The sequence below is a fragment of the Mercenaria mercenaria genome, chromosome 5 (assembly GCF_021730395.1).
Source record: "Mercenaria mercenaria strain notata chromosome 5, MADL_Memer_1, whole genome shotgun sequence".
NCBI classification, from domain to species: domain Eukaryota; kingdom Metazoa; phylum Mollusca; class Bivalvia; order Venerida; family Veneridae; genus Mercenaria; species Mercenaria mercenaria.
Window position 1 is genome coordinate 49,560,201 of NC_069365.1, and position 144,179 is coordinate 49,704,379.

General features: G+C 33.3%; 1 protein-coding gene across 1 annotated transcript; it reads right to left on the reverse strand.

Moving 5' to 3' along the window:
* Positions 1–2,791: 2,791 nt before the first annotated feature.
* Positions 2,792–69,066, reverse strand: LOC123557093 (glutamate receptor 3-like). Its single transcript, XM_045348325.2, has 18 exons — positions 68,991–69,066; positions 62,465–62,614; positions 58,392–58,640; positions 56,685–56,902; positions 38,263–38,316; positions 23,742–23,915; positions 19,661–19,864; positions 16,085–16,192; positions 15,335–15,442; positions 14,647–14,719; positions 13,855–13,997; positions 12,305–12,651; positions 11,453–11,651; positions 10,437–10,681; positions 9,965–10,067; positions 9,211–9,345; positions 3,717–3,848; positions 2,792–3,139 (listed from the first exon to the last, which is right to left on the reverse strand). The coding sequence occupies exons 1-18, from the start codon at positions 69,064–69,066 to the stop codon at positions 3,071–3,073; spliced, it is 2,787 nt and encodes a 928-aa protein (XP_045204260.2). The 3' UTR covers positions 2,792–3,070.
* Positions 69,067–144,179: the final 75,113 nt, after the last annotated feature.

Consider the following 144,179-nt stretch of genomic DNA (forward strand, 5'->3'; position numbering starts at 1 on the left):
GTGCAACCTATTTTACCATTAGGGATTATACATGCTAACGTTATGTAGTTCTTAGCATACCTTTGTTCTATCCTATGAACAGTTTTATTTATAACCCTTTGCAACATATTAAGTTCTGTTACCTATTGTATTTTATATATCAGATCGTGAAACATTTGATCTATAAACTTATGTAAATGATTTATTATAGGGTACCATCAGTTTATATATTTTCTTCAATACATGTTCCGAGTGTGGTTTTAAAACGTCCATACCTTTTAGTACGAATTTGAACGCAAGTGGGTATAGAAAACGGTAAATTATGCTTCAGCATGAATGTATAACAATTGTTAATACATTTGCTGAAAGACAAACAAAATGGATACAGAATGACTTCAAGTATATAAAGTAGAAGAAGATGAAAAAACCTTAATTTTGAAAAATGCTTTGTTCTTGTCTCTTATTAAAGCTGTAAATATCTGCATGTTCAAGAAGTATCGTTCAAGAAGTATCACAAAACATTACTAAAACATGGAGCAAGAGAAACATGAAGCTAAAGAAACACGAGTTAATTTCATATGAAAGTATGAAAGGTCAAATCACATATTTCCTTATGAACATCTAAGTTTACAATAAAATACTGCATCTAGTTGCGTTTGCTGAAAGGTACACGAGTTTTGATCTAACACTAAAGCAAAACGACTAATTTCAGTTTTCCTGAGTGATATCAGTTACTAGCATAATATTATAACGTTCTAATTTATGGTACATGTTACTACAGATCAATGGTTTACTTTAAATAAGGTAAGAAACGCTAACAGAATGGTAATAACTGGGGTGGAGGATAAACGTACACCATTGTACTGTAAGGTCCAGGAGTATTAGCTTCTCGTTTATTTAGTAAAATATAACATATCTAAGGATTTATTGCCCGTGTCTCGCTGACACTTTCGGTCCTCCACCCACATAACGTCGTTTACGCCCTGAATAAGTTTCGATCCTATTTCCTCACAAAGTGCAGTATAATAATTCCGTACTTATCCCTTCAATTGTCTTAGCATAACACAACCGTGCTATCTTAGAAATTTATGTCGTCTAGTTGTAATCGGTTTTCTAACACTACAGTGTAGCCTGGGAATCCAGTCTGACAATTTCTAACTTTTTTCTACCTGCAAATTGACATTGTTAATAATATCAGAAACTCGATGAATGCCAGTTAACACTAATTAGCGCAAATTAGGTCGGATCTTTAATGCATTGATGTATTATTTCTTCTGACAAAGCACAAATATTATCAACGGCTTCCCAGACTAACTACAGTGTACACCTTACATAAGGATGAGTTCTTGTCGACATGTAAGCGTTGGACGCTGTGGCTGATAAGTTTTCCGTACATCTCGCACTAAGATATCGTGCCATTGACATCGAACCTTGGGACTTGTTCGCTAAGTATTTTGTAAATCTCGTACTTTAATACGATATCAGTATTCTGTACATCTCGAACTAAGATACAATGTCACTGAAATCGAATCTTGGGACGCTGTGTCGGATAAGTATTCTGTTCATCTCGAACTAAGATACAATGTCGCTGACATCCAAGCTTGGAACGTTGTGTCGGATAAGTATTCTGTACATCTCGAACCAAGATAAAATGTCGCTGACAACGAACCTTGGGACTCTGTGTTGGAAAAGTATTCTGTACATCTCGAACTAAGATACAATGTTGCTGACAACGAACCTTGGGACTCTGTGTTGGAAAAGTATTCTGTACATCTCGAACCAAGATACAATGTCGCTGACAACGAACCTTGGGACTCTGTATTGGAAAAGTATTTTGTACATCTCGAATTAAGATACATTGTCGCTGACAACGAACCTTTGGGCTCTGTGTTGGAAAAGTATTCTGTACATTTCGAACCAAGATAAAATGTCGCTGACAACGAACCTTTTGACTCTGTGTTGGAAAAGTGTTCTGTACATCTCGAACTAAGATACAATGTCGCTGACAACGAACTTTTGGGCTCTGTGTTTGAAAAGTATTCTGTACATCTCGAACCAAGATACAATGTCGCTGACATCGAACCATGGGACACTGTGTCCGATAAGTATTCTGTACATCTCACACTAAGATACAATGTCACTGACAACGAACCTTGGGACTCTGTGTTGGAAAAGTATTCTGTACATCTCACACTAAGATACAATGTCACTGACATCGAACCTTGGGACACTGTGTCGGAAATGTATTCTGTACATCTCGAACTAAGATACAATGTCACTGACAACGAACCTTTGGACACTGTGTTCGCTAAGTATTTTGTAAATCTCGTACTTTGATACGATATCAGTATTCTGTACATCTCGAACCAAGAAACAATGTCACTGACAACGAACCTTGGGACACTGTGTCGGAAAAGTATTCTGTACATCTCGAACTCAGATACAGTGTCGCTGACAACGAACCTTAGGAATCTGTGTCGGATAAGTATTCTGTACATCTCGCGTTAAGATACAATGTCACTGACACCGAACCTTGGGACTCTGTATTTAAGTATTTTCTACATCTCTCACTAAAACACTCGGTGAAACCTGAACTGTGTAAATATTATAATCAGACATAGTGTAGCACATGCATAACACGTTGCACTACTCTTAGACGAAGTCATTCATTGTAATAACCGTCGTCAATCATGACCTTATACAATTCATTTGACATGCAGCAGTAGTCTAATTTGTTACTCTGAATGAACTAAACATGGAATAGTTTTTCCAGTTTATATCTATTTTATATCCATCTTATAATCAGTTTATATATCCAGTTTAAACCCAGTTCATATCAAAGAGAAAGGTTAGCTGTTTATTTGAGCGTTTTGTTCCCAATATGGGTATCATGCAAGGGCATACAATGGCACCAACATGAGATGTAACTCTTATGACAAAACGATTACTCCTAAATTTGCCCGCACCATCACTGACACGGGTTCAAACTTCTGGCAATACTTCTGTCGCTTCTGATCTTCGTTGTTGTATGATATTAATATGTGCACTTCTAAGAAATTTATAAAGGGTATCCAAAGGTAATAAAAATGTATCACAATTCTGTTTGGCCTTGTGTAAAATGTTCAAATCCTATACATGGTGGTGGTGCGGCATAATTAAACTGAAATGTAAGAGAAATTGTTTGTTAAATACAATGATGTCTGAGGTTAGAACACATATACTAGTTAGTTTTTAACACAGGTAAAGTAAACACTGTGGAAAGCAAAGCTGGGTAAACAAGATTGTGTTTGCAGCAATCCCCGACAACTGCAGGGGTCTCCGTGGCCGAGTGGTTGAAGTCGCTGACTTCAAATCACCTGACCCTCATAAATGTGAGTTCAAGCCTCACTCGAGGCACTGAATTTTTCATGTGAGAAAACCAGCCAGCTGGCTTACGGATGTTCGGTGATTCTACCCAGGTTCCGCCCGTGATAAAACAATACACAAAATGGCAAAAATGGAAAGTCGCATCATGACCTATTATTTTGTCGGTGCGAGATTAAAGCCAACAAAAATGAAAACAAATCGACAACGGCAACGAAGGCGTCGGACAATTACTGGTCTTAGTTTATAAATTGTACACCAGAAAGTACAGTTTGTGTAAAGCTAACACCAGCAAGTGTTTTCCTAATGACGGTTAAATTGATAGAGAAATCAATTAAATTTCAAAGGAGTCGAAGCAATTATGTTATACTTACCGTTGACTCTTGTTTTTCACTATAATTTGTTGTGTTATTTGAATGGTCATTTCCGATGTCACCATTTTCTCTATCCATTGTTGCATTATTGAGCAATGTTGTGACAGTTTCAGTTGCCTTGATATACGATGTCTGTAAGCAGTATTGAAGTATATTTTTGCAGTTATAAATACGTTTCCTACAACATATATAATTCTACTTTCAACAAATATAAATATTATCCAAAGTAGTGGATTCGTTTCGTGGTTTCAAATAATAATCAGTTAGATGAGAATATATCTTGTTTGTTAAGGTACAAGTACGCGGTCATATAAGATAGCATTGGGTCGAATCACTATATCATGAATTTTCTCAAATTAAGTATTTGACATATGTAAGAAAACATATGATAACAATTTGAAAAAATTCAATAACGGTCCTTGATGGAGAAAATGCTAAAACATTTCAAATAACAGTCCTTGATGGAGAAAATACTGAAACATTTCAATAACGGTCCTTGATGGAGAAAATGCTGAAACATTTCAATAACGGTCCTTGATGGAGAAAATGCTGAGACATTTCAATAACGGTCCTTGATGGAGAAAATGATGAAACATTTCAATTACGGTCCTTGAAGGAGAAAATGCTAAAATATTTCAATAACAGTCCTTGATGGAGAAAATGCTGAAACATTTCAATAACGGTCTTTGATGGAGAAAATGCTGAAACGTTTCAATAACGGTCCTTGAAGGAGAAAATGCTAAAACGTTTCAATAACGGTCCTTGATGGAGAAAATGCTGAAAGATTTCAATAAGGGTCCTTGATGGAGAAAATGATGAAACGTTTCAATAACGGTCCTTGATGGAGAAAATGCTGAAACGTTTCAATAACGGTCCTTGATGGAGAAAATGCTGAAAGATTTCAATAAGGGTCCTTGATGGAGAAAATGATGAAACGTTTCAATAACGGTCCTTGATGGAGAAAATGCTGAAACGTTTCAATAACGGTCCTTGATGGAGAAAATGCTAAAACATTTCAATAACAGTCCTTGATGGAGAAAATGCTGAAACATTTCAATAACGGTCCTTGAAGGAGAAAATGCTGAAACATTTCAATAACGGTCCTTGATGGAGAAAATGCTGAGACATTTCAATAACTTTCCTTGATGGAGAAAATGCTGAAACATTTCAATAACGGTCCTTGAAGGAGAAAATGCTAAAACATTTCAATAACGGTCCTTGATGGAGAAAATGCTGAGACATTTCAATAACGGCCCTTGATGGAGAAAATGATGAAACATTTCAATTACGGTCCATAAAGGAGAAAATGCTAAAATATTTCAATAACGGTCCTTGATGGAGAAAATGCTGAAAGATTTCAATAACGGTCCTTGATGGAGAAAATGTTAAAACATTTCAATAACGGTCCTTGATGGAGAAAATGCTGAGACATTTCAATAACGGTCCTTGATGGAGAAAATGATGAAACATTTCAATTACGGTCCTTGAAGGAGAAAATGCTAAAACATTTCAATAACAGTCCTTGATGGAGAAAATGCTAAAAGATTTCAATAACGGTCCTTGATGGAGAAAATGCTGAAACATTTCAATAACGGTCCTTGATGGAGAAAATGATGAAACATTTCAATAACGGTCCTTGATGAAGAAAATTCTGAAACATTTCAATAGCGGTCCTTGAAGGAGAAAATGCTAAAACATTTCAATAACGGTCCTTGATGGAGAAAATGCTGAAAGATTTCAATAACAGTCCTTGAAGGAGAAAATGCTAAAACATTTCAATAACAGTCTTTGATGGAGAAAATGCTGAAACATTTCAATAACGGTCCTTGATGGAGAAAATGATGAAACATTTCAATTACGGTCCTTAAAGGAGAAAATGCTAAAATATTTCAATAACGGTCCTTGATGGAGAAAATGCTGAAACATTTCAATAACTGTCCTTGACGGAGAAAATGCTAAAACATTTCAATAACGGTCCTTGATGGAGAAAATGCTGAGACATTTCAATAACGGCCCTTGATGGAGAAAATGATGAAACATTTCAATTACGGTCCTTAAAGGAGAAAATGCTAAAATATTTCAATAACGGTCCTTGATGGAGAAAATGCTGAAACATTTCAATAACGGTCCTTGATGGAGAAAATGCTAAAACATTTCAATAACGGTCCTTGATGGAGAAAATGCTGAGACATTTCAATAACGGTCCTTGATGGAGAAAATGATGAAACATTTCAATTACGGTCCTTGAAGGAGAAAATGCTAAAACATTTCAATAACAGTCCTTGATGGAGAAAATGCTAAAAGATTTCAATAACAGTCCTTGATGGAGAAAATGCTGAAACATTTCAATAACAGTCCTTGATGGAGAAAATGCTGAAACTTTCAATAAGGGTCCTTGATGGAGAAAATGCTGAAACGTTTCAATAACGGTCCTTGATGGAGAAAATGCTAAAATATTTCAATAACAGTCCTTGATGGAGAAAATGCTTAAACATTTCAATAACGGTCTTTGATGGAGAAAATGATGAAACATATCAATAACGGTCTTTGATGGAGAAAATGCTGAAACATTTCAATAACGGTCTTTGATGGAGAAAATGACGAAGCATTTCAATTACGGTCCTTGAAGTAGAAAATGCTAAAATATTTCAATAACAGTCCTTGATGGAGAAAATGATGAAACATTTCAATTACGGTTTTTGATGGAGAAAATGATGAAACATTTCAATTACGGTCCTTGGTAACGAAAATGCTGAAACATTTCAATTACGGTCTTTGAAGGAGAAAATGATGAAACATTTCAATTACGGTCCTTGGTTACGAAAATGATGAAACATTTCGAGTACGGTCTTGTTGGAAAAAATGATGACGCATTTCCATTGCGGTCCTTGATTAAAAAAAATGACGATACATTTCAATTATAGTCCTTGATTAAGGAAATGACGACATATTTCAATTACAGTCCTTTGTTAAGAAAACGACGACACGTTTAAATCAGTCCTTCGTTAAGAATATAGATCACAATAGTCTGTATAACATTCAAGCTAGCGTTGCAGATGCATGTACTTCAAAAATGTAATGTAATTACTGAAAATAACAGCGAAAAATTAGGACAGACACGTCTTTTGGAATGAAGTTAGAAAATGATTTAAAATTGTTCTTTAAATAGTTTCTCATAACTTGTGTACTTTATACAATATTAATATCATTATTGAAGTATTCGTTATTACTCCCAAAAGAGATGTCAACTTGGAAAGTAATTTAGATATAACTTTACATGTGGGAAATTACTAGACGATGTGATTTTAAAATAAAATCATAATTATCTGAATGATTTATTGCAATAACTTCCAAGCTTTATGAGGAAGTGTGGCATAAGAACAAACATTCTTTCATGCTTTTTTAAATTTGGTTAACACGAGAAAAGAATCAGTTTGAACTAACCTTTTAAATGTCATTAGCCTGTATTAAGAATAATTTGCACTTCACTGCTTAAATAATTGCGTTATTGCAAACATGTTACTTAAGTTGGACAGTGTCTAACAAGAACAAATATTACAATTTAAGCTATTTCGTTATCGTCATAGCTTTAATTAAACATATCATTAACACGACCTTTGCCCAGTCACATCTGCGTTAATTTTTACATTTGCATTTATCATAAAAGTCTTTACCAGCCTGTTTATGTATTTAGATTACAGTACAGTTGAAATTCGGTTATCTCGAATTCTAAGGAATCGAGCGTTTTACTTCGAGGTAACCGAAATTCGTTGATAAAATGATATTTGAGCCACGCAATGGGAAAACCAACATAGTGGCTTTGCGACCAGCATGGATCCTGACCAGCCTGCGCATCCGCGCAGTCTGGTCAGGATCTATGCTGTTCGCTTTTATAGCCTACTGCAATTAGAGAAACCTTCAGTGAACAGCATGGATCCTGACCAGACTGCGCGGATGCGCAGGCTGATCTGGATCCATGCTGGTCACAAAGCCACTATGTTGGTTTTCTCATGGCACGGCTCCTTTGTGGACAAGTCTTTAAAATGTCTTCAAGACAGCCTGAATTTTGAGATAAGCTAGCTCGGGATATCGAGTTTTAACTGTATTTGTTAACGCTTTCTCCGAAATAAACGATAAATAACGTGTATTTATTGAAACCGATCCTCACATATAGAGCCAAATTAAGCGGTTTAGGAAATGCTAAAACCAATGATAAAGTTTCGACTCAATTTAGATATTTTACAGGAAAATTGTTGTTCTATGACGAAAGATGAAATGGCAGATATTCTAAAGGATAGAATTGTTGTTCTATGACGAAAGATGAAATGGCAGATATTCTAAAGGATAGAATTGTTGTTCTATGACGAAAGATGAAATGGCAGATACTCTAAAGGATAGAATTGTTGTTCTACGACGAAAGATGAACTGGCAGATATTCTAAAGGATAGAATTGTTGTTCTACGACGAAAGATGAACTGGCAGATATTCTAAAGGATAGAATTGTTGTTCTATGACGAAAGATGAAAATGGCAGATACTCTAAAGGATAGAATTGTTGTTTTATGACGAAAGATGAAATGGCAGATATTCTAAAGGTTGTTCTATGACGAAAGATGAAATGGCAGATATTCTAAGGGATAGAATTGTTGTTCTTTGACGAAAGATGAAATGGCAGATATTCTAAAGGATAGAATTGTTGTTCTATGGCGAAAGATGAAATGGCAGATATTCTGAAAGATAGAATTGTTGTTCTATGACGAAAGATGAAAATGGCAGATATTCTAAAGGATAGAGTTGTTGTTCTACGACGAAAGATGAAATGGCAGATATTCTAAAGGATAGAGTTGTTGTTCTACGACGAAAGATGAAAATGGCAGATATTCTAAAGGATAGAATTGTTGTTCTACGACGAAAGATGAAATGGCAGATATTCTAAAGGATAGAATTGTTGTTCTACGACGAAAGATGAAATGGCAGATATTCTAAAGGATAGAGTTGTTGTTCTACGACGAAAGATGAATTGGCAGATATTCTAAAGGATAGAATTGTTGTTCTTTGATGAAAGATGAAATGACAGATATTCTAAAGGATAGAACTGTTGTTCTATGATGAAAAATAAAATGACATATTTTATTTTTTTATGTAACTTATTGTGATAATAAATAAGATAAATCTTGAATTCGGTAATGTGTCAAACCATGTCACGTACTCTTCGTATTCTTCATAAATGAATATTAGTTTACTGATTTATAAAATTTTGTTTTCAATTTGCTCTAGTATAACTCGTGTAAGGTTGGTCAAAAGGCTGGCAAAATATTTACAATAAATGCATATGTACAAAATACAAGATACGCATCTGTCTGTACATTTATAATAAGATAAAGACAGTTGTCCATTGCAATGGTTGGCAAAATTTTCTGCAATAAATGCATGTGTTCAAAATACAAGATAGGCATCTGTTTGTATATTGATAACAAGACAAATACAAGTCATACCTTTTCTAAAAACTTGGTTTTTGTGCATAGAAATTCTATACTGGCTATGATCACGGCCACCGCAAGTCCGCCGACAAGAATATAAAATATACCGGCAACATTGCTCAGAGAAAGTTCCCGTTTACCAGAAGAATCCTGCAAACACATATAGAAACATTTGTGACGTTTAAATTTTTTGTCAAGAATTAGTTTCTAACTTCATGAACTTATTTACTTAAGACATTTGAAACTGTTCAAATGTACGAGAATATGACTATGGGCAAATGAAACACGTAGTTTTTACAGTGAAGCTAAGATTAAATCATTTCTTTAAAAAAGGGGCATCAATGATATAGTGGTTACGGAAACTGCCTTGAATTTCCTGAAATATCTAAATTAATAAATATCGACTTCACACCATTGGAACTTGTTACGTATCTGCAGAAAGGATAACGCATGTGTAACCGGGAAGTGGTTCGAACCTGTGACCTCAACGGCATAACAATAGGTGGGTTCGACTGTGCATCCCGATTTCGCCCGGTACACCGATTTCGCCCGTTTGTACTGGTTTCAGTCGGGCTAATTGCGAGCGCATCAGTTCGGTACGTATGAGGGACAAGCCGAATAGCCTTATTCGAAACATCATGGCACATTTCGGTATACCGAATACATGATCGGGACGCACAGTGTTGTATGAATCTATCCCACCTAATGAGTTTATTTAAACGTTACGCTGTGTTTTCAAATTTCTTCCGCTAAATGTCGTTACACTCACGGAACTAATGGCACAAACTCCTTTATCTTTCCACCATGTCCTCTGTAGCTTTGGTAATGTACCATCTTCCATTAACATCAGTACCGCCAGATTCATCTGGTCACTGTAAAATACAATTTACCCTGTGACATATGTACATATACTGCCCCTATTAATTTCATTACAGTCATTTATTCCGCCATGGGTTTCATTTAGGTCAATCTTCCAAAAGATATTTGATATACTGCTTAACTAATTTTTGCCATTTCAATGGTCTTCTAAAAAAATCATACATTTCATCTAATAAAATGGTATTCATGTCTCGTGAAATTGCCTAAATTCTCATTTCATCAGTTCGAAAAAAAATGAAGAAAACGAATAATAGCAATTCTAGATCAAAGTATTAAATATATTCGATGCGGTGAAGATAAGCTAACATAATAGGCTTGGTAAAATATTGAAAAAAGATGCAATTATGCATGACTATTCAAACCTCAACGGTGAATATTTTCGAGTAGCGATTCCGTATCCTTTTGAATTCAGGTTTGGTCCAACTTTCATTGTGTCACAAGGTTCTTTGCTATTTTCGTATTCGTTCAATGGAGATTCCAGCAGATAAGCATACTTCCCTTTTGATTTCTTCACTCTTTCAATCCCTTCTACGTTACTCTTTACAAACACAGATGGATTAGCAGACATGTAATTCCACATCCGTTCATACACAGGCACTTTTGAGTTCTAAAACCGGAAAATATGAAAAAATTGCGCTATGACCTTTGATCTCAAAATTGGAATATAACTTATTTAGCAGCCTAATAGAATATCATTAAGAAACACTGTATTATTTATTACTAAATATAGATGATGGACCCACTACGACAATCGGCAATTTACGTGAGATACGTAATCTCCCGATGCCACTTCGGCATTCTCCGGCTGCTAATGTAGTTTGTGTGAGCAAGTTTCATTTCTTATATTTACATTATATTTCCTTTCCACTTGTAAACAAGATTATATTATAAATTTCACACATTTTGTTGCATTTAACATTAAAATCAGCTTCCCGACCATTCTGTTCACCAGACGGAACAGCTGCGACGTCATCTAAGGAACGTTCTCCCTGACTGTATGCGGACGTCGTCAAAACAGCGGCCCGTTATCTCTAACTTTCGCGCCTTTCCTTTATCTATTCATACGAAATGAACGTCATTATTTTCAATGGAAAAGAGTGGGGCGAATGTAAATATTAACATTTGATATTTTTGTCTTAAAGTGAGGCCTTGCAGACTATGTTTTATTTATGCATTTGTGCTTTTAATGACTGAATAATTTATAGATTGTTGTAAAGGTAAAAGCTACGAGTGTATGTTAAATTCATGCAATGTACATAATAAAAAATTTCAGAGCAGTATAGCAAACGAATTTGCTTTGTAGTACATGTTCCTAATAAAATGTATGTATACGCTTTGGTGAAATAACAAAATGTAATGGTCAGTAAGATAGTGTTACTTTAAAAAATTCCCTGGTGGAGCCCGATCCTAGAATTCCATATTTTATATCTGTCTGCATTGAGAGATCGTCTGCGGACTCGATTGGTACATGCATCCGCTCTATAGTGAGGAAGGCAGCTAAATTGGCAGTGTATGAAGATATAATGATCAAGACGAAAAACCACCACACTGTGCCTATAACACGTCCAGAGAATGACCTGCAAAATGATGAGGACAGTCATAATTTTAATGAAAAAGATTAAACTATCTTTATGAAACATGACCATATTCTGATTAGGCAAAAATAGACCTTTATCATAGTGATTTCTTATCATTAAATTGCTGTTGAAAATAAAAATGATGATGATGTAAAAAATAATATTTTGTGATTGTAAGTTCGAAATAGATTTACTACGCATAACTATATATATATAGTTGTACTGCTACGAAAAATATTTTATGAAGATGTTTTGATGTTATATGCAATGATACAGTCAACAATATTATTTCTGTTAATCCTTAATTACAAAATATTCATATGTATACATGTTTTGGCCTTGTATTACAGTGTAACAGATTTGTGGACGAGGAACCATAATGGCTCAAGTCCTTAATTTATGAATTAAACTATTCTTCTTATTCCTAAAAAAAATCTTGCAATTACCAAGATGTTTTCTCACGGTAAAGGCAAATCTTGCTTGACCTCACCTAATTAACATTATCTACAGTGTTTACGTGACGGCTATAAATCTCTAAGCAAACAAAGCAGTGAGTTTGTAATTTCAATGAAAAGAAAGGCAACAGATGTACAATGCTGGTAAAACTTTTGCCATTTACAATAATATTTAATTCTGTAATCATTTTGACATACCTAGGACATGAGTCGCTTCCTTGTAACATAAGGGCACCCATAGCAAACCAGAGAGAGTTGAGGATTCCAAAATGGTCTCCTATTGGCCCGCTGTTTGACGAATTCCACTCAAACGGGCTAAACCGACCAACCAAAAACAGCCCCACACTAACGGAACTGTACGCAAACACAACACAGATCCAAATTTTGGCCTCCAGTGGTTCCATGAAAGAAAACACGCCTGGTTTCATAATTTCTGGTTTCTTAATCATTATACTGATGCCAAAATTCATAAAAGGTTTCGAGAAATCTACAACCTTTTCCCTATCGTATGTAATTGTTAACGGTGCAATACAAATGTCAGCTTCCTGGAATAATAAAAAGGTGGTGTCAAAATAAACACATAGATAAATGTGGGATTTAACTATTAAAAAACTTATGCAATACTGACATATCAGAAATGTTTTGGTAAGCCCAATGTGATTGGTAAATAGTATACTGTGCATTCGCATTTAAAAACAGCAACTTTGCTATTTTGGAGGCCAGAAAAAGTTACAGATCTACGAAATCGATCGTGTCCTTGTATGATTTATTTTTTCACAAATACAGTATGAATCTGGCAACGCTAAAATATATAATCTAACATGGTCCGATTGCTTTTAACAAAAAAAGTAGGTCAAGCGTTGAATATTCTTCGATAAACAACGGTTAACGTGCTGACCGATGAGATAAAACTGTGACGTCAATTCTAACGTCAAACAGTCTTATGACGCCTGTCATATTATATAAATATCATATGACAGTGTGTGTGACATTAATATTGTCAACCCGAGGCGAAAGCCGAGTGGTGACATTCTGTTTCGAGGGATGACAATATCAATGTCACACACGCTGCCATATGATATTTATTTTATTATACCGAACAAAATTAAGTACATACAAAAGTTTAAAATGTTTTTAATTCTTTTGTTTACTGCCATCTGAATCGTCTGTGTACACATTGAATAATGACGTCACTACTATATGTATACAAGGGAGGCAATCATTTCACGATTTGGCTAAAAAAATTGGCGCAGTTATTTGCCCTTAAATGACATTCAAAATATCAGTGCGGTCACATGACCTGACAGTCATTCGCTTGGTCACGTGTCAAAAAGGTTCAAAATGTATTTGATAGTCAAAATATCTCGTTCTCGGGTAATAGGATTTTATTATTGTAGACAAAAGTGAGGTATAATAAAGTCAAATGTCCTCTGTCCAGAAAATGCTCTATTGGCTTGTGCTTACGTTCCATCTATCAAACAGAAAGACGTCTTCTTTCCAAATATTGCTTTATTGAGCTGTGTTTTCGATTTAGCTGTCAGGCAGTTATAGACGTCTGTTATCCTGGTAATAGGTTCTTCGGTTGTGCTTTCGTTCAAGCTATCAAGCAGTTAAACAATGTAAGTTATTTGGCTATATCATACTTATATGAATCTGACGAACTCCAGTCATATTACAGATCATTGTCAAATGAATAGAAGACAGAACATGATCAAAGAAGTTGAATTATTTATCATTCTCGTACTTACGTGCCGTATTAGCTCACCAATCATACCGTCCCACGTGCCATTTTTCTTGACAAAAGCTCCATACCTACTGTCATTCACCAGTCTTATTTCGTATTCAAATTTATATTTCTCACTAATTTTTTCAGCAAGATCTTTAACATATCCTGTAAACAAAGAGGTTGCATTTTAAAACTTTGCAAAGGTGAACAAGCTTTCAATTTGATTATAAACTTCTTCAAAATATTGAAACAATACAACGTATATTTTAAATATGTGAAATTATTTTTGACAATCATAGATCTAGTAATGACCAAATGACAAATGTTATGAGTATTTCAATTCTTTCTCTTTTTTCTGAAGATTTTCACATTTTTTCCCGCGTTATCACGTTTAGTAAGTGATATTCACATTTTTACCGCGTTTTCACAATTAATTGGAAATAAAACTGAATTAAATATAACACAAACAAGTCATTTTATGGAATTTGCTAAACCACCTTCAAACCTGTAATGAGCCCGTAATGACATTCGGCAATTTCCGTGCAATTTCGTATATTCTCGTCTGCTGTTTCGGCATTCTTTGGCTTTAAATCTAGCCTTTACGAGTAATTGTTTCAACGACAACCGGAAAATGCCGAAATCACGTACGGAAAAAACGTGATTCAACGGAAATTACCGTTTGTCATTATCATGACCACTATCTTGATTTTACTATCATCCGGACGATTTTCATAATGTTTTTGCGCGTTATCAAATTTTAATATAAATATAAATATAACATTACCAAGTCCTTCTATCAATTTTATTTAATTACCTTCAAATCTGTCATTCCCTAACAAAGGCTTTCCATTCTTATCTGGCTTCTTTATCATCAAAAATGGCGCCGACTTAAATGTAAAATATAATCTTATCACTGGAGTATGCAAAACATTTAATTTTAGAATGATATTTTGTGTAAGCACTGTACATTCGACCTAATCATATCCGTATTCGTAATCAAGGCTTGTAGTGGCAGAATCTAACCTTGTTACAGATATACTTTCTGATCTTTTGGTGTCGTGAATTTCATTCAATTTCATTATATTTGAACTCGGTTTAAGCCAGTGCAAGGTGGGCATAAGAGATGTTGCATATAAATCATTACTTCTAACAAACAGATTTAATTAAACCGAGTCTGCTATTACATTTGGAACTCGATATCTCGAACTCGCTTTAATATCTAAAATTCTGGATACTTAAGAGACATTTTCGAGTCCCGTCCCAAAAACACGTGAACAAAATATCATTTTAAGTCAAATTTCGGTTATTTCGAAGTAAAATACTTGGAATTGTGATACCAATTCAAGTTTCAACCGTATTCTACTCCAATGCGTTCCCTGTTTCCAAAGGGTCTTCTTACATCTTACTTGTAATGAAAACGGGTGTTTTCTTGTTCAATAAAACTTTTTATTATGCTTGCATTTACTATAGGTCTTTTCCAAACCAATGTAACTACCACTTACTTCTATACTTGTTATAATTATGGGTCTTTCTCCGTTCAAGTCGTACGGAGTATTGTCCGGAACATCATACAAACTCCCAAACTGACCATATGGACTCCAAGAACCAATCTGTTCATATGAGTAAAACGTTTTCAATAAACTTATAATACCAATTATTGACCCGTTTCATCACTCACTTTTTTTAATTAAAAAACAAATTAACAAACAAACAAGCCTTATCCTACCTCGTCCACATCAGATAAATTATAACATCGCAAGGGTACTAATTTTATATCCAATGTTTGTTGTATATAAAAATAAATACAAATCATCTTCTGACACTAATATACACTTCTTTCAATCATACACATAAAAATAAAACAAAATTATTCTGTCCCAGGTAAAAGTCATAAAGCTCTCGTCCAAACCGGAAGTGTTTGTACAAATGATTCAGTCCGGTCTTGAAGAAAGCTTGGACTGACACTATGCGTTTAAGAGAGTAAAGTTGATTAATGGCATGAACTTAGATCATCCTTGAAAATAATTTTCCCCTCATGTAATTAATGAAAAATGTTTGAAATCTGAAACATTTGCAACCTATTTTCTCGAATACTGCAGACAAAAAATAAAAAAAAATGTTTCCCTCCCTTAACTTTAAAGAAAAAAAGCAAAATAATTGTAGCTCAAAATTTAAGATTGAACATAACAAAGTCACTTACATTTGACACTCTTGATATTTATGTAAAAAAAAGCTTTTTAAGTAAAACAAACCTTTGTTGGTCCTGTATCTAGCCCAACAGTATAAACATCCAGTTTGTAATCGCGTCTATACCCCTCGCTATCAAAGTTGATCCGTCCAGTAAGGCCTTCAAAGTCAAGCTGAAAAATGTTCAACAAAGCTCGTAGATAAAACGCACCGACTCTTCATATAAAATTACCAAAAATCGCATTTAATTAGTCGGCAACTGATCCTGCCATTGCGACCAGTGCAGACCAAGATCAGCTTGCACATCCGTGCACGGTGATCATGGACTGCACTGTTTGCTATTCAGTCAGTAAATTTTCAGTGAACACCCCTTTGAATGATAAATGGTACTGAATGATGGACCAGTCCATTTTGGAAATTAAGAAGGGTAATGTTTAAGCAAACGTAAGCAAACAACGTAATAGCAATCAGGTACACTTAAAGCTTTATCAAAATGCTGCTGCTATCAAGGAGAAAAGTTTTAGAATCCACCAAGAATGTACATAAGAAGGAAACACACATAGATATAAATACATTTAACGCAATTCGCCAGGTGATACTAAACAAATCAACAATGGCAACTACGCCACCTATGACATCAATGAATTTTAGAGTGGATCTTCAAGAAAAGAAAATGAATTTCAATCATTCATTGAGCCGCGCCATTGAGCCGCGCCTTGTGAAAACCAACATAGTGCATTTGCGACCAGCATGGATCCAGACCAGTCTGCGCATCCGCATCCATACTGTTCGCTAACGGTTTCTCTAATTGCAATAGGCTTTGAAAGCGAACAGCATGGATCCTGACCAGACTGCGCGGATATTATTTTAAATGTTACGCAAAATAGCACTACTTCAAAAGAAATCAGTGACTTATCATTTCATCAATAAATTTAGGGACCGGTGTCTGCATTTATCCTAAATGAAGATGGATGACGATGTAAAAATAGCTTAACAAATGATAGAAACTCTGAAACAAGCAAGAAATGATTGAAGACTTTCTATTCTGCAATTGGTTTAATAGTCACCAATTTACTTTGTATTCTTCTGGGAATTCACAGGAATTTGGCACAGTTGTCAAGCGAGCATACTTCTTGTAAGCTGTGTACAAAAACTAATGTTAATAAACTTGACATCTGAAAAATTTAAACACATTTTCCCAACTAACTTCGAAAATTTATACATTGGGAAATTTAAACACCATTTTCTACACATTACCCATGTTAATGATGTTTAATATTTTCAACACAGTTACCATGTTTAAAATAATTATATGTTATACACTTATTGAATGACTTGTAGGTCAACAGTCAAAACTATTTACCCGAGGTTCATTTTATTACTTTGTTACACGTGACATCAGAAACAAATTTTCATATATCTTTTCTAAATGTTTTGACTTTACCTAAGCAAAATTTGGTGTCGAACTATTGACCGATCAATAGCGAAAATTATGGACAGGAACCATAAAAGAATATGTAACAATAGTTGATGGCTTCAGGTGTACTAGCATAGAACTTATATTTCTTAACTTATTTAAGATAAATATATGTCACAGTGATAAATACGAAAATGTATTAATAGGCAACTGAAAACTAGAAAACTTTCTAAGAAGAGATCCTCCCCTAAAGCACAGCCCTACAGTTGTAAATGTATAGTTGTGAAGATGGCGGATATATACATAAATTACGCATAAAAAATAACAGTAGATATCGAGGGCAAATCGCCCATAGTGGGGCGCCATTTAGGAAGGTCTGGGATAAGTCCAAACAAACATTCCTACTTGTAAGTGTCAGGGGCAAGAGAAAAGAAACATGCATACTTGTAAGGGCCAGAAGAAAGGCAAAACAAGCGAACTGGGACTTCAACTAAATCAAGGTCAGGGGGCAAAAAAACAAAAACATAGTGGGGCGCCATCTCGAAACGGTAAGAAGCAAGGCAAAACAAATAAAATGGGGCGCCAACTAGGAACGGTCAGGGGCAAGACAACACACATATATTCGACGCCATCTTTGAACAGTCAGGAGCAAGATAAAACAGTAATCGGTTAAGTTATAGTAAACTATTTTAATGTTGTGCAAATTTACTTTGTATGTACTGGGCAGTAAAGTTTTTAAGGCATAAATGTTCCTCAGTCTATCTCCTGGAAACTACATTCGAATATCTACTAAAATGGATATGACACATCAGAACCGGGGCTTATAGCGTGTATTGTTATCGTTGTATATTAAATAATTACAGAAAATGGAACCAAATATATCCGAATATCATGGTGATGAATTCGAGCCAATTGTGGTGTTTGTGTGTTTTTTTTATGTTTTCTTTTTTCTTTGGGATGGGGGAGGGGGGGGGGGCGGGGTGGAGAGAGCGTTCAAATTATCCGAGTTCCAGTGAACGAAGTTCGACGAAATGGTGAAAACCCAAAACACAAAATCAGCGAGTACCAGGCCAGTACATGATTCTTATACATATGATATAATTATGGTGGACGTAACTCACTAATCAGCTGTGACTCCATAGCATAGACATGTCTTGAGACAAGTTATCAATTGTGACAAAATGTCCCGTTAAATGAGAAACGAAACTCAACAAAGCTGGCTGGAAAAAAATGTATGCTTGCGTTACAAAAACAATTCATGTATCTCTCGACACGTTGTGCAAAATAATAATCTTTAGATGAAATTCAAACCAAGGTATGTGAGAATTTATCGCCCTGCACCATGCGGTACAAGCATTAGCGCGACATTGCTGTCAAACATTTTCTGCAATTCTGAATGAGAAATGAGTTCGTCTTCGTACAAATTCCCTTAACGAACTGTGGTTATAAACAGCAAAACTGTCCTGTTATCAACAAGAAAAAATAACGTGCGAACAGATTTAAAGCTTAATTTTAAGCTCAAAATTGTTTCTCGTCAAGTATCACAGACAGGGTATTTTGTATATACAAGGATAAACAGTTCAATGTTAAACAAAGAAGGCCAACTTTGTCTCTCAAGTCATGATAGCGACAAGTTTTCTTTATTCTGCGACTGTTTATGTGAATATAGCGTACCATAACTTTGATACCGTAATGAATCTAAAGTATAATTCGGATTTTAAACTCGTTTATATGCTATAAGCTCAAATTGTATTCCCTTCTTTTCGTTCGCTTTTTAAGTAATTTGAATGGTTATAACTTCATTTTGTTTACTCACTTTTCAAATGAAAAATATATACCCGTAAGTTTTAATTCTAAATCAATCATGATTACATTACCTTCAGTTCAAGTGTGCATAAAAATATCATTTAGTAGTGTCAAATATATTTATTCAACATATTTTGGTAAACATGACTTGATCATACCTCTGACGAACGTATTGTCATTTTAAAATATAAACGTTTGGCTTTACTCTGTAAAACAGCAACACAAATTCACATGACGGTAAACCATGCATACATTGTATCATTAATTGATTAACTGACTATATTTTGTACGTCAATATACGCGTACATGTACAACAAAGGCTGACAATTTATTAACAGAACACTCTTCTACTGATCATTTTGATAAATAAAATAAATATGGTTACAAGAATGACATCAAGATATAATTACAAAATTACCCTCTTTATTTGTTCCATAATAGCGGCACCATGCATCCATGGAATAGGAGGGTGTGTTGTACACGGAATACCTTTTGTACGGTTGTTATTGTAAACCTCCTTTCGTCGAAAAGTAGACTGAAATATTTTCGAGTTTTCCGTTACCATGCCTTTTAGAGCCCGTTCTATCACAGCTATGGCGTCAACTGCTAATGCCGCTTCATACTGTAAGATATGTAATACATTTATAGATGTGTACAAATACAAAAGACACAAATTGCTCTGAGAAATGTTGATAATTTATTGCATATAATGATGCAAATATCATAAATCTATTACATAAAAAATTAGTGGTTAGGCTACTTTACCTAATTTTAAACGTTTAACGTCTGGTGATGAGCCACAGAATGAAAAAATAGTACCCAGTCAATCAGGAACATATGATCCGATGCAGGTGCTTGAGTTTTGTCCCATGTAGCAAAGAAAAAATCTTAACACAAACCAATGTGGGTGTCAATACAATGGTATATTCTATGAAAAATCTCAGTAACAATATATACATGAAAAATACGAATGGTTATGATGTATACCTAAACAATCTTCATAGTGGAAACGCATATGAAACCGGTTAAGACCAGCTATACTATGTTTCTGCATGGCATTGTTCAATATATACCAGGAAATATTCTCCATAGCAAAGTTAAAAATACATACAAACAAACATACATAACAGACTAGTATAAGTCTATTATCTGAACCACTCTATTATCAAACAATTACGGAAGCCACAAATCTTAGAAAAGGTTAATGTTTTGTAATCATTGGTAGTTTGTTTCTAGTGGGTGTATATTTGTTCTGCAAGAGAAATTTAAGACAGACAATTCTAATCATTAAGGTAGTTAAAGACACGGGCAAACAAATGACGTGAAAGATGTGCTTGTGTTTTCTTCTTAATGATATTAAAAAAGCAATTTCCTTTTAACAACATTTAGATTAATGGAACTGAAAAATGAAATATTTTGCTAAAGGACAAAGACATATTTTTACATATAACGAATCACAAATTAAATAATTATCTATAAAATAAAGCGAATTTAATTTGAATGATAATTATAGGTTATTAGCTTTGTATCGGGAAATATGCACGAGTTCTTCAGCGGAAATATTGCGCGACTTTAGGAGCGCAATATTCCTCCGCTGAAGAACGAGTGCATATTTCCCGATGCAAAGATAATAACCTTTTTAGGTGGCAGGGGAGCGGTTTCGTAGTTTGGCCCCTGTCGATTTTCTGTATAAACAGGACAGGGTAGATATAAAGGCATATCTATCTTACTGGTTATTTATCATTATTAATTCTTTAATATATCTGGGGAATGAGGAACGGTTAATGATTCTACATGGCGGGTGTTTTAAAATTCCTAGCTCCGTACTTCCGGTTGAGGCTAAAACAAAAACACCAGAACAAAAAGTCGGCCAGACGCTCGGCTGTTATCCATCCACTTTTTTTCAAGTGAAAATTAGGGAAATAAAGTGGTGGTTGGGAGACACATTCCACACCACCTGGGTATGCATCTATGTTCGCACTACACATAAATGCTACGAAATTGGATTTAAAAATACAAAAAGGATGAATGGCAGAGTTCAAAGTGAGGCCCGGTTAGGCTAATTTTGGTCTATAAAACTTGGGTGATTTGGCCAATTTTCACTACATCTGGCATGGAAAGCGACAGGTGCATAGGACCGGAGAGTTGTCTTTATGTAGTCTATAGTATCTGCAATAGTCCATAGTAGTTTCAAAGAGAAACAAGCAAAAACGAGATTTCTATGGATATTTCAACACTGGTACCCACACGTCAATGTGGAATTCGCAAATCTGCACTCCCCTGCCACCTTAAGGAAAATAGACAAATTTTCGAACCACTCAAATATTGACTTTTTGCATGTATTTAAATCCATTACGGAATGAACTGTAAACTATAGTGGTTTTTATTCATTCCTGAGTACTAAATTCGGCCTAGCGAGTCCCAAAATGGCAGTAGGTGGCCATATAATAATGAAGCTAAGGACCCCCAGCCAGTAGGATTCGTATCATAAAACGGCAAAAAGAAGAAATTGGTGCCTAAATAATGAATATTCATGCCATTTTGTTTAAAAGCAACACATGTGTCTATATCTAGCAATGCCATTAAGCTATATAGTGGCTGGGGTGGCCCCAAAGGATGGATGGGTGGCCTTTAAAGGGTGTCCCGATAGGATAAGTACAGTAATCTGCATTTTGTATACCAAAATTATGTTAAAAGTACATGGTTTTAACATTTGAAAGGCTTTAAAATGTAAATATCATGTGAAATTAACTTTAAAGGCAGTAAATAGTTTTTCGGGGTTACTTTGATTCAGAATGCAAATTTTGGCTGATTTTTGCGTGGAGGGGTGGGCACTTTTGTTGGCTTATTCACCGGCTATCTTGCAAGGTACGGCAACACTTTTTGTTCAGTTGATATCACTATAAGTGTCTTAGGATTCAGGACAGGTTACATTTTATTTTATTTAAACATCTTAAAAACTTAAGGTGGCAGGGGAGCGGTTTCGTAGTTTGGCCCCTGTCGATTTTCTGTATAAACAGGACAGGGTAGATATAAAGGCATATCTATCTTACTGGTTATTTATCATTATTAATTCTTTAATATATCTGGGGAATGAGGAACAGTTAATGATTCTACATGGTGGGTGTTTTAAAATTCCTAGCTCCGTACTTCCGGTTGAGGCTAAAACAAAAACACCAGAACAAAAAGTCGGCCAGACGCTCGGCTGTTATCCATCCACTTTTTTTCAAGTGAAAATTAGGGAAATAAAGTGGTGGTTGGGAGACACATTCCACACCACCTGGGTATGCATCTATGTTCGCACTACACATAAATGCTACGAAATTGGATTTAAAAATACAAAATGGATGAATGGCAGAGTTCAAAGTGAGGCCCGGTTAGGCTAATTTTGGTCTATAAAACTTGGGTGATTTGGCCAATTTTCACTACATCTGGCATGGAAAGCGACAGGTGCATAGGACCGGAGAGTTGTCTTTATGTAGTCTATAGTATCTGCAATAGTCCATAGTAGTTTCAAAGAGAAACAAGCAAAAACGAGATTTCTATGGATATTTCAACACTGGTACCCACACGTCAATGTGGAATTCGCAAATCTGCACTCCCCTGCCACCTTATTACATACGCATCTACACGTATAAATATTATGTAAATATCATAAATATGTTCAACAGCCTGAATAGGATTGACAATACTGAACTAAATAGAAAAAATTAGTGCACAACACACACTGAATTACGTCACGCACCCGATATGAAATTCAGGCGTCAGTGTATGGAAAAATATTGACGTTTCCGGTACCAGTGTAACTTAACGGGGAACAGAAACGAGTATGTAATAATTAAACCGTACTTTAGTTCTTGGTCGGACACGAACTGGTTCAGAGTTAAAATGATAATATTCTAGTAGTTCTAACATAGTCCTGTATTGAAGAAACAAAAATGATGGTAACAGTCTATGCGCATGTCAGGTACCAGACAGTATCATCACAGAGAAACGTTTATGAGGTTACGTTATTGTTATTGTTGGAATATGAATAGAAAGAAATAACACTGAAGCAAAAAAAATAAATATGAAAAAGAGAGACGTATTAACGTAGTGCCAAAGCATAAATAATTGTTTGCTCTATCAAGATACATTTTGCTCATTCTTCCAGCATAGAGGATAAACGCAGTTAGATGCTTTTAAGGTAATGGCCCCTAATATCAATCGGCAATTTACGTGCGATTACGTAATCTCGAAAGGCTGTTTCGGTATTCTCCGACCGCTAATATCGCTGGACATACGGACAACCAGCCGAAAGTTGCCGAACTAGTATACGGAAAAAAAACTGTAACCGTACTGAAATTACCAATATTCATTACGGGTACATTACCTTTAGAACCATAATAAAGTATTTATTATACATTTGGCAAGAATAGTGGCTTTTTCTATAACTACATACACGACATACAGGCAACAGCTGACACATACTTAAAACTAAATAAATAATATCAATATACCGTCAACGTTGTATCTGAAAGTGAGTTGCGAGAATCGGGAAGGGAGCTGTGATCAATATTATTCCATTCTTTGATAAAATTTGCCAAAACTTTACTCTCTAAATCAATCAGCTGAAATCCTGTTATATTTACACCACCGTGCAGATAGCGCCGCATGTCCATATTGGCAAAATCCTGAAAATATACATTTGCAAAAACTTAACTCTCCCAATCAATCAGCTTAAATCCTGTTTTATTTAGACCTCCGTGCAGATAGCGCCGCATGTCCATGTTTGCAAAATCCTGAAAATATACATTCTCCAAATCAATCAGCTGAAATCCTGTTATATTAACACCTCCGTGCAGATAGAGCCGCATGACCAAATTGGCAAAATCCTGAAAATATACGTTTGTTTAACTTTACGGCTGAAATCTTGTTATAGTTACACCTCCATGTAGATAGCGCCGCATGACCATATTGGCAAAATCCTGAAAATATGCATTTGCAATATCTTAACTCACATTTAAACCTCCGTGTAGATAGCGCCGCATGTCGAAACTGGCAAAATTCTGAAAATATACGTTTATTTAACTTTACTTTTGAAATAAATCAGCTAAATCCTGTAATATTTACACCTCCGTGCAGATAGCGCCGCATGTCCACGTTTTCAAAATCCTGAAAATATACATTCTCCAAATCAATCAGCTGAAATCCTGTTATATTAACACTTCCGTGCAGATAGCGCCGCATGTCCATATTGGCAAATTGGCAAAATCCTGAAATATACGTTTGTTTAACTTTACGTTTCAAATCAATCAGCTGAAAACTTGTTATATTTACACCTCCGTGTAGATAGCGCCGCATGTCCATATTGGCAAAATCCTGAAAATATACGTTTGCAATATCTTAACTCACATTTACGCCTCCGTGTAGATAGCGCCGCATGTCGATATTAGCAAAATCCTGAAAATATACGTTTGTTTAACTTTACTTTTGAAATAAATCAGCTGAATCCTGTCATATTTACACCTCCGTGTAGATAGCGCCACATGTCCATATTGACAAACTCCTGAAAATAAACATTTGGAAAACGAAACTTAAAATCATGTTCTTTTCAAAGGACAGTGTCTTTTCGTCTAATTTTCATCACATAAAAGTCCAAGGGAAAGCTGATCAAATTTTGATATCATAGTAGCATGTACTAGAATTACCTTGAGAAAATGAAAAGCATTTTTTCGAGACTGAAAACGCATCTAAGGCCCAACATATAATGAAAATTTCCTGTATTTTTTCACTTATTTGTTAGAAACATTTATTGATATTTGCTATATTGTTACATATATATCGTTCCGGAGCAAGGCAACAGAAAATATTTAGGGGACAAACATGCATATTTTTTATAAAATTTCCTTCTTCATTTCAGGAACTAAATGTATTTGTAGGAGTGAGAACTTCGGAATTGTTTATTTCCGCATAAAATGTATATGAAATGTATTCATTATAGCACATGACAGCCAATCTAACCGACTTTGACGCAAATTCCATTAACTTTCTCAACTAAAACAATTATTTTGTTAAAGGAAAACAACATTTCAAAATACTTTTGCAATATTGTCATATGAAACACTTTGTATGTTTCAATTTGTTAATAAAAACAATGAATATATACATTATGCAAAATTATAGAATAACAATTCTTGTTAAATATCACTCTTTATTTTAGTAAAGATTGATATTTAACAAGAATAATTATATCTACTTCCATATGGAAGATGTTTGAATGAATATATAGAATAACATCTAGGCTAGAATACATGTTCTTTACTTGTATAAGAAATAAAAAAATGTTTTATTTGGAAGTTTTATTTCATAGCTTCATTGCAAATTAAATGCAACTGGCAAATACGCTTTTCGGGCGGAAAAAAATCGCTTTAAAGTATCTGGTAAATCTGGTAAATTACGTCTTATCAACCACAGACTTTGAAAAAAAAACACACTACTTTTCGAGAAAATTGAAAGTATCAATAACAGTGCAAGTATGATTGTCAGGAAATCCACGAACATATTGTAACAGAATACGTGTCTGAAAGGATAAAATCTGTAGAATTCGAGAAGAAAATGTGTTTTATTGTTCTCTATCTGTTCTTCGTTCGCTACAGCAAGTCTGATTATCCGTATTATATCATAAAACATCTCGTTTTTCAGACAAGAGCCGCCATAAAGACTAATACAACACCATTCATCATTTCGCCAATATCAACAATGTTGACAGGCAACAAACTGAAAGAAGAGAAAGTGTTGAATTCAGATATAAAAAAACCCTCTCAGAATGAATTACGAAGATTAAAAACTTAAGTTCATTTATGAATTGAAAACACCACGAGAAAAAAAAAACGAAATTCATGATACAAAACAACTGAATAAATTTGAGACATACATCGTGTTTTTAATTTGTTGTCTATTTCTGACGACTGTTAGTATTTAAACTTTTGTCCACAATCGTCTTATTAGTGCAGAATGCAGAATATGACATACAGTTTACGATTCCGAAAAACATCCGCGCAGTCTGGTCAGGCTCCATGCTGTTCGCTTTTAAAGCCTACTGCAATTAGAGAAACCATTAGCGAACAGCATGGATCCTGACCAGACTGCGCGGATGCGCAGGCTGGTCTGGATCCATGCTGGTCGCAAACCCACTGTGTTGATTTTCTCATGGCACGGCTCAAATGTACACTGCGACGGAAACTTTACATACGACTGGAACGGCTATTCGCCTTATTAGTCCTTCTTGCACATGATAACAATGTTAAGGACACACTAAGGAGTAGAGGGGTGACCTGATTTAACATGATTTTTCATAACATAGCATACCAAAAAGAAGGTCAAAGATTGAACTATACCATGGTACAATTTTAATAACATTTTATGCATCATGACTCTTTTAAGATAACAAAATAATTATGTAAAAGTTTATTGTTATCTTCAAACAGATTCAAATAAATCTCTCATCAGTACTTCAAATGAGCCAAAATTTGTGTGCAGTATGGGAGGCCCATAAACTATTAAAATGTTTCACAAATTTTTCCCTAAATTGCCAGAAAAAGAGTAACAGACAAATCAATTATTTTGGGTTTCTGTTTCCTTCCGCAATGAATTAAAAGTGATATAATTCAAGAATGGGTTCATTTATTAAAAAAACTGTGATACACTGCAGAAATCACATACATGTACTGTAAAACGCAACCTAACGGAAATCACCATTAAGGGTACAGTACTTAAAATCATCATTCAGGGAACTTTGAGACGGAATGGTGCAGTTAAGCATTAATATCTTACTTAAATTATGACTTTTTTTCGGTAAACAGGAAACTTGATTATGGTCCTTTATTCGACGTTTTTTATTCTCCTCATCATAACTTCACAACAATAAGCACATGCTTTGTATCTGATACTATCATACAGCCTATTTCAAGCAACGCAATGCTCTTGACATCCTAATGACTCCTAATCCATCTATCTAAAAGTGGCCGATTTGGACAAAAATTCAGTTGACGGTAGTCTTGAAGTATTTACCAATAAAAAGTTCCACTGGTGAAAATTAGAAGTCACTGAACCCTCTAGCAATACATGTGCAAAAAGAAAGTCGAATTATTAACGGACTTTGCTTTATCTTTTTAACTCAAAAAACCGCATTTCCTCAGGTTCAAAATAATAATGCTAAAAATGTAAATCTCTTGTGAAATGTAATTCGTCAATGAGCATGTCAGAATGAAAATAATCAAGGCAATCTTGTGATTTATCGTCTAATGTACCACGGTTCATCGTTCGGATGCTTCAGTATTTAACCTCTCGTCGTTCAATTCCTACGCGTCTGAACTCTGAACCGTGGTCAATTAGACGATAAACCACTCGAAGGCCTTGATTCTTCTTTAAAAATATTATGGTTTGAGAAAATAACCATTAAGTATTTTCATGCATGACTGGGCGTTTTATCATGAGACCTTCTGAATATTTACACTAACATATGGAAAGTTCCTGGCGACCAGGTGCAACATTGAAAATAAATGGTTAAATATTTTAGTGTGTATTGCATTTCGCTTCATGTGCGTTTTTCTGCAGAGTTTTGCTCAGTCCAGGACTAGAGGGCGTGGACGGTAACATGCATTTCCACTTCCCTCCATGAATAGGCTCAATTAAACCGAGGCTGTAACATTTTCGTTTTTGTCGTGTTGCGAAACCTTTGGAATTTCCACTTTTTCTATTGTATTTGGAGAGGTCATAGTTATTGTCTGATGCGTATATTTCCCAGATACTGCTAGTTTCTTTTTATATTTATTCATCTTATTCTCAAATGAACCAATCATAACAGAGATAAAGATTCAATCAGCAGAGAAAATATAACAATTTTTTAATAGTCTCCATTGGTGGAATAAATTAACAACTATATTGTTTCATTCATTATACGTTTAGTAATGAAAGAAAAACAAAAGAACGTTTGCTTTGGCATCAACATTATTGGCGCAATAATATCAAACGTGGCACTTTCCACCCACGAGATCGCTCGGGCGATTTGTTGTCATTCTCAAATAGCATGAGCAAAATGGCGCCGTTCGAAAACAATCTTTCAAAATCGGATGTACCAAACTGTCAAACAGAACATTGAAATAGCTTGCGGGATTCGTGGATTTGCAGGAAGTCCCAATGTTGTTTATACCCGTCTAAACGCAAGAAAAACGACACTGAACTCCTAACTGATGTGGTTAAATGGCCATAGAATGACTCAGTTTATACTAAGATATTTTAGTATATATTTAAACATATATGCATTTACAACATATGTATTTTGTATATGAAAGAAATGTGGTATTTTCTCACAAAGCAAAATCAATGAAAAAGGGTGAATATTAATAAAATCATTAAGAAAAGAAGAAATAACCAGACTGATAGGACTTCAAAAGCACTGTCTCCGCCCTTTACCATCAGGTTAAAATACGTTCCAAATAAGGAGTCTAAGAGATCTTTGTACGTAAATGTACGTCAATTACATTATTACATGTTTCAAAAACATTTCATTACCTTGGAAAAATTAATACTTGAACGAATATAGGAAAATTATAATCGAAATGAATTCTGTTTATTAGTAACTGACAAAAAATAACTGAGGAATGAATTATCCAGCTACACAGTTTCTAGTCCAAACGAATTTGTATGAGTGTTTCAGTAATAATTCACGGTATTCTAAATTGTACAATATCTGACAGATAAAAAGCAGGCTTTTGACATAGATTCTTGGACCAATCAATGTTAACCTAAAAGATCAACGCTTGAGGCATTTTTGGACATGTTAACAGCTCAATTTCCGGGCAATACAAATGTTTTCCGTCAGGAAGTAATTTATACGTCTGTAATTCTTAGTTAACTATGATAAGTTAACATGGTTCAGAGTTTAGATGCGCAGGAATTGAACCACGAGGGCGTTAGCCCGAGTGGTTAAATATCCATGCATCTGAACGATGAACCGTGGAAAATCAGACGACAAACCATAAGAAGGCCTTGCTTGTTTTCATTCTTCTATGTTCACTGAAATATTTTGATAAACGTTATGCTGTATTTCATTTATCCAAGCAGAAAAGAATCGGACGTCATGCAGCAATTTGAAGTCATAATTGATGTCATAAAACTCTCTCACCAGTCCGCGCGTCAACCGTTGTTTATCGCAGAATATACAGAGCATGAAATTCTTCTTTGTTTAACTGGCAATCAGATCGATGTTATAATATACATTTTAATTGTCAACTGTCAGTGTTTTGCTTCCCGATCAGTGCAAGCTGACAGAATATAATCTTTGCATTACTTCACGAATTCGCAAAAAAGAACTTCAAATGTTTTGAAAACATAAATTTCCTTATTTTGCGAAATATTTGGAATAACCCGAGTTGTTAGTTTAGTATGATTATCGAAAGATTTATGAAACAGTTTACTTGAAAACGATTGTAAAGAGATGAACGCAAACTTTATATTCCGAAGAAAACATGTTTTTAGCTTCCTATTTTTATTCTTTTATTGCTTTAGCAAGTTTGATCAATCATTATAATACTCGTTTATCGCTTTTAACGCAAGCGTTGCCATAAAACTAATATAACACCATTCATCATTTCGCCAATATCAACAATGTTGACAGACAACAAACTGAAAGAAGAAACGGTGTATAATTCAGATGTAAAGCATGTTTAGAAGCGAAAGAATGATTAAAAAGGTGGCCAAGATGCCCCTACATCGCTCACCTGAGTTTAGAGTTAAACAGGCTAGAGAGCGTGCAATTTTGGAAGAGGACCATAATATGTTCCATGTGTCGAAAGTTCCTTGGGAACAGGAAGTTGATTACGTACATTAGTGTGACAGTCTGATGGCAAATTTATTTATTTATTTATTTGGGTTTTACGGCGCACCAACACAGTATAGGTTATATGGCGCCAAACAGGACTACAAATTTTGGTTTCACATCTCATTTACATTGAAATAAAAACATGAGGTACAGAAGACAGATGGCAAATGGTTATATTATTATATGCTTCTTAGGTCTTTAAAATTGGATGTAGATATACACATAGGCAGCTGGAGCAAGATGATGGTGTTTTAGAAGGTCTCTCTATAATGGTAATCTGCATCAAGCGGTTCATAACATAAGAACTTGTATGTATATTTTTAAATCTAGCGGTCCCTAAAACGGGACCGGGTGTGCACAATGATGCTACAGACCAAGCAAACTGTATGCTGAATAAAACGACAGGTTACAGTAACGCAACTACTGAATTTGGCAAGTGGCGAAATCATTAAAATTTATCATCTACAATTCGAAATGAATCAGCAAGATTCCATAAGCTCGGCCCTGTCCCTTAATGGAATCATTCAGAGCAGTCCTGATAACATGGAAAAGCTGCAGAGGTAAACTAGCGATGCGTATTTCAAGTAAACTACACTACACAATTAAAAATAATGTTTTCACAGTTTAGAATACAATTGCGTAATATGTATAATATCGTTGTAATGTTCTCCAGAAGGACAAATAAATACCTAAAGGAATCCATGCACATCAGTTAGGTAAAATGTATACAGTCGAATTTCTGTTAACAAAACAAACATTTGCATATTGATATTATTGTATGTTATAACACGAAAAAGTATAATATTTCAGTTTTTAAAATACGAAATTATATGTCAATACTTTCTCTCTCCCTCTTTGAGTGTGCATGCGCGCGTGTATACTTTTACGCTTAGAGAAATTATATTCCTCCGCGTCGAGATGGATGGTGTAAAAATAGAATGGGCATACACTAACGTTTTCTGTGAAAGATTGCAACAAGATTAGCGCTGTTCCTTACCGTAATTGTATATTATACTTCTGACAAATCTAATGTAACTCGCGTAATGAGTTCTTATCAAATTTAGAAGCAATATATCAGAGGAATTGACTTGTTACGTCTGAAAGATTGTCATAGAAAACTGTTACCCTGGGAACGCTTAAATTAGACGGAAAAATAATGTAGTGTTACAAATTTGCGTAACTGAATTTTGTTCCAGTATATTTATTCTAGAGAGAAAACATGTAGCTTTAATATTTCGAATAGAAACATCCGCTCAAAGTCGAAGCTAAATGGCTTTTTGTGTGCTACAAAAATACCCACAAAAACCCTTCATTTTCCCGACACTGTACATAGCCAGAATATTAAAACCAGTGTCTCGACCAAAAATGAAAGTTAGAAATAAACTTATACATATAACGCCTTTGGAACAAGGCAGTCTGAAGACAGCTAAATCCCCCGCCACTGCTATGGATAGTGAAAGGGTAAACCTTTGATTTTAGCTGTAACCTTGACCTTGAACTTGAACTGACATGGCTGACTCATAAATCCTGCACAACGTCTTGATGAGGTGATCATTTGACCCAAGTTTCATGAAAATCCTTCAAGGGGTTTAGGAGATACAGAGCTGAAACCTTTGACCTTCAGTTGTGACCTTGACCTTGAGTTGACATGGCTGACACATGAGTTCTTGATGAGGTGATCAGTTGACCCAAGTTTGATGAAAATCATTCAAGGGGTTTAGGAGATCTACAGAGTGGACACCAAATGGAAGGCTCAAACCTTCGACCCTTAGTTGTGACCTTGACCTTGAGCTGGCATGGTTGACTCATAATTTCTGCACATCGTTCTGTTTAGGTAATCATTTGACCCAAGTTTTATAAAATTCCTTCAAGGGGTTTAGGAGATATAGAGCGGACACGAAATGGAAGGCTCAAACCTTTGACCTTCAGTTGTGACCATGACCTTGAGCTGACATGGCTGACTCATAAGTTCTGCACATCGCCTTGATGAGGTGATCGTCTGACCCAAGTTTGATGAAAATCCTTCAAGGGGTTTAGGAGATATAGAGCGGACACAAAATGGAAGGCTCAAACCTTTGACCCTAAGTTGTGACCTTGACCTTGAGCCAGCATGACTGACTCATGGGTTCTGCACATCGTCTTGATGAGGTTATCATTTGACCCAAGTTTTATAAAATTCCTTCGAGGGGTTTAAGAGATATAGAGCGGACACAAAATGGAAGGCTCAAACCTCTGACCTTGAGTTGTGACCTTGACCTTGAGCCGGCATGGCTGACTCATGGGTTCTGCACATCATCTTGATGAGGTGATCATTTGACCCAAGTTTTATAAAATTCCTTCAAGGGGTTTAGGAGATATACAGCGGACACAAAATGGCAGGCTCAAACATTTGACCTTGAGTTGTGACCTTGACCTTGAACCGACAAGGCTGACTTATGGGCTCTGCACATCGTCTTGATGAGGTGATCATTTGACCCAAGTTTCATGAAAATCCTTCAAGGGGTTTAGGAGATATGGACCGGACACGATTTTGTTACGGACGGAAGGACAGACGGAAGGACGGACGGAAGGACGGAAGGATGGACGCAGACCATTCCTATAATCCCTCCGCCACGGCGGGGGATTAATTAAAGCGACGCCCAACCAGCATTTTTTCAGCAAAGGAAAGAGGAAAAAATCGTATGCGTGCAAGCCAGACTATCCTGTGCGTTCTATTATGTTCAGTAGTATATGTTTTTGATCAAAATGATATATTCGTGATATCATCCGCCCAAGGAAGTAAGAGATTATATAGCTCAAGAACTATCCTTTTAGGAGAAACTTCAAATTTTGCTTTTGAATTTTTCAAAGGGATAAAGACATAACACGCACAGAAAATCGTTCTAATAAATCAAGCGAATGAAGTATTCATGAAACGGGACTAAGCACTTCAACATCACCTTATGAATCAGTACAAATTTTTATTAACATTTCATTATTAAGTTGACCATAAAAAGAGGGAAAATGTGATGAAATATTTTATCATATTAAAGGTACGAAATTCTGCAGAAAATATATCTAAGCGTTTTTAATAATGTCTATATCATGTATTTTCTTGTCGTATTAATGTTTATACCAATATGTTTTGAGTGAACTATCGAAAAATTAGAATGAAAGATATCTGCTAATTGCACAGTGAAAATATCAAATTTATATTATTTACATGTAAGATCAAATATATTTCACCCGTAAACACCATATATTACATTTTAACTTGTGACTATGCCACTTGTGAAAATATTATATCTGGTGTTCACTCGTGAAATGTACTTCAATCTTACACTGAAGCAAACAAAATAATATACTCTATATCATATATCCATGCATTTATGACAATTAATAAAGTTACAGACTATACAAGACAAATGACCTAAAATCGTTAATTTCCAAATGTGACCGTGACATTTGTGCTATGGTCCAAAGTCTAGTGCATGACATATCACCTCATTATGGGGAATATAAGGCCCGCGTTAGACTGTATTTTCCTAAACCAAGGGACAGCCTTTGATGGAAAACCGTTTGCTCGCGAGATTTTTTTTATCCACGCTGTCGAAGGGTTAGGTATAAGCCTGTCTTACTAAGGCAGACATGATATTAGATAATTTTTCTAGTCTTGTCTACTATTAACATCCTTGCAATATATTTTAAAGATACCGTTAATTAAAAATCGCTCATTCACTACGACGTCAAATTATGATATCAATACACACACGCACATGTAACTTATCTTTTCCTTAAGGAAAAGATAAGCTGATCACCTACCCGGAAAACCTTATATTTCCCTGCTACGTAGGCAAGGACATTTATCATAAAATAAAACACTTTCTGTATGACAATGTCGGTGGAAATATATTCACCTCATCATTGTACAATAACTGTTTAATACTGACGATGTATCTGTATTTTAAGAACGTTTTATTCCCAAGGTTTCTGGGTAGTAATACATACTGTTAACTTTAATTTCCTGTACATGCTTAGGATTTGATTTTTACTTGCTTGTAAAAAAAACTAATTTGTCTAAAACGAACGTATTGTCAATACGATAACCAAACATTCCAATCCTTATCCCTTTAGCACTATATCATTGCCTGGCGCAACATTATATAGCCATTAATTAATGTCAATTGGGCATACACCGCAATTTGTATAAACAACATAGAGTACCGACATAAAAAAGCAATCGACCTAGTTGTTAAAGTAGAATGGCTCTTTGTCAAGTTATTACTAATTTCGACCGAGACCTCTGAATGAGCTTCCTTCTCTGTCGATTCCATGAAGAGTTATTTATGCCACATTTGCCAACAAATGCTATTAGCAGACGGAAGAAATATGTGAAACCTTTATGGAAATACAGTGGTCAAAAACAATATCATTATTTCATTTAGGGAAAAGATGCAAACAAACCTTTACCAGAGAAGTGTTCGGTACACAACTTCAGTTCAAATTTTAACAAAATGCAGAGAGATAATACCGACAGACAGAGAGGTTTACTTTGCAGCGTATTTGCACAACACGTGTAATCATTAAACAATGTTTTGTATAAAGTGTACTTAAATGTATTTAAATGCAAATTTCTTCGGAAATTGTAGCGTGTCTTAACATATAAAAGCAGTAATGTTTGTTAATTCCATATATAAACTATTGCGGCACTTCATGTGTGTGTAAGAAATTTTAATTAAATGCAGTTTGCATTTAAATAACATTTACATGTTAAGAGAATTTATATAATGAAATCTTATGCAGTTTAAATGGAATTCCGGTACATATCTGGTATTCGGAATTAATTCATTTTAATATATTACTTATGGAAGCCCTGGAGGGACAATTGATTTCCGTACTTCCTACTTCTGACTTCTAACTTTTGCACTTCTCACTTCCAACTTCTTGACTTCTAACTTCCTACTTCTAACTTCCATACTTCTGACTTCTAACTTCCGCACTTCTGACTTCCAACTTCCTGATTTTCGACTTCTGATTTTTTTAACTTCCACTCTTCTTACTTCCGACTTCTTGACTTCTTACTTCCTTTTTCTAACTTCCTGACTTCCGACTTCCAACTTCCGCACTTCTGACTTCCAACTTCATGACTTCTTACTTCCGACTTCCAACTTCCGCACTTCTGACTTCCAACTTTATGACTTCTTACTTCCGACTTCCAACTTAGGGACTTCTGTCTTCCAACTTCCTGGCTTCTTACTTCCGACTTCCAACTTCCATACTTCTTACTTCCGACTTCTTACTTCCCTCTTCTAACTTCCGACTTCCAACTTCCGCACTTCTGACTTCCAACTTCCTGACTTCCGACTTCCAATTTCCGCACTTCTGACTTCCAACTTTCCCTCTTTGGGAGTCGGAAGTAAGAAGTGTGGAAGTTGGAAGACGGAAGTAAGAAGTCAGGAAGTTGGAAGTCAGAAGTGCGGAAGTTGGAAGTCAGAAATAAGAAGTCAGGAAGTTGGAAGTCAGAAGTGCGGAAGTTGGAAGTGGGAAGTCAGGAAGTTAGAAGAAGGAAGTAAGAAGTCAAGAAGTCGGAAGTAAGAAGTGTGGAAGTTGGAAATCAGAAGTCGAAAGTCGGGAAATTGGAAGTCAGGAGTTCAAAAGTTAGAAGTCAGAAGTGGAAAGTACGGAAATCAATTGTCCCTCCAGGGCTTCCATAATTACTTGTGATACGCTCTAACTGATAATTTTCAAAATAATTTCCCTCTGTATAGATGTACATGTTCGGAGACATAGATACTGCAAGGCAATATCCTCTTTGTATACTGTTGAGACAATGAAATACATGTTTTCCACCAATTACTGCGTCTAGAAGCACAGCAAAAGTAATATAAACCCATTGGGAATATTGAGGGTGTTTAAGTTGTACCATGTGTATAGCTAAGAAATAACTTAAGAAATTTGACCTTCAGATAGTTTTATTGATTGAGCTTCAAACGCCTGTACTATTTCGAAGTTGCAAGTTCCATCTTAGTTTTCATTACTTTCAACTTCCTTGTTTTGACTTACAAATTCGTCAATCCTCTCTTATACCTTGACTGTTTCTAACTGTCAACTTCATTGTACCTAGCTTCTAAGTTCCAACTTCTAACTTTCAACTTCATCACATCCAACTTTCATCTTCATTACTTCTAGCTTTTAACTTCCAATTTCATTAATTCTAACTTTGTAACTTTTAAGTTACTTCTAACTTCTGACTTCCTAATAGTTACCTTCTTTTTACTTCCAACTTAATAAGTTGTAATTTCTAGCTTCATTACTTCTGATATGTGAGGAAGTAATGAAGTTGGAAGTAAAAGAAAAGAAGCAAAATGTCATAAAGATTGAAGTCAGAAGTATTAAAGTTAGAAGTCCATCCAGGGTTTAAATAAATCTGTACCATAGTGCCACTACTATTGCATTCGTTTTTCCATAACCGGTATTTGATATTTTTATATGTCCAGTAACAGGGATTATACCCCAGTAACCATACAAAAGGGTCATATAATTAACTTAAAGAGATTTATAAACAAAATATGAACACTTCCCACAGGGTAATAAATGTAGTAAAGCGTTTGCATGTACGGTTTGACAGGTACTGTCCGTTATTCAAGGAATATGTTCTTAGCGGCCAGGATACCGGCTTTCAGAATTGGTTCTTTGCTACTCTCGAAAATCATACAGATCATTCAACGTATTTGTTATGCCTTTAAAGAACCTGTTACTGTAACTGTTATAGTCTGTGTCATGCTGATATACCGTTTTATGTAGTAAACAGTATTATTTTTGCCGCTGTTTATTTAACCAATTCCTTATATAACGAGCAAAAAGCGTGATTAACTACCGAAGCAGTAGACGGAAATTTCGAGACATACTCAGGAAGAAAAAGCCTATTAGATAATCATAACACCATACTGTCTGTATACCATAGTGTCTGCCGACAGAGAATATAATCATAACAGCGGGAAAAAAATCAAGTAAATAGCACGTTTGAGATCACGTAAGCAGCAAATTCTTCACTTTGCAACTCAAAACTCCTCGAAAAAAGAAAACATTTGCCACCATTTATTCTACTTTTGTTTTCAATATCCTGACATAATGTTATGATATGTATCCATCCCTCGAAGTAGTGTCACTGTTTCTTTAAATTTGTTCTATATTCTGATAAATTATGTATTTTGTTTTCCCTTACATTCTTACTGGTACATGTATTAGGCATGTCTATCGGCATTTGGTCTATATTTTTAGTTATATCAGATCTGTTTTCGTTGTGTTCTGCAAGGACTGTCTGTTTCAATCTGTTTAAATATTATATTACGTTCAGTTTTGCATATGATTCTTGCTAAGGGCGATCAAAAGACGAAAATAGCAAAAATCTATTTCCAATATTACACCTTTGTATTTCTTAGCTTTCACGGTGCTAATCAAAAGTGTAAGTCAGAACAATAGGCTGACCCTTTTTAAACTGAAAGTTTGTGAAATAATGCTGTATCGTACATGTCCGTCAAATAAATACTCATTTTATTTCTCCCTTTGCTGAATTAAATATCCCGCAAATTAATGAATAGGCTTCAATACTGCTGTCATCAGTATAAAAGGGTTTTCTTTGTTCGGTTTAACGTTACATCGACGCAATTATAGGTCGTATGACGACTTTCCAGCGAGTACTTATTCATTAGCCTTATACTTAGTATGCCCAAGTCATAATATATTAACAATGTTGTTGAAAACGGAACAGAAATTACTATAAAACTTAAATTTCTGTAACTAATTTTCGGAAACTTCTATTCTTCTCCAATAAAGAGCAAATCATATTTCTGTTTATGACTGACAAGGTAACATATATAACATTTCCACTGAAATACAAATAAAATGTTTGTACATTTGCCTATCGTAGTATTTGTATTATTATAAAGAAGAGACTGTTAGTCTCACAAATGCAAAAGCCACATAATAAAACACACAACATACATCATCCTTTAAATAACAGCTGCTAGCCAAAGAAAGCACTGATCTACTAAGCCGGTGGATTCGTGATGCAAATATTTCATTTTTAGGGATCATTATTGTACCAATCATCTCACTCTGTACAGTAACAAGGAATGATGTATAGAAATGATGAGAAATTGTTTAATAGGACTTACCAGTGTAGCAATCAGGTAATGATATCCATCCTTGTTCATTCCAACCTCTGGAATCTGTAATAAAAAAGTGCATTAGAAACATTTTATCGATGTAGCATGCAACAAAAGCTATAGTTTTACTAAAGATGAGCAGGAAAAACCTACCCGGCTTAAACTTTAAAAAAAGTAGCTCTGAGTTAATATCATAAGAAAAATATGGAATTGGTAGTCTAACTTTTAGAGTATTTGAAAGGTATTTACATGAACTCTTGCATATCAAATTTTAAATATAAATTAACTGAATTGGACTTTCATTCGGATTTATTTTCGTGATTTCATTCAACTACAAATCCGCAACCATTATTTCCACGCAAATTTTAGCGATTTTACATTATCTCAGAAACTCAGAAAATAAAAAACACATGAAGGCTTTTTAGGGCATTTCTAATGCAGGGCAATACGACAACATTAAGAGTCTTTAGGCAAAAACTACTTTTATTGTTGTAGTTTTAACCGATAAGAAAAACGTCTCCAGGGGAATCATTGGTTAATTCATAGGCAACTGTTCTAAAGCGGCAAAGTCATTTCCTCTTCAGTCAATTATAGCTCAAGTCGATAGGGTGAAGAAAAAATAAGATACAATTCTTCCGAAAGATGAATGCAATTTAGCGCTCACGGAAAGCAGGATAGCATTGACTGTCATGTGTCTATCTATTCGCATCGGCAGATAATTGGTTCTGTTTTATTTGGTGAGATTTTCAGCTTTATAATATAATTTCCGCGATGATCTCCAAAATGGCAGACGCATCCCAAAACAAATAGTTTAATTACACTTGAATTCCCCGAGGTTTACGCTAAGCAACTGGTTATTGCTTGATGATGATGATTATGGTTTTACGCACGCAAAGTGAGAAGATGGTTACTTTGTGCTTGGTAAAAGTCCACTCCAATCAAATCTAAGAAGAACCTGTACAGAACGCACACAGGGAAACTGTTCTGAATTTATTTGGTTTTAAAACTGAAACAAACTGAAAATTTATATTGTAACAAAATTGTTAAAGCCTTTTTCCTTGCGAAACTAAAGATGAATAGTAAAAACATAACTCCGTTCTCATTTAGGGAAGTTAAAATTTCAAGATTCAAACTGAACTTAATGATTACGTAGTCATTTAAACAATATTTTACAGTTATCGAAGAAGATTTTCCATGAAAAATCACAATTTTTATTCAGTTTAAACATTATTCATTTACTATCATATTCACCAGTGTATAATGCATTATATAACAAGCAGGACTGAGTAGAAATATCTTTTTTTTTTCTTGCATGCCATGTTCAACAAATAAAAGTAAAAGTAAATTCAAACAAATGACTTTCTTATAGCGGGGTATGAAAACAACCGCGGGAAATTTACGTCCGTAGATAGGAAATACGTCATGAGATTACATAGATAGAAGTATCGTTATAGTTCAGCTTTTGCTTTATCATCTACAGTGAAACGAAAGGTTTTTATCGTTAAAAACGTCTTTTCTGAATCGAGAAATGTATTATATAAGGAATAAAAAATAACCATCAAGGTATTTGATTTATTTAGTTTTACGTAAATAAATAGAGAACACTGTGCGAATAAAATTCTTTATTCTTCATTTCAGCAGCAGAGTCATCTGACACACCGGTGTGTAAGATGGAGTTTTCTAGCCCTTGTGAAAAAGCGCAAACTTCCATAATGCAAGAATAACTTGTCTCTTGCATTTGTTTAGTCATTATACAAAACAACTCTCAACAATGACTCAATGACTCGTGTGCTATGTGCTTCAGTCATTGCTTTCTGACCATAGCAATCAAATTGTTACAGAAAGGAACAATCGTTTTTCTATGATTGCATCGACGATCCCAGTCACTTTTGCCTCATCTAATATATCATTAATGCTTCAGCCAGGCCGTAAAATATTGATTCCTGAGATAATCAAGAAGCATGAACGTCCTTAGAGAACTGAAGGAGTAAACATATACCGTTTTCTGAAGTTCTCAAACACACATCACCTGGGTATCTGCTAAAAGGTTATGATCTGAACATTTTAACTTACTGGCATTGGTCATAATTTAAACACGAAGCAGACAGTTGACTTCTGCAGATACATTTGCAGGAAAAATGAGGTTTGTTATATTACTTTTGAATCATGGAATCCCTCAAATGTCTATATAAAACAGAATGAATCTAACTCCGACGTTTGGATTGTGATTCATAACCTCGCTTCAACAGACTAGATCAGACCGATTGTACTCTATATTTTCCTGATAGCGTTTCTTCTTCAAAAAGATCTTCAGATTTAAATATTTACATTTGTGTGAAACATCTTCTACAGCTATCGCTAGTGCATGAATATCTTTAAATATACATTTCGTGTTGTTATTATTATAGTACCTTGTATTTCCTATTGCCTGTTACACTATTCTTTTTAAACTGCTTTATGGAAATTACTACTTTTGTCCATGAATATCAATATCAAAAAGGTACATATTTGTTTCATTTTTGTCTTTTTCAGGACCAATATAAAATTGTTTGGTAAGAATCAAGTTATTATTATATTAAGGTTTATCCTAGTTTTGAACTTTACAAATTTGATAATACATAGTCTTTTAGTTAAGTGCTGACTCTTAGTACAGGCATCTATTGAAAATAAATACTTCAGTAGGCATTCTATTAACTATTTACAAAAATGCTGTAATATAAAATGAACCTGGCGAAACACTAATAACTTCAACATAGAAACTGATATGTAATGGCATCGGTCATTTCAATAAACCAGGAACATGCATTAAAAGTACTTTCTTTCCTTTAAAGTTCCACAAGGCTTTTAATTTTATGTTAAATGCATATAAAGCAGCTGTCAACTTGGATGTTATGAATTATAATTACACGGTTGGAAAATGGCTGCTTTCAATATTACATGTATATATGAACTGATAAAGTTAGAGGCATAAAGGGAGGTAATCATAAGAAATGGATTCAATAACATTTTGTTCTAAGTAAATTAATATTCAAACCTTTGACAAATACTTTTGAAAACAATTACTGAAAATGGAACTTATTATAATAACAAAAAACAGATATATATTGTGTTAATAACAAAAAAAATGGCAGCCACTTTATAAACAAAGGCATTGTGGGCCTTTACATTTTACCAATAAAAAAATCAAAATTGATAGAGCATTTAATTTCTCAAAAGTTTACTGTCTGATACATATTTAATGCTTCAGTCTGGCCGTAGAATTGACTTTTGCCCTTAGATTTGAGATTATTGGTCTTTGATGTAACGCCTCTAAACTCACAAGGAATATGCGTTCATTTGTGCTGTTAAGTCATAAATGCAAAGTTAGAATTTTTTGTAAAAATTAATCATCGGCCTGTTAATTATGCTTATGTTCAGCATAACATACTGGTATACCATCCACAATTTACGCCAAGAAAGGAAACAACTTTTAAAGATTTATTATTGCAATAGCTGATTCCCAGCTTGTCAGTGCATTTGCACATCGTAAAAGTTTTCTTGGCATTCGAAAAATTCGGTCTTTTTCGTTGTTTTCAATCAAAACCCCTATCATTATTATTATTATACCAGATTTATATAGCGCCCTTTTCATGATAAACACGTTCAAAGGCGCTTTACATATAACAAACGCAGCCACACAGGGCTCGAAATTCATCCTCTAGTACAGACACAGAGCGATCTGACCAGAGGGACAGAGTGGGGTAAAGCCCCCAGAACAGACAGAGAACTTTTTAGATACAGACGTGTCCGGCTAACTTAGTCTAGCTCTTTGCGAATAGACAGTCTGGTTCTTTAATGTGCCCGGTGTATAGCACCGATACACGCGAAGCATTCTTTCCTGGGAAGAACCAGTACAGGCCTCTAGTTAGGTCGAAGACACTCAATAGCATCTCAGAAATTTCCAGTGCCTGGACCGGGATTCGAACCCCGGACCTCTAGATTGACAGTCAAGCGTGTTACCACTAGACCACCAGCCCACCTATCGTGATGCCGACCCGTTGAGGTGGGTCGGAATAAATTAGTACACTGCAAAGCTGTATAGTTAACATCTTGTTCCAATGTATTACTCACCTAGCGGACTGGTATGCTGTTGATTATTTTGGTAAAAGTACTTTTTGTTTATCTATTGTCATAATACTTTTGGCTCCCTTCAAAAACTTAAGTTACATATACTGAAATCTTTAACAACTTTGTTTCACGATATCATAGAACAAATTGGATTTTTATTATATATCAAATTTTATCCTCGTTTACAAAAGAATGCAAGACAAAACAGTGTTCAGTAAAAGACCATATTGCGAGCACCACCGGATAGATTGGAAGGAAAAGGGTAAAATAAACAAGAGGGCCAAGATGGCCCTAGGTCGCTCACCTGATAAACACACCATAACAGTGTAAACATGTTTGACATAGTGATTTCATGGAAACAAATATTCTGACCAATTTTCATTTAGATTGGATCAAAAATGTGTTCTCTTAAGTGTAAACAAACATTTTCTTCAGTTTGACCTAGTGACCTAGTTTTTGAGCTAAGATGACCTACATTCGAATCTGATCTAGACTTGATCAAGGCAATCATTCTGACTAAATTTCATCAACCTCGATTAAAAAAATACAGCCTCTATCGCATACAAAACATTTTTCTTTGATATATCCTAGTGACCTTGTTTTTAACCCCAGGTAACCCATATTCAAACTTGACCTTTATTTCATCAAGGCAATTATTCTGACCAAAATTCATGAAGACCAATTGAAAAATACAGCCTCTATCGCATACACAAGGTTTTTCTTTGATTTGACCTCGTGACCTAGTTTTTGACTCCAGATAACCCATTTTCGAAGCTGACCTAGATTTCATCAAGGTTATCATTCTGACAAAATTTCATGAAGATCAGTTGAAAAATACAGCCTCTATCGCATACACAAGGTTTTTCTTTGATTTGACCTAGTGACCTACTTTTTAACCCCAGATAACCCATTTACCAACTCGGCCTAGATTTTATCAACATAATCATTCTGACCAAAATGCACGAAGATAAAATGAAAAATACAGCCTCTATCGCATACACAAGGTTTTTCCTTGATTTGACCTAGTGACCTAGTTTTTGATCCCGGGTTACCCATTTTCAAACTTGGCCTAGATTTCATCAAGGTAATCATTCTGACAAAATTTCATGAAGATCAATTGAAAAATACAGCTTCTATCGCATACACAAGGTCTTCTTTAATTTGACCTCGTGACCTAGTTTTGACTCCAGATGACCCATTTTCGAACTCGGCCTAGATTTCATCAAGGTAATCATTCTGACAAAATTTCATGAAGATCAGTTGAAAAATACAGCCTCTATCGCATACACAAGCTAAATGTTGACGGACGACAGACAGACGACAGACAGACGACAGACGACGGACGCCGGACATGAGCGAGCAGAAAAACTCACATTGCTCAGGTGAGCTAAAAAGAAGTTATCATAATTCGGATCTAAAGTAAACATTGTATGCTTGATTTTCTAAACTGCAGTCCGGAAGTTTTTTATACTCAAAAGTAGAAATATAAACAACGATGCAGTTATTTTCATTTAATATCTATCTCTCATTTTTTGGCAACGCATTACTTAAATAAGATATATACATCAAAGCAATAATGCATGCAAAATCAATGAGGTACTAAAAGTTTTTCTTAGAGACATTTTTATTCAAGTTTTACGTAATTATGTCTACCGTGATATATAGTTTTTTCAATTTCAGCGATCATACGGGTATGTTTTGATCACATTCTACATTGTAGAATACATTTTGATCCGTACATGCAGAACTCCCTAAAGCTAGGAAGTAGACCTCTTCTTACGGATATGCACAGATCTTTCGTGATGCTTGTATTTGCTTGTCTGGAAATGGTGACATTAAGTATTGGTTTTCTGGTGAAGATAAAATAATATGTAATAAATATAGACAAAGTAATAACCAGTGACATGCAATCTAAAACATATCTACCTATATGCTACTGTCTGAAATTGTTCCAAATGAAATAAAACCTTTAAGAAGATTCTTTGGACGAATAGAAACAATAGCAGACACGGTTTGATTGATTCATGAAAGGTAATAGAAATTTCAATATCCCTCATGACCCGTAGCACCCGACGCAAGCGGAATTTTACTACATTTATATACTGAATGGACTCCATGGTCCCAAAAGACTAGAAAATATAACAACACTGAATCTAAGTAAGGCCGCCACACGGTAGTACGATATTGCTATTGTGATTGTAAATAAAATCCATAAAAAGATCATTTTGAAGCATAGAATGCAACTAAGCAAAATAATAGCAGACTCGGTTTGATTATGTTCATGAAACATATTAAACAGAAATTTCTTATGACTGAAAACACAAATAAAGACAAGCTATTTCTGTAACATATTATATGCGTGGCATTAACTTTCAGACCAACACTGTAAACTTCAATTTTCTATACTTAAAAATTCTGCGGTTACTTCAAGTGTCTCTAAATGTCGTTTAAAAAGGCATAAAAAAGGAACACGTTATTGACCAGACAAAACGTAATAGTGTAGTTGTCTCATGTCATCAGAACCTTACAACGCCAGAGTGGCTTTATTACAATAACAGCTTGAAGCTATTTCATTACGAAAGGAAAGCGTTTGTTTATGTGTGAAAACTGTCTGGGCCGTAAGGAAATGGCATTATTATAAAAACGTCACCAGCATTACTTATACGTGTGATGGCATGAACATAACACGTGCGAGATATTTTAGTGAGAAATATATTCTGTTAAGAATATGATATAAGTGCAAAAAAAACTGCATCAAATATGCGAGTACATGTATCATAATTGGTATGGGACTATTTCAAGAAATAATGCTGCACAAGGTTATAGCCAGAAAATTGGAAGGCAAGTTGCAGCAAATATATTTTAATGTCGTTCCTTCTAATATGCTTTAGATAAAATATGACTTTGCAATAAATTTCAATATTTTATCTACCACTCAAAATTGTTTGAGGTATATTGTTGTTCATGTTTAGATGTCATGTTAACTGCATCAGCTTACAACGATTAATTTTGCAATTTAGTGTGTATCATTACGGAACGCAATTATCATTCAACTTTCAACAAACGCAGGTACGAAATGGTGGTATGTGAAAAAACTTAAAGTGACATCAACCTGTATATATACATGTTTTTGTACACCCTTTTTATTATATATTTTTTGATATATGATTTGTGAAATTGTAAATGTTTGTATACATGCGTATTGTTGTTGTTGTTACCTGAAGGCCATACTGAAAATAAGTATATGTTGCATTTTCATGTTAGATATCTAGATCTATGTACACTTTGTATGCTACCTTCATTAAATAAAGATTTTATTATTATTATACTTTACGCAATTGTGTATTTCTGTTTTTACCTTTCCAACATAACTGATATTCCTAAATATATGCTGCTCACTGCTATAAGTAGACACCGTCGTTTATATGACTGAAAAATTGTTGAAAAAGACGCTAAACCCGAACACACACACACATATATAAATATACGCATATAACGACAGAGCTCTAAAAGTCACACAATGCTCTCAGGCTTTTGTTATCGTAGATATTAGAAACCCTTGTCAGTTTAAAACGGATTGATATTTTTACTATTTAATGGTAAAACTGTGTTTCAATCCGGCATCCTGCGTAATATTTGTGATTCAAAGAAAGAAGAGCATGCATTTCGGAAATTAACGTTCAGATCGGTATGTCGCTCGGCAGTTTTATATCTGATTTTTAGAGTAACCCAATCATATCATGTCACCCTCACGGCAACCATAATAATTATCAGTTCCCTGTCAATTAAAGTATTAATTTGATTGCACGATCTATACTTTACGTATATTTTCAATTAAATGACAAGGAAGAAAGAGTTGAAACAAAGGTACAATATTACATGACTGCATTTAATACTTAGTTTAACCATTAGGAGATCTTCTAAAAAATATGAAATCCAAAATATTAAATGATTCTTTGGAAGCATAGAATACAAACAAAAAGAATAGATTTGTATGTGATACATACTGATGCAGTAATAACATGTCATATGCAAAGCAAACCTTGACTTCTTATGATCTCAAAAGGTGCCATACATACAATATCCTAAAAAGAAGTAAGACTTGTGCACCTAAGGATCGCACAGTTAACGAAGTTTGTTTTTCATGGGAACCACTTTCCAAAATGGGACCAACTTGTTTGGGATAAATTCTAAGGTAAGCATTGTCACAATTTTCAAAGATCACCTTCAAAGAACGCAGGCCTCTCAAATCAAACCTTTACCACAGTGAATTTTATGTCCTCGTAGGGGAACCTTTTAACAACAGTGATCAGTACTGTGACTAAAAATGTTGACAGTTGCTGGCGCTGTTTTGTTGAAAGACTTTGAAAGCCATTATTACATAATTAAACAGTCAAACGCTATTGCCGCAGTAAAACTGTTGCAAGTGTATTCTAAACAGAAGCATGTGTGTCTAAAAAGGAGAAACGATTTCTTAATGAGTAATCTTAAATCCTATTAGTAATTCTTTAGTCTAATTCTTGTGCAAACTGTGGTAATTTCTGTAAAATGTAAGCTGCTAGCAATTTTAGAATCTATTTGCTAATTCTTTGGCTATCAGTTTTTGACCGCAGGAGTTTTTAATACTAATATTCAAGTAATAATGACGGTAATAAGACACTTGTTTATTTGATTAAGGTAATAACTGCTGATTTCAAATAAAGAAACTGTATAAATGGAAGGGAAGAACACCATATTTGTACCAATTTTTCTTACTGAAAAGCTTTTAAATTTGAAATACTCTATAAATGTTTATACATAACAATTAAAATCAATTCAAATATATATTGACTTGCCTCCTTGTTAACAATGAGTGAACATTATACTAAAAGAAATGACAAAATGCATTTTAGTACAGAAAAAATAAACTACAGCAAAACATAAAACTAAGCCTCAAATTTTCTAAAATACAAAAAATAGCAAAATACACATGGTCCATTGGACAAGTTCTAGAAGCAAGAAACTATAGACAACAGTACATTCAATGGTATAGGTTTAGCTGATAGACAAATATCTCTAGGGGAATCATTTGCTTAATATAAGCAACTGGTATAATAACACAAAAGTCATTTGCCTCTTCAATCAATTATTACACGAGTCAATAGGGTGAAGAAAGATAAGATACAATTCTTCCGAAAGATGATTGCAATTTACAGCTGACTGGATCTATGATAGCATTGATAGTCATGCGCCTGTTGTTTTGTATTCATAAATGATTTAGTTCTGTTTAAGCTGACGAGAGATCAAGCTTTACAGTTTAATTTCTATGTATGGTTATTTCAAACATGGCAGATATACCAAAAAATAGTAAATGGTTCAAATACCTATCTTTACCATTCAAGGAGTGTCAACAGAATGGAAAATTCGTTAATGCATGATAAGCATTCGTAGAAATTTTGTTTACATTTTAGTTGTAGCGTTGTGAAAATGAAAAACAATGCAGATGGTTTTTGTTTTTTAAATTAAAGCTGTATAAAAGTACCAATTTCGTTTTTATTTGGAGGTATGCAGGAAGTACTTTGAAGAATTCAAGATTTCATGATAGCAAAATTGGCACGAAGCAAGGAATGACTCACTGAATTGAATTTTATGCATGTAACAGTAATAGAACCATGGCCTGTTTTCTTCCTTGTGGAATTGAATATATATTTCATAAACAAATTTTCATTTTTACCTGGCTAACGTCATACAAAACTCAACAAATATTTTTACACATATTAGTTATATAAATCGATGCCCTCTGACAACTTGAATTATTGTATAAACAATGGCTTTTGCAATATGTGTAAAATCCAGTGCTTTCTTATCACAGTATAAATAAGACTGAATTATGTAGAGAAATGATCAGTTGTTTTCTATGTATTACGACTTCTTTGAAGAACTCAGCCATGTTTGCCATATCTGACACAGCAGCGTTAACTTATTAATATACCCTCGTAGTATTGAAATATAACTAAACGTAATATTGCAATAAGGTCAGTCAAAATGTTTGTTTTTGATGGACTTTCATAAAACGAACTTTAAGCTTTACGCCCTTGGTGTTTTATTCTGGTTTCTGTTTAACTATGATAATGGTTCACTTCCCAGCCCGTGTTCGTAACTAATGTTGCATCTAAGAACGGCACTCTTTACTGTTGATGCATTCTTCATTTGTATAAATTGGTTATGTTTGCCTGATATAGATTTCATAGAAAGAGTGTAAAGTAATCAGACAATGTGGCGTTCAAATCAATCAATTAGCGGCATAGCGGACTTTCCTACTTCTTACTGAATATGTTTTAAGACACTCGAACATCTCATAATGTGAATTGTTGACCATTGGGAAAATACTTGACAAATATTCAATTTATATATAACACTAAAAATTCAAATAGAATCGTAAAGGTAGACACATTAAAACTCGTCGAATCTTGTGTGATCATTGACATTACAGCCAACACTGCTAGTGTTTCAATAGTCTCGTTTTTTTATAAAATACATTCATCGTTTTCGATACATTTACAACTAGTTTGATCCTACCAATGGCGTAATGTTTACGCAACCGTACATCACCAAGCTATCAAGTCATCGTTTCTTGTGATAACCGGGAAGCATATTTGTATTGTGTTTGCATCTACTGGAAGGTTACTGTCTTAGCATTTTATATTTTTCTTAGCATAATATAATGCAGCATTAGTCAAAAAAAAGGTCTTTAAGGAAAAAGAACAAAGCTGATTACTGCACACAACGACTGAAATAAATAACTACAAGCTATAATCTTTGCAAACTTTGGCAGATTAATATGCAGGCAAAATGAGTCATTTATTGTAGCAATATCTGAGTTCACTTTGACATATTACAAATGCAAAACTGTTGACGTTTTGTTAAACTTTATTCGTTTGAGTAACAAAATAAATGTATAAAGAAAAGAATTTTGTGCTTAATATATCATGATTTCTGGTCCGCGATAAATCTGATCACTTATGACGTGAATCTCTTACCTGGAAAATGTTAGTCCTGCAAAACAATTATCAAATGTTGTACCAATGGAAATGTTTCAATCTTAAGACATAAAGGGCTTTATGTGTTGAGACTGATAGTAATTTTGAAGTACCACACTCGTACTGGTATTCATTACTTAAAGTAGTTCAGCAAGGACCAACATGCTATTCTTGTATTTCAAAAATTTGTTATTCTAGCCCCGTTTAGAAAACATGATAACGAGCTCATTTGTTAACAACTAAAATGCAAATAAGCATAAATATGGGCAGTTTGGAGTTTTAAAGTTCAAATTAATATCGCCTATCTCTAATTATTGTGTGTATTATCTGAATTACAATTTTTTTGAATTACAACTTTTTTTTTGAAAATCTATTTCAATTATATTTTGCACAAATTCAAATAATAGACACTAATGCTGATTATAATGACCTATTAAATTTAACAAAAATTATCCCATAACATTACGTGTTATCTTCACACACAAACGTGCATAATTCCATTAAAGATATGCAAAATACAGTTTGTGATACATTGTTGTGCTTGTTTTGGAAATGGTGCCATTGGGCGAAATTAACAAATTACTTAATATCAGAGTTATAACCGATTACAACAATTTAACATGAGAAGAGTTTATCGCAGAACGACAAATGTCAAAAAATTGATCCAGATGAAAATAATATTTATGCTCGAACGTTCAAATAAAGATAATCAGTTTGATGTAACATATCAAGTTTGTATTCTTCAACAGACCAAAAAAATTAAACTTCATTTTTCTCTACTACATGTTTTCTGTAGGGAATGTCGTTTGAAAAGGAAAAAAAGAAACAATTTCGTTACCAGACAAAACGTAATAGGATATTGCATAATGTCATCAGAAAATAACAGCTTGGGGCTCTTCATGTTCTGAACGGAATTCTCGTGCTCAATTATGAAAGCTGTCTATGGCACAAAAAAAAAAATATGACATTGATGTGTCAGCACAAAATGTTACTTTTCTCCCTTTCTGATAATACGTTTTAGCTGTCTGATATAGTGTGATATCTTTGTGAGGCCCTTATGCTGAATTATCTTTAGAGACATATTAGACCTAGATTCATAATTTAAAGTTATGAAAGATTCCTTCGCAGTATCTGTGTAAACACAAAAATAGCATACTTAAATTTATAACCGTACTGTACATACCTAACAATTGTATAGCTTTGCACATACCGCTAAAATTGCTACAAAGAGTTGTTTACATGACATGTGAATGCGTCTCTACAACTAAGCTGACTATATATTTCAATTATATATTGCCTTAGACATAAAGCTTGCTTATAGCCTTATATGGGCTAAACAAGTCGATCTTGGGCAACCAGTGTGTATTTTTGGATAAATTTGTACCCTAATCTACACAAGAAGATCAATGATGAATAAATGGCATAGCTTATCTGAATGTGTTATAGTTCTGAAAAAAAACTAACGGTCCTTCTAAAGAATCTTTTCACATATATGACGTTTTGGTTCACTGTTCTTGTCTTGTTTTCTGGGAATTCACTTGTACTGACATTTATTAACGATTTCTAGAAAATATATACCTATTGCTTTCCACTTTTCTATACATTGAGTGGAATATGCACAAATGCAAAAGACGGTTTAGTTTTAAAATCTGTATGTTTGTTATTAATAAGCATAAATGTCTTGACGGAATTGACATTGAAATTGATTTGCTATCGTTTTAACAACGACTATTTTCGCTTGACCATCAGAAATAGAACTTCTCGAGAATGTTGATTGCTAGTTTTATTTCTACTTCCTGAACTTTTTTACAAGACTTTATTTTCTGTGCAAACAATCCTATATTTGTTCGAATTTTTGGCCTACGTTTGAACTTTTTTTCTCAATTTAATAATCATTAAGAAATTTAAACTGTTGCACAAGGGGTGTGGGAGCCGGCTTTTTAAAAAAGTTTTATTTGTAAAAGTCATTAAAAAAGTTTATGATTTTGGAATTAGCTCGGCGGATACAAGACATCCATATATATTTTCTTGTAATTATTTTGACTTTCACGTATGTTAGTGGCAACAAAATATCACTCGATCGTGGTTACTCTTTGCCCAGATTAATTATACAATCAACTAAACGTTAATTTCCAAAGACATGTTCGATATTTTCTTTATTACAAATAACAATAATACAATTCCTTGGACGTAAAGAAATGTCCAAAATTATTTTGTAATATTACTTTCGTTTGGAAGACGATAGTGCCATTTTAAGCGGCGTCTCTAGCGAAAATGAAATGGTACGCAATACATCTTGACATGGTAATAACAACCAACATGCAAAACAAAATGTCAAAAGTTAATTGAAAGTCTACTTATCTAAAATAGTGCCACAGTATACAAAATATAAACACCAGGCAAAGCGTACTTCTAGTTTACCTAATACCAATACGCCCTGTCATAGAACTAAAATAGTCAGGGTACTACGGAACATTTTCTAAGTACATCGCCTTATGGATAAATCTCAAACCACACTTACAAATTTTAAGTAATTGTTTTTCTCTCGAAATATAGATAAAATTTAGACGCTGTAAAAGTGATCAATGGCAAGGCTTATGATATATAAATTTTGCTGGAAATCTGTGAAAAAATATTGTGCACAAGGAAGTGAACAGTGACAACGCTTTTGAATAAATTGAGGCATTCAAACTACTTCTTGCTTTTTACAAATATCTAATACTTATTTTCACCCACTATAATTTTTCAGTCATAATTATACATTCTATGTCAAAACTTAGTGGAACTGGGCATGTTGCAATATTTCAACCTACAGTGGGTGAGTAGCTCAAATGTCAATATTATAAACATGTCTCAATATTCATTAAAATAAATCATTTACCAAGACATGGATTTTTTCTTTCTCAAAATTTCTTCCTTCAGCTGAAGGCATCGCCATCAGTTCAACAAATTTACGATCTTTTCATGTTGGAAATTTAACAAATAAAGCAGTACTGGCAATGTTTTCAAATTCAATACTTGCATTTGCATTAATAATTACAACTCATTACGGTTACGAAAGTTTATTGCAGAATTTCTGCCGTGTTTAGCCGTAGGGGCGACACTAATTTTTTCGTTCGAATTTAATACTGTTCTATAACAAAAACATGTACTAAAATTTTAATTTGGTTTGTTTTTGTAGTTTAAAACACATCAAAGATAACCCTGTGGCAAAATGCCAAATAGAGAAATAAAGGCAAAATCAAGAACTCCAGCAAGCGAACTGAATTTGTCGTAAACTTTATAGTTTTTATGTAGTTTTTATGTAAATGCATAAAAAGGATTAATCTGGTATCATACATAAATGTGGTATAACACAATCTGACTTAAGTACTTGATCTTCTAAACGAAGATCTGAGAACGACCCATTCACATTCGTCTTCTGTATATTTTGGATTTCCAGTATTGCTATTTTTATTTTAACCAATCAGACGACTTGTTCGAATGTCAAAGAGTAAGAAAAATGTGCAGTTATTCCAGGGCTCGAACCCGGAACCCCTCGCTTACAAAGCAAGTGGCCTACCGACTGAGCTAACCGGCTATCTGATGCATTATGACATAAGAATTGTAAATATCAAAAGTGAAGGCTACAGGTAGATTTGCAAGATGTTGTAAGTTAGGCTCTGATTGGCTAGCGAAAGGGTCGTCAGAACGAGGCAATGAATAGGTCGTTCTCAGATCCTATGCGTAGCGTAATAGGAGATGTACTTTAGTCAGATTGGGTATAACATAGAGTTTTGTAATAATTTTACAACCAAAAATATCTAAGCAGTCTTTGTTACTTCAAATCTTGACATGTAAATGACAAATATAAGCAATACAAAGTACTGAGTCTGAGTTTTGTTATCGAAGTTTTTATTCTCTAGAAGGCATTTATACAATATCCTCAGATTTTCTATAATGGTAAATATCTTGATATATGTTATGATACATTAAATTCAAGATAGAGTTGACATTTAAGTCATGTTACCGTAAGTAAACATGATTATTAGCTCCATGCATCCTTCTAAGTATGTCTGGCGTCTATTCTATTTTAAGACTCGTGTTGATCATTTATATCACGAGTTAAGTATCTGGACAAAATAAGGAAAAAGTGCGAAATTGGAGATTATTTGCCCTTGCACTTTGTACTTCCTCATCATTTATCATTGATTCAATATGATTTTTTGACTAGCTGGACAAGGTATTAAAACTTAAGAAGATTTAGTTTGTTTGATTTGGACTTTACGCCGTTTTTCAACATTATTTTAGTTATGTAACGGCGGGCAGCTAACCTAACCAGTGTTCCTGGATTCTTTACCAGTACAAATCTTTTCACCACAAGTAACTGTCAACTTCCCCACATGAATCAGAGGCGGAGGACGAATGATTTCAGACACAATGTGTGTTATCAAATCGTCACAGAGAACATACGCCCCGCCCGGGGATCGAACTCACGACCCCTCGATCCGTAATATGCGGGCGGGAAACTTAAGAAGAGATGTTAATATTATAATTACAGTTGAAACTTGGTATCTCGAACTCACTAGTATCTCAAAATTCCGTCTATCTCGAAGAGGATGTTTTCAAGTACCGTTCCAAAACCACATGCATAAAATATCATTTTTAGTCGAATTTTGGTTATCTCAAAGTCAAACGCCAAATCGAAATACCGAGGTTCATCTGTATTAATGCTACTCTTCTCATTTTCATTCATTTCAAACTAAATGTATATCTACCAGAGGTGTTCAAACAGAAATGCAAATAGGTCTGTATTTTGCAAACTATGCTCATGTTTTACTCGTTTACTCAGGCAAAGTGATTTCAAGTGTCTTTGATAGTATCTACTTAGTACTTCAGCTAAAAGCGATGGCAATTTGCACATTATTACATACTCGTTTCTATTCCCGTTAAGTTACACTGGTACCGGAAACGTCAATATTTTTCCATACATTGACGCCTGAATTTCATATCGGGTGCGTGACGTAATTCAGTGTGTGTTGTTGCACAATTTTTTTCTATTTAGTTCAGTAATGTCAATCCTATTCAGGCTATTGAACATATTTATGATATTTACATAATATTTATACGTGCAGATGTGTATGTAATAAAAAGGTTATTATCTTTGCATCAGGAAATATGCACTCGTTCTTCGGTGGAAGAATATTGCGCTCCTAAAGTCGCGCAATATTTCCGCTGAAGAACTCGTGCATATTTCCCGATACAAAGCTAATAACCTATAATTATTTTCTACATTTATCATATAAAGGTAACAGGTCATTCAGGAAAGGGAAAAATGCGTCGTTCACAAATTCTAAGGTGTCGAAGGGTTTTGTTACATTTAGACCAAATTCCTATTAAAAACATGTTTTTATCAAATACAAGAGTGAATCAGCAGCAGATATAATTTGAAGTTGTTTTCTTAAAAAAATCAAGTAAATAAAAGAAGCATTCCAGTACCATAAATTCAATCGGTACACATGAATGCAAGTAATTCTTGAGGGTTTAGTTTTGCTGGGCTAAAGTCGAACAGACATTATTTAAGATTTCTGGAATCAACTTCCTGCTAATCGTGGAGGAAGACAACATTCCCCCCCTCAAAATTTCCTTTGGATAACTTATCAGACGCTTATAGCCTTTGCCCAGAACAACCGACCTTCTATATGCCAGCAGGACAGCTATGTTACACGAGATAATTCTTCACCCCTTTAAGAACTTTTCGAACCCACAGCGATGACTTGCACGTGACCAGGCCAAGGAAGCTCCCTTTAAGCAGGTCTTTACGTCTGCATGACATGTCTGACTATTTTGTTCTAATTGTAGAATACACTGGGTAAAAGACTTCCATAATTATGCATAGATTAATAAGAAGGAATTCATGTTAATAATCGCTACGACGTTCCGCAACAGTAATACTACCATAGTACTGAAGGAGCTCCATTTGACATCGCATGAGATACAAAGTTAAGAACACAATTCTGACCTATACTTGTAAGGCTCTGCACGGCCATTTCCAAAAAAATAAAGGTAAGGGTAGATTTTCCGGGAGCATATACCACAGCAAACACAGTCAGAGCCGAACATTGCATAGTGGGCCTGCCACAAAAAGGAATTGTAGTGGAACGATGTAGCAGACGGATTCTTCAAATTCAATTATACGAAAGATATTAAAACTGGACTTGGGTAAAGAAAGAGTGGATGATAGGGGAAGGGGTCAAAGTAAGGATGAATATGCAATAGTCTATATTCGGAACATATTAATTGTACTGGTCGTTTCACAAAAACACTCTCCCCACAATATTGTAAGAGATGCCGATACACTGATTACTTTATTGTCTGTTTTATGTCTATTTCTGTTTAAGAACACTTTGCAAACAAGTCGAACAAACCTAAACAAGTGGTGGTATTTAATGTTAAAAGTATTTCGTGTAGCATGTTCGGCTTTGTGTCTACTTATTTTGATTTGCTATAACTCGAAATTTTAAAAGTAAACGTATTATAGTATAGTTTGATGTTGAGGTCTGCGATGTTTTTGTACTTTAAAAAATGGAACGGTCCGTTATTTAGGTAATGTTTGTCAGTACGATAGTGATTTTTATCTAAATTAGGCAAAGGAAATAATGCTGATTTCCCTAATCGACAGACGAGTCTATAAATTGAATTATCAAACTATATCTTATCAATCTGACTAATGTACATCTCCTATAACGCTACGCATAGGATCTGAGAACGACCTATTCATAGCCTCGTTCTGACGACCCTTTCGCTAGCCAATCAGAGCTTAACTTACAACATTTTGCAAATCTACCCGTAGCCTTGACTTTTGATATTTACAATTCTTATGTCGTATTGTGTCAAATAGCCGGTTAGCTCAGTCGGTAGGCCACTTGCTTAGTAAGCGAGGGGTCCCGGGTTAGAGTCTTGGAATGACTGCACATTTTTCTTACTCTTTGGCATTCGAACAAGTCGTCTGATTAGTTAAAATAAAAATAGCAATACTGGAAATCCAAAATATACAGAAGACGTATGTGAATGGGTCGTTCTCAGATCTTCGTTTAGAAGATCAAGTACTTAAGTCAGATTGATATCTTATATGCATCAAAACAGAAAATCACATTTGTACTGGAATTAGACTTGACAGAGAATTAAACAAAACACTATAATGTGGCTACTTATGTAAGTGTCTGTTCCAACATAATGGATGGCCCCTAAATCAAGAAAACAAAATAACAACACAATACTGATATGTAACCTTTTAAGCTGTAAATACATTTAAGTATCGTTTACCTGTCGTAAAATATGTCTATAAGCCTTTTCCGATGAGAGGTCAAATACAATGAACTTATGTTTGTCCTGGTCGGATTCTACTTTATCAAGCTGACGTAATTCATCATGCGCATGCGTAACGTTGTATAATCTACGAGCCACAAGTTTGACGTTAAATGGATGACCGGCTTCCATAACTTCCCTAAGCTGAGATAATACAAGCTGCATGTGCTGTAGACCTGAATAAAATAAGTGTATTTAAAACCTCTCTTTGCATGCTGCTTAAAAGTGTGCATCACAAATAAAAACAACTAAAACAGAATGTAAACCATTTATAAAAAAATACATTTTATAACACTGCTGTGGTACTTTTAAGGCCTAGATCCAAGAGGAATAGCCACGTTACAGAAAGCGGACTCCCCGACAGTTAATATGTTATAGTCTGAAATTTCAAGCACTCTTAAAATTTAAGTACACATATATTATTATACATAATGTTATCATTCACTATTATTCATATTAATTCTTTTTTTACGACAAATTAATTGGGAAAAATCTGTGTAGCTCTTGTTCAAATGAATCTTTCATACTTAACCTTTATCTATACGAATAGTAATAAGCGGTTTTATAAAATTGTTTCCATATACATCTATTACGCATTCAAGTTCTAAACAGCTTTCTTCGATTTTGCCTTAAAGAAAAGTTAGGATAGAAACCTATTTGCAAATAAAACAGACAATATTGATGTACTTTTATGACGTTTTCTCATCGACTTTATCCCATTTGGGAATTTATTTTCTACAAATTCCATGGATTATTTAGATGCGTACGAATACCACTTATCTGAAGCGTCGGTCATTAACTCTGAAAGCATGGCAAATGTTCAGAAAAGTTTATGGGATTCGGAACTATTTTTCCAATAAACAGTTAATCGGGGAAATAATTTGTTCTGACAGATTCACCACTTACTCCATAATTGACAGCAATTCCGTACACATAAACCCTATTTGCATTGACCGGCTATCTGCTACAGTATATCACAGACGAGAGCAGTGTGAACGTACGTAAGAAAACTCGGACTTTATAGCATAAGATTTCAGTAGTTTTATTTAAGAATATAGCATTTCATTCGATACTCAATCCTTACATTTGCATATATGATGCTTTTATGTCAAGTGCATAACTAGTTAAGACTTTATTCATATCGCTATCTGAAACAATTTCAATAATATCGTTCACATTATGAACTAAGTGTTCAAACCATTTGTTGAAAAAAGAGACAAAGCTAGCGACCTACTTAAGATAATATTTGTCTATTTCTCAAAGATAGAGAAATCCTTTAGTCGAAACAGATATCGAATGATTACGTTGAAGCTAAAGTCAAAGTTACTTGTCCAATGAGCACAATCTATCTTAAATGTATCAAAGAAAGAAGGTACCATCAATGTCAGTGTCAAATAAACTAAAAGTAATCAAAATTACTGCTCTAGCCTCAGCCTTTTTCTTTTAACTCTTTTGTTTTCAAAAGAAGTCGTAAAATGAATAGCCGGGCATATTCGCAGCATGCAATAATGGCAATGAAAAACAACATCTTGTACAGATGAAATAATTATAAAAGAGAATTTGCTGTCAGATTTGAATTTAGAAAAGACATAAGACATTGTAATTACAATAATTGGATAAAGCCACCGATTGCATATACTTGTGATCAAAATATCCCATAGTTACCTTCATCTGAATCGTAGACGTAATGGACTTTTGGCCATTCAAAATACAGGATCATGTCCATAATAGCGTATGAAAAGTCTGGTTTCAAGTGTACCTCATACCCAAATTCTGACTTCGGAGTCCACATGGATGTGCTTGGTGACAAGTAAGGCATGTGGAAAGTTTTTGTAAATGATTGTACAATATCTAATGATGTCATGTTTTTGACACCGAAAAAGAGAAAAACTCCATCAGCCATTCTATCACAAACTGCAAAACAAAACAGGAAAACAATACGTGTAACGATAATCAGAAATTATAAACGTACCGACTAATGGACATACGTTTGCAGAAAAAAAAGGAATGTTCATCGAAATTGCAACGTTCGCAAAATCAGCGCACATGTAATATGTTTTTGAAGAAGAGGTATTTATCAAATTTAAAATAATAAAATATATATGAAGATCCTTTGGAAATACAGAATGCAACCAAGCAAATTAATAGCGGACTCGGTTTAAGTAAATCTGTTCATGAGAGGTAATGGAGTATGCAACATCCCCATGCCATCCACCTCGCTCCCCACTTCCCCCGACCTAGCACCAGCTTAAGCAGAACTACATTACATTATATAACAACACCGAGACTCTTTACCGCCGCCAAACGGTACATAAACACTGATGTTGTGATAATTATTTAAATCTATATGAAGATCATTTGGACGCATAGATGCAACCAAGCAAAATAATAACTGAGTTTTTTCATGAGAAGTGATGGAAAGTGCAATACCCTCGCGCCCCCTGGCACAATTTTGTTTATCTGATTTAAATGTATTTAGTTTTTCCATAGTGTTTGCGTTAGCTGGGTTTAACCTCATACCGACACAGTTCAGGTCATATGGCGACTTTACAGCTTTGATGGTGGAGGGAGACTTCAGACACCCCTCCGTGCATTATTTAATCACGGGCGGCCACCTGGTTAGTAAGACTGACCTTCAATAAGCCAGCTGGATGGCTCCCTCACATGAAAATACAACGCCCCGAGCGAGGCTCGAACCCAAATCATTTTACAAATACATTATCATAGACTATTGCTCATGGGGTTCTTGCACTAGTTTCAGACTATATCCGAAATAAACCAATTTATATCAATATTCATTGTCATATTTAAACATATATTTAAGAATTTAGTTAGAATGTGACCGTATGAGAATTTGCAGCCCGACTGAATAATTACATGTTTCGTATAATAACTTTATCGTATTTCAATTTATTTAAACACTTTCTCGCCAATATATCATTTCTATTCTAATGTATCCTATTAGGGTCAAATATGGTAGTACTTATTTTTGGTAGTATTTCAACGTCACCGCTAGCGTGTATTATATCAATAAACATTATTTGTGTTTATCATTATGTATCTATATTATTAGTGACCACTTTAGTTGCATCATATGTCGTTTAACATCCCATAAATGATTTAGAAAGTAATTGATGTACTTGACATCATTGATTTGATCTTTGAATCGAACATGACCCCGATACTATCAATAACACAAAATCGCAGTCATGTTGCAGCGGTAGGTGTTCATTCTGTATTAGAAAGGACATCTTAATACATATCCAGGGCGAAATTCTTAAAATATATTATAATATGCAAGATGTTGTTTATGTTAAGTGTTTGTAAGTCAAAAATAAAAATAGTTCAAATACAATGAGAGTAAATTACTGTAAAAGCATAACTTTTCGCGAGGGTTTAATTTTCGCTATATTCGCGAGGCTCTACATCTCGCGAAAATTAATCCTCGCGTAAATATCCACCATTAGTATAATTCAAATTCAATTAGGATACCATTTTTACAATTTCACGAATATTAAACCTTGTGAACATTATCAAAATTTCAAATTGTCGAAATTCTGACCCAGCGAAAATATGTGCTTTTACAGTATACATAATTCATCAAGTTGAATAAACATTACAGCTGTTGGGTTATTCCAACAATTGCTGTAGATATCAAAAGACTATTTCAAAGATAAATCCTGTAACGAACATGCATGTTTTTTACTCTTTAACCCAGCGAGATCGTTACAGGGTAACTCCTACTTATTGGCTTTATTTCTTGCAAATTGCACATCATTCTTTAAGGTGGTTTATCACATTTTGCTCAAGATATACATTTCTTAAAAATGCTTGATGTTTAATTCATGTTAGATTTTCAATAGCGGCATTTTTAGAACTTGTTCTTGTCTTAGTTGTCTAACCAATATAGAATTATTTTAGCATAAGCATGAATTTGATAAACCTACTCGGCATAGAGAATTATATTAACAAAAGAACTATTTCATTATTTTTAGTCAAAGAGTAGCATTTTCAACCATATATTTCATCAAAATTCATTAGATTTGCAGGTTTGTAAAATTATTATTACCTCCCTTCGCCTTTCTGCACGACCAAAACATATATGAAAAAATCAACTCCGAAGACTCAGACAGTTTAAAACTTAACGTTTGTTTCAGGTTGTTGAAATATCCTGATGTCTATCAAGTGGAAATGTAAGACGATAATTACACTGAAATTGAAATGAATACTCAGCTGTTTAAATACTTTCGTATAAGACAACATTAAAATATACATTTCCAACAGGGCTCTTACTGCATGTAATGGGCTTTTTGTTTCTTAAATGAATTTCTAAAACATTACAGATTACGAAAATATGGCTATTAACCTTTAATTTCTCAAGGGTTGGAACCTTTTCAATTTAAAGACCTTTCAAATTTTTTACCACCCTTGGCCTTCCTTAGAAAGATGTACAAAATACAAAAGTAAATCAATGGAAAACCTTGTAACGGAATAGGTGGCTCAAACAAATACTCGACAAACGTCTGCTTTTGGAATGCTCTCAAGAATGTACCGGAGGAAGAGCTCGTAAAAGTAATGCTTGAAGACACGAATAGACGCATTAATGAACATATTGTGAAAGCATTATCAGCGAAATAAAATCCATTTGTCTGGACATAAGTGAATGTCAGACGGCAATCAAATGAAAGAAATAGTGTAATTTGTAGCTTATACCCCTGAATCTTCTGCATTATGTCAGATATCGAAACATATGTTTCAGGAAGTTCCATATATTTGGTATTAATGTAGGGAATAAAGCGCAATTTATTCACCTTTTAACATTAGTAAAATCCGTTAGTTTGAAGGTTTAAGCAATATATCTGGATAACTTCGGGAACTATAATGCGTTGTCTGAATGTCACGGCAGTAAATTAATTTTAGCATGTGGTTAACAGTTGAAACTCGAATTCACGAACTCGCTTTTCTGAAAATTCCGGCTATTTTGAAGACAATTTCTAGTACCGTACTTTACATCAAGGAATTTCTAAAATTATTATAAATGCATATATGGTAAAATTCAACATCCATTTTCCTTTTAGAGATTAGATTTGATTTATGATATAAATCATTTCCAAAATGTAAGAAAGTCTTAAAAGCGGCTTTTCAAAAATAGTTTTGCATCAAAGTAAGTGAAACACTTCTTATCCACCATAAAATCATTTAATATCAAAATAAGGAGATAATGTTGTCATATTCTGTAGATAGGACATGAAGTTAGCATTTGATAATATACAATTGTTTTGTTGTTATATTTTCTCGTCCCTAGGGATCATGGATTCCATTCAATATCTGTACGATAGAATTCCGCTCATGTTTCCTTACCTGTCATGAACAGACTTGATCAAACCGAGCCTGCTATTATTTTCTTGGCTGCATTATGTTCTTATAGATTTTTTATCGCATTGAGCATTACGTCATGATGTAAAACAATAGCTATAAATAGAAATTGACTAGAAATATTTCATTACATTATATAGAAAATTCAATAATATTACAGTCTGGTTCCTAAGATATAAATTTGAATTTGCAGTCTCAGGAAACAAGTATACAAGTGAAATGAATTCGATGACCAGTCCATGACAATGTTGAATTTAAAATGTGTGCTAGAAAACAACCAGCCTGATGTTAAACCTCAAGACTTGTCTCTAAACTCGGGTATAATTCTTAAGATACATCTACATATAATATGTTCAACTTACTTGCTGACGCGAGGGTGAAGCTGTCAGATACATCTATTTCATCTATATAGGCAGCCAAGGCAAAAGGGTTTGTTTTAATATCGTTATGCTTGGACAAAGCATACCGGAAAGCCGTTTTTGCAAGCTTGTCTTCCTCTGTGAAAATTGCACCTGTAATAAGAAAAAGCAGCTATGAGATATAAGGTCAACTGAAGTACATGCGACCCCTCGATGTTGCTAGTCGAAACTGAATAATATCGTCCAAGTTTTAGACATGTAGATTATTCATAAAGTAGCAATGCTAGTAAAGCTGTTGGTTGTAGTGTTGAGTATCAAAGCCTGATAAACGTTACTTGTTTGAACTGGACATACATAATTTATTAATACAAAAGGTCAACCATTTGAGATTTCCGAATATTTGTTCTATTTACAGGCCTTTGTTTTATATTGTAAGAAAATTGTTCTAAATACATGCATCTGTTACCTTGATTTCGTTTTTCACTCTTTTGATCAATATTGCTCAAGGATCTTCTTGTATTTCTATTTCAGAATCAGCTCAGATATTACGGAAGAAAGTTCCATCATAGAACATATTGAAGTCCGTACGTTTAAACGTACATCAGATTACAGTGACTCGCATTTGAATACAAGTCCCTGTATTTAGCTTCAAGAATGAAACGTTCGTGCAATTTACACACTTCTATTTAGTCTCCTGGGTAAAACAATGCAAAATAATCAATTTAACTTTGCTTTCTTGACATTAATGTAATCAGTACATAAACGCACTTCCTCGCTAAAATGGGTGTCTGTTTTTGTTCGATTAAAAATAATTAACTTTTGATTTAAAATAAAGCAAGTTACTGGAAGTAAAGCTAAAACAATTCAGAAACGGATTTGATTAGTTACGATTTGTAAGATGTTTGCTCTTACATCAAGTTGAAGTTGTTTAACGAAACTGCCTAAATACAAAATACCCTTCAATTTCCAAGTGTGTTAAAACGATATGCTAAGCAATGCCTGACACTCTAAACATTTCAGTAGTATTCCTCGTTACTGCGACAGGTGTCAAAGGAAATTGTGTTTTCATTTTCAGTTGACTGCTAATAAAATTTACGTTAACAAAATACTTATATTCGAAAAATACTAAATAAAGCAGCATATCAAAAGTACTGCTTTTTAAAAGATATAAGCTATATTGTTTATGCTTTGACAAAGAACATTTTGTGCTTACAAACTATTCATCTTTTATCATCAGTTTCAGACATCACTAATTACACGTTTTCAAAAATGGTTTGCATTAAAGATTAACAGCTGCCTTTTATAGTTAATCTAGGGCTATTAAAACATCACAAGCACGAACGCACGAACGCACATACACACGCACGTACGCAAGCATAAAATATGTCACAAATACACGTCAATACAATCATAAGCAAACAATTTTGAGTTCGTCTACAATTGCAATGTTTCAATGTATCGTAGCTCTTGTTCTATACACTTCCAACCCGTTTTTGGTTTGAAACCCCGAAGTAGGTTGTAGAATTCCTTCATGTAAGAAGCCGTCGTAGCTTAGGTGGCCTCCGGATAGTTGGCTATCTATCTAGATTCCTGAATAACGCATTAAGGATACCGGGGTCTTCCCTAACCAATCATTTAGCCCACCCACTAACTTAAACATACAGATCACGTGATAATGAGTTCGATTCTTGTTCAAGACATACGTACTGCATGACGATTCGATAAAAAGGCATCGTGTTTGTAATTATTCATGATCCGTTGATTCATGTGGAGGAACTGGTAGTTATATGCGGAGAACAAGATTATGTTTGAATCAAGGAACACTGAATATGTTAACTGCCTGCCGTTACATAACTGAAATATTGATTAAAATGGCTCTTAACTGAAAACAAACTAACACCCAAACGTTTAAAGCTGGCAGTCGCAATATTAGTTTTACTGTGTCGCAGTGGCCAAAAGCCTAACAAAGTCTGTAATAATTCTATTCCTATCAAAACCTGCGAACGAGCCACATTAGTGTCAACGATTTCTTGTGATTGTTTTAACGAATTCAGTGAAATTGCCTCATTCTTTACACATGGAATTACTGACGGGCAATTTGACGGTCAATAAAATGTGACTGTGTGACTAAAATGTCACACAAACTCGTGCTTCAGTTTCACATTCTTTCCTCATGCAATGACCATTTGGTAATGGTCTATTCTTTACACATTTAGACTTTGAACTTCCGTGAGCCCAATCCCATTTTTGTGCGTTTTAAATGTAATTGCTTTCATTAGAGTTGTAAGTCTCTAATCTGTAAATATTTATGCTTGTTTGATTATTATTAAAACGAAAACAGTCATTACATATGTTTTGTTTTTTGTTTTTTTAAACCTCTGATTTTCGAAATTATGTTATACTAATTTCATGAGGATAATTAATGTAATAAAGATGAAACTTTTGATTAAAAAACGACTTGTAAAATTACTCATAAATTTGACGCGAATTTTCTCTAGCATGACTCTGACGATGATAAATAAAATAGTCAAAACACTTGCTTAAATCTGTGGAATTGCAATTTAAATGCTTTGTTTGAGAAAAATCTCCTTCGTATATACATAATAAAGAAAGGGGTTCATGTTTATATTTCGACATTTGTATCCGAATACTCCACAAGTAGTTCTTTTTCGAATATTTCAGATTGGTTGTTACTGTGATAGACAGAAAATATAATGGAACTTTGATTTCTTTGTTTCAACAAATATTATTAAATGCTTTAGATGCAGCTGACTTGTCTAGGAAGTTTGCTGTTCATTTAAATTAAATTTCTGGCAAACTGAGCATTGTATCAATTTGATGAAACGAGTCGATAGTTTTGACACCTATAGTTCCCTTGCTAAGGGTCAGAATCAATTGTATTATACTGATTTCAACGAAAATAAAAAAAAAATTAACATTGATAATGCATTTAGATTAATCGCAATTTGTAACTGTTTATTGGCAAACCAGAAAACTAGACGCACTGTTAATTCATTGTCTGATGCAACCACCGGACAAATATTAGATAAAATAACCATTAGGAAAGTAGCAGACGACATGTTACAGTAACCCTACTAGAAAAAAAGTTTTCCAATTGAGTCACATAATGCTCCAGATCGACTTCTCAGTGACATTCTACTACTCTGTTGTATTAAAAAAAAACAAAAAAAAAAACAGTGTTGTAATATATAGTCCACATTTATAAGCGCACATGCAGAGAATGGCTTAAAGTAAGAATTTCATATGTAAGTTTAAATTCAAAGTTGCCGTTTGCATGATTATTCTCAAGTACATACCAACTTTCCAGCACAAGGTTATAAACGGAGTATACAGAATTCTCCAAAATGCTGATTTTAAAACTGTGACTGTTTTGTCGACTGAGTTATATACGCAACGATTTCATTTCGTTTTAAACCTAGTTCGACAAATTCACATAACTTGTACAAAGGTTTTTCATGACGGAATCTTGGACATTTATTTTGCATAAAAGTCTGTCTATGTGGGATTGATAGACCACCCATGACAGTGGGTAAACTATATAACATGCATGATTAAATATGATTTAACAGATATTCTGACATTACAACAATCCCACTTACATACTAGAAAGTACTTAGAGTATAGACCGCTTATGAGATACGCGCTAACACAATACGCGGGCTTAGCGCAAAACGGTTGTAACTTATATGAAATAAAGAAGGAGTTACAACCGTTTTGCGCTAAGCCCGCGAATAGTGTTTTATTCCGAAATAGCATGTAAGAAGTATGGTCGACACAATGCATACAAGCAATAGCTCGTATGATAAATAAGTTACAATATAATTAAATCCATGTAACCAGTAATCTCCTGACATGAAAAACCGAATATTTATTTCAATGCTTAAAACAATATGTACAACGATATATCATGGAAAAAATAAAGACACACTCAATTTGTTACTGAATATTCAAAAGATAGACACAATGTAAGATCTTTATTCTGCTTACTTTGGATATATCAAGGATGGTGCCCTCTTCGTGCGTTTTGTATCGCAATTTAAACAAATAAACACTTTAACCCACTTTAATTTTATCTTCTATCTGTATCCAATGAACATGACAAAAATACTTAAACTTAATGCAAATCAGTTAGAATAAATTAAATGTACATTTATATATATATTATTTCCTTTTTAAATTCTATTCCTGATTAAAAAATAATATGCGGTAGATATTTTATCATGAAAAAGTGTTTCGCACGTTACTTATACAATGCATCAAATAAAGGAGAAAAAGACAAGTCCAGCAAGATTATATCGCCATTCTTCTAATGGAGAAGAAAACGTCTTACCAATCGGAACGATAACACCTTCCGGTATATAATTCTGGCAAAATACAAAGTTGCTATGCACCACCAGCCATATTATAATTAAAACACCTGTGGTTAAAATTCTCAGCACATCTGTCCCACTCATCGTGAACTTTCTGTATTTAGTCTCTTTTTTTTGCTTGCAATGTCCTTAGCTTTTCGTTTAATATTCGATGATAAGATTCAGTATCAGTGTGTACTTTCAGTTATTTTTTTTATATAAAATAGAACATTTCCGTCATTTAAGATAAAAACTATAATTCCATTATGTACAATTTCACTTCAGATTCATTTGTGTATTTCAGCACGACATCTTAAAGCATTATCAACAATACCAGACACATCTTCAATGAAAGGCTTGCCATGAAATAAAAACAAGGCAAGGGTGCTTGTGTTTTTGGCAGGAAAATAACATCTAATAAGACTATTTTGACTAAATTACAAGCAAATAACTTCTGTTTATCCCCTTGTGAATTGATTTGGACGTGTCCGAAATATTGAGAAGTCTATATTGATCCCACGTTAAAACAGTTCATACAGTAGTTTATTACCACAGACAATGAAATTCAAACAATGTCTTAGTAACCGGTCAATCTGCTGGTAAAGACTTTAGTATTTTACTGTATCAAAACATTGATCCTTACAGGTATTTACATTTGGATGTTCGAATGAAACATAAATGACAACATGTTAAGAACAAAGACTTTATAGTCCTGAGGGTGAAATTGTCTTCATTGAACAAATGACTCGCCAGAGATAAGATGCAATTGTCCTCTTTGAGCAACTGAGATAAAGTCTAATAATTCTCATTTAACAAATGACCCGCCAGCGATAAAGTGAATTTGTCCTCAATGAACAAATGACCCGCCAGCGATAAAGTGAATTTGTAATCAATAGATCAAATGATGTGCAATGCATATAGAGAAATTGTCTTCATCGGAAAACCAGACAGAAAGTCAAATTGTGCCCATTGAAAAATGATCTGCTCGAGATAGACCTAATTTACTCAAAAAAAAAAAAAAAAAATAGCGTAATATATCTTAGTTAAATCATAATGTATAGCGATTATTATTCGTTGGTAATTTTCACTTCCTATTTTTAATTGCACTTGCTATAAATATTATACCAAATTGAAATAAACAGTAAAAGCTAATCTTTTTCGATCACTTGTAAAACAATAACACATTGTTGGAGGTGAAAAATTGTACTATTTGTTATAATATTCCATGAAATCGTAAACAGTCGTTGAAAATTGGTTATCTCAATCCACGAAATTAAATTACAAGGAACGATTGAAATAAAGCTTTTTTTCTATCTTACCTCAAATTTTGTGTTTCTACAAAGCAAGTATTTTGACCGAAACCACTTTTCATACTTACAAACTTGAATTATTTGACAACAGCAGTAATAGCATCTTTATTAACCTAAATTTACAACGGCATAATATAATTTTCAGATTTTCCAACTAAACAAATTTCCTTGCGGCTATAATTTTGTGTGCAGTTGCATTCAAACTTATCTCGTTAAAAATTGTGATCTATTTTCTTGAAATGCTATCGTGAATGTCAGTTATAAGACACATAAGCGACTTTAAAAGAGCGGGACAGAGTGACTTAAGGTACACACAGATTGTTGGTAATTATAGACTTAAACTTGATTATTTTTCCTTCAGACACCGTTTGCAATAGAGTCTAAATGAATAAAACATGGTCATTTATGTCTATATTTAGTTCTCTTCTGTTACATGTACAGAATTATGTCATTTATTATCAGCCTAATTTATAACAGGCAGCGACGTATTTGCTACGGTGAAAAGACTTCAGACACCCATTATTCATCTTATTTTGGATACAGTACAGGAATATTGTATTTAACATTAACTGCGGTTTCTTATAATTCCGTCTGCAGTGTTCCTTTTGGTAAAATGTATTAGTGTCGAATTGAGAAGGGCTTAGTGTAATGTTGTAAGAACTTGTTGCCCGACCAATTTGCTTTTGTTTTGTTGTAATTGTATGAATCAATTTGCTTGTATGTATATAATGTATATATAAAGGCAATAAAATATGGTTTAATCTATGTGGTATTATTATGTTATTCATCTTTTATCCATAATCGTATTATATATATTTTTCTCTTACAGTCTGAGAATGGTATTCGTACCATGTTTCTGTCCATCATAGGTACGTATTGGATACCTTATATTCGGGTTTTCAACAACTTCGATTCTAATCTCCATGTTGACTAAATGATAAATCTGGTATAATAATAAATAAAAGCTACTGACCAATAAAAAGATCCGCACGAATATCGCATGACGCCATATTTGTGCATATGCTTAACAGGTGGACTTTGTTTGTCAATTTTACTGAAGAAACACGTATTGAAAAAATATTATGAACATGGTCTTGTACAAAACAACATATATTTGGACTCGATACCATCCAAAAAGACATATTGAATTCACATATCAGCTCGTCCAGTATGTTTCTTCATATGATTACAAGCTACACTGTATGGATGTGTATTGTCCAAATCTAAGTCAGCTGTCGCTTTGCATACAAAGTTGACATTTTATCATTATTTTAATTTGTTTTGTTTTCTGTCGCTATTATCCTTTATTTTAGCAGACCGCGTTTGATGTTATGAATACGCAAAAGTTTCTCAAATGCTGCTAATTATAATTTTTACTTCGTCTGGCTTTATTCCCAAAGGCAACGCAAAAAGCAAAACAAAAAACGTCTTGTTACAGACGCACTAATTTAAAGTTGTAGCAGTCATATTTGGACGAACAACTGAAATTAAAAAAAAAAAACAAAAAAAAAAAAAAAACTAAAAAAAAAAAACAACAAAAACTAGAAACATACTTCCTCTGTGTGTTGCTAGATGCCTTGGAGATGTAACTTCAAAAAGAAAAAAATTCTGATTATTTGAATGATCTAATTTTTCAATAAAATATTACCTTAATGAAGTAAGCTTTAATTGAGCCGCGCCATGAGAAAACCAACATTGTGGCTTTGCGACCAGCATGGATCCAGACCAGCCTGCGCATCCGCGCAGTCTGGTCAGGTTCCATGCTGTTCGCTTTCAAAGCCTATTGGAATTAGAGAAACTGTTAGCGAACAGCATGGATCCTGACCCGACTACGCGGATGCCACTATGTTGGTTTTCCCATGGCGCGGCTCAATTTAACTGTATTCTCTAGTTTCTTTCTTTCGAACTCATCTTTCTGTAGTGATCAGAAGCTTGCCTTAAATTATAATTGTGTCTATCCAAACCACATGCAAATGGTAGATACAAGTCTTCTGTGTAATTGTAGCGCAGAGAACAGAGACCGTTGTTCCGGCCGCAGGCCGGTATTGGTTTCTTCTTTACTTCCAGTAAATATCTGGGGTGAAGGTCATTTAACAGCTGATTAAAACTGTACATTTTGATTTGTGAATGAAAAACGCCACAGGTTTTCGAATGGAATAGATTATGTTTTCTTAAGGGGCGTGCAGTTGCTCTAAGCTGTATTGTTAGACAGTATAACCCGTTGCAACACTCCTGTGGAAATAGATTACGTCATAAACCTGAATCCCCTTGGTAGTGAAACTACAAGTTCAACTACAAACCTGCCAACTCTGCCACTTTGATATGGAGTAATCTCCCGGAAACGATTTACAGTCAACTCGTCCCCCAGTTACCTCGTCCCCGTTGTGGTCATTTCGTATCCCTTGACGATTTCAAATTAGTCATTTCGTCCCCCACTTTTCGGCCCCTCCTTTTTAGTGTTTTATATAGTCAATATTTTCGACGTATGTTCTTTTCAGAATGAACGATGCTTATACCTTTTGTTTGGATCTGATTTCATAGATTGATTCAATCACAAAATTCACAAAAACTAGTCCCTGACGATTATCAATATATCGGCAGTGAATATTTCCAGTTACGTCAAACGAATTCAAGAAATTTATACTAAATTAAAACCCATTAAAATTCTCTAAAAACGAGACAAATAGATATTTACAAAAGGTACTTGAAACTTCAAACGATGATCATTAAAAAAACATAGTTTATCTAAATGTCCAATTCTAAACTTTGAAAATGACTATAGAAAAAGATTAAGTGGTCGTTAAGTTTAATGATAGATCAATTTGTGGGGAATCAACAAAACTCATTGTCTCTCAATCAAGCCGTTTTTTTCTTGGTTTCGTTATATGCTTCTATACATTAAAAGTATATAATATAATGTCATCTGCTGGTCTTGCTATAAAAGTAAATACGAAATTTATGTTACTATTCCTAAAGTACGAGTGGTATCAGTTGCCGTACTGATTTTATTAATGACCAGTTAGTGAGTAAATGTCACACTAAATTACGCAAACAGTCATCTACAGGTGTCGAAGCTCCTGCTGTTCTTGTCTCGGAATTAGAAATAGACTAGATTGTCCGATTGTGATCTCGAATTGTCTCCTAGGCAGTATCATCAGAGATTTATTTTTTCCTTAATAACAGACAGTTTCCCCCGAAGCAGCAGACGATTATGGAAAAATACGTTGTTAATGATATATAAGCTCCTTACGCGTATTCGTGTTTTGACACATCAATTCTTGGCTAACATAATACTAATAAACTTTGATAATGTGGCAGTTGACCTAAATCCAATCGACTCTGTTTATTTTCCAATACAGGTAAATCATATATTTGCTTTACAATAGAGCTATGACGGATTATCTTTGAACACCCCTGGACTTATTGGACTTAACTGCCACATTATCAAAGTTTATTAGTATATCCGTACGCATTGTGCATAAAATTAGAACTGACACTAAAGTAATGTTATTGCAATACAATATTTATATATTTTAATTTTATTCCCGTCTAAGCTGTCATAATTATACAGAAAATTAAACACAAATTATTGCCACCTTTTATGAATTCAGTCCATGAAACAATACATAAATATCATTTTGCTTTTCTTCGAACGTAAGAAAAAATCTCTTACCAATCGGAACAATAACTCCTTCCGGTACATGATTCTGGCAACAAATAAATCCCAGCCAAACTAGAGTTAAAACAACTTTGATGACTATTCTCAGCATATCTGTCCAATTTATTGTAGATTCAATACGTTTATTTCTTAAGGTCTTTCTTGTATAATGTTCACATTTATTTGATTGAGAAGATTCAATATCTGCGCATTTACAGTAATTTCGAATTTCCGCCCGTTAAGTGTAAATATTCAATTCCATTATCAGCAGTTTCACACCGAATTTATCTTTAATTTCAATACGGCATCTTAAAACGTTATCTATAAAACCAGGCACATCTTCACTGCAAAGCTTGCCTACAAATAAAGACGAGGGTGTTTGTGTTTTTAGAGGGAAATTAGGCACAATGCATCAAATAACGAGAGTATTCTGACTTGATCACAAACGAACAACTTTAGTTGATCCTCTTGAGAGTTGATTTGGACGTGTCCAAAATATTGAGGAGTCTTTATTGATCCGGAATACGGATCTTCATGTCAAAACTCATCCTTGTTTATTACTGCAGAAAATAAAATTCTAACAGGTTATAAGTAACTGATCTCTCTTTAGACAAGTTACTGTCTTGTTAATAGCAAATGTCAGAAATATCAGCAACAAAAACCATTATACATCATTTGCCAGACGATGTATGTTCCAAAATAATTGAGACAAAATAGAAAAACAACAACAATTGAAACAGGAAGAATAGTTGCATATATATTATCCGATTATAATGTAATACATTTTTATATAAGTCTGCTTGGTGATCTGTTACATGAAATTGGCAAGACAAAAAAATTGTTTTGGAACAAGGGCAAGTAATGAATAGTTTACTGTATACCGGTTATTTTCTTCGTCGCGTGGCGTACAAATATCCGAGTATTTTCCACGGTTCCGGTTACTTGCATGGGTAACAATAATTCAGTCTTGTATATGTTTATTTACAATTTACGGTAAGGTATACAATAGCCATTCCAATATGACTAACAATGCTTTAATCATCACAACGATATTATGTCGGCGTGATATTTAGCATCATATACGCATCGAGAAATAGCGCTTTCAAATTTGAAAAAAATATTTTACTTAAAACATGTTTGAAACGAAATGTCACCTAGTATAACTGTATTAATTAATTTACACACACATACGGAGTTGGTTATTGGCTGTGCAGACTAACTCGTCATTTGCGTCCTAATAGAACTATTCCGCAAGTCGTATTACCATTGCTGGTCCTGGCGTGTATAAACAAAGGACCGTGACGACCTACCATTTGGCGCCATATATGCGCCAATAAACAGTTTTATCATATTTTATCTAGATTTTACTATGAAAGATATATTAGAATGCAAATAATCTATAGTAAAACCATGCGCCCTCGTAAAATTATTACGCCTGACGTATAACCGCCCTTCGTGTATAATGAGCCGCGCCATGAGAAAACCAACATAGTGCATTTGCGACCAGCATGGATTCAGACCAGCCTGCGCATCCGCATCCGCGCAGTCTGGTCAGGATCCGTGCTGTTCGCTTTCAAAGCCTATTGTCATTAGAGAAAATGTTAGCGAACAGCATGGATCCTGACCAGACTGCGTGGATGCTGGTCGCAAATAGTGTTTTGCTATAAGTTATTTCTTAATTAAAGCATGATAACCACTAGTATTCTTTACATATCTTCCGAAATTTAGAATATGCAGGAACCTTAGAAGAGAAATAAAATATCCAAGATTTTAATGCATTTCTCTCTAGTTTCGGCTAAATTGGATGTAACTACATTTTTTTCAAACTTTTTTTTAAGTTTCTTCTTGCTTTGCTTATTCTTATTTTATATTTGAACTAAATCTTGTTGATAGTTTTTTAATGATTTCGTAAACATAGTCTTAACTGTGCACAAGGCAAAGGCTTTATATTCAAATTAATTTGTAACACAAATCCTTCCTAGACATAACTGAATTCGTACTGATATCGCTCATAATCTTATTCCTTGAAATACTACGGTAACCATGAAAACTGATATAAGTGACTTTCAAATGAAGATAAGGAGATTTTGTGAGTGAGACAAAAATTTAGAGTGATTGTTTTGTTCTATAGTTACACGTACATTCTTAACATTAAGAAGAATGTCTTGTTGCAAGGTAATTCTAGACTCTGACTTGATCACTCTTCTTCCAGACCCCATTTGTAATAACGTCTTAATGAATAAACCATGGCTATTTATGTCTATATTTGGTTCTTTATTGTTAAGTTTACAGAAGTGTGTTATTTGTAATAGGCCTAATTTGTCTTACTGAAGGTAAAGTACAGGAAACATGTCTCATGGCATTTGGTTTCTGTTGGCAGTCTTTCGTAAGGTTCTGTTCTCATGAAGTTTAGAGGTACTAGTTTCTTGTCATTCAGGTATTTTATTGCATTAATACGCGAGTTATGATACCGTATGGATATATTTTGTACAAAAACGATCATTCTTTTGTCATCTTTTGCAAAAATAGAAAACAAAGTTTATCTTTTATATTTTTTTGTGTTCCGTACTACATAAATCTTTTAATATATAAGTTCACTGTTGCATATATGACATGTGAATGCTTCTCCATATTTATGAATTAAGAAAACACCTTTATAAACACCTTTTTTGTTTGTTCATAGGTTCTTAATTTGTTTGAGTTACATGCAAAGTAAACAAAAATTCGATCAACAAAAGAAGGTTTTTACATTAAAATTATTTTAAGGTTGAAACTGAATTAAAAATGACATAATTACATATATCAAAAACTTTATATCTCTGTTTTGATTTGATGGGCATTTTAGAAATTTTCTCCATTTTATAACCGAAAATGTTCAGCATAATAAAACAACTATTTCCACACGTTATTAAAAATGGTTTGCTCGACTGAATGTGACAGTGGCATAAATACTACTAGGAAGTAAAAATCCGCCCTGCGCGCTGTCCTAGTTCCCACTTGTACAAAAGTTTCATTACAGTGTACATATCCACACTATGTGAGTCCCCTTACAAAAGGCGGTATGCGAAATTCTTTTGAGTCACAGAACGCAATCAAACAAAAGAACTGGAGACTGGGTTACTAAAGATAGAGTCTGTACATGTGGGGTAATGAAATGTGCAACATACCTAATGCCCCATAACACCGGCTCAAGCGGAATTCTACTGAACACATACACTGAACGGACCTGTTGTTTAGAACAAAACATAACTAAAGTTGTTTTCATCTAAATACACTCGATGGAACATTTATATATAGTGTTCCCAATGGGGCATGTTGCTTTGTGCAATTTGTATATTTACCGAGACAAAATTTTATATATCCTCGTGACACTAACTTCTGTCTACCAGTCTGTATAATAAGACAAAAGCTCCATTGGGAGTTCATAAACTGTACAACATCCATTATCTAGTGCAATACATTTCACTTTATGGGTTTTACTCGCATGTTTAGGGATTATTCAAGTAAAATTTTGTATCAAATACGTTTAATGCTTTTGTTTAAACTATTTAGTCTCAACCTTCATCTTTATTTCTCAAGAAAGATTTATAAATTCCGCCGGAACCCTGATGGTAGACAACTGTGTAATGGTATTAATGAAAATATGATAGAAACTTTTAGAAGACCCTATGAAAGCAAAGTATAAATGAAGCAGAATAGTAATAACCTTTACCCTGCTTAATTTCTAAAATTGACTGGTCTATCATTCAATTTGGGCAGCACCATGTATAATTATTCAAAGAGATGATCACTGAACATTTACTGACTGAAAAGCGAACAGTGCCAACAATGTTCAACCAGCACTGACGTGCAGGATGATCATGGTCTGCACTGGTCGCAAAGGCAGAATCACTTTCCGCCAGCAAGCTAAAGGTAATGAAATGTGAAATACCCTTAAATACGTATACATTTTATGCACTCTATATTATACTTAATGGCCAGAACACTACAATGAACTAAAAAAAGGTGGAAAGTTTGTCTCCGAATTGTTCACTATTTAATAAGATTTAAATACATGTTATATAAAGACACGAGTTTTGTTTTGTTTTATCCATAACAATCTTATTTCCCATTGTTTGAAATGTAGGTAAAAGTGTCTTATCAATTGGAACTATGATTCCTTCCGGTATATAATTTTGGCAGTATACAAAGCTACTATAATTTTCCAACCAGACAAGCGTTAAAAGACATGTAAAGAATACTTCCAAGATATCTCTCCACTGACTAGGAATACAGTCTTAAAATGTTCTCGGCTTTTCTGCATAATGTTCACATTTATTTGACGGATATCACCGAATTTCAGACTGTATCTACATAAATTTCTATATATTTTATACCAATTTCGGCATTAAAATTGGCGAATCCAAACCCATTATCTGCAATTTTGCATTAGTGCCATTTTATGTTTCAATAAAGCTACTTAAAACGTTATCTATAATACCAAATTCATCTGTATTGAAAAACCGAAGGAAGGCTTGAGTTCAAATGAATAAATTCGATGAATTTATCCCCTAGTGACTTGATTTGGACATTTCTGAAATATTGACAAGCCTTATGGATATCCCCTGGCTTGTTTATACATATCATGAAATTGAACCATTTCCTAAGTACTTGATCTATTTTAGAACAATTCATTATCACATAAACGGCAAATGTTGTAAATGTTAATCTGAAATACAACTGCCAAGGTAAGCCAGATATCAAATGAAAGTTTGAAAATGAGGAAAAACAATGTGATCGTTAAAATCTAAATGGAACTTGTAATGAATGTACATGCTTGGATCCTTTGCATAAGATTTAATAGTTCGTCTTCTCATTCCCATATTCTACAGACCATGTATAAAGTATCTATTCCTTTTTAGTTTGTCTGTTGATACCAACCCAATTTCTGTATTCTCCTTTGAGACAATGAATGACTCCATTTGCACAGAAATACACTCCTGAGGAATTCACATGTTCTTAATATGAACTAACGGGATGTAAAGCATACTATGGACAGAAGGTATTACAAGTATTGCTTTTTAATTAATAGATTCATGTCAATACAAATAATTTCTAAGATAATGTTAAGTAGGAACAGTAAGTGTATAGTTTGTAATGACAATCGGTCGTGTCGTATTTACACATTAACTGTTATTTAAACATTGATAGTTTACTTATTTTACTAACTTTAATGTCATTGTTAATTAAGATTTCAGCCGAGTGTTAAAGCAGTTGTAGTATACACTCCATTTCAAGGACAAAGTGGCACAAGCAATTTAATATAGGCCCAGATAGACACATTTCCAAGACAGTTACAGCTGAAAATGAATTATGTAAAATATTAACGTCTGCAATTACTTGCATTGCACAATCGTATAATACTCTATTTATTCGTTTAAGGATATAAAATATCTTATCCAACACATCACCGGAACCAAATATCTCATTAGGGCCTCCTTAGATTTCTTTTTGTGTCAGAGAGTTTTCAAGGGAGACAATTCATCAACTGTATAAGTAAAGCGATTTCTGGAACTTTCCTTTTTCACGACAGCTCCTTTGCAAGGTAGACGTCAAAAACTATTTACATTTGTACGTTAAATAATCATTTAATTTATAAAAATTATACAACATCATCGTCTGGACTGTTCTAAAATATGGACAAGATAAAAGACCTATTGCAGCGCCCGTTGCCGAAGCTAAACCAAATTTGGACACTACTGAATGTAAGCGACCGTTGCCGGAGCTGACCCATATTTGGATGCTAATCATTATCAGCGACCGTTGTCGAAGCTGATTATTCGTAAATTTGGTAATTCTTATTCTAACATAATATGACTTTGATACGCAGTTAATTTCCTAACTAAAATTGATCATCTTTAATATGTAATTTCACGGAATATTTTTTATTACACAATAATTATGATGTTTAACTCAAGGGTTACAGATATTTGCAGAGAAATGAATTTATTTGAGCGACATAAGTGCGACATTTCTTTCGGGTAAAAATGTATATCTATTTCATACTGCATGATTGTATAGTTTACGACATTTCACTACCAGATGAATAACACACTGAAGGTGCAACACAAACGTTCATAGTTGCGCACGTATTCTCAACATACACAGGGAAATCATAATGCGATCTGTAAAATATTGCATAGCAAAGAAAACTACTAGCATTGTAAGTATTACACTACAGATATTTATCAGTGGAGGGTTTTTTAAAGGTCAACGTAGAATTTACATGAGAAATGATCCTCAATTTTCAGAAATTTTGAAACTTAATTGCAACATATAAATGGCTTGCGTTAATTGCACTTACTAAATAAAATATAATAGAGCATAAAAACTGATAATTACACAATTATTTTAGAACTAATGTAGGTATTGACATTTTCCCCATTTGTATAAAACGCAAAAAATCTAAGTTTAATCCTCACATTTCATTTAAAAGAAGATTTTAGCTATTCAAGAAATGTTGTTACTCTGCACTTGACTGACGTATTATTTTGTGACGTAGGGCTTCCTTAAGTTGAAATTTGAAGGTTAAAATAGTGAAACTGTCTATCAAAAAGATTTATGTAACTGCAATAAATTTTTGATTCATACATATTATATATGTCGTTTTACAGGTCTTTATCGTCCGAAATTTCTATAAGCCAATTTCTTACCCCGTTGTCATAAGAATGCGTTTTAGTAAATTTATGAATATGATTATTCTTCCATTACGGCAACTGAATCAGAGATACTACAGGAAAGACATTATCATTGTACCTTCAAGCGAATGTAAGAGTACTATATAAATATTGCATTTCTGAGAGGGTGGTATGAAAAATGTTCACCGCGAGATATATGAATATTGACCGAGGCGACAGCCGAGGTCTATATTCATATTTCGAGGGGTGAACATTTTTCATATCACCCTCTCAGGAATGCAATATTTATTTTATTATACCGAAAGCTTATAAGGGTCAAAGCATTTACTGGAAAATCAGCATAATAATTTATTTAACATTAAAAAGTAAGTACTTACCAAATAATGAAGACAGAATTCAAGAGTCTTTACGTGTTAGGACTCATAATTTGTGGCGACTTTGCTGTAATAAGACTTTTTTGATAGATTTAATCATGACGTTTACATATCGCTGACCCCTACAGTATATTTATTCTAATATTTCAACATTGCGTCAAACAGTAACATTCGAAAAACGGCGATAACTTTCTTTTTTCTAAACGAAACATATAAGTGTGAGTACTCATTTTCTTTGTTAGATCATTTCCAAACTTATTGTTGTAGTTTCGATTCAATATTTGATGAAAAATTGTTTTCGAAATATTTTGCACGTAGCATAAAAAAGAAAATAATCAATGCGAAAGTATCAGTCTGTCAAGGGTGATATGAAACAATAATATCACATGCGCAGAAAATCAAAATAACGTTGTTGCGCATGTGATATGAAATTATGGATCATATCACCTGCGCAGAAATTGAAAATAACGATTTTGCGCACGTGATATAAAATCACTGGGGAATATGATATATTATTCAAGTTAAACTAATGGGAAATTTGCATTGGACATTTATGTGAGGTATAATAATAATAAATATCCTCTCTGTTGTCACCTTGACTGACATTCTGGAGGAAAGGCTATCAACAAGGCGATCAGTAACACCGATGGATGCTCCCTGAAATTACTGTAGCATAAGGGGCTTTTCAGTCACGGAGAATATGTGAAAGAAAAATGTGGTCAACAAGAGTTGTGGCTCTTTAACACTCTCACTGATCTCTATGCATATGTAAAGTATGAAGTCAATAAAACATATTTTATAATATTCCCTTTCTCATTTGATACTTTTGAATCCTTTGCTTTAAGTACAATGGATATATGTTTGAAATATACGGTAAATTAAACTAACAAGGAAATACATCTAGCTTATAACGTATTACAGGGAATGTTAGGGATCAATGTTTATATATGCATCCTCTTCTCTATATTCATACGATAGGAAAAAGAAATTTAATTTAAAGTTGCGGAAAAATAGAGGGGAATAATGTATTGTTTTAATTATTTGGAGAAATATTCTAATACCTTCGCTGTATGTAAATGCCAAACTGATGTAACCAATTGCAGGTGTCTGAACTACAATTGTTCTCGACTTAATCAACTTACAAGGAAATAACGGAGGTCTTAAAACGCTGAGTTGTTTTAAGTAGGATGATTAGTTCTTCGGTACTTTTACAATGCAACAGTGAATTATTTTCCTCCAAGCTTCTTTAAAAGAGGAATATAACAACATTGCGGTGCGTGCATGTACTGGCAACGCCTTTCTTTAAGCTGTTCGTTGTTTCAACGTGAAAAAAAGTAATAAGTTTATTAATTCTTTCTAGTACTCGTATTTACTTATCACATGTGTGTATTACTACCGAAATGTATGTGAATAAAAATTAAATCGGTTTTAATTTAAACGATTCAAACATTCCTGTGCTTTATATAAATTATATAGAAATTGTCTTACGTAATTCTGACTGCAAACAAAGTTATTAAAAGTACCCAGTCGGAGAAGAAGTAAAACACCTGTTGAGAATATTTTCAACATATTTATTATGCTCATTGTAAATTTACTGTAATCAGTTTTGCTCTCACAGCATTACTCTTTGATTAATTTTTCAAGTAGTTTCATATTTTTTACTTATTCTATATAATTTAAACCAGCATTTGCCCATATTTCCGTAAAATAGATTCAATGTCTATAAACGAATTTGAATTTAAAACAATCACGTCATCGACAATTTTGTGTCGAGTCCGTTTCTTGTTTTGATATGGCCCTTTTAAGCATTATCTAACACCAGACACATCTTCGCTGAAAAGCTTAGGAATGAAGTGATTGACAGCTCTGTTGGTGTTTTTGTAAGTTATTTAGACGCAATGCATCATTTAATGAGACTATTATTACTTGAGTACGTACAAGCAAATAAGTTTAGTTTATTCCCTCATGAATTGCTTTGCCCGAAATGCCGAGGCGGCTATATTGATATTTAAGTATATGGTTCTCCATGTCAATCATCATTCCAGACCATTAAATTCAATTTCTATGTAACGGATCCGTTCATTTACAAATTACTGTCTAGTTAATGGCAAAGTGCAACATAAAGATGCTGCTAAAATAATATGAACAAAAGTCAAGGCATGGACGAAGAAAGTGATATCCTTGATACCAGATTGTAAACACAACACTTTTGCTCTGGATTTCGTCAGCTGGTTTCTTTCTTCGTGCGTATTGAATTCAAACTTTTCGTCTTCTGACGCCGGCAATTATCTTTGTTGGCCATTGGGACAACGACGGGTTGAATATTGCCTAGTATTAGTATAATATTAATGGCTTAGATAGCACATTATAATCCAGAAAGGCCTGTTCCATTTTATTTTAGGTTAATAGACTAAAAGGAAACTGTTGAATTCCAACAATTTGGATCAAAACAAATTCTGTTTTATAAAACTCTATAATCATGTTCTGAAATCCAAATGACAAATTAAAGTTAGTTAAAACAATTAGACTTTTATCAATTTATATTGAGTATATTGGGAACATCGAATCTATTAATGTTTCTTAATTAAAAGAGTTCAGCGGAATCCTCTTGTAGCGGCGCTAGGGGTATTCCAACCTAAATATAGGACGAGAAATTATTGTAAACGCTCAGAAGCTTGACTGAAACCAACTGTCCGAATTAATTGGAAAACAAATGCTATCTATTCAGAGTGAAAAAAAATCAAGCTATTAAAAAGCAAGATGACCAGTGGGTATTTGCCATTATATATTTATATAATCCTGTTTGGCGACCTGTTAAGGAATGACATGAAGCTAATTGAACATATTTTGGAAAAAGGGCGAATAAAAAGTAGTCTACTGTATACCGGTTATTGTTGCGTCACTTGGCGTGCCAATATCCGGTTTTTGTGCATGTATGGGTTACACGATTCAGTCTTGTATATTTTTTATCTATTTATTGTAAGGTATATAATGATAACCATTAAAGCGTTATTGTATTCTGATATAAATAAATATAGCTTACAATGTTTGTAATTTGATCTGAATACATTTTCTAAGGGCTTTTCTTTATACTTGCTTTGGTTATTCTTATTTGGTATTTAACCTACCCTTTTTAGTAAGTTTTAATGGTCTTAAGCAAGAAGGTTTTATATTTTAATCTATCCATAACACAAATCCTTCCTCGACATAATTTATGTTTTTTTCCTTGAAATACTACCGTGAATGTCAGACTTAAACTGACGAATAAGAAGATTTAGAGACTCAGACAAAAATTTAGAGTGATTGTTTTGCTCTACAGTTACACATACATTATTAACATTAATTAGAATGTCATTGTTGCAAGGCAATTCATGACTCTGAATTGATCATTCTTCTTTCAGACACCATTTGTAATAACGTCTCATTGAATAAACCATGGCTATTACGGAATTCTTGAAAAGAACTAAAATAATACATATTAATATTGAAACAATTGTACTTGTTTTCATTCTTAAATCACATCACAAGCCTTTAATCTAATTACATTTTCCGTTGCAACAGACTTGTTTGGTATGATATGGTATACCTTAAACATGTATTATATCTAAATAAAATAAACTTTGATTAAGCTCCATCTTGTTTGAATTGTATTCTTTTATCGTCTTACGAGTGAAATAATATTTCTAAAGTTTTTTTGGAGCACATATCGCAGCCAAGCAAAAGAATGGGAGACTCGATTTGATTAAGTCTGTACATGCTGGGTAACGTAATGTGCAGCATATCTGATATCCCTTAGCTTCAGCTTAAGCGGAATTCTTTCACATACATTGAACGGACTTGTTGTCTAGAGCAAAACAGAACTAAAATGTTTCTCAAATAGACACTCGATGAAACGTTTATAGTGTACCCATCTTCCAAGCGATATATGATTTGTATTGTACCTAGACATAATTTTATATATCATATTGACACTAAACTCTGTCTACCAATCTGTGAAATAAGAAAAAAGTACTAACTGAACAACATTTATTATCTAGTTTAGAACGCCGGCCCTTCCAGTGCAATAGTCTTCCCATGTTGTCCTTGTAACTTGCAAGCTATATTTATTCAAAGTAAAACTTAGTATCATATACGTTTAATGCTTTCATTTTAGAAATATTTAAGATCATCCTTCAATTAAATTTCTCGAGAAAGATTTATAACTTCCACTGAAACCTAATTAATGACAATAATGAACTGTGACAGAACCTTTTAGAAAAAGCATATACTATTTTAAAGCAAAATCTCGGTTTAATTAAGTTTGTTTATGAGGAATAACGTAAATGTGCAATACACTTGATGTACCCTAGCACTGGCTTCAGCGACTCTAGTCTGCGAAAACATTAAGGTAAATCCAAACGATAGGAAAGTTTTAACAACAATGAATACGAAAAACCCTTAAAGTTTTCATTTTATATACATATAATAGAAAACGTGGAAAATCCACAGGTCGCTCAACACGACAAAATGAAAATGTTGCAGGCTCGGTTTGATTGAGCCTGTTCATGGACGGTGGTGGAAATGCATGCTACCGTCTTCGCCCTCGAACCCTCTAACCCCGGGTTAAGCAGAACTCAATATTTACACATGTGACAAGTCTAAAACTATCTAAATCTTGTAAGCATCAGCTCACATGGCATATTATGGATATGGTATGTTTCACATGTCGTAGTTGGTTATACAATTGGCGATAATTCTTTTCTGGTCACTGGTCGCATTGTTTGAGAATTCTAGAGGAGAGGAATGTAACTATCACGAAGATATGTCAATCAACAGACCTTTGTATTAAGTTCAATACAAGGATATAAATTACTTTTGAAAGGTTGAGATATGGAGATATGGATAAACCACAGTAATTGTAAATGATAGATTAAGTATCTTTTTGAAAATACTCGATAATGTGTGGTTAGTTTAACCTTTTAAATGCCATTTTCAGATCAGTATTATTGCAAAATAAGTACGGCAGAGATTTTTAAAGACGAAGTTCAGTTCGAATAATTCATTCTGTGAAGTATTGGTGTTGAACGCAAAAACAAAAAAATCCACAGGCCGTCGTCAAGGACAGATAACTCTTTTTCAATACCCGATTTTATTGCATATTTTTGTTCCTTAGATGACTGTCCTTCAATATCCAAAGTTTGAAGAAATTCTATTATTGGGAAAAATTCCGCCCCGAATTCTAGCATACGCCTTTAAAATAGTCAAAAAATTACTCTGAAAATATATGTATAATGTTCAAAATTTGCTGGTATGTAAAAAGTACTTCAGTTTCCAACAAAAATGTTGCTTACAATAATGTTGTACCACTGAATTTTTATACTGTTAATAATCTGAGAAAGTTCTCTTAAGGAACTAAAAACAAAACGTGGCCTGTCTGCTTACTATTTTAAACTGAAGTGATATCGATGGTAAAAGTTTGGACCCTTTAATACTAAGAGGTCAGCCACAACCCTAAACGTGGTTGAAAAGGTCAAACACAGTTAAATCCACCACTTTGGGTGGTTGCAGACAAAAATGGTTGGTTCCAGCCATAGCCATCAACCATAAATAGTAAAATTACTTAGAAATAAATTTTGATTGATAATATTTAATAATCAAAAAAAAAAAAAAAACAAAAACAACTTAAATCATGCAATTCCAGTACCTTAGGATGGTTTACAGAAGCAATATTTTGCAGATGATACATAATGTACTTTGATTGTCTCGGCAACGGAAGTAAACAAATCCATAATGCATCAGTACAGCTCAGCTTCCTGTTGACATTTTAACATGTGAAACTGATGTTTAAGACGTTTAAAGGCAACAACGCTTTATTTGCTAAAATACTCAGCAGTTTGATGTAGAATTAATTAGTCTACATGCATGAAAAAGGAATAAGTCCAGGAATAAGAAGAAATAAGAGAATATTCAAGACAAAACTGACATCGTGAAAACAGATGACTGCAGATAAAAAGAAGTGTACACATTGGTTTCTAGGATCTCTGAAAACAACCAGAATATAACCTGAATCAGTGAGCTTCAGTGTTTTGTTATTTGGTCGAAATAAAGTTCATTGTGCATTTTATGGCTGCTGATGATCAACGGTAGACAAAACATGAACAAATGATGGTTTAAAGAAACAAGATTACGTCTCTACTTTGACTATGTTAAATCGTTAAGTGCACGAAGTTATAAGATCCAATGTCCTGATCATATCAATAGCGTGTTGAATATATAATGATTACGCATCAAAAAGGAGATTTAATGTTATAACTTGAATAATTTAAACAATAAATTAACTTTAATCCACATTTTAAAGAGGAATAGATTTTATGAACATTTCATTTTTTTCTTTTAGGATAATATTTTATGTAAAAAAGATTCTTTAAGATCATCAAGCGCAGTCTAAAAAACCATAATAGCCCTGGTAAATGTTGTTAATATAACTTCTGTCCCAACCATTTAATATATTGTACTGATGTACATGTACTTATGAATTTTTGTTTGTATGTTAGTGAAATGAGTGAAAATATGACATGTACATAAATACCATAAAACATCATTAACCTAAATAAGACTTTGAATCTGTTCTTGAAAGGTAATAAAATATGCAACATCCTTATTGCCACCTGAAATCAGCTAAGTAATAGCGAAATATATTGAATGCACTCCATATTATACCAGAGAATTACAATGAATTCAAACGCGTGAAAACTATGTCTCCAAATTGTTTACTATCAGATAAAATATAAATAATAAAAACACGATCTCTATCGATCTTCATTCCCATTATTTGCAATGTAGGTAAATGTGTCTTACCAATTGGAACAATAATTCCTTCAGGTATATTGTTTTGGCAACATACGAAACTACTATAATTTTCCAACCAGACAAGCGTTAAAAGACATGCAAAGAAAACTTCCAACATATTTGTCCCACTGATTTTATGAATACTGCTCTCAACATATTTCCTTGTAAATTAATGTTCTCAGTTTTCTGCATAATGTTTACATTTATTTGACGGATATCACCGAATTTCAGGCTGAATTTACATAAATTTCTATATATTTTATGGCTATTGCGGCGTTAAAATTGGCGAATCCGAACCCATTATCTGCAATTTCGCATTAGAGTCATTTTATGTTTCAATAAAACTACTTAAAACGTTATCTATAATACCAAAAATCATCTGTACTGAAAAGCCCAGGGTGCTCGTGTTTGGAAGGCTTGAGCACAAATAAATAAATTCGATGAATTTATCCCCTTGTGACTTGATTTGGACGTTTCTGAAATATTGACAAGCCTTATGGATATCCCCTAGCATGTTTATAAAAATCATGAAATTGAACTAATTCCTAGGTACTAGTATTTGATCTATTTTAGAACAAATCATTGTAACATAAACGGCACATGTTGTAAATGTTAATCTAATATACAACTGCCAAAGTAATCAAGATATCAAATTAAAGTTTGAAAATGAGGGAAGAAATTGAGCTGAAAAAACTGTGATCGTTATCATCTAAATGGAAGTTGTTATGAATGTACCTGCTTCAGTTGGATCTTTTGCATAAGATTAAATATTTGTCATCTCATGCACTCGTTCCCATACACTACAGCCCATGCAAAAAGTATCTATTCCTGTTTAGTTTATTGTCTGTTGATACCTACCCAAATTCTGTATTCTTCTTTGAGACAATGAACGACTCCCTCTGCACAGAAATACTGACCTAAGGGATCCACATAGCGGAACAAGCGGACTATATTGTTGGCACTGGCTTGTCATTAAAAGATGTATAGAGTTAGTAACGTCAATGAACAGTTAGTAAGTTAAACTTTCATGACATGAGCATCAACGAAATTCTTGATTTGTCACCAAATTCATCTAAAGACACATTTAGAATTATATAACTCTCACTTTACATAATTATCATTCTTACTTGGTCCTCTCTGGCCGAGTGGTTATCGCTTATATCAGGTCGATAAATACAAAAGGCAATAATTGTATAATATAAAATATTGTATGGCAAAAAAACACTACCATACAAATAAATCTCAGTGGAGGGTCTTGTATGTAAATGCCTACGTGGAATTACTGAGAACTATGTAAATGCAACTGCATGCTTTAGGCCACACTAAATTGATAAGTTGTTCATCGGATTTTTTTTCTGAAAAAACTGAGGCGGCAAGCGAAAAAATAATTTAAATTTTTTTTTTGGTTTTTGAGAAAATCAGGAGCGAGCGAAGAGCGAAGAAATATATTTGTCTTCATCTGGCTTCCGACTCTGACTAATAAAAACCTTAAAACAGAATGTATAGCCCTTTTAAATTAAAAAAGTAAGTCCCCAGGGATTGAGAAAATCTGACCTGCAGATGCACAATAAAGCGAACTCGTGAAAAAAAGGTAAAAACATTGTCATACAGTACACTGTAATCAAATAATGCATGATTTTGAAAATGTTTTTAGAAAATATGTAATAAACAACAATGCATAACCTTACACTATACTTATCACATACATATGCGACTTGAATATTAACTGCTATGAAAATGTAGCATTCTTAGCTGACTTTACAAAGTTTTTGATACATCAAATATCTATGTGACTGAGTGTTACTAGATCTATTAAAGCTTCTGATTTGAAACTTAGAACAGTTATTTACTGTCAAAGTCTACCACCAGTCTGAATCTAGACAGAGTTATGCCCCTTTTTAACATAGAATATTTTTAATTAAGTTTTATATAATGACCAATAGCTCTGTACTTTCAAAGCTTCTGACTATTATGCCCTATTTACTGGCAAAGCTCTGATTCAGAAAAGTCGAGCATTATGTCTTATGTACAGCTCTTTTTCTAACTTTAAACTTTCATAACATATTAAATTAAGGCCTGAAATGGAGATTAACGTGCATTAACACTAGTCTACTAAATGATTGGAAAATCTGAAAATCGAAACTGTTCTGAAAATAACCCATAATGTAAATTCCTTACCCCACCAACTTTCGTATGCAAATGCAGATCATTTGGACAGGAAAAACAGAAAACAGGTAAGTGACATGCATCAATAAGTATTTACCCTTACCAAACTAATGTAGATTAATGTTATCAAATAAATTAGTATGTTTTTCTTCATCCAGTTTTCAATGAAATAAATTGATTTTTGTAGCATGTAATTTGGTAAACATTTGAAGAAAATGGCGTAACTGCATAATGGGGAAATAACTTTAATGCAATTAAATAGAAGTGTTATGATTTATTATAGACGATGTGTGCGAAGTATGTATTTATTTTGATTAAAATCCATTTGAGAACAATCTGGGACTGGAATTATAAGCATTTATACATTTTTACGTCCGTAGAAAGTAGCACACCAAAAAATTTTGGACTGATTTTTTTCAATGGGGCGAACGCAAGCCAAAAACAAACAATTTTTTTTTGTGTGTGTGTGTTTCTGAAAATATACGAGCGGCAAATCCGATGAACAACTTTTTAATTTGGTGAGGCCTTATGTAAATTTTTTGTAATATTAAACATGTCAGTTCACCGAAATTTAGAAAAGTCATTAATATGGCTTTGTTTTAATAATGCGTTTAATTTATGAATACAATTATTCTGAACTGAATAACTGAATGAGGAAAACGATTGCTATAATTGTACCTACAAGCAAATGTAAGCCAGTTGGAGATGTCTCAAACTGTCATTTTAATACACTGAATTAAACACAACCGTGTAAGAAACAACTTTATGATTTGTCAGCAATAATTTCAAATAATCGAAAAGAAAATGCATTAAGGGGGTAGGTTACCTTAATATTTGTATGTGCGCATGCCCAACCGGAAGCTAACGTGACGATTTACGACGACGTTTACGACAAACTAAATGTGTCTGAAATCCATTCTTCTGAGAATAAATCATGTACCTGTCTCCGATCTGATGCTTAATGGTTTAATAATGCAGTAATAATGAATAAATTGCCGTAGAAACGCTTCAAAACATTGTTGCTTTAAAATGACGTCATGACGTTACGTGTGAGTTACCGCGCAAAATTAATAGCTTTTATTTTGAAAGTACGTAATTCTTAGCATTTTCGTTATTTGAACTGTTTTTAAACAGCCATTAGTTGCTGGAATATTTTTATGCTTCTTTCGCTCAGAATAATAATATTTTGCTTCTCTTATGTAGTTATATTGAAATGTTATGCGGAATGTAAGAAAATGGATGATGGTAACCAATGTTATTGGGAATATAGCTGGGTGAAAGGTTACTTAATAAGGCCATTTTCAAAAACAATTGGGCAGTTTGATTTTTAATACATAATTTTTTAGTTTCCGTTGATAATTTGTTACTTATATATTAAAACTAAGCTCTAAAATTGTTCAAATTCCAGTAGAAAATTGTGGTTTCTTGAATTAAATTGATGTTACCATGGAAACGAAGCTCGTGACCAATATATCTAAATGTAAAATTCAAAAGCGTTGACACTGGTCTATTTAAGGAACACAGCTTCGGCTTTTTATTTTCATTTCAACAATATCTATAATAAAAATAGCAGCATGCAGAACGATTTTCCATAAAAAATGTCAGACGAGGGGTACTGCTGTAAGTATTTTAAGCTGTGAAATTTGTTTAAATAAATGCAAATAACACGAAAATATTACTTACGTTAGAGATAAAATGTTTTTAAAGCTACATTAACAAGAAATATAATCTTATTTAATATTTTTATAAGAAATTACGATAAAAAGCAAGATATAAGCTATTTTAAACATCTCTGTTGCCATGGTTACTTTAAACTTTAAGAAAAATAGGGTACCATGTAAAGTGCTAATAATAATACCTAAATATTCCATGTTGGTCATTACCAGAATGGCACTGAAGCCGTCGAAAAACCTGTTTTCATACATAGCTGTTTTAAAATTAGAGAAAATGCGTTACCATGGAAACACGAGCCCCGCGACATATACATTTTAAGCTTATATTAAAAAGCTAACGCGCATACTAGTAAAATTATTAATCATGCAGACTTCTACGGATAACAATGAAACCAAAATACACTGAAAACTGTTAAATATATGTATTTTCCTTCTTCTTTCTATATAAAATACCTTTGGAGGGTCATGTTCTTCAAACCCGTATAAAAATTGTACTTGACGGGTCAGAGATAAACGAAATTGAGATTGTAGCAGTTAAAACATTAAATTACACGAAATACAAAAAAATGCTGCGGTTCAACTAATTTGAATTTACCCTGGTAACAAGGTAACCTACCTCCTTAAGAAATCATGAAACTATCAATCAATCAATGACACATCGCTTTTAGCTTATGGTGTTGAAAACATTGCAATTGAAATTATTAAGAATACGTGTAAACAATCATTTTAGTTACTGACAAACTAAGCTTTATTGGTTGTATTTTAGCCGGCAGGATTCAACGATAATTGCATTACTGGCAAGTTTAGTTCCACGGGTCATGTAAAAAGTGCTACAATTTTCAGAAGAACACAGAAGTATGTTCCTTAATATTAAAAAGTACATTGGTTCTGTTTAAACGGCTGTTTTTGGCTTTAATTTGGATAATATTATCCCGGCGTAATTTAATATTGTTTGTTTCTCATTAGTACTAATTAATGCCCTGTCTGTTGTCACATTATCTGCCATTCTGGAGTGAAGTTTGCTATCAATATTACTATGTTTTGTAATAATTCTTATCTTATTTTATACTTCTGAATTTCTTGCTAGTAATTCTTTACTTTGAGTACAATGTATAAATCTTTGAAATATTCTGTAGATAAAACTTACAAGGAAATATATCTAGCCTATAATGTATTAGAAGGAATGTCAGGGATCAATAAGGAAGTAAATCTGTTTATATTTGAATCCTCTTACGCAGGAAAAAAATATAATTTAAACGTTGTGGAAAAAAGGAGGGAAATATTTTATTATGTGAACTATTGAAGACATATTATAATACTTTCGTTGTATGTAAATGTCACACACTATGTTACCAGCGGCAGGTGTCTGAACGCCTACAGTTCTTGCTTTATTCAACTAGCAAGGAAATAACGGAGGTCGTAAGACGTCGGAGGATGATTAGTTTGGTGTTTTTACAATGCAACAGAGAACTATTTTTCTCCAAACGTACGATGAATATAACAATATCGCGGTAGCTGTACCTCGTTTAAAAGTGGAAAGAAAACAAATTCATTAATTCTATCTAGAACTCTTATTTACTTATCGCATGTGTGTATTACTATCGACAAAAATATATGCATAAAAATTAAACCGGTTGTAACTTCAACGATTCAAATATTCCTGTGCTTTAATTAAATAAAAGCTGTCTTACCAATTGGAATGATTATCCCTTCTGGTACATAATTCTTACTACAAACCAAGCTGATAAAAGTACCCAGCCATAGAAGAAGTAAACCACCTGTTGAGAATATGTTCAACATATTATCATGCTCATCGTAAATTAACTGTAGTCAGTTTTGTTCTCACAACATTACTCTTTGGTTATTTCTTTCTTTAACTGTTTCATATTACTTAACTTATTCTATAGAATTTAAACTAGCAGATTGCCCACATTTTTGTATATAACATTCCATGTCCATAAACGAATTCAAATCCATTATCTGAAATTTCGTGTCAGGTCTGTTTCGTGTTTCAATACATTATCTGTAACACCAAACACGTCTTCGCTGAAAAGTCAGCCTAGGAAATTCAATGAAGTGCTTGACGAGTGCGCTTGTGTTTTTGGAAGTAATTTAGACACAAAACATCATTTAATGAGAATATTCTGACTTGAGTAAAAGCAAACAACTTTAGTTTACTCCATTGTGAATTACTTTGGACCTGTCCTAAATGCCGAGGAGCCTATATTGATTTAGTAAATGACTCTCCATGTCAAACATCATATCAGACGATTAAATTCAATTTCTATGTAACTGATCCGTTCATTGACGAATTACTGTCTAGGTAATGGCAAATGCTAGAAACGTTCAAAAACAAGAAGCAACATAAATTGGGTAACTATCTATGCTGCCAAAATACTGCGAACAAAAATCAAGGCATAAACAAAGTGATATCTTTGATATCATTTCATAAACACTAATGTTTTTACTAGACTTCGTCAGCTGGTTTCTTTTCCTTAGGCTCACATGAAATATGTCTTTATACCAACTTTTCATCTTCTGCAATTTTCTTTGTTTGGCCACTGGCAACGATTGATTTTTTCTGCGTAGCAGTGTAATAGAAATGGGTTAGATATCAAAACTTTATTCGGCGTTTATAATCCAGAAAGGCCTGTTCCATTTTGTTTGGAATGTCTTTCTTGGCTGTAATGGCATATTGCTATGCCAACGGAACTATATGTTCTTCAATGATTTAACCAGTTATAACTTCATTCCACAAATGTTCCAATTATTTCATGCTTCTGTGATCAGATTCGCTATACAATGCTTTAAAATAATAATAATAAAAAAACACACACACAAAGAAAAAAAAACAACAACAAAAGAACTAGAAGGAAAATGTTAAATTTAGGCAATTTGGATCAAAATTATTGTTACATGTATGTTTCATAAAACTCTTTAATCATGTACTGAAGTTAAAATGACAAATTTGGTATATATTAACAACCTAACAAACTATTACAAATGGTAACGGATCATTCAATGAGCTATTTATCCAAAACCAATTTAGCCCTTTTTGATTAATTGTAAAACGGGAAATTAGTTTTATTTCTGGTCCTTTTGGGATCATCGAATCTATTGCTATTATCTAGTTTAATGCCGTTCTAGGCTTGTCATGGAATTACACACCGCCATATCAACACATCTGTGGATGTCTCTAAATGTGTTTGGTACTTGTAACATGCAATTATGTTTTCACACTATTCACAGTAAAGAAAGAAAACGAGAGCATGTAACTATAACATATTAATTTGAATGCAACAGTTGTACGTTACTTATAGAGTTGGTATTGATTACTTGTCTTTCAGATACTTTCTATTAGAGCATACCGCTACTTTTAAGCATATGTATTAACAGCTAAACGTTGTTGATAGTTTTTAATGGTTTCTGTAAAGTAGTCTTAACAGTACGAAGGCCAAAATGGTTATATTTCAATTCATCTATAACCCAAATCCTTCCTAGACATAATTTAATTCGTACTTACATCGCTTGTAGCCTATTTTCTTTAAATGCTATCGTGAATATCAGATATAAGCGATTTTAGATTAAGACTGAGGAGATTTAGATGTTTAGACAAAACTTTAGAGGGACTGTTTTGTTCTATACTTACACATACATTCTTAACATTAATTAGTACGTCATTGTTGCAAACTAATTGATCACTCTTCTTTCAGACACCATTTGTAATAACGTCTCCATGAATAAACCATGGCTATTTAGGTCTATATTTGGTTCCCTTTTGTTACGTTAATAGAAATATGTTATTTGTTATAAGGCTAATTTGTCTTGCTAAAATTATGAGTACAGGAAACACGCTAATAATTCACATACTTCTACTAGCAGTGTTCCGTAACGTTCAGTCTCGCAATATTCACAGTAACTGGTCTCGCGTAATTCACATGTATTTTATTGCAATAAAACGAGAGTATGAATACTCTACGAACATAATCTATATTATATAAATTTGTCTACCTTTTGTATTTCTTTTCGCCTTTAAGATACCAGTTTAAGGTTGAATATAGGAACATGCAATTGCTTCTCAATATTTATGAATAAAGAAAACATCTTAATTAGTAACATGTTTTTCATTTAAAGAAACAAAATTTGTTCCAGTTACACGTAAAGTACACAAAAAGGACGATCAATAAATGATAGCTATTACATTGAAAGTGTAAGTTAAGCCGTCCATGTAGGTTTTTGCAAATGTAACTATACCTGAAGTTTACAAAACTTTATATACCCTCGTGACAATAAATTCTGTCTACAAGTGTCAACAATCTGTATAATAAGATAAAAGCACCATTTGGAGTTCATAAACTGTACATCATCCATTACCTAGTCTTTAACGTCGGCCCTCCCAGTGCAGTCCATTTCCCCTTTTGACTTTGTTACTTGCTTATTTTGGGTTATTCATGTAAGAATTTGTATCATATACATTTAATGCGTATGGTTGAAAATATATAGGATCAACCACCATCATTATTTGATATTATTATATTGTTTTTATATTATTTCATGCCCTGAATTCAAATACGAGGAAACTATATCTCTAAATTGTTTGCTATCAGACAAAATATGAGTAATATAAAACAAGACGTTTTGTGTTTTATCCTTAACGAACTGATTTCCCATTGTTTGGAATGTAAGTAAAAATGTCTTACCAACTGGAACTATAATTCCTTCCGGTAAATAATTTTGGCAGCATACGAAACTACTATAATGTTCCAACCAGACAAGCGTTAAAAGACATGTAAAGAATACTTCCAACATATTTGTCCCACTGACTTTAAGAATACTGCTCAAAACATATTTCCTTAAAATTTTCTCAGTTTTCTGCATAATGTTCACATTTATTCGACTGATATCACCGAATTTCAGCCTGTATTTACATAAATTTCTATATATCTTATGGCTAATGCGACATCAAAATTGGCAAATCCAATCCTGCTAGTTGCAATTTCACATCAGAGTCATTTTATGTTTCAATAAAGCTACTTAAAACGTTATCTATAATACCAAATTCATCTTTATTGGAAATCCGAGGGGACACGAGTACAAATAAATATTGTTATAGATATCCTATGAAAATCTTTCACTAAAATATTCTGTTTTTAGATATTACTCAAATGTATAAAATCTCATCAAATGTATTTAACTTTATTAATATATATATATATATATTTATATATATTATTATATTATATATATATATATATATATTATATATTATATATATTATATATATATATATATATATATATAAGTTGCTGTTTTTTAACAATCAACTGTTACTGCATGACTTTAATTATGAATGTAGCTCCATATGCAAACATGATTTGTTTTAGTGGTAGTACATATTTATAGACATATTATCTACGATACATGTATGCAGTATGAACTATTTTAAACTTATTGCACAGTACTGTTAATACTCATAAACTTACTGATCTTTTTTTATGTTTTCATAAACTATATGAGGTAATTGTTCAAGGTTTTAAACATGAAATGTGGATTTAATATGCCTTTAAATGTATTCAATTGTGAGTTAATTTGGACGGTTCTGAAATATTGACAAGCCTTATGGCTTGTCTATGCATATCATGAAACTGAACAAGTTTCAAAGTATCTGATCCATTTTAGAACAAATCATTGTCACATACACGGCAAATGTTATAAATGTTAATCTAATAATTATACAGTTGTCAAGGCTGTATAGGTTCTAAAGCCAGATGCCAAATTAATGCGAGAGAATAATGAAGAAATGGGATTGTTATCATCTGAATGGAAGTTGTATTACATGTACATAGTGGATCCTTATAATTAATCTATATCGCTTGCAGTGGATTGCCATTTAAAATTTTAGACATATAAGGTCAGAATAAATACTAGTAAACGTTCATGACGAAAAACAAATTGATCTGCAGACTAATTTTGAATTGTATAAGCGACAACTGACATAATTATCATTTTTACTCATTTGCATTAATTTTTGTATGAAAATTTGCAGCATCGGCAACAATTAAGCAATGTCTAAAATACAATGACCGATTTCCCAAGCATCCCAGCTTTTTCATATAGAAGCACGAGTTGCGTTAAACGTCCCCTCAGCTCATGTTTCGCAGGCGTGATATTACCAGTGGGTGCTATTTCTATTAAGTCGAAACCGTGACATTTTTTACATGTATTACCAGGAACATGTTGCTTTATTTTTTCTGAGCCATTTTTAAAAAATGCAATCAGAAGATAATTACCCTTATGCATTATCAGAAGAAACAACATGATTTAATTAGGTATTTCTTATTTAGCTTCGTGACACTCCAGTTACATTTCAACGGTGCATTTTGAGTACCCATATACAACATTTTAATTATTTTACGGAAGCAATATGATTAGTTAAAACTCAATTTCAGTTTCTGCGCTAATGATGTTTCAATTTAGTTCTTTGTTTTGCAGGCCAGTCATTTCTGTTGTGCATTATATAGGTTCTAGATACGAAATGAATGGCTTCAAAGCGTAAGGTGGTCGAAAGGTAAAGTATATATTGTTTCAACAGATTTGTATCAACAGACATGTGTCCTTTTTTTGTACTAGAGCAAGGAGATATTGTTTTGTAGGAATAGCATGAGTATAGGTGTAACGACAATAGATCGCATCGTATCTGCATAGTTGCTGTTATATAACATTTATATTTATGTATTTTACTAGTTTCAGTATCACTGTTTATAAACATTTCAACCACTTTGGAAAACAGTTTTTGTAGCATTGTCACATTACGTACAAGAATACGGAACTATAAAGTTCTCAGAAATGGCATTTTTTCCAGAATTTCTCTTAAATCAAAATATTAGTTAGTAGACCTCTAAAAAGTAAAACAAAAATGGTACAACAATCACGTCTAAATCTTACTATGTTTCCTTTGGTAATCGATAAAAATTATGACATTATTGTGTCAATTTTCAACACTTTTCTAGATGAAAGATTATTTTGATTGCATAACGGCTTGATTATGTCATTCGGCATTTCAGTCACTTTGTATCAAAAATGTGCGGACAAACCTCTATCAAAAGGTTCTGTCTGACTGTTCTGGGGGCTTTATCTTGGCAGAAAGATCAGTGGCTGCATTTGCGTGTAAATCAACTATAAATGTACTTTCTGTAAATATTTTGTATTATAATAATATTAACTATTTGATAAATTAATTCATTGACAGGTTCAATTCTACTGGTCGTACAGTGATAAAATAACAAAATATAATAGGTAAAGGTAGATTCAGAGTTTTTTTTTATATTACGTAGAAACATCAGTATTTAAAGGCAACACACAAGTACTATGCGTTTTAAATATTAAAACAGGTAACTTGTTTCAGTTAAAAGGACTATTTTGGCTTCTTTTTGATAATGTCATACCTGGGGAAATTTATCATATTTGTTTCTTATTGATACTTAATTTGATATTCTTGAGTTAACGTACTTTCTTATTGAACGATTACATGTGTTCACTTACCAATCCCTCTTTCATCTTAACCTTTTAAATTTAATTCCCATGACTCCTATACTCTGATTGCAATATATACGTTTTCGAAACTTTCAGTACATAAAAATTGCAGCCTAGAATTGATAAGACGGTTTTTTATGGACCATGTTTCTAAGAAAAACCCTTGCGAGCTTTTAATACGTTTATTTCTTAATATTCAAAAAATAATAATGAAAAAAAATGCTATTATCTTCACTTTTAATATCATTTACTGGGCTAGTTTCAGTGAAATTTGATAGTAGTTAATTATAATTTTAAGTGTTTTATGCGAATAATAACATTTGTAATGATTTGCATTTCACAACTGTATAATAAAGTGTATATTTAAACGTAAATTATTCTGTACATTTGGTGCACCGACGTCATTTCCCTGTTTATCTTTAAGGAAAAGTGTACGTTAACTGATTCTGAACAAGCTTTTTAAAATAAAAATGATTAAGAAGATTGTCTTGCTTTCTAAATTTACATTCTCATACCTATTTGAGGCTAGCATTTTAGGATTAAATTATTTCCTGGTGTTCATGTGTAAACCAAGCGGAATAATTGACTTTTCTCAACTTTTGATAAATTTTCGCCCGGCAACAAATAATTCACAATCAAAGGAGAAGTGCCCAAACAATGACATAAAAAACTGAAAGTCTTTAAAAGGAATAAATTATTTATTCCAAGTTTTCTTTCATCAATATGTTTTGTTTTATCAAACTGCATACACTATTGTCGACGAAAATATCTGACGTAAATGAAAATACATATACGGGTATGGGAAACTTTCAGTTTTTAACCGATTTTTTTTTTTAAAAATCTGAAATGTTCAATATGGGCGTAGCTGTCGACCACAATCAAAAAATGACAACAAATTCTGTGAAAGAAACTATGGTCAAAATATTTTTGTGGTCCTTGATTGTGCTCAGTAATTTAAACAATTCTATGTTACCTAAATACGACAAAAATGCCCATTTTCTGAAAATTCTGTGATTTATACAGTATTTGGTGACATTTTTTAAAACAAATTAATGAATGTGTTTCAAAAAAAATAAATTCGCTATCGAAAATAAGCATTCTGGCAAACAATGTATATTTTTTCCAGTTATCGCCAATTTTTCCATATTGTGTAGGCTTATGTGAACTTTGTCATTTTCATCACATTTGAAATGGAAACTTTGGTCATCGAGTAGAAAATAGTCTTATTTAGACAATGTCACTTACCAGATTTTAATGTTACCTTCAGGACAAAATGGAATGGTAAAACAGTCATAAATAAAAAGAGCTATTTCCTCAACATTTCCAAAGGCGATATCATATATACCCCAAAACACCTGCACAGGACAGAAACAACTGGCCTCTGGCATTGTAAATTTGTAAACAGAAAGAACGGATAAGCAATATGAGAGGCAAATTATCATTTTATATTGTTGCTTAGACTCCAGGCTAATAGATTTTTACAATTAAATTTGAGTCACCAATTTAACTGAAGGGTTAATTATTATTTCTGTTATAAACGACATCCGATGATGTAAATGTCGCACTATATTATCAACGGCAGGTGTCTGATATTAGCTGTTCTTGATTTAATCAACTTACCAGAGATCGTAAGACATTGGTTTGTTATAAAGAAGGGTGATTTCTTCCTACGGTATTTTAACAATGCAACAGAGAATTGTAGTTTCTTCTAAGCTTTAGACAAATATAACAATATTGCGATGATGAAGCTACTGGAAGAACGAATTAGCACTAAGCTTCTTTCAGTTGTATGATCTCAGTTTACTGTAAAAAATGATAAATTTTATTAGTCTTATCCGTTACTCGTATTTACCTATCGCTCGGCGTATTACTTTCAAGAACTATAACCATAAAAGTTAAACCGGTTCTAACTTCAACAATTCAAACAATTCTGTGCTTTAAATATATAACAAAAATGCCTTACCAATTGGAACGATTATTCCTTCTGGTACATAATTCTGACTGCAACAAAAGTTTTTGAAAGTACCAAGCCATAGAAGTAAAACACCTGCTGAGAATATTTTCAACATATTCATCATGCTCATCGTAAAGTTACTGTAGTCAGTTTTGTTCTTAAAACATTATTCTATGATTAATCTTTTAAATAGTTTCATATTACTTTACTTATTCCATAGAACTAAAGCCAACATTTGCACGTGTTTCTGCTTATTACAGATCATGCCCATAAACGAATTTAAATTTGAAATATATTCAATCCCGTTATCTGAAATTTCATGTCGAGTCTGTCTCTTGTTTCAATATGGCACTTTAAAACATTTTCTATAACACCAGGGCATAATGTCACTGAATAGTCAGCCTGGATATAAAGCGCCTGACAAGTGTGCTTGTGTTTTTGGAAGTAGTTTAGACAAAATGCATCATTTAATGATACTATTCTGACTTGGGTACAAGCAAATAACAAAAATTTATTCTTTTGTGAATTTAATTAGACGTATCCGAAATGCTAAGGAACCTATATTGATTCAGCATATGGCTCTTCATGTCAAAAATCATCTCAGACCATTACATTCAAGCAATTTCGAAGTAAAGTATCCGTCTATTTACAATTTACTGTCTTGTAAACGGCAAATGTCAGGAATATTCAGAATCAAGAAACAACATAAAAAAATTGAAACACTATATCTGCCACCGAAATAAACTAAAAGGCGAAACCGAAGAAAGTGATATTTTGATGTGATATAGTAAATACAACATTGCTGCCTAAATTTCGTTTTAGGCTCGCATGTGTAATGTCTTTATTCGAATGTTTCGTCTTCTGACGCCTGCAAGTTTCTTTGTTTGCCACTGGGACAACGATTGATTGATTTTTCTGCGTAGTAGTTTAATATCAAGGGCCTAGATACCCAAAACTTTATACGGTGTTTATAATCAAAAAAGTCCTGTTCCATATTTGTTTAGAATGTCTTTCCTGGCTGTACATGTAGTGATACATGGCTATAAATAGATGTGCTACATTATTTAACCTGTAATAATGGCATTCTACAAATGTCCCAAATGCTTCATTTAGCTGTGGCCAGGTTCTGAATATAGTGCTAAAAAAAGAAAGAACATACAAACAAACAAACAATTACAACAACAAAAAATTACACACCTTACAAAACGGATCATTCGATGAAAACAATTAGCCAAAACAATTAGGCTCTTATGAATTTAGTGTAAAACAGGAGACGATTTTCATTTTTGGTTCCTTTTGGAATCATCGAATCTATTTGATGTTACTTTATCATGTTTATGAAAAAGTACCGCTGAACCCGGTTTAAACGGCGCGAGGGATATTAAACGTTCTTGGAAGTCAGCTATTATCTAAATTTGTGATGTTCTATGCTTTCATAGGATCTGCTTCAATCGATTTCACAAAAGCAGTTTTTCATGCCGTTTGTTGACCTTATAATCACTCCGCTCATCTACTCTTTGTTATTACCTTCGTGGCGGGACCATTGCATTACAGTAACTTTACATTTTAAAAGAACGATCAGAATTAATAAAATCAAGTTTATATAAATGATGTCGGTATTATTATTTTGTTTAATATTATAAACTTCTCTAAAATTCAAAATAAAATCAGGGGCCGTATTCATAAAGCATCTAAGTATAAGTATAAGAAATTGATTATTTACTTTAAGTATTACTTAATAAGTAAAAATTTATTTTACTTAAGTAGATTTGTTATTATTATTATTATTATTATACCAGATTTATATAGCGCCCTTTTCATGATCAATTTCACGTTTAAAGGCGCTTTACGTAGTTCAAATGCAGCCACGCAGGGCGCATAATTCATCCTCTACAAGTACAGACACAGAGCGATCTGACCAGAGGGACAGAGTGAGACAAAGCCACCATGACAGAGATATCAGAAATCAGATACAGGCTTGCCCGGCTAACTTAGCCTAGCTCGTTGCGAATAGAAAGCCTGGTTCTTTAACGTGCCCAGTGTATAGCACTGATACACGCAAGGGTTGCCTGGGTTCCTGACCAGTACACCTCTAGTTGGGTGGGAAACACTGAAAAGCGTTTCTGAAAATTCCCGAGTAGCTGCCGGGGATCGAACCCCCGACCTCAGGATTGCAAGGCCAGTGTGCAAATCACTGAGCTATCCGTCCACCCGGATAAAACAACTTGATAAGTAATTCTTGGCTTTTATTGTGGACGAAAACATTAGAAAATAAACAACATTAATTTCAGACAGATACAACATGCACAATTATGTTTAAAGTGCTTTTATCTGAAAAGCAACACTTTAATCGTACTCACGGCGCCATTTTGTTTTCTGACTTAAGTCATTTCTTAAGTATCTTAAGTTTAAGCTGTTTTATGAATAGGACTAAAGTTTTTACTTAGACTTAAGCTGAAATCACCACAAACTCAAGTAAAATCTTCAACTTAAGGTATTAGATCACTAATAGTAATGTTTACAAAATGGCCTTTGCTTGGTATATTCTGTTCTGAAAGGTAACCGTGTTTTGCACTATTTTGCAATTTACCGTGCCATTTTTTATAAATTTTGTATATCTTATGGTATCTCCTCAAGCTCAAGTAGGGACAAATTGAAAATGTAGTTGTTTTTTTTTTAATGCAAGCGATATCTCAATTGACGTGGTCTCTCAAGTAAGTTTGATTTATCTTTCCATTATGCGATGTATGGTGGTAAAGCCAAAGCCATGGAACGCTTATAAATAAAACAGTTTTGTCAACAGTACTGCTTACCTAGTTAACTTAAGATAGTCTCTTGTTAAAACACCCCTAGAAGACACCAGTAGCATCAGTTTAACGCTAGAATGAAACAAAGGATACTACTTTGAATATTATTAAAGACAGGAAACTGTTGCATTGTTAATTTCCCTAGTGCCCAACGGCAACACAAGCAGTACTGAAACAGATATTTAGTAATTTTTCATATTTTCAATTACAGCAGAGGGAATTCCATTCTGTACTGGTATCTGTTACGAACCACATTTTATGATAATATGATTATGTAGCAATAAATATCTACTATGCCATGCATTACCCTTAATATTATTTACATTAAAGAAACTGAAATTGTTATAATTGTCGTTGATACACTGGAGTCTGCAAGTCAGCAAGAAATAAAAAAAAAATATCATAGACATCTTACAAATGAAATAATTTGTACTTTCTTTCTTTTGTAAATGTCATTTGTGTTTTATTTTGCGATCATTTGCAAAACATTGAACTGAATTGATGCTTAGTTTCTTGGAGATAATTTAGATTTTATATCAGTTTGCACGATAATTCAACTTTTAATACTTGTCGTGGTATGAAGTAGAGCAGCCGAACAAAGGTCGACAGGATGGTACCGTTAAGCTGATCGTTTATGGGGATATAATTCAAACTTAATATGAATTTTGTATGGAAATTGTTTTTAAAAGTTATTTCTTTACGGGTCATACGACTGTCAATCATATATTCGCCTATTCGTAGACACGAGTTATGAGTTAGTCTTTCTAACAGTTAAATACATTTGATTTATTGATAATAAATAATTCTTGACAAAAAAAAAACAACAAAAAAACACGGAACTGAAAAACCTGACACATTCAGGTGTCACATCAATAATTCCCGAATATTTTCGTAGATTATGTTTATTAATGGTCTATTAGATATGGACCTTATGTGACGTTATTATTTGACTGTTTACTTATGTTTGGTTGTTTCAATTTCCTGAAATAGTGTGAAGCAAACATGCAGTCACGTATAAGTAAAAAATATGGTATAGTAGGCGGTACATTTGAACTTAAAAAGGATCACAATGATTGATTCTTGACCGCCAAAAATATACTAAAATATTTGGACATTCTACATATATTTATAACCGTGTTTATGTAACAACTTTGTTTTAATTACTATTTCGCAACTTATAAAATTTAATTTATCTTAAGGACAATGTAGGTACATACATGAATTAGTAAACTTAATGTAGCACGTTTAATAAACCGGAAGTGATGGTGTAACGTCATTTATCCGGAAAACGTAGAATAAAGCCTGGATTCGGCGTACGGAAATGGAAATCATTTTATGAATTAATTGAAATCTGTGAGTAAATTTATTACAATGGCACTGTTGCTATATTTCTAAAGTCAAAATATGATGTTAAAAAATATGACACATTAAAATAATCAAAATAATGTCTTAAAATTAGCGTGAAATGTCCGGTGCTCTTTAATCATGGTCAAATATTTAAAAAATAAGCACACAGACCTATACATTTTATTTCACCAAATTATAGGCCATGTGTTTATTTACAACTGTGAGAAGTTTCATCAAAATCTACATTGTAGAATAATTTCTATTCGGGAAAATGTTATGAAAATAATGATTTTTCCATAGACGCCCATTATGATATATTGTGTGAAGTCCAAATTTTTCAAATCAGTCTAGCAAAAAGTCAAGCACACGACCCTATCTTTTTTATTTGCTGAATTTTCTAGATATATTCTAAAGTTTTGAAAAATCAAAGTTTAATCAAATTCTACATTGTAGAAAATTTTTCGATCCAAACGTGTAGAACTACCTTAAGTTCTTCTAAATTTCCAAAAGCGATAACATGCACATCTTAACAGCTACACAAGGAAGTTGGTAACAAATATTCATGTTTGTTCCCTTAAAAAAAACTTAAGTTGGTTGCAGGTAAACTGAAAATTGCATAATTGACAAAATGGTCCTTTTAGATAATTGTTACCAACTAACAGAGTGCATCAAATACATTAGGTAAACATTAGATAGAACACAATATTGAGAATATAAAAATGTTTCATAAATATTTTAAGAAAATGAAAAATTGCTAACAGGGAATATTAGGGGTTCATATTTCGCCTTGTTGTAACAACATACCTGTCATTTTCATATTTGAAATAGCGTTTGACCGTGTAGTAATCACGAAGGTACGGCAACGCATTTACTATACTATTGTCTTAAAATATCAACAGTCTTTAGCATTGTCAAAACGATGTAAAAATAATGTTTAGATGGTAGTGGACGAGGCATACCTTTAATTTTATTATATTTGTAAGGGGTAATGATATTTTTTTATATCAGAACTATATTTCAGAGTTATTTTAATTTAGTCCCATTGATAGCTGATGAACATTTATCTATGACGTCGTTGAGAAGATCCTTTGAAAGCACAGAATCAACCAAACAGAATAATAACAGTGTCGGAGATAATGGCATTTGCAACATCCCTCACACCTTTAGCACCTGCATCTATTACAGTAAAATAAAATGTTCTCCAAGACTTTTAAGGACCAGAACATATAGCAACACTGAGTCCAAGAACAGGTTAACCTTTTACATTCGTCATACGGCATTAAAGACTGATGTCGTAATAGCTAATAAAAGTCTCTGAAAAAATCCCTTTGAGGCATGAAATGCAACCACGCAAAATAGTAGCTGGGCGATTTGACAGAGTATTTCCTTAAGAGATAATGAAATGTGCAACGGCCCTCACACCACCTGTTTTGATAATTTCATCTGATATATGTTACATCATAACATTTGACTTTGCAAGCATATCGATACCATCTTTAAATCTAATGAAGCATGCATTATTATTACCTAGACTGAAACACGTACAAGACTTTCAAGCAAAGAACAACAGTGTTGCATTATGGCGGAAAACATATGATTGATAAACTACAGCAGTGTCTTATATAGCTGTATATCTGGGTTAAAGATAGTACCCAAGCTAGGTATATGAATTTTTCCTGCAGATATTAGCAAATAAGCAACTCTACATATACAGCTAGTTTTATACATGTAAATTTAGCCACTTGATAATGTCATTATTCTTTATTCAAAGAAACTATCTAATGGCAAGATATTTTATTGCAAGATGTGCAATAGATATCTTTAATAGTATTTTATGCGCAGTATTCTACGAGAATGGAAGCAAAACAGAATTGTTCTGCACTGTCAACAAACATTAATGGAAGGCATAAAGTATACAGATACCATTAAAAGTGCAATTTAATACATTAGATAATACAGATATAAAACTAAGCCAGCCAGGAAATAACTAGCGATTGTCAGTCATCCAATACAAGATGTCTAAAATTGGTATTTTGATACACGGCATTTTTTCGGCGACGCCGTCTAAATTCGTTTTCGTTACCTATGCCACGTGACTTCAGTTTGCAAATCAAACTACTTGATAACGCATTATAGATAATTCATCAAAATGGAAGATTTATGCAACACTCTGCCTGATTGGACGAGAGTGTCAATTTCTTTCACTCTGTTGATTGTGCTACGCTGAGTGAAATGTAGACAAAGCGTTTATCCTAAACGACGCTGTTCACAGTTTTAAAGCTAACTTTGGCTCAGTATATTTAGCAAGAATATTGATATACCTCAAAATGATAAGTAAGTTTAATAAATATGATAAAAACCTGTTCAAATACCAACATATATCAAAATAAAGAAAGAGCTGAATACGGCCTGCGTATCACATGAATAAAGGTGTGATAAGAGTCTTTTATGTAGAGAAGTGCTTTTTAAAAGATTTTCCTTGTTACAATTGTCGTCTGTATATGAAAATGTTTCTTGCTTTTGTGACTTATTTAGATCGCATATTAAAATGAGTACTTGTTTGCTTTGATATATTTGTTATAAATTATTTAACTGATTTATTATATATGAATATATTTCTTTAGTATGGTATGCAAATATTGAACTCAGTTGAAATCCGTTTTATTATATATATGCTATATAATGACTGAATCTCATTACTCTGAAATGAAGGTACGCTGTATACAGTTCATCTATGTGATATGACTACGGTCAAACTTTGCTTATGAAACAGAAATATTGAAATAATTACAATTGTATGTTTTGCTTGACCTTCACTTTTTTATAGGTGTGACGTCATTGTCCAAAGATTCATGAATAGCGAATATGCTATTTGTTAATGCGGGATCAGTTGGCCTATTTTAGAAATAAATAAAAATAATAAATAAAAAAATCCTTTGATTTTTTCGGCGACGCCGTCTAAATTCGTTTTCGTTACCTATGCCACGTGACTTCAGTTTGCAAATCAAACTACTTGATAACGCATTATAGATAATTTATCAAAATGGAAGATTTATGCAACACTCTGCCTGATTGGACGAGAGTGTCAATTTCTTTCACTCTGTTGATTGTGCTACGCTGAGTGAAATGTAGACAAAGCGTTTATCCTAAACGACGCTGTTCACAGTTTTAAAGCTAACTTTGGCTCAGTATATTTAGCAAGAATATTGATATATCTCAAAATGATAAGTAAGTTTAATAAATATGATAAAAACCTGTTCAAATACCAACATATACAAATTAAAGAAAGAGCTGAATACGGTCTGCGTATCACATGAATAAGGGTGTGATAAGAGTCTTTTATGTAGAGAAATGCTTTTTAAAAGATTTTCCTTGTTACAATTGTCGTCCGTATATGAAAATGTTTCTTGCTTTTGTGACTTATTCAGATTGCATATTAAAATGAGTACTTGTTTGCTTTGGTATATTTGTTATAAATTATTTAACTGATTTATTATATATGAATATTTTTCTTTAGTATGGTATGCAAATATTGACCTCAGTTGAAGTCTGTTTTATTATATATATGCTATATAATGACTGAACCTCACTACACTGAAATAAAGGTACGCTGTATACAGTTTATCTATGTGATATGACTACGGTCAAACTGTGCTGATGAAACAGAAATATTGAAATAATTACAATAGTATGTTTTGCTTGACCTTCACTTTTGTATAGGTGTGACGTCATTGTCCAAAGATTCATGAATAGCGAATATGCTATTTGTTAAAGCGGGATCAGTTGGCCTATTTTAGAAATAAATAAAAATAATAAATAAAAAATCCTTTAATTGATTTTTTCTCATGTATTCTAATCAAACTTGATTTGTAGCATCTTTATTAGGCCCACAGCCAACTTTGTTCAGCTGGGACATTTGACCCCTTTTAGGGGCTGCTAGAGCTAAAACTAGAAATGCCTTTATACAGTGTCTCATGAATAGCTTGGTGGATCTTTGTCATACTTGGTCTGGAGCATCATTATAAGGTCCTCTTCCAAATTTATTTATATAGGAACTTGGGCCCTATTAGGGACCACTATAGCTAAAAGTAGATATGCCTTTCTTCGCATTAACCACTAAAATGTAATGGACTTTTATTGAAACTCGATGTGTAACAATATCGTAAGGTCTCCTGCTATTTTGTTACAAATGGGGATAGGGACCAGTTAAGCTAAAATATAAACACGTTTAATGACCTCTTCTCATGAACCTATTCATGAATCTTCATCAAACTACTGCTGTAATTATTTGTCTAAGGATAAACGAAACAAAATTGCAACCCTACGAAACCTTTGCGAAAAATTAATAGAGAACCATTTAAATTGTTAAAGTGCGGTGTTTAGTTTTGCAATTTGAAAAATGTTAGATGAATGTTAGATGAAAAATTCATAAACTTCTTTCCTTATTACAATTCGCCGACCATCATTTTTAAAGATATTTCTTGTTTTCTCATGTATTCTAATCAAACTTGATTTGTAGCATCTTTATTAGGCCCGCAGCCAACTTTGTTCAGCTGAGACATTTAACCCCTTTTAGGGGCTGCTAGAGCTAAAACTAGAAATGCCTTTATACAGCGTCTCATGAACAGCTTGGTGGATCTTTGTCATACTTGGTCTGGAGCATCATTATAAGGTCCTCTTCCAAATTTATTTATATAGGAACTTGGGCCCTATTAGGGACCACTATAGCTAAAAGTAGATATGCCTTTCTTCGCATTAACCACTAAAATGTAATGGATTTTTATCAAACTCGATGTGTAACAATATCGTAAGGTCTCCTGCCATTTTGTTTCAAATGGGGATAGGGACCAATTTAGCTGAAAATATAAACACGTTTAATGACCTCTTTTCATGAACCGCTTCATGAATCTTCATCAAACTACTGCTGTAATTATTCGGCTAAGGATAAACGAAACAAAATTGCAACCCTACGAAACCATTGTGAAAAATTAAAAGAGAACCACTTAAATTGTTAAAGTGCGGTGTTTAGTTTTGCAATTTGAAAAATGTTAGATGAAAGATGAATGTTAGATGAAAAATTCATAAACTTCTTTCCTTATTACAATTCGCCGACTATCATTTTTAAAGATATGTCTTGTTTCAAATATGACGGAGCTAGCAAACTTGAAGGATTTATAAGTAAAAAAATATAGTTAGAACTACCTTATAACAGAAACGTGTTTCTTTGTGCACTTAATAACTTTCATCTACAGTAATACGACAGAAGAAAAAGAAAGTTAAGTTATTACAAAACTAAGTGAAATATGGTGTATATATTGGAGATAATTATATTCTTATACCTTCGTTTGATGTAAATGTCACACTAAATTACCAGTGCTGTCATCGGCAGGTGTCTTAACGTCTACTGTACTTGATATAATCAACTAACATGAGAATAACGTTAGATGTAGGGTTGCTTTTTTAAGAAAGATAATTAGTTCCTATCGAGATTTTTACAAGGCAACTGGGAATTATTTCCTCTGAAGCAAAAGATGAATATAAAACTGTTGCAAAACTGTTGCAAAAATTATAGATCTTGAATACTCGTATAATACTTATCACACACCTTATTTTAGCTTTCCATTCAACGTCAACAGCTTATTTTGATACACTTAATTTTCAATCGTATATACGTTTTAAAATTAACAAACGTATGTATGAGGATGAATCTTTTGTTGTTTTTTTTGTTTGTTTTTTTTGTGCTGTAATTTTATAAGATAATGACTTACCAATCGGAACAATAATTCCTTCCGGTATATAATTATGGCCGCATACTAATTTATTAATAGTCACTTGGCACAGAATAGTCAAAACACCTGTTGTGAATAATTTCAACATGATTAAACTTTTTGCTAATTTACTTGTATATTTGATTGGTATATCAAATTATCAAACAGTTTCTCGTTACTTTCAGATTGTCAGACTCAAATTCAAATTCAGATTCAAATTTCAGACAATATTTGCATTTATTATTTGTATGTAACATTTCCTATCAATTAAGAATATTTATTTGAAATATTCAGTCCCTTGATATATTCAGTCCCAATATCTGCAATATCGCACTGTCTGTTTGATGTTTGAATGTGGCATCTTTAAACCTTATCTATAACACAACAAACATCTACACTGAAAAGCCAGCCTAAGAATGAAATGCTTGACAAGTGTGCTTGTCTTTTTAGAAGTAATTTAGACACAATATATCATTTAATGAGACTATTCTGACTTGAGTACAAGCAAATAACTTTTGTTCATCCCCTTATGATTTGATTTGGACGTGTCCGAAATACTGAGAGCCTATTGATCCTGTATCAAAATTCACATATTAACGAAAACCATCGCTTTTATTACTGCGAACCATGAAATTGAAACAGTTTTTAAGTGACTGATATGTCTACTGACAAATTACTGTCTAGTTAATGGCAAATGTCAGGAATTTTCAAAAACAAGAAGGAACATAAAATTGGAAAACTGTGTTTGTTGCTAAATTGATGTTCCATAAATGGAAAACAAGGAGAATTGAGAGAAAATGACGTCTTTATTATCAGATTGTAAAGGCCACGAAGTTCACATAAAATTGCTGCTTGGATATTGTCAGCTAGTTTCAGTTTCCTTCTTCCCAAGCGTAATGTCTTTATTCCAACATTTCGTCCGCTGACTCCAAGTTTTCTGTGTCTGCCACTGGGACAACGAGTGATTGATTATTTTTGCGTAGAAATATAGAAATAATGGGTAAGATAGCCAAAATTACAGAGGACTTATAATCCAGAAGGACCAGCTTCATCGTTTGATACATACTATCTTTCTTGGTTGTAATGCAATATTGTTTATTTTTATATTGTTTTGTTTTCAATGCTATGCTTTAAATTCAAAGACAGTACTGTAAGGGGAAAGCATCAACAGAAGAAAAATGTAAAATCCCAACAATAGGAGTCAAAGGACATTTTCGCATAAAGCACTGTAGGCACTGTAACTTAAATGGTAATTTTGATATATTGAACTTGTCAGTGGATACATTTCTATAAATTGATACATTTTCTGAAGGATCGCACAGGCAAAACTGGAAATTTTTGTTCTTATTTTTACTGTAAGCATTAACAGCAACCGCGATGTGCCGCATAGCGTCCGTAGAAAGGCTCTCTTTACATTGATTCAGTGTTATTATAATCTCTTAACCTTAAAGATAACAGAGTCTATTCAATTTATATATGAGCCGCACAATGAGAAAACTAACATAGTGGGTTTGCGACCAGCATGGGTCCAGACCAGTCTGGTCAGGATCCATGCTGTTCGCTAACGGTTTCTCTAATTGCAATAGGCTTTAAAAGCGAACAGCATGGATCCTGACAAGACTGCGCGGATGCGCAGGCTGGTTTGGATCAATGCTGGTCGCAAACCACCTATGTTGATTTTCTCATGGCACGGCTCATATTACATTATACATTTCTTCCTAAACCTGTGGTAGGAGGGGGAAAAGGTGTTGCACATTATATTACCACTTGTGAATAGACTTTACCAAACCGTTCCATGCTTCTTTGCTATTTTCTTATAATTACGTTTACATCTCATGCTTATGTTGGTAAAGTGGCGCTAAGTGTTGGCTCTTTTGCTGTGTTTGGGGTGCTCTGTTCTTCCGAGAATTCCAACCTTATCTTTTATCTTTGATCATATTGTTCTGGCCGTTTGGGTACAGGTAGTCTATTCAATGTTATTTGATTATAGAATATCCCCCAAACCCGAGGGTCCCTTTCATTTAATGTAATGAACATTCATAGCTAAACAGTGTATTCTATTATGTTGTGTGATTCCGTCAATAGGATCTCCAAAAAGATTCAATGAAATTTCATAACAGCAGTATTATAACGAATATAAAATGTCAGTCGCAGTTGTATGTGTTGTCAGTTTGTGTAATTGAGTGTAGGAGTGTTGTACATTTAATTGTATCTATGGAACATAACCATCAAACCGAGCTAACTTTAACAGAGCTTTGTTACGTTCTATTCTTACAAAGATAATGATTGACATCTAAAGTAAATGCACATATATGAAAGTCAAAGATGGAATAATTATCTTCGAATAAGATGTCATCATCAGTTCTTTGAAATTCAAGCAAATTTTCAGTTTTAAATGACAATGTTTATTTCATAGAAATGTTTCAATTTTTGACCTGTCATTGCTTCCAATAAGGACTATCAAAGTATTGCTATTATTATATTTATAGTCAACCCGTTTACAGTTGGACACTACGCTTCCCTCTTTGATTGTGTCTGACGGAAGAGGAGGCGGGGCTCTATGATAAGAAGTTTTTACAAGGACTGAACTGTTTTGATATCTGTCTTCTGGCCTGTTTCGTCGGGCCCTTAGGGGTGTTTCTCCTGTGGCTCTGTCTTCTGAAAAGGCATTGAGTACATACGTTTTTGGTTCTAAAGGTTTGCTTTTTATATATTTATACACGAGTAATTTTGTGTTTTATATGCCATGCCTTTTTGTTTCCATTACGTGTGTTAGAGATTCACCTGGAGGGGATTACTTTTATTTACACTGTCCCGTATCTTTTAAACATGGTGGGGGTAAGAGTGAGGTTGGGTAGGCACCATAAACCGGTTTAAGCTCCCCAGTGGTGTTTTTGCCACTGACCGTTCCAAGGCGGTGCCCCACTGTGTTCCTTTGTTTGTTCGTTCGTTTTGTCCTAATGTGTTGACTTTATGTGTGTGCGCGTGTATGTGTATGTGTGTGTATTTGTGGTGTGCGCGTCTGCGTGCTGTGGGTTTCGTTTTGGGGAGGCTACGTTTTTGGTACGTGGCATTCCCTGTTTGATATTGTCTTTGTTTTTTGTTTTTTTGTTTTTTTTTTTTGTAATGTAACGTCATCTATTTTTCATCCATTTCGTATAAATACAAAAATGATTTATAACAAGCTTAACGTATACCAAGAGACCTCATGCAAACAACAGAACAAATTCTCCTCGTTAATTAGAATGTCACAGTTGTACATAATTCTAGACTATGAATTGATTACCTACTCTCAGACACCTTTGGCTGAATAAATCATTTGGTGTTCATTGCTATGCTTCGTTCACTTGCACTTATTTTAGAGTACACTGCTACTTAAAAATCAATAAAGTAGAGCACTTACGTCATGTCGATTACGTTTGTAACACCCAACATCACTTTTTCACGCAACTTAGAGTTGACTGCATTAAGACATTACAAAGATACGAAGTATAATAGTGCTCCAAGTTACACAATTTCTTGGATATCTACAAAGTTAGTTACTAGCGGTTGCTTTTATCAGCTCAGTACAAATACAACTGAAATGAAATGCAAAGTATACGTAGAATATCGCCTTTGATATTAAATGCACGAGAATCTGCAAGTCTGAAAAATAACTGAATAGAATGGTGACTTTGTACTTAAACTGAACGATTTCTCTAATAGTATGCATTAATTAAGGAGGTAGGTTACCTTGTTACCAGGGTGAATTCAAATTAATTGAACCGCAGCAATGTTTTGTAGTTCGTGTAATTTAATGTTTTAACGGCTACAATCTAACTTTCGTTTATCACTGTCCCTTCAAGTTCCATTTTTATCCAGGTTTGAAGTACATGACCCTCCAAAGGTATTTTATATTGAAAGAAGAAGGAAAATACGGATATTTAACACTTTTCAGTGTATTTTGGTTTCACTGTTATCCGTAGAAGTCTGCATAATTGGTAATTTTACTAGTATGCACGTCAGCTTTCTAATATAAGCTTAAAATGTATATGTCGCGGGGCTCGTGTTTCCATGGTAACGCATTTTCTCCCATTTTTTAACAACTATTATGAAAACGGATTTTTCGACGGCTTCAGTGCCATTCTGTGAATGACCAACATTGATTATTCTGGTAAAATTATTAGCAAAATACCAAGCACTTTACATGGTACCCTATTTTTCTGAACGTTTAAAGTAACCATGGCAACAGAGATGTTTAAAATAGCTTATATCTTGCTTTTTATCGTAATTTCTTATAAAAAAAAGTTCAATAAAATCATCTTTCTTGTTAATGTAGCTTTAAAACATTTTATTTTTGAAGTAAGTAATATTTTCGTGTTATTTGCATTTTTTAAACAAATTTCACAGCTTAAAATACTTACAGCAGTACCCCTTGTCTGGCATTTTCTATAGAAAAATCGTTCTGCATGCTGTTATTATTCTCATGGATATTGTTGAAATGCAAATAAAAAGCCGAAACTGTATTCCTAAAATAGACCAGTGTCAATGCTTCTGAATTTTACCTTTAGATATATAGGTCAAGGGCTTCGTTTCCATGGTGACATCAATTTAATTCAAGAAACAACAATTATCTACTGAAATTTGAACAATGCTAGAGCTTATATAGTTTATAAGTAACAAATTATCAAAGGAAACTGAAAAATAGGTATTACAAATCAAACTGCCAAATTTCTTTTTGAAAATGGCCGTAATAAGTAACCTTTCACCCAGCTATATTCCCAATAACATCAGTTACCATCATCCTTTTTCATTCATTCCGCATAACATTTAAATATAATTTCATAAATGATGCACAATATTGATAATCATTTAGCGCGAAAGACTCATAATAAATTTTTCAGCAAATAATGGTTGTTTAAAAATAGTTCAAATAAAGAAAATGCACAAAATTACGTACTTTCAAAATAAAAGCTATTTAATTTTGCTCGGTAACTGACACGTAACGTTATGACGTCATTTTAAGGCAACAATATTTTGAAGCGTTTCTGTGGCAATTTATTCATTATTTCTGCATTATTAAACCATTATGCGTCATATCGGAGACAGGTTCATGATTTGTTTTCAGAAGAATGGATATACAAACACATTTAGTTTGTCGTAAACGTCGTCATAAATCGTCACGTTAGCTTCCGGTTGGACATGCGCACACACAAATATTAAGTTAACCTACCTCCTTAAAATGAAAATGTGATGAACAAACGATTTTCAGTCCAATTCTGATTCCAAATACTATATTCAAAAACTGTGCGTAACTTATAATTGAATCTAGCATAATTGTGTCGTATTACGCAGGGACATGAAAAAGACGATCAAATACTAATGTGTAGCAACATTTCTTGTCTTGCACCATTGAACAGAATTCTATTCGCAGTTTTAAGTTTCTATTTAGGCGGAAGACTAAGTTTGCAAAATGATCTAGAAATTGTATGCTTTTTAACGATGACTGTAGAATATATACTAATAATAAATATTTTTCACTTGAAGATTTTGAAAGTCGTCTATTACCAAAATTAGAAAAATGAGATATTTGAACCTGCGTTACAACGTTTTTTGTTTACTTTTGTGTGGTTCTAGTCTAGAAACAATTTCCCATGCGATCAGACAGTATTATATACATATGTCATTGTAAACTTCTGGTGAATTTCTAATAATTTACTATCAGATTAGAGATAAGATATTTTTCAACAAAGATTAGATTATATCAGGCTGAAGGAAATTGTAAAATAAGCTCTCGGCAATATCCAATTAATTATTCGAAATGCATCTTAATGCCGACAACTTGCATTTAGTCTGCAAAATGACATTGTCTGGAACGGATCGTGCTTGTTGTATAATTTTGTAATAAGAAACACATTAAATACAGACGTTATCAATTACTATGATAAACGACAATGACCAGACACAGCGTATGGGAATTTTTACCGCCAAAGCGAAATCTGATATTTAGAACGAAAATCTTACACTGCTATAATGTAAGAAACATACTTTCTTATCTGTTTTGATCATCATGCAGTTCTTTCAAAAAGGCCTACAACTAGCTGTGGTGACGCAAGCTACATAAAAGTTTTGCATACAATATTCTCTGAGTGAACTGTGTCACAGAACTTTTCTGTCTGAAAGCTACTTTTATGCGCAACGTAAATGTGTTTTCTTAAAACCCTTTTGAATGAATCGAGAAATATACTAGAAAGGAACAAATAGAAACGATCATGGTATTTGATTTTCGTCGAATTTTTTCGTAAATGATTGCATCATTACATCACTGTATTTCGAAATGCATCATTTACAGTACGAGACGGGTGTAATATGGAATTTTTTCAGCACCCGGTAATAACACCGGATACTTTTTTACGGTATGCAAGAAAAGAAGAATCTACTTGCGACATTCCTTGATACTTGGGCTCTACGCCGATTACTGGTATAGGTCGAGCAATATTTAGAAATCACAAGTCTAAGACTCTTGGTATTGCGACATCATACATACTTTGTGGTTTTCAAAATAAAAAGTAATTAGACATTTCTGGAATAGCGTACTATAGAGTCTTTGTTTATATAGGAAACTAAATATTCTATTTTAACATTCCTTGTAAAAGGGGAATATTCATATTGAGATACATTCTAGGCAAATGCATTACTGATGCCATCACCGGCAGGTGTAAGTCTCATCTGTACTGTACTTGACTTAATCAATTTACATAGAAATAACGTAGGTCATTAGTCGTTTGAATTGCATCTTAAGAATGATAATTAGTTCCTGTGAGTATTTTAAGAATGCAACAAGGAATTATTTTCCGTAAAAGACAAACATAATACAACTGGGTTATTAAAGAGATCCTAAATGCCTGTCTGTGTAAAAAACAAAGACAAATATCAAACAGGGAATGCCACGTACCAAACACGCAGCCTCCCCAAAATGAAACCCACAGCACGCAGACGCGCACACCACAAACACACACACACACACACACACACACACACACACACTGACACACACACACAAAAAAAAGCCAACACATTAGGACAAAACGAATGTTCTTAAAAGTCAGCACGCTTCGTTTGCAAAACGAATCATATCAAAGAAGGCTACCAGCTTGTTCAAATTACTTTTCTTGACATTGTGTGAAATATTCCATCACGTTTAAACTATGCCAACAATATGCCTGATTGGACCATTTGAGCTACTGTTGCCAAAAACTTCAGAGGAAAGGGGGTGTGGGTGTATGCCCTCGGGCATCCTAGAAATCCATGGCCTATTATTGCCAATGCCCTGGATCCGCCCCTCTTAATCTTTTCACAGATTTTTTTTTATTTGTTGTCACATCATTACCGATTTATTTTTTTTTTCGATTAACATTGTGTTAGTTATTTCACATAATTTCAGTCAGTATAAGCACAAATTTCTGTATATTTCATGGCCATTAAAAATTTTAATTTGAGATATTCAATCCAACTTTGTGCAATTTCGCTTTGAATAATTTTATTGTGTCAAAAAGAAACCTTCATCAACAAGCCTAGAAACTTTATCTTTAACACCAGACACGTCTTTACAGAATAATCAGCCAGTGAATAAAATGGTAAAAATTCAGTCAAGAAAATAAGAGCTGACATATTGCAGAATTAATTTTCCTGATTAATTAGAATGTCAAGGACGTACGTAATTATATACTTCGAATTGATTACTCATCTTTCAGACACCTTTAGTTTAAATAGATCCTCGGATGTTGCAGCTATGTTTCGTTATCTAATGCTAAAATGAGAGATCACTTCTACCCAGACAGTACTTACGATATTGCGTATAAACATACAAACCTGGCATTAAACATTGAACAATAGAAACATTATATTGCGTATAAACATACAAACCTGGCATTAAACATTGAACAATAGAAACATTATATTGCGTATAAACATACAAACCTGGCATTAAACATAGAACAATAGAAACATTATATTGCGTATGAATATACAAACCTTTTGTTTGTTTGTTTTGGGTTTAACGCCGTTTTTCAACAGTATTTCAGTCATGTAACGGCGGGCAGTTTACCTACCCAGTGTTCCTGGATTCTGTACCAGTACAGACCTGTTCTCCGCAAGTAACTGCCAACTTCCCATATTTTATTCACAATAAAAAAATGTACAAATTATTAAATGTATCATAAAAATAGACTTTAAAATATTTTTTTCAAATTAAAGATACTTTAAGTAGACATGCATTTTTAAAGAGATTACATGAGTTTGAATAAAGTCGTGCAGGATACAATTATATGGTGCAAAAAATTTCACAGAATTTACAAATATGTGTTTAGTGCATTGTAGCATAACGCTAGTTATATTTTAAGCTGACATAATACCAGATATGGACTAAGAGTTTATAGACAAACATACGCTTTCATAGACAAAAGATTAGACCTTTCAGCTATATCAAAAGATTGAGGTTCATGTGATGAAATAAAGACAGTGAAATCCGGATGTATAGCCGATGGAAACCTCAGAATACATAGCAACACTATGAAAAGTGAAAATAGTCTTTTACTATGTATTCCAATTCCAAGCTGTGTTTTGCTATCATTTAAAGGCTTGTAATGAGAGATTTTGGACGACTATTCTATTGTTAACTACATTTCACATTTAATGCATTGTCCTCACCAATAGTAGTCGTTTGGACATAATGTTTGGAACTGGTTTAATGCATAATTGATAGCTTTTTGATCCTGATATGTAAAGATGACTGCCCAAAAGAAATTCAATTTGTTGACATTTTTTCACTTACGTCACCTTAATCATTTAAACGAGCAGTTATGACTATATTTTACCGGACGCACGTCGGCACTTTAATGCATAATCGCACAACACGTCTCAGAACACCATCAAAGAGTTTTTATGAATACATGGTTATTCAGGTAATTACGTACCAAGAAATTATCCAGTATACATAATGTAAAATAAAGCGCTCGCCTAGATCTTTTAAAAGACTGTAGGTGGGAGAGAAAAATTCTGCATTAATTTATGACACAATTTTACTTAAATCCGGCTGCTTACTACTTCTCTTTGTCTGGATCAGATAATGCTTCTGATTATACATTTTAAAGTTAAAAAATACATTTTGAAGACAAGATATTCATTACAAAGATAGAAAATACTGGGACGTTGTAACATACCTTAAGTTTTTTATCGCCACAAAAGAATCGGAATAAACGACATGTACCTTAAATATATACAAACTTTAAGTGCAGTTTCAATAAAACGATATAACCATCCGAAAGAAATGATAAATGTCAAAACTATACCTATTTTATTAGTCTAAATCACTTTTGACATTTGTGTTGCACTAAAATCTGTCTACAGTTCTGTCTATAGTTCTGTAAACGAGACAACTGCACCCTAAAGAGTGTATACTTTAATCGGCTAAATTATTTATCCTGGCGAGATATATACTATTACTACACCCAGTTTCATCTTTTTCAATATATTTTGAATTTTTGCATTGGAAATTCCTTGCAGTTTCTTTTTTCATGGCATCATCGTTTATACTGGACGTATATCATTTTAAGGAAGGTACGTTTGACATGCAATGTTTTTCCTCGAAATATTTTCCTGAAAAGAAATACAGAGTCTGAAAATATCTTGGTAATCAAATTTGATATCATAGAGACTAGACACTGAAAGTCCTTCTAGAATTCAAATGACGACTTCTTTCTAACATTATATATTGTGATTTATGTGTGCAATAATACGAATAGGACGTTTTTAAAATTTAATGCTTCAATGAAACGCTTTTCCCTTTAGAAAATCATTTGTAAACGTTTGAATTAATAAATATTATCAGTCAGATTCTATTCCACAACAATATATTTTGAGAACGTTGCCTGCAGATCAGCTCACTCGGAAAACCCATTTTTTCGTTTTTCCACGAAGGAAAAATATTGAAAAGCGAGGAATTACTCCGAGTAGTACATAAGTCTGTCTCTGAGTACCGACAGTGTAGTTTTATAACTTTAGCGGAATTTCGCAGAGTCGCTTCGAGTAATTACTTGACGGAACTCCGAGTCGAAAATATAAGGTAACACTTACGTTATGGTTACTCCCTGTAGTAAACAATTAATAGGTCATTCCGAGTGCCGCGAGATGTTTCACGAAACTTCGAGACTATATTTCCTTACCTGGATGGCAATTTTATATAATTAATTAGTTCTGTATACGTTTATAGATCAGTTAAGCAAGATATTGAAAGAGTGTCTGACTGTGTGAATTAAATATAGAAATAGAGTTATGTAACATAGACTAAATTATTTAAAACTAGAGAAAGTTTCGAATAAAGGCCGTTAAAGGATAGTGGATTTTTAATGAGATAATAGGAGAAACTGGTAAAGTAATTGCTTATATTTGGACAAAGCCCATTGTCTTTGCCATTCGCCAGCTGCTAAAAAGGCAAATATATAAGATTCAGTGTAAGTTATATTTCACGAGTACTACCAGTGAGTAAGTTCATACTCTAAAAAACATGTCAGAGAAATTCGGGTGGTTTGTACCGATTAAAACGTTTGCAGCATTAGATTATATTTTTTCTTTTCACGAAAATTGCCGTTAGGTAACAAAGCGAATACGCAGATAATCCGGAGTAGGCCGATTATGTGTTATTGTCACAAAACTGTTCCAGTTCACGGAATGTAATCGGTGCACTTAAACTGCCTAGCTATAGCTACTGCTGTTATAGGGAAGTGGTAGAGTGTCTGCCTTAGGTGTGAGAGTTCCTGGGTTCGAGTCCCAGTTAGAGCCTAACAATTTTCATTCTGCTACAGCATCTTCTTGCTGTTAAAAGACTGTTCCAGTTGTTCTATATTTTTAGCACACAGTATCATGGATCATTATTTAGAACTCCAGATCACAGTTGAATGTTAAATCAAATGCACCCAAGTAAAAAATATTCGCTATATTATGTCCCATTGATGTTTCTGCTCTCCAGGTCCAAGAAGAGTTACATTTCCTTGATCAAAAAATTTTCTTTTACATGAAAATATTAGATGCTCATAACTCTATGCTTCTGCTTAAAATATTGTTAATATATCTATTTTTGAGAGATATATGTACGTTTGTCTTCATTTCAAAGCTTTTTAAATTCATACCTGTGATTTGAAAAACTTAGATACTATCTCTACATTATAGAAATGATCTCTCTTTGCGCTTTTATACGTTTTTGAAATTGATTTCCTAAAGGATAAAGGCATATCTACATGTATGTGTACGCTTTCGTTAAACACAATAACAGAAACTTTTACTTACATGTAGTATAATAAAAGATACAACATTGCTAATCGTCTTATTAATACGGAATTAAGAAAATGGTCATATTTATACAATATATTAATGAAATAGAATATTTATGCAATTAAGGAAAACTGCATTATTTAGTGATTTGACATAGATTTTAATCAAAATTTGTTGTTTATACATTCTTACGCATATAATCAACGTGTAAAAAAAACCAACACACGTTTCCATTTGAAGAATACATTAAACGAAGAAAAAAGATGTAAGGACATCACAACCGCAATAGGATGATAAATGTTTCGATTGCATGTAATCAAGTTGATAAGAAAAATAATAATTGTCCGAAATTTTATGAAATTATTTTTTAAAATATCAGGCGGCGTGCCATTTCTCATATCCAAGATCTTCAAGATAAATGTTTTGATTTATCCTTTTAATGTAAAATAAAAAGGGATTTAAATTATCCATGTTATGTATCACAAACATTGTGTTTTATACATTTATCATTACACAAGATATATTTTTGTGCTCTGTGTAATGTCGTAATGTGGAATATGTCCTCGAAGTTAGGCGACCCCCTACCCCCAACAAAAAAACAACAACAATACAAAACGCTAAAGGTAATTATATATTCGTCTTGGAGTCACTCGAAAAAAAAACCGTCAAGCGCCTCGGCAACAACAGAAATCAATACATGTGTGTATTCCACTAACTGGATTTTATTTGGAGTCACTCCAGTGATTTCACATCAATCTTCGGACTCCGAGTCAAATAGCAAAATTCCTTGACGGAAATTGGCTGACTCGAAGACACTAACTGAGATTTTCATGCTTAACGAGACATTTGTTATTAGATTAAATATAATGTAACAAGATATTTAAATGGTGTCATTTGCTGTTGAAATAACCAAAAATTAGGGCTCTTTCAGCTGCATGTCTTAAATACCCATTGACAAGACACCGAGTAAGATTCTTGCAAAGTTGTCCCTGCAATAAAGTATAGCGTACAGTAATAATTGCAACGAACATATGGAAATTAATCGTCTTTGTTGTATCCTAGAAATTGTAAAACAGGATCTATAAATGACGAATTGCCTGACACATCCGGTATAGACACGGTGACGTAATCATATATCATTTAAAGTTATACCGCAAATATCATATTGATCAGTCCAAAAAGAATCATTATGTCTGCAGCATAACAAGACGCCGGATACATCACCAGCCAACCTTTAACAGCCAGACATGTTATATATGACAATAAGATGTCTACATAAAAGGCGAGTTGATCTTTCACCTCGGTAGGCAGCTTTATGTTTTATAGACTGTGACTCAATGCAGACTTGGAGCGCCGGTATAAATTACAGACTCCGGTACATACCGGATTAACTAAATTTGAACGAAAATATCTTAAATGTATATATTTTGTAACCATGGTGATACTAACCCTAACCTTTAGTCAGTATTTTATGCATATTATACACTAAATGCATATATGCATATTTTAGCCGTGCGCTACAATTGATAATCATTTTTGGCATGCGCAGAAGACCGCTCCAAGTCTGCAATGAGTTACATCGTTTTTTTATATATTGTTACATGTGCTGCAATACTGATCTGTCGAGTATAACCATTAGATACGGCTGCAATCCGAAGTATCTCTTCACAAACCATCAGCCTCCGTTTAGCTGTGCCAGGTACAAGTGACCAGTTCCAATTTAACTAGACTATATTTTGTAATCAGTTTGTAAAAAGTTACATATTCTTTTTGAAGTACAAGTGATTACTTATTCTGATGACCCGACAAACAGATTAGAGATAATCCTAGAAAAGGGGCCGTATTCATAAAGCATCTTTAGTTTAAGTATAAGAAATTGATTATTTACTTAAGTATTACTTATGTAAGAAATTTATTTTACTTAAGTATATTTGTTATTCATAAAACAACTTCATAAGTAATTCTTATTGTGGACGAAAACATTAAAAAAGACAACATTAATTTCAGACAGATACAACATGCACAATTATGTTTAAAGTGCTTTTATCTGAAAAACAACACTTTAATCGTACTCACAATGCCATTTTGTTTTCTGACTTAAGTCATTTCTTACGTATCTTAAGTTTAAGCTGTTTTGTGAATAGGACTTAAGTTTTTTACTTAGACTTAAGCTGAAATCACCACAAACTTAAGTGAAATCTTCAACTTAAGTCAAAACTTATACTTAAGATGCTTTATGAATACGGCCCCAGATCTTCTCAATCATGAAAATACTGAATTCGAATAAACTGTCGGCAATATCCAGTTAATCATTCGAATGCATCTTAATGCTGACAAGTTGCATTTAGTCTGCAAAATGACATTGTCTGGAACAGTGCATATTGTACAATTTTGAAGTTAATAACATATTGAATACAGACGTTATAAATTACGATGATTAATGATAATCCCCAGACACAGCCTATGGGAATTTTAGCTGACACAGAAATCAGATTAGAAAATAATACGTGTCATACTTTTTTCATTTTATATATTTTTATATTGCAATTGTTTCAAATGACTTTTTCTGATACATCTTGATTTCATTTATTTCAATAATTTTTACTGATAATCTTAAAACCTTCATATTATACGCGATTTACTGCAGAACTTGTTTGGAATTTCGTTTTAAAAATATACTTTCGTGATCGTTTTTTAATTATTAGAATCAAAACAATTGACTAAAACAGTGTGCTTTATTAAAAAAGATATTTACTATCAGAATTCTAAATAAAATAAAATCATTTTGAAAATACTCTAGTCAATCTGCAGAAAGTAATAAGCAGTTTCTCTTCACAAAACTGTGTATTATTGAAAAGCTTGAGTCACTGAGTCTTGTATAAGAATGTTTCAAAGGAAGCATTATCTCTCTTGTTATATCATAATACTCAGATCAATGCCCAGTGGTTTGTTCTTAACTGAAGTGTCTAAGAGGATTTGCGGCAAACATTTATTTTTTTGTAATGATAAGCAGTAGATGAGGATACAAATTATCATATGTTCTTCTTAATTAAAGACATAACATCACAGGGAGATTAATATGAAATGTTTTATAATTATAATAAGCTTTGTGTCCAGTAAGATATGCAGCAAAATAAATATTAAATCTCTTAAAAGATGTATTAATTTATACAAGCAAGATAACAACTCTTTTTACATAATATAAGTAAGGCACAAGGGATAAAAAATAAGTACGACAATAAAGATGGACTTTGACGGAGAAAATTTATTTCGAAAACACTTTCAAGCATTGATGAGTTCTCTCTGGTAAATCTGGAATTAACTTTATACTTATTGAACTATATGCATATACTTAAAATAATACATTGTATACGTAAAAAATAGTCATACTTCGCAGTCAGCTGCCTTTGATAAAATAGGCTTTTTGTCACGTATTTTGGGTGTGAATTGTTTTCTTTGATGCATTTTTCACTCCGTCTGGCAGATAGTGAAAACTTTTACAGGGAGAAGCTGGACGTCACAAGGCTAGAGTAAATATTCTTATTACAGCATTGTTGGACGGGTAAGTTTAACCTGAAAGGTAAAGGTAAAGCAGAAGGCAGTGTGTATCGAAGTTTGCATGTATGGATATTGGTAAAGACTGCATTATTATGCAAATTGTTAATAAAGCATACTTCCTACTCAAAAAAAACACTAGTCTTATACAACGTATGAGTTATATACGTAATTTGCTATACACATATACTATTTAACAAATTACAATTTCTTAAATAAGTGTCTTCTTTCAACTATCGCAACATTTATGTGAACGCATTGAAATGCTACACTTGAACACAGTGATTATTGAAGAGACTGTTTCTATAAATAAAGGAAATGAAACGAAATATATAAATTTGAAACATAGGCATTTAGGTAGTTCTGCACGTTTAATAAACCGGAGATAGTGGCGTAACGTCATTTACTCGAAAAAAAGTAGAATGAACCTGGACTCGTATACGGAAGTGAAAATCGTTTTATTAATAAATGGCAACATGTAAGTAAATGTATAAAAATTGCCACGTAACTATCTTTGTAAAGTTTAATTAATTTATTATGATATTTAAACATTCAGCACATTAAAGAATTCTTTAAAAGGTTTTAAAAAGAGCGTGTTGTGTGCGAATCTCTTAAATCATGGGCAAATATATCAAAAACAAGCACATGGATCCATATATTTTATTATAAATCACATGTTCGTTTACAGCTGTGAGAAGTTATATCAAAATATACACTAGAAAAACTTGTTTTAGCAAAAATATCATCAAAATGAGACGCCCATTATGAAAACTTGTGTGAGGTCCATTTTATTTCCAATCAGTGTTGCAAAAAAATCAATCACAGGATCGTAGTATATTCTAAAGTTTTAAAACATCAGGGTGTAATGAAATTATACATTGTAGAAAAAAAATATCCGAACGTCCAGAATTCCTTAGCATCAGATTAGATCATGTCTCGTAAATCTTTCTGTCCGTTTGAGCATTATCTGTTTCCGGATGCAATTGTTTGCTTTCATTCCCCCGGGTTTTTGCTTTACGTTTGGGTAATGTTGTAACTACAATAATATATTTTTAAAACATCAATTCTGGTCCAGTTTGTGCTATTTTTCGACATACTTATAGGACAAATAGCTGAATCATACTAGACACTTTCCAAAAGATTTTAGCCTCTTTTTCGTGTCCATTAACATTATCGTATCTGTTATCTAAACAGAAGATTTACATACAATAGCTCAGACAAATATTTGCATAGCTAGTATTAGCACAACTATGTAGGAATTCGAGTAATATCAATTTCAACTTCCCTATGACATCTGGCTGATGCCAGTAGGGAAACTGGAGTAAACATGTTAACTTTGAGATGTTATTTATTGATGAATAGATCATTAAAGAACAAAAATGTAATTGATTTACAGTGAAATAACGAATAACTGGATCAGATAACTAACACATACACTTATCAAAATAGTTGCAACAAATGCCTGACTGCTGTTAAATCTACGGACAAAGGTCTATGACAACATCCGTTTCTTCTTGTTTGGGTTTTCATCTTTAATAAGTTAAGATTGCTTTTCATATAGGAATTTCATTAATCTCGGTAAGCTTTTACTGTTAAATAAAGTTAATTAAGGATGTCATTGTTTAGTCGATCAAGTTCTATTTCACCTTTCTTTATGGCGTCCCTCTAAAGAGTAAATTTCTATAATATTCTAATCTAAATGTGGTTATAAAACGTTGTTTTATTTACTTTAGGTATTTCTTTCCAAATGACACAGATATGCAATCATACAATAAAAGCTGCCCTACTTATGTTTTAAACATAGCTCAATGCCATGCTATTTGTACTGACAACTTAGACTTTGTATTTATTGCTTCATTCCCATTGAGAAACACCCACGATTTTAAACGCTATTTGTTTTTTATTTTACTGCACCATTCGCAATAAAATCCTGCAATGCGCTAACACAAATCACATTACTTGATTGTTGGAATTAAGAAAGGCGGAAATTGTTTGCCTTGTTTTAAATTGAAATTTGAAGCAAAAGCCAAAGATATTTTAGCAGTTTTAAGTAGGATGGGAAATATGGAGGCCATAATCAGTACTATATATTCTGTATAAAAGTTTTAAACCTTGCAGAATAGATTTAAATCATTTAACGCACGGAAAATTGATGTTTGCCCCAAATTCATATCAAATGGAATTTAGTCGTAAAATATTGACTTTTCCAAACTTAAGCTTGTATTTAATTGCTTCTGATATAACTTAATAACCCTTAAAATGCTGGACCGATTGATTCTGCCTTTGCGACCAGTGCAGATCTGCAGTGTAAGCCATTCAGTCAGTATCTTGTTGGTATGCACCCCTTTTAACAGATAATAATACTGTCCAAATTGAAAGATTGACAAGACCATTACAGAAATTTAGCAGGGTAAGGGTTAGGCCTTGATAAAAAAAAAACTGTTGATTTATAAAGCATCATATTCTTTTTATTGACCTTTATCTATAATCAGGTTTGCTTTAGCGAAATCTGTTATTTTCACATCCCTGTATCTTAAAATATAATGACAAATCGTACATTTTTGAACTGTGGGGTTTGGACAGACGATGTGGCATTTGTTCAATTCTTTCTGGAGCATTTTTGTATAAAATTTTTGTAAAGTAATGTCCTATAATTTTCTCTACATTTTCGTTTTTATCTGATAATACCAGGCTGAGTTTAAAACGTTTTCTTTTTTCCTTGAAATATCCTTAGCCAAAATAAAATAGTTACTGATTTGATATCAAGAACGTCTGAAACAAAATTAGGGTGACTACTTTGTACGAAGATCTCACAATGTTTGCACCATCAGTTAAAATGTTATTAATGTTACGTAATTCTATATCAGGAATTAATATCTGTTTCTTAAGACATCTATTGTAATATGTTTGCATAAATAAAACCTTTCTGTTTACAGCAGCAGCTGATCCTTTTATTGTACATAAACTAAACTGTAGACACGGCTTACTATCTTTAAAGTTACTAGACGTTCAACCTCAAACCCATCAAATCGTCACCTCAACGCAAGAAGTGGATAACTGCATTGACTTAAAGAAGAACTTATTGACTTTTTGCGTTAAGGTGACGAAATGTTTACATATTTTCAAATTACTTGGTAATAAGCTGGAATAGACTATAATTGTACGCGTTACTATCACTCTTGTAGTATTAAAGTATGCATTTTTTGATATAACTAAAACAGTTCAAAACCAAATTACTGTTAAAGGTTACGTTTTTCTTAACAGGGAAAACAGTTAATTCCTTTCTCCTTATAAATTGTTCGAGTTTCCTGTAATTTTCCATCCTGTTTGTAGGTATTTCATATCTAACAATTGAAATTTAATTCTGTAATACTCAAAAAAATTGTAATCGTACGAACTTTTAATTTCTCACCATTTGATGGCATAATTATCACTGTGACGTACGATCAATTCCTTGATTTATAATCTACTAGAAATACGTACACAATGTACAAATAATATAAAAATCCAGCAATGCAAAAAAATAATTGATTACATATAGACAAGTAAAAATGTCATTCGTTATGTTAAATGCTACTTACTGAATTGAAATTGAAATGTAAGGTGTTCTTTGAAGTAGTATGCTTCACAATTTGTCACATAAGAACAGATCCTATCTGAACTTTCTTAAATCAATTGCGTGTAGATCTGTTGCGCATTATTTTGTCGTCTAGGCTAGTTCCCAAGCATAATCTCTAAGTATTTCTCTTTTGGCATACCATCAGTTGATCATTTATACAATTTACAAGCCGGCTGATTACAGATATAGATTCTTTGCCTTTAAATTGATGTACCATCAGATTTAAATGAATACCATTTACATACCGGCAAATCATAGATAAATATACTATGCCTTCATAGACATATATTCAGTTGATATAATGCCATTAACAGACCGGCAGAAAATAGATAAATCTAACATGTCCTATATTGACAGGCCGGCAATTTATAAATACTCTTTGCATCAACAGACATATCATTTTGTGACAATTCTGTCAGACATTTAAGAACTTTACCGATACTGAATCCAAGTTCGTTATCGAATATTCTTACCATTGTTTAAGGGAACATCTAGAAACATTTTCATGGAAAACTAAGGCCACGCTGTGAGAAAATATTGTTTAACCGCATTTTTATATCATGGCGTTTAATTCAAATATATGAAGCTTCTTTTACTGATTCTCTCTGAATCACCAAATTCAAACATAAGCTTCAGTAGTATTTTTTGGGTACATCATTGTCCAGGTGAAGATGTTTTGGTTGGTGTCTGCGTCACAGAGGCCCCGATATATTGTCACAAGAATCATGGTTTGATAGTGCAGCTCCTGCAGCGTCTGGTGAGAATTCTGCACATCGTTCGCTAACTTTTTGCTATCCTGTCGTATTTACCTGATTGTCAACCGCTGGTAAGACTTAATTTTGTTTCTAGCTGCTCTCCTTCTTTTTTTGTCGTTTTGAGGTGCAGGACAGGATCAAAATTTATGTTTAAGAAAATTCTTACGGTTTGCATATATGTAAATATCCTGTATCCTCAGCATGTTTGCTCCAGTCAGATATTGGGATAGTGAACTTTTAGTTATTAAATCATTACAGAATTTTACTGTTCATGCCGCCGTGGGTTCTGTCTAACATAATTTAAGCATGCTTGCTAGCATTTGTATTTACTTTCCAACAAAACAAAACAAATTCTTTGCTTTCATATTGCGTCTTTTGTTATCACAACGTGAATAAGTGATTCACCAGGCGGGTAAAACGTTTATTTACATTATCGTAGATTAATTGACCACGGTGAAGGTTTTGCACAAATAAATAACTTAAACTCAATAGTGATAGTTTTGTCTTTAAACAGCCAGAAACTATGCTAAACTATGATTCTTTATGTTGTACTTTTTAGTGTACATTATTATTATATTTTAGCGGGCTTCTTTCTTGGGACGCGATGTTTCCTACTGGATTTTGATTATTTTTGTTTCTTTTTAGATACTTGTACGAGTTCTATATTTTGATAACTTATTCTTTCGAGTGGATAGATATTCTTTTTTTATGCTAACTTGATGAAATACTGTGTTTTATCAGTGTAGGGATAATGCGCTTTTTTGTGTGTATTAACGTCTGCAGAAGCCCGCGGGATTGTTTGTGACCGATACCAAAACAAACGTGTATTGTCGCTATTCTTGAATAAAAACATTACACGACAACTTAATGCATTGTTTTCATATGTGATGACTTTACGAATCCGGTACATTTTTTTAATTACCATTCTGTTGTTCTTGGGAACTGTAAACATGTTTTAAATATCCATAACCAGGGCCCAGAAATCAACAACACTTCCAAAAGCATGAAATGAAGGTTTTTAACCGATTATCTTATCTGTCATTATTATAAACATAAAATTACTCATATTTTTGCATATCATTTAAAAATTTGGTAAACAGGAACACAATTTGAGTAAGAACGCAGTGAAAAGCTTTCAAATGTTTTATCCATATCTTCGCTTAAAAAAAAAGCATTAGTTTAAAAATGATTCATAAAAACAAACAATTGCACAAGTTACACGCAATTCTTATACATTCACGGTTATCAACAAAAAATGAATTGACTACGACTTCTAAAAAGAGTGTAAACAAGGGGGTTTAGCGAGTAGTTACATGTTTGTGGTTCGTGCGTTTGGAATTGGTAACTGATACAGCAAAACGTACTTTGGATTAGATTGCATCGTTTATGCTACAAGAAGAGATTATTATGGAAGAATCAAGACGCAGACACCAGATGTCTACCTGCGCAGAAATACATAATATATATACATCCCTGACAAAGCATTTCAAAAATAAAAATCATGTATTAACAGCACGTGAACTGCCTTGTTTGCATACGATTTTTCTCCCGTTGATACATTTAAAGAAGTAGTTTTTATGCAAGAATGAGATATAATCCATATCACTCACTGTATGTCACTCACTGTAGACCTAAAACTTTGCCGATCTACTTGTACATTGTGTATAAATTTCAAATGATAAGCTTAAAACAGGATGAAAATCGTAGCCGCACTTTGTTATTTATAGTATATTTCTCGGTTCAAATTATTTTACTTAATGAGAATTTCATAACGTTATGCAGCAAAAAAATAAAACAAAGTGGAACTTTATGTCGTGTGCGTCTTTCTAACGTCACAACATGCCTGACGTCATGTTCGTTTACGCACGTCTGTTTCTCGCGCTGAGATTAAGATTTGTTGCAAAATGCATATCTAAACGTAATTAAGCATAAAATAAAAAAAATGTGTTTGTTTTTCGTGAATATGGAATATGTCACCTCAAAGTGAGAAAATATTCACATTTTCACTCGCGCTACGCGCTCATGAAAATATTTGAAATTTTCTCACTTCTCGGTGAGATATATTCCATATTCACTCAGAACAAACATATATCCTCTATTCATTGTGAGGCATTTCATATGAGATGAACACATCAGCTATATTAATATTTTGTGACTGGATGTGGAGAAACGCGCAACCAACGAAATCCATATCTTACGGAAGACTCAAATCCAAGAATGTGTGTATCCTGTATGTGGTTATCAACAAGCCATGTTTTGATTTTATCTTGCCGATAACCTCATATTGCAGTGTTTGTTGCATTATTTCAAAATGGATATTACTAACAAAGCAATGTAATCAAAATCGGACGATAACTAACCCAACAGGAATTATATACCTGATTTGTAATATATCGGGTCAAATATGACGTCTTTTGACCAATAGAAATGGCTGACATTTGTTGGTTGCGAGATAAGGGGTCGTTACGTAGACCATTTTATCATTATAGTTCCATAAGGCTTTAAAGTTTATTTTTAAAAACAGATGAAAAAGCCATCCAAACAGATGATATGCATAATCACTGCGGGGAATCACATGATCAAAATAATCTCTAATCCAAAATAAATATATGCATAATATGGGATAATACTGAAAAAAGCTTTTGCTATAAATCTAAAATATAGCCTATCATATGGCAACATACATGTATCATAAAACTACATAGATTTCAATCACAATCACCTTCTGATTATCTGGAACACTTCAAGAAACTGATACTTCTTACTTTCCTTAGTGTTTGTAAATACAGGATATCTATCATTATGGTCAACTACATGATAATTTAACAATTTTCATCAGTCATATGATAGGCTATGTTTAAATTTCATATTTTATCATGATAGGAAACTTAATCATGTTTTTCAAAATATAACTTTGGCTAAGAGATTATTTTGATCATATGATTCCCCACAGTGTAATTACCTGGTTAGAAAAGCGCTACTTGTAATACTGATCATTTACAAGGAACTTTTACAGTTAGATCTATAAAGGGATGCAACCAGAAACAAAAAAAAATCAATAAAACTTTCTACTATGTTCAACAATATTCCACCCTTTGACAAATACTAGAAAAGCAATTGTCGGAAGTAAGATTTAACAAGAAAATAAATTAATATATTTTATTTTCATACAAAATGTGGCAGCCACATTTTAAACAAAGGCATGATGAGCCTTTAAGTACTGACAATATAATGGACTGTTGTAAGTCTATACTCCATTGAGGATAACATTTTTATGCTTGTGTACTTGTTAACGTACAGATCAGAAGAGCCTTAACACACATCTGACTGACTCTAAAAAGTTCTATTGGACTGATCGTCCTTGCCTTGTAATAAATTCCATTTCCACCGTAACCGATCTAACATTATTTACCTAACAGCCTTTTTGAAATATATAATACGAACAAATACATATTGAATAGTTGCATTGTTCTGGATATACTACAGAAAAGACCTATTGTTAACATCCAAAGAATGACATAGATGTCACTACAAATAATTAAATACGTCTAGTATCATCCTACGTAGGAACTGTATGTAATTTGGCAAAAATAATCTTCGTTGATAAGTATTCATTTTGTTAAAGAGTAATTACACGCATTTGTAACCTATGTACTGGATTCCTACGAAATAAATGGTTTGAACGTGTGTGTTTCCATACAAATGTATCAGCTTGAAGTCTGCTGAACTATGTAAAACAAATGAATAAAGGAAACATTCAGGAAAATATCTCCTTCAACTTAGCTATGCTTCGATTATTTAATACACTGTATCAGAATTTAATAGATAGGTTAATAGTAAGATTGCGATAAATAAACTGTTTGCAGAAATTTGGGCTAGTAACAACGAGACAATCGCAGCTACTAGTCCACGAATAAATAGAAGCAATTCTCTCTGACGGCAGCTCAGGTTGCAGCTAACAATAAAACAGTCCTTGTGTAAATGGTGTACTTATTAAATTCGCATATGAGCATTTCATTAAATAGTTTTTCATGATACATAAAAAATTTGACCATGGTTTCAAAAAGACCTAGTTTTTATACATGCAAGCAAACCTCTAGGTGGAATGCCAGTATTTTAAATGTTTCAGAAAGAAACGTGAAACAGGAACAAGAATATTTTTTGTTTTTGTTTTTACAGAGCAAAAATAATAACTGCGACTCTATTTATAGCCAAAAACGGTTATCAGAGAGCCGGATATTCCCATTTGCGTCTACATCCGGTAGTAGCGTACTTTTCTTGCATTCAGTATTTTCTTAATTATAGAATTGATAAGAAAGCGAAATACTGCCTTTATAGCATTTTTTCTTGTAGTTTCACCAGAAAAAGAAATGACATCATGAAGCATAAGTTTTATCATTTCATATCCACATTTGAATCGAGAAATATACTACACATATTATACGGAGCAAAAGGCAACTATTAGAGTATGTGGTTTTTATTATACATTTGTATATAGTTAATGCAGGAGTAGTTAACTGTGGGCTATCTTGCACAGGGGTGCGAGATGGCTTTTGTAAGCTTTGGTTAAATCACCTGTATGGACATGACATATGTCGTGACATGACATTTAAAGTGTCTTACGAATAACGTCAATATAATACTCAGTCAAGAAGTTTAAAAGTCAGCATTCTAATTGGTCATACATTTGAGGAAGGAAAGTACTATAAATAAGATATTCGTACAGCTGTTTATTTAATGATGAGACCCATATTAGAGCAGACCTGAATAAACCTGCTGAGGACTGGCCCCAAATCGTTTGTTTGCTTTAACATTCAAAATTATTCTAAAATACTATAAAATCCTTTTCATTGAAAGATATTTTAGAGTAAAGTGTTGCATTAGGCGTGTTGTTGTATGCTTTACATTTAATTTCATATACGTTGAAAGTCACTTATGCTTTATATATGCTTTGTTTTCCTTTACTGGGAAAGTTTCAAAACAATTTTTTATTTCACTTTGTGACAGCCAATACAATAAAGCGGAGTTTATAGACAATTCTCAAAATATATATTATGCCTTAGTTTCGTAAGTATACTCAAAAATAACAAATAAGACTTTTGAGGTTTGAGACTGGTTTCAGAACGTAGTTGTACAACCTTTGGCACTAGTTAAACACAATGCAGCACGATTCCAGGCGGCTGATTTGAACTAATAACACACAATGGACGTATAGCAACTGACTAAATGTTTTTTTCTCAGAAAAGCTGATTAGGGGAGCTTTCTTACTTAAAAGACAGTAGAACATTCCTTATTATTTATGCATTCTGATAATAAAAAAAACTCAAAATGCATTTGATTGCATTTTTTATGTATTTTAATACTATCGGCGTTTTCTCGAGTAAACTCTACTTTGGTTTTTTCTTGAAGTACTTCACACACTGAGGCAACAATTTTATCATTGTGTACAACTCTTGTAAGATATGCTGAAAGTCAGAATTGATCATATCCGTAACAAATCTTTGTCGTAGGTATGACATTTTTATATCTAGAAGGAGTGTAATGAGATAGCGGTGAGCGCAATGCAAATTACTAAATTACTGCTGACATCTTATGCAACGATGATGAAAATCATTTGAACTGGCAAAAAGAGTAGATGGCATTTTGACAATGGAAATCGAGGGCGATATAAAAACATATTGTACACTATTATATATTAACCAAACTCCAATGCAGTGATCTCCCTTGCCGCTTCGCTCATTGATCACTGCCAACACAATGTTTTTAGCTAAAATTCAGCTAAGTGAACTTCTTTTAGTTATATGATTATTTAGTTATTTTTTCCCCAATGTTTTCGAAGTTAACACTTCTTTTAGCACAGGCGAATGTTCCATAATGAAGAAAATAATGATTTTGATTGAAAATGCGTATTTATTTACACGACCGGTAAATATCCTGAAACGAAACTGAAAGTAAACAAACGAGTATATCCGCGTAAATCTTTGGCGCCGTTCACTATTATAATGCTGTGATTTGACCCGAGCCGAAACAGATGGAGGCTTTTGAATATTTTCCTGCTGGCCAAAATATGTTATTGTCAAAAGTTTGGTATATCATAATGACATATTAATATATACCTTAATTTTTAACCGATCTAACATCACGTGATGAACCATGGTCACGTGAATGTTGTAGTGGCAGTGATCAATGAGCAAAGCGGCAAGGGAGATCACTGTGTTGGAGTTTGTATATTAACAATAATCACTTAATTAGAATGTCCTATTTCATTTTGAGTATACAATCACTCTCGAAAGAACACAACCAGTTTAATTACAATCAAAAACATCTTAACACAAATCATACTCGAGGGAATGTTTCAAAGATGCATTATAAATCCAGGAAATTGTCTAATATATGCTTCTAACTATACAATTATTAAATTAGAAAACCTTCTATTGATTACATTTTAGCTTTGATGGCATATTAATGGTATTTATTTCTCCGCAAGTCATGTTTTTGTCGATATCAGTTCGTGCTTTGCTCAGATCTTTTCTTTTTTGAAAGCTCTTTTGCAAGTGTCTAATATTTATGTGCAGGAAACTTTCTTAATTTGTGTGTGCTTTCTTAATAAACAATTTGCTTCCATGTCACGTTTTTATTAAATAAACACTATGTGTCAAAATCCGAAAAAAAAAAGAAATATATCTTTTATTTAAAATACAGTTTTGATTGTTCTGTAAAAGCCAGACACATACAGATTATACAGATGTCTGAAAGCGGTCTTACTATACAATTTTCTCCGGTCTACTATTTTATTAAGTCTGTCGAAGTGTGAAAAAAAAAGTTTTTTATTGTAAATACGCCTTCAGTCAGACAAACTATCTCATTCCAATGTTCCAATATTCCGTTGTTCATCATCATGAAACGATTCAGATATGAATGAAAATATACCGGCTTGAATTCGACAGATGTAAAAAGAAAACAAAACAACAGGAAGTGTGCGTCGTATCTTATATAAATGGTTTAAAGACGACACACAGAAAGCAATTGTAACGTTGGTCGATTTAAGTATTGTTGTCCGAACAACAAACTGAATTCTACATCATCAGTTATGAGAATGGTCTTCAAAAGTAATTGTGTAACCTCGTGAACTTGATAGTTTGATGTAGTGGTAGTGGGTATTGGAGTTTATAGACTACTTGTAATTCAGAAAACATTTACCTAAAAGTTTATGGAATACTTGTAATTAAAAAAAAACCTAACTATAAAATTGAACAATGTTCAGACTGCAGCGACTCGTAACGTTATATAAATACAAAAATATTTAAATAAAACAGCAAAATTCAATTTCAATATTAAGTTTTAGGCATACTACAGATTCTTAATTTGAACGAAAGCCAAAGTGTTTCTCACAAAGCATTTAAATCAATGCTGTTAAAGTTGGTGTTCTCAGATTGGGAAATGTGTCTATTTTTTTCTGCTGTGCGAATTTCGCTGTATTTATCTGAATTATGAGTTTCCTGTGTTTTGGGGCATTGAAGAAACAATTCCTGCGGTGATGTAAAGACCATGTGAAGATGAATGTTAAAGCGGTCTATATGAAACATCAAATGGTATTTATTTCTCTTTTAAAATGTGGATCAATCTCCTGGGACGTAAATGCAAGAAGCAAACATAAGACAGATTGCAAGTAAACAGTAAACATATTGATCATCATTTCCCTACCGACGAACAAATGCAAAGAAATATAATCAAACGAAATGTTTTAGCAAATCAAGTGAATAAATGCAGGATTGATTTACAGATGTTGCCTACACTAAAAACAAAATAAAATATAAAGTATGAAAGATGCAAAAGATTTTGATGGGCCATGAACCATTTGTGCTTTTAAAGTTTACTCACGGTCGAATTAATTTTGTTGGTAAAATGAACGATTTTTTTTGGACTGATGTATACCGTCACCGCTTTAGAAACCAAATTCAAAATATATACAAGTATTTGTATTTGTACTTTGTATGTTTTATGAAGGAAAACACATTACACATTTGGTTTTTCTGTAATTCTTTGAGAATGAACTCGTGTTGAATATAGGCAAACATATCATTTTGTAGAAAAACATGAAGAGACGCGCAATTTATCACCGACACGTTTAGAGAAATATAGACCAATAAACCTTTCCAGAGCGCCTTCACTGTAATGATTGTTAATTTATGTTCATTGCATGTATGTACATGCATGACGAGAAACTGTGTACAGTTTAAGTTCTTCTTCTCTGTAACCTCGACCTATTGTCTGAACAAAATATGATGGACAATTTTAGAACAAGAACTGAGTTTAAAATAGGTCAGTAAGTACATATTATTTAAAAATTATTGTACATATGACTGTTAGAGTGACGTTATATTGCTGAAACACAATTCTGAGTAGGGATTACTGTGAAATCATTAATATTCGTGGGGGACTAAATTTCGTGGATTTCGTGGTTGAGTCAATCCACGAAATTTAATCCCAACGAAAAAGTAAAATTTCCATTCATTTTATGTTCAAAAGTTGAAATTCACGAATTCATATCCCCACGAAATTGCCGTTTAGACCAAAACCACGAAATTTCATGCCCACGAAATTTAATGATTTTACAGTACCTGCAGGGTCGTAGTGGCAACGTTTTAAATGTATACTGGCCAATAAACGTTTCAAAATATTTTTCTCATACTTTTGCAACTTCATTACACTTGTTGCTTTTATTACCACTACGATAAGATATACTGACTGTTATTTAGCATTCCAAAAAACGACAAAATCGACATTCTAAAGTATTTTCTTGGTGTCGTCAAGTGGCTAAAGTTTAAACTGGAAATTCGCTTGGACGATTTCTTCATAAATAATTAAGATATTTTAGAAATATTAAAGATTTCATGACAAGCCTTTGGACCTCTTTAGATTCATTAAAAAAATTTAATGGTATTTTCTAATATTTAACGAGAAGTCAAGAAAAATATGTTGTTGGTTGCATTCTATGCTCTTAAAGGCTGTTCTCGCAGGTTGTACTATTTGTTATAGGTTAAATGAACTGGGGGAAATAGTACTCACAAAACACATATTATGATATCATTATATCGTATATACAGTTACACAAACATTACCTACATATTTGTTTTATTACTTTTTTATTCTTACTTTAACACTACTTGTCCTTAAATCACGTTACACTCACAGAATACATGATATGAGAAATATGTTTTTCACTATAACGTAAAAACAAGATTTGAATATACAATCATACACAATCTTAAAACACGATTGTGATGTAATCCTTTGTTTGTTTTACAGAATGTTAGTTTAAATCTTCAACCGTTAGAAAGTGGTAAAGTCCTCTTTGTGTACTTCTAAATCGCAATAGAAAAGTGTCGCAGATATACACCTGGTATGGCATTTTCAGTCAAAAATAGACGAAAATAGGCAACGTAATGTAAAAACGAGAGCTGTCGGAGGACAGCAACGCTCGACTGTACCAGCTTACATACAAAAATTTAACCGACAACTGCTTAACAGTCGAAAAAATGGCATAATTTTGTAAAAATGCAAAGTAGAGTTATGGAACCTGAGAACTGCATGTCAGATCATCACAATGAACAAGTGTGTGACGTTTCAATCCATTTTCATTAGTAGGTACTGAAATACCAGCTTACATATAAAACCTTAATAGAAAATATACAAAATAGAGTTATGGAACCTGTGCAGTGTAAGTCAATTTACCACAACGAATAAGTGTGTGAAGTTTCGATCCATTCCCACAAGTAATTCCCACAAGTGGTTACTGAGATACCAGCTTACATACAAAAAATTAACCAAATCGGGACGCGGACGCGGACGCAGACGCATGGATGAAATAAAAAAAAGTGGAAAACCACAGGTCGCCTAACACGACATAAACGAAAATGTTGCAGGTTCGGTTTGATTGAGCCTGTTCATGGACGGTAGTGGAAGTGCAAGCTACCGTCCACGCCCTTTAGCCCCGGGTTGAGAAGAACTCAACATTTACACATGTTATAAATACCAGAATGTAATTTAAAGACATCCGCAGATATATTTATACGACGGTGCACATGAAACCTTCAATGATGCACAGAGTGCAATTCCATGAAAAGCGGCGTATGGTCCCCAGAAAAATAACGGTTGTGCCCTAAAAGTGAAAACAATGGGCAGAATTAAACAAACTGGAGTCCAATAGCTCCACCTATTCTTTGAATAGTCGAGCTAAAACACATAATTTTCCTTTGGGAAATTCTTTTTCAAATGATAGCCCGCCCGCTTAGCTCAGTAGGGAGAGCGTTGGTCTACGGATCGCAGGGTCGCTTGTTCGATCCCCGGGCGGGGCTTATGTTCTCCGTGACGATTTGATAAAAGACATTGTGTCTGACATCATTCGTCCTCAACCTCTGATAATACATGTGGGGAAGTTGGCAGTTACTTGCGGAGAACAGGTTTGTACTGGTACAGAATCCAGAAACACTGGTTAGGCTAACTGCCCGCCGTAACATGACTGAAATGCTGTTGAAAAACGGAGTCAAACTCAAAACAAACAAACAAAACAAACTTTTTCAAATGCTGCAGACCTATCTTTCTCATGCAGTATTCGTGTAAAATTGTGTCATAACTGACATTTGTTGCAGTCCTACAAAGACAAAAACAAAAACGTTAAGTTCCCTAAGGTTTTACTGCACGTTTCGGTATTACAAGAAAACTTGGCCGTAATGGTCTTTACTGAACTTGAATACAGCTGTCGTTATCTATTGTAGAAACGAAATATTTTCTCGTGAAAACGAGATATGAGTCATAACGAGTAAAGATCTCATGTGATACGGGTAATTTTCTTCTAATAAAATTGGTAGAATAACTCGTAATTACGAGATAAGTACGATTTGTTTTCTAATAACGATATAAAATACATATACATACATTTTAGAATGTCTTCACCTGGACCCGTCATTTATTAAATTACTTGATTTATATAAAACTGCAAACTCAGCACGAACAAAGCATGGACAACTATTAATACATACATCATAATGCCAAGTTTAATTTCACTTTTTGTAAAGGTACTTCAAATTATTCATAAATATGACAAAACGGGATATGTTCTAAACTTTCCTAAGAATCAGCACTGAATATGATTAGCGTTTAAAAAACTTTTAATTGCAATAAATATTTATATGCAATCTAATTTAAACTCCATTTGACTTGGTATTTTTATTTAGCACAGAGACACAAATCAATGAATTGTCTTTGCCTCAAAGAGGACAATATCAGGGACATTATAAAATATCACGACAATCGTGATTTTTTCGTGAGAAGTCAGAAAAAAGCCTCAAACTATCCATTATGTGAAAGAATAGACAATCTCGGCGCGTTGCGCCTCGATTTGTCTCTTCTTTCACATAATGGACAGTTTGAGGCTTTTCTCCTTTACATAAAGCGTTTATGAAACGTTCAATATTTCATAATTAAAAAAAAAAATCCCACACCACTGTTGTTTCGAAAAATCCCACTGCAAAATTTATTCATAGGAGAAACGTTTCTAGTTGACTTTCGCAAAGGCAGCGTTTCTATCTAGGTTCCCATATCATAATGTCTTAAATCCTCCCCCTGCACCCCATCCTACCACCTCTCCCATTCCTCTCCAAATTTAACAACGTATTACTAAACTAGACGTGACTTAAAATGGCATGCGTATTTCTTGTACAAAAAAATGCAATCGTAGAAAAGTAAGAGTCTAAATTTTATTCAACTGTTTAAGGACACACATTTATATTCGCGACAACCTATCAACTAAATAACCCCCACATCTCAATATTTTTAGACATTTGGTAAATAGACATATTATACTAGCTGGTTATTTATGCTTTTCATATCATTGAAATGCTTCAATCAAATTCTGCAAATGAATGAATAATTGTGACGGTTTATATGAAGTATAGATAGAATGAGATTAGTATCATTTATCATTTGCATTTGTGGTATTACGGAAACTTGTTGTTTTTTCCTTGTAACAATATTTAAAAGGCCACACAGTTCAAGATCGCATCTTCTTTCCCTTTAGCACATTATCTGTTCGGTGCATTTTTGAGGAAGACTAGATTGATATATACTTTTTTTTTTCATAAAATGCTTTTCTTAAATATTTCAACTCTCCTTTACTTAAAGCTTTAAAGCCCTAATGCTAAACATTTGTTTAACTTCGATACATATCAAGCGGGCTTTCTATATTTTCACATAAATATGTTTATGATTTCACGACGAAATAATTTTCTTCCGTGATATAATTTTGTAAAATGTTTTCTTGCAAAATTGTAAATATCTTTTTTGTTTATAAATTATTCTCCATGTATTATTCTAGAGCTTATCACTTCCGGTCGGTGTCTAATAATACTGCTACAGGATAATAATATTTCGAAGAAAACTAAAAAAGATATTTCATTATCATACACAGGAGGGATTTCGCATGTTATCAGGTCTAAGACTAAGCATCGACAAAGATGCATGTTTGTTTAAAATGTCCCAGTAGGCAAACATCGTGCTTGCCCATATAGCAAGATCAATATCTTCTGGTAATATTTCTAAAACTAACTAAAAGTTAATTAATATTTATCTTGAAGCATGATTTAATTTTGTATCTGTCTGTTGCAAATATGTAAATACATGTAAAAACAGAGTTTTCCAATTGCACATTGTTTCATCAAAATATTTGTTTTTGTCTGTTATGGGTTTAACGCCGTTTTTCAGCAGTATTTCAGTTATATAACGGCGGGCAGTTAACCTAACCAGTGTTCCAGTACAAACCTGTTCTCCCGCAAGTAACTGTCAACTTCCCCACATGAATCAGAGGTGGAGGACGGATGATTTCAGACACAATGTCTTTTATCAAATCGTCACGGAGAACATAAGCCCCGCCCGGGGATCGAACAAGCGACCCTGCGATCCGTAGACCAACGCTCTCCCTACTGAGCGGGCGGGCTATCATTTGAAAAAGAATTTCCCAAAGGAAAATTATGTGTTTTAGCTCGACTATTCAAAGAATATGTGGAGCTATTGGACTCCAGTTTGTTTAATTCTGCCCATTGTTTTCTCTTTTAGGGCACAACCGTTATTTTATCTGGGTTATTTATGGTTTTTAGATCATTGGAATACTTCGATAATATACTGAAAATGATGTCCGTTTATATGAAATAAAGAAGGAAATTAATTAGTATCATTTATTAGTACCATAAGGAAGGAATTGGATGAGTATCATTTAGCCTTTGTGATATTGCGGAGATTTTTATTTCTTTGAAACGATATTTAATAATAAGAAGCCACACATTTCGAGCATCGCATAAATAATCTCACAGCATGTCTTACTTTATCAAAGTTTCTGTTTTGTGATTTTTTTTAGCAAAACTAGACAGATATGATTTTTTACTTCGATACATAGCTGTATACTTTTCAATATTTCATGACGAAATAAAATTCTTTCGTGATATATCTTGTGAAATGTTTTCCAGAAAATAGCAAGTAATTTTTTGTTTAGAGATTATTCTTCGTGGATTATTTTAGAACTGATCAAATATAGTCGACGGCTTCCGGTCGGTAACTAATAATACTGCTGCAGGATAATGATATTTCTAAGATAAACTTAATATGACATTTCATTATCATATACAGGAAGGATTTCGCATGTTTTCAGGACTAAAGTAAACATGTGTGTTTAAAATGTCCAGATAGGCAAACATCGTGACTGCAAATAAAACGAAATCAATATCTTCTTGTTACATTTCAAAAACTAACAGAAGGTTAATTATTTTTTATCTTAGAAGTATGTCGACATCTTTCTCTTGTGAATATCTATAGACAGATAGAGTTTTCCAACTGCATATTGTTTCATCAAGTTATATCTGAATCAAGGTCATTTATAAATCAGTTAGGAGACTACCATCACCTAAATGAATATATGTTCGAGACATGTACCATTTATTACAATGATTTCCTTTTTCTAGCGAAAGTTACCTTACTTGCTGTAATGCTTAAAAACTCACTAACTTAAGGCATCCGTATGCCATAAGAATAAATTTTAAATACCAATGCATACGGTAGGTATGATAGGTAAAAATAAGTATGTTCTATTCTTATATATTTCTAAACAAATACCATTATTCAACAGGGCCGTAATGAACTAAGGCCAAAATTGCAGCGAAAAATATCTTTATCTGAAAGTGTAGAGCCGACCCTGACAGAATTGTTTTGTGTTATGGCCGAAGGGAATGTGTACCAATAATGCATGTGTTTTGATATCGTTATATGTTTAACGAAATCTAGTGTTCGTATATTATGTATATAGCTGTTTAGTCAACTATGGTTACAAAATCTAAGCTTTTATTTCAAGACTTGGTATCCCTTGGTATCCAGACACTTGAGCCAAGTTATTGTACGCATTTGTTAACGTTTTACGATTTTGTATAACCAAATAACCAAAAATAACCTTGGTACTTTGGTCATAATGTTTGATAAAACATTTGTAATATCTCAGTTGTACGCATTATCTATTCTGAGGAAATATGAATATATTTTTACGTATATTAGGAAATAATAATTTCTAAAAATCCTTTCACTCTTTAAATTACAATAATTTCGTTTTGACCATTCAATTTTACTTTGGACTTTGAGAACTTATATTATATAATAATAGTAATTGTAAGTTATTTTCTGAAAGTCTTTATCACTATTTATACTATTAGATCTACGGAATATTTATATTGATTGTTCGTGGTAATTCAACTTCACCTATCTTTTAAAGAGGAACGTTTATGTCATGTGGGAACCCTCCTAAGGTTTTTTGTACAAACTTTTTGTATGTTAATTTATAATGTTAGAGAATGCAAAATGATTCGGCTTTGACAGCGCCGATATTGATTTCATATGGAAACTCTCAAGCACTTGTGTTTCATAAGTGAGTGTTATGGCACATGGGATACTCGTGCATACATGATTCCCTTGTCAAGTAGCCAAATAGACCTTTTCTTTTTGCCTTGCTTATTCGTTGATAAAAATAATGTTATGCCGTTATTCGGTGTGAAATTAGCGCGCAAAAAAGTACATTTAATTGAAGATATTTGAAGTATCTTCTAAAATGTTTGTTTGTTGTTTCGTTATCGCCTTATTGATCCAAGTTTGCAAAAGATGTATGGTTTGCAAGAAAATAGTTTTAAACTGTATGTAATTAATCAAATTTCATGTTTGGTAATTATACTTTATGTCTTTATCTTTAGCACGTTAAGTACAGCGGGACACGTAATAATAAAGGTTTCGGGCATTGTAGCTCTTTCAAAAAGTATATCGCAGCTTACTTTAGACAGAAACCATAATTTTATAGGACTTGTGTTCATGTAAGTGTAAACTCTGTGGAAGGAGAAAATTGCACATTTGAATACACCAAAGAATTTTATAACATTATATTATGTTAACCAGACGTTTATTATGTAGTTTGAAATAAGCCTTGCCACGACCGTTTGTGAACACTTCCGAACAAATATATGAATATAAATTAAAATAACATGAAGATGCGCGTATTACCGTTTGTAAACTGATATTTCCAAAATGTACTGATGTGATGTGAAGGTTCAAAACTTAATGTAACCCAGTGTATAGTCAGACATGATAAGTACACAAGAGCTCGTAAAAACGAAATGCTCCCCCCCCCCCCCCACCGCACACCCACCCACGTGATGCCTTCAGTAACTGCACAAGGAATTTGGCACTGGACGTTTGACTTACTGACCTCAAATCTTAGGCCCAAGCGTTCTTGAGTTATCATCCGGAAACCGATTGGTCTACGGACCGACCGACCGACATCAGCAAAACAATATACCCCTCCTTTTTCGCAAGGGGTGGACATAATAAACCAAACCAAGTAAATCATTAGTCTGCAGCAGCCATACTTAGAGGTACTCATTTACAGCTAGAAAACAAAGACTGCAAATTGATGCAAATAGAATGATATATATA

Coding starts and splice junctions, on each gene's coding strand:
- LOC123557093 (XM_045348325.2), bottom strand. CDS start 69,066: ATGGAGATTAGAATCGAAGTTGTTGAAAACCCGAATATAAGGTATCCA. Junction 62,615..68,990: donor CTATGATGGACAGAAACATG/GTACGAATACCA, acceptor TTCTTATTACAG/GTGCAATTTTCACAGAGGAA. Junction 14,720..15,334: donor TAATTATAACAAGTATAGAA/GTAAGTGGTAGT, acceptor TTTACATTTAAG/TCGGCGCCATTTTTGATGAT.